The sequence below is a fragment of the Coturnix japonica genome, chromosome 8 (assembly GCF_001577835.2).
Source record: "Coturnix japonica isolate 7356 chromosome 8, Coturnix japonica 2.1, whole genome shotgun sequence".
Taxonomy (NCBI): Eukaryota; Metazoa; Chordata; class Aves; order Galliformes; family Phasianidae; genus Coturnix; species Coturnix japonica.
Genome location: NC_029523.1, coordinates 16,404,826 through 16,516,664, shown reverse-complemented (window position 1 = coordinate 16,516,664; position 111,839 = coordinate 16,404,826). Strand labels below are relative to the sequence as shown.

The following is a 111,839-nucleotide window of genomic DNA, read 5'->3' as shown; positions in this document are numbered from 1 at the left end:
CCTTCCCTTCCCTTCCCTTCCCTTCCCTTCCCTTCCCTTTCTTATAGAAGTGTTTTAATATATTTTAAAATGATTATTTTGAATATGATAAGATACTGGGAGCATGTATTTTATGTGCTTCCTTCAAAAACAGGCAAATTCAGGATTCCAAGACCACACTTTTAAAGAGGTATATCACAGCTTCTACTGGATGATCCTAGTGGTCTTTTCCAACCTTTATGATTCTAGGAGTAAAGTGACCCTTCCACTCCATCCTCACAATGAGGCTCTGTAACACAGCTTGGGCAGGGACGCTCCCCAGGGATGCAGGAACTCCCCCAGGACTGATGGCAGGGACTGAGGTGCAGCTGTTTTGCTCACTGCTTCTGTTTGATTTGTAATAGGGAACAAGGAAAGCTGACCCTCATCAGTACAAAAATGCTTAAATCTGTGCTATGGCAGTTTATGCTCCTCATGATGTGCAGAAGCAGGGGCTATCTTCTGTGCCTGCTGTCTGAAAAAAAAGACTTGGTTGCTTATGTACTTACTTTCCCAACACTAATTCTTATCCTTTTCCACCATTTCACGCTGAAATTTCACACTGCCTCCTTTTGGCAGACCAATGCTTTCCTTAGCATGCACTCTCTAAGCCTGCATTTTTCTTCCTTACTCTAACTCATGTGTTGAGACACTTTTCCTGACTTTTCTCTTTGGCTTGAGCTGCCCAGTAACTCCTGCCTGCCAGGAACTGGGCCTTGAATTCACTTCTTCCTTTCCAGCAGAACTGCTCCTCATTTCAGGGGGGAGATGAGTGAAGAGATCCAGCTAAAAAGGAAAGGCATGGCACAAGCTGCTTGTAGTTAAAATGTCTGTCTCTTTTTATTTCTGGAGGAGGAAACATAAAATAAATCCCTTTTCTCTGAACTTCAATGACAATAATATGTTTTGAGATGTTTTATATTATACCATGTTCTTAAAAAAAAAAAAAAAAAAGGAGTTTTTGGGAAATGATAGGTATCAATCAGAAAAAAATATGGTCATTTTTCTTGTGTAATAAGACACTGACATCTGACAGGCAGAAGGTCTTTTAATCCTTTTTGTATGTGACTTCAGGTACTGTTTGAACGAACGGATTTAGCTGGTTTTTATTACCTCACTGGTGAATTAGGGAGAGGCAAATTGTATCTACAGTATTCAATAAATGAAGGTAAGCAAAACTAAAATGTTCATGAATTTTCATTTTAAAATTTTATTTTTAAATAGTGCTAGGAATAATATAAATGAATGCTGTTTCTTAATGTAAGCAAATACAATTTTTGCATCCCATGATGCACTCGCAGGGCTGTCTGTTCCTGAGCCCTCTCTCTACTGTGAAAGGGTGTTTGGGCAGAAGCAGTGAAAAGTGAAGGGGCACCTGGCAGTTAACAGATGCAGGTCCTCAATTGCCACAAGAGCTGTGCAGCTTTGGATGCAAAACCGTGGGCAACAGCTCATCCTACCAAGTGATATTGTTGCCTTATGCTGCGATGCGAAGAGGCAACGTGGCTCTTCTATTACCAGATACCACGGTTTGCACGCAGGCACAGCAAGGCAGCACCTGCTCTCGGCTGGCATGCGAGGGATGCTCTTCTGCATCATTCCCTATGCCGGTCTTCGATCCCAAGCCATAGAGGTAGGGGCTATGCTCAGCGTCTTCGAGGCCCGAATGCCCGAAGAGGGCTGGGAAAAGGTGACCCTGGGCTGGGGCAGGTGCTGCACGCCCGCTCGGCGCACCACCGATATCGCCCTCGCCGGGGCCGGCAGCGGCGGGAGGAGAGGGAGGCCGGGAGGGAAGGCGGAGGCGGACGGGAGGCGGGCGGCGCCGGGCTGTCGCCGGGGGGAGGCGGTGGCAGCGGGCCGGGCGGCGGCGGCAGGCCGGGTACCGCGCTGCTCCGCCGCGCCTCTCCCGGCGCAGCAGAACGAAGGTGAGCAGGGGGCGGCGGTGGCGGAGCGGCGGTGGCACTTGTGCCCGGCGTAGTGGGGCGCTCCGCCCCCAGCACCGCCGTACTCTTAAGGGCGCTGCTCGGTTGCGCTTCCCCGCGGTTCCGCTGTCCTCCACGTGCCGGGCGCTCGGAGCCTCGCGGTACCGGAGCTGCCGCGCTGGCAGCCCTGGGCAGGGAGGTAGGGAGAGGACGGTGCTCGGTCCGGGTGCGTGCCGGCTGCGCTCTCCGTCGGCGGTCCTTAACGCTTGTAGTATCGCTGGCGTGGGCTCAGCTGCTTTCAACGGATCTGTTTCAGTAACCGAGGCACTTCACTGCCTCTTTGTGTTATGCGCTGTTAAAGCCTACTGGTTCTTTCTGCATGGGGAGTTTTTGCCATCAGGAATGTCCTGAGATGGGAGATAAAGTGTAGAGTAACTCGCAGAATTGGCTGTTCTATAAGTGATCTCTTCAAGTCCAAGTTCAGGGAGGGTACAGATTCGCGGGAGGCTTAACTGCCAGCTATGTTAAAGCTTTAAAACATCGGATTGTGAGAGGAGAATGACTTATAAGATGTTGTGACATTGTTTTGAAAATAAGCTCTTTGAGAGAAGAAAAACAGCGTGATTATCATCTCAGAACATTCCCAATCCGGTATTTCATTTTTGACTGTGTTCGGGTTGGTGAATACTTTCATTCTAGGAGTACGTTACAAAAACGTTTGTTTATATACATAGTTTAACCACAAGAATATACTTATTTCTCTGATCAGATGTACATGTACGTTACATATATAACATATTTTACTTGCAGAAAATATCAAGGTACTGTAAAGTATATCTACATTGAATAATGCATGCAGATAATTACTTTATCCTGTGGCTGCTGCACTATAATATGATGCCACATAGTAGCACTCAGAGAACAGGAAAATTAGATTTGTACCACAGACTAACATTATGGGATTTCTGCTTCAAATGTCATTTGAACAATGGTATGCTTTTTACACTGTGTATGTCTTATTATTTTTAAATTACAGATGCCTTCTGCTTGCAAGGCTGCTGAAATGTGTTGAGCGCTGCCTCTCGTCTCCTAACCATGAACAATTCAAAATCACCAGGGCTGGCTGGATTTGGAATCTTAAAAAACACAACCTGCCACACAGAGAAGAAGATTTCCGTTTTCTTTTCAATAATTTTCATGACCGTGGGAATCTTGTCCAACAGTCTCGCAATAGCAATTCTCATGAAAGCGTATCAGAGATTTAGACAGAAGTCCAAAGCCTCGTTTTTGCTTCTTGCTAGTGGCTTGGTCATCACTGATCTCTTTGGCCACCTCATCAACGGAGCCATCGCAGTGTTTGTGTATGCATCGGACAAAGACTGGATTCGTTTCAACCAGTCCAACATTCTTTGTAGTGTTTTTGGCATCTGCATGGTTTTCTTTGGTTTGTGCCCACTTTTCCTGGGCAGCGTGATGGCTGTTGAACGTTGCATTGGAGTCACCAAGCCAATATTTCACTCCACAAAAATGACTTCTAAACATGTGAAAATGATGTTGACTATGGTATGTCTGTTTGCTGTTCTTATAGCTTTGCTGCCTATTCTTAGGTTTAGAGCCTATCAAATTCAAGCATCGAGGACCTGGTGCTTCTATAAAACAGAACATGTTGAGGACTGGGAAGACAGATTTTATCTCTTACTTTTTTCTTGCCTTGGGTTACTGGCCCTTGCTATTTCATTCTTGTGCAATGCTGTCACAGGAATTACCCTCTTAAGGGTCAAATTTAAAAGTCAACAAAGACAAGGCAGATCGCATCATTTTGAAATGATCATTCAGCTCTTGGCTATAATGTGTGTTTCTTGCATTTGCTGGAGTCCATTCCTGGTAAGAGCCTAATGTGTTTGCCAATTTTTAATGCACATCACTGTATAACGCTTATACTTTTTATCTCCAGGTTTAAAGGTGCTTTTGCTGTGATAATTACTCCATCCGTATTTTAACGTATTTATTTTACAGCATGTTGCCTGTGATGTATGTACATTTGCTTCTATATCAAAATTAGTAATTATTCTTTACTTCTGGTCATAAGTGAAATACATTGAGCAAGTAAAATGTGTAGGGACTGTGAATACTGGTGCTGTGAAGCAGACAGTGGTAGCAGAGGGGTAGTGGAATAATTTAAAACAAATATTGACCTCGTCCAAAAATTCAGTGAAATCTTGGAGTGGCAATTCTATTTAGTCTGTACTGTGGTTTCTGTCAGTTTTTATTTATGCTAGCCTGTTCTTTGTTATTATTACAGTTTACTGCTACTTGCGAACTATGCTACAGAAGATAACAGTTAAGAACATAAAAATTCTCCATTCCATTAGCAGGGTATTAAGGGCTTTGCTTTAGAGTTATGCAAAAAACAACAGCAGTTGGCAGTAGGTTAACGTAAAAATTTGATTCAGACCCGATCAGGCTGTGTTTGTAATCCAGACAGATCTCTAGCAAAGCTGCCCTGTGCACTCAGGGCTTTCTCAGCTATGCAGGCTGTAACTTAGGGCTCTGTGCTAGTAAGTGCTGTGGCTCTTCTGAAGCAGTCGGTGGTGCTCAGGGTACTGTGTGCTGTCAGTGAGTGGTCTCAATGGAAATGGGATTATGATGTGGCAAAGAATTTGAAGGCTCCTGTGTTATGATGGCTTTTTGAAGGTGTTTAATGATGTAAACCCAACCAAAGCTGCTCTATTTTTTTCACTAGGGTGTGAGAGGTTAAGTCATAATTAATATTAAAGCTCAATTTGTATCCTAGATACAGTGATAGTTTTTCTCTGACGTGAACAAGGAATGAATTTGGTTAGAGTTTACAAAAATAGAAATTTAAATCTGAGAACTGAATCAGATCCAGTCATATCTCATCTGCTCACTGGCTTTCGTGTAATGTGGAGGTACCTGAGCTGCTTCTAAATAGAATTCTAACAGCTGCAGCAGCTAGGTACATCTGGCAGATAGCAGCCAATTAACCTGCTGTCACAGGGAGTGTTGAGATATGCCTATGCCTCACTGAAATGCACAAACACTGTCACTTGTGTTCAGCCGTGACAGAATTTCCCATGCTTCCCTGCTGATTTTTCTAGAGTTGCTCTACAACATAGTTGAAATTCATGTTAGCTTTTGTCACTGTCCTGATTGCTGAATGTGCAGCATAGATAAAGTCATCAGAGCAGTCCAGCAAGCTCATGTAATGACCTTACTTCCAGTAACTTCCAACACTTCAAAAATTCATTTGGAACAAGACACGAAATGGTTATCAAGAAGAGCAACAGAAAGGATGGCTTTAATTTTCATGGGTAAACAATATTTTATCCTTCTATGACATTTATTTTCATGAAAATCAACTTTCCTTAAAGACTGCAGTTTCTTTGCTTGTCAAGAGAGCTATAGGTATTTTTCATTAAAAGAGATATTGCCCTTCATCTAGGTTGCAGTTTACAATGAACTTCCCAGCAGGATTTTTTTTTCAGAGCCTTTATAAAGCATGGTGGTCTCATCAGCTGGTGATAAAGATGAGTGAATGGTTTCTTCTTTAAATTCGGTGCTTGGTAGTTTTTGAGAATGGGTTGCAGATGAAGGTTATGCACAAGCGATTCTGGTCTATTTATCAGGTGTTTTCTGTGCACTGTGAGCTCTCAGTGCTTTACTTTTACATTGCTTGAACTGAGGTGCCCCAAACTATCACCAAAGTCAGCCCATCGATATGAAAAAGAGTTTTGCACTATGAGCAAATAAATGTGAGAAATGAGAAGTTTAAAATTCAGCGTAAGACAGGATTCTTGGAAGTAAGTTTTAAGGAAGTGAACAATTACTGTGTTAGGCAGAGAGTTTGGAAGTGCAAGAAGACCTGGTCCTTGGTGTAGACTTAGCTATTGTGACTGTAGAATATGCGTCAAAATTAACGATCTGAATTGCAAACTTTCTCTTTGCTTTGAAAGCATTCTGCTCAGAAATCAGCAAGAGAACTGTAAGCACTGTGTTAATGTGGCAAGCTTCATTGAACAGCAGTGAAGCATACAGATAGAGTGGAATAAAGTTTTGCTAAGATCGTACTGCTAAAGCACTGCAATGAAGAGATCCAGAATTTATCAATGTGTATGATTTATGGTGAATTGCTGATTCAAATCTGAAACCTCTCAGTGTGAAATGTATGGTTTAGATTCCATAGTTTAAGCAGCTTATGCCTACAAAAGTTAATCTCGAAATTAATATATTCACGTGTCCGTAAATGAAATCATTTGGCAAAATATCTAATTACATGTTTGTTTTGCATTCATTTGCCTGTTTAATTAAGGTGAAATCTGGAAGTCAGTATTGCCTTTGAAGCTGAGAATTTTGCCCATGCCCTCTGACACATGGAGTGTATATGATAAAATGTTATTTGAGAGTGACTCACCCCTGTCTAAACCAAAGCAATTAGAAACCAAAAAAACATTTTGAAGAGAAGGCGGAGGAAGGTGATATAATTTATCTCACATGTGGTTTGAAAATACCAGGGTTGGGATTTATTCAAAGTGATTCGCCATCTGATAGGGGTTTATTTTTCTTCTGTTTTCAATCTAGACTGGTGTTACGTCAATTGTCATGTATGCGTGGATAACAAAAGTGCGGATAACAAAAGTCTATCCAATATTGTAATCTGGTGCAGATTTACTTCAATGCTGCATTTTGATACACATGTGCACACACACGTTGTGTGTGTGTATTTCAAGTGGAGTTATGTATCCAGTCACTGTCCTTTGTTAAAATCTCCCTTAAATGGCATTAAACAAATCACCCTTCACAGTGTCTGGTGTGGAAAAGAGCTCACAAAAATCAGGTGTGTATACGAAAAATAATTAATAATATAATCTGTCACCATCTCCATTTTAAGACACCTGGAGATCTGAAGTGTTTTGCAGAAACAGAGACTGTGGTTTAGCTGGGACTGTTGGACAGGGTCTTTCTTCTGATTTCTTCTGTGAAGCTCTCTTTTTTTCTTGTTAGCTCCTCAAAAATGGGCAACTTTCTCACATTCTCTGCAGCTGTGTAGGAGTCCTTCCATAAGGGAGTGAGGGAAAGAAGGAATTCATCATTTAAGGAACGTTATTCCTTAAATTCCTCCGTAATTCTTAAGTATATACAGCAAGGGTTCTGTTGGCTGGGACTTTTCAACCTGCTTATTCCTTTGTGGGGCAACATTTATGTTGTTTTGAGGAGCTGAAAGGGTGAGGAAACTGACACAAAAGAACAAGTGAAATTCATGAGTTTTCCAATAATCTGTGTGGTCAGTGATTCATAGAGACATGTTTATTCTTACAATCCGAATCATTTTGTTTTGTGATGGGTAATTCCAGGAATATATGTTCCGAAGATAGTAATGTCGACTTCTATGTGTAATAAGTCATAGGTTTTCATCCTTGCTTGTCTCAGAGTATGTGAATTTTGTTGGATAAATTTGGTCCCGAGGGCTTGGATTCTCAAAGTAAATAGCTGGGCTGGAGCATTTTGTGACAAGCACTGCTGATGACATAAATTGTTTTATAAAGCTGGCCTGCCGTGAGACAACTTGGCTTTGGAGCTATGTTCATTTGAGCAGATCCTGACTTCAGTACAACAGGTTCTCTGGGGCTAAAGGGATAGACATATTTTAAATTATATTTCTGTGGAAGCAAAGTGAACTTCCTGTAATTATGGACAGGACGGGTTTATTTCACAGAGAATTTGTCTACAGGAACAAATTATGATACAGAGAAAAGTCTAATCCTTTTCATGTGTGAAACATGTGTTAGAATGCAAAAAAATACTGTTACATTTAAGTTATTCTTCTTAAGATCTTTTTTTTCCTCACTGTTATCTGAATCCTCTCATTCTGGTTTCACCTCTCCTTTACTGCAGAAAATAGCCACTTCTGCTTTTCTTCTCCTTTTCTTTTTTTTTTTTTTTTTTTTTTTTTTTTTTTTTTTTGTTGGAAAAGATCTCAGCTGTTTATTTCATACAATTAAATCCACTCTTGTTCAGCTGCTGTTTTTACTACCTAGGTTAATTTTTAGCAGTCACTTCTCATGTCATCTCTTCCCTTAACAATTTGTTATTCTTATTGTGTCTGAACTCTGACTTGGTGTCCTCCAAATACAATGAGGCTCAGTGGTTGCTTTTTGTGTATCTAGGACTGCACTTAGCTTCCAGATTGTTGAATCAGTCCAACCAGAATTCCGGTCTTAGTGGCCCTCCAGTGGAAACAATGCTGGAGGAGGTAAGAAGGGCAGTGCTGTGTTGAAGGGGTGGCTCTTAGTGCAATATCCTTTCTCTGGCCTCTGAACCAGTTGTTCCACTGGATATTTCAGGTGCTGAGGCAAGCTCACGGTTGGTATGTGATAAAGGAGGCTGGTGGATTGCAGGCTTTAAAGTAACTAAATTCTAGGCCATGTTGTTGCATATAATAGAGGGCACTTTTCTGTAGAAGGCAATTCTTTGTGCATGTCATTTTCATGTTTTTGTATGCGTACTCACATATATACATGCATAACAACACTTTGCCAGGAGTTTATACCCAAGTAACACTTGAAAAGTCTTAACATATTCTTTTATAAGCTGTCTGATTTTCCTTTATACTAATGTATGCTTATATGTGCAAGGGGGATCATTTATATGTTCTCATTGCTTTCTTAGTGCTGTTTGACTCCAAATTTTGTTGATTGCTTAAGAGCTTAAGTTACTTAAACATTCTCATGTGCTCTCTGGTTGGTGATTTTCATAGTTGAAAGATGCAGTAGACACAAGTTCCAGGATGCTGGTCCATGTCTCACCAGTGGAGCCCTTATAGTTGAATGCAGGGCAGCCTCCTGGCTCTCCTGGGTGGCTGCTTTGCCACAGCCACTGCTGATGGGTGTTGCCAGTCAAAGCTGCAGGTAGCATGAGCTTGCTTACTATACAGGCACTGTGAATTTTAGAATCATGGAGTAACTTATGTTGGAAGAGATCTTGAAGACCTGTTCCAACCCCCTGTCATGGGCTGGGTGCCCCCCACAAGATCAGGCTGCCCAGTAATCCATCCAGCCTGGCCTCGGGAACCTCCAGCTGACACTGAGGTTTGTGTTGCTGAGGTGTCGCTATGCCATTCCTAACATGCATTGTAGGCTGAAAGATTTATGAAATTAATTGCTTCCTTTGGAGATTAACAAGACACAGAGAAAAAGAACACACTGATTTTGAGTGAGTAATGCTGAAATGATTAAGCCCACCTAAAATAATATTGAATTTCAAAGACTCTCTTTTAGTGTTGAGAATAATTCTGTTTGTGTTTTCACCTTTTGCAGTTTGTAGAGCTTTTAATGTCTTTGCCTTTCTGAGAAATATGATTCATTTTTTAAAAATGTTTTTTACTGTGAGCCAGGGCTTAGTTTATCACAGACTACTTAGAAAGTCTCTATTAAATGTGGCTGTTTGTAATGCAAATGTAAACGTTTGCCTCCCTCTCACAGAAGTCAGGCAGTTGAGCAGTTCTCAACAGTGAAGAAGAAATGAACAGTAGTCAGCATATTGTCCTGTGGTAGGGATGGAAACCAGGAAAGAAAGAAGATCTGGAGATGACAGGTTGTCCTCTACCAGTAAAGACTGGAAGAAGCATAATTATATGTTTTGTTATTTATGTTTACTTGTGCTGCTTGGAAAAACTTATGTAAAGCCTTTTTCTGAAAATGCAGTGTCACCAGGATGCAATGACTTGACTTTGCTTTGGAGAGATTAAGTAGGGCAGGCAGAATTTCAACCATGTGAAAACATTTTATTTTCAAAATAATGTGCTACCGGTTTTATTTCAGATTCTTCTTTCTTGTTCCTTAAATTTGAATTTTAACTACAAAATTGAACCATAGTAGTCTGTAAATTGAAACAATATTTCATTCCAGATAGATGCCAGTGGCTATCACAGAAAATTTTTATATTTTTATTTTTTTTTCCCAGTTTTGAAGTTACCATTCAAATTCTGAAAACCTAAACCAAGCTACCTCCCCTCTGTTCACTTGGTATGCTGTGATAGAAATAGAAAGTTTGAGGTACTTTCCAGTTTTGTTTGATAGGAGTGGACTCTCCCTGTTTCCTAGGTATGACACTTATTCAGGCCTTTTTTGCTTGAAAATATTGTGCACTGCATAACCGTTTTTGGAAAATGGCATACACTGGATAGCCATTTTTGGATTGTTATTTTAGGAAAGATCTTTCTTCTGTCTATCAGAAGCCTTTAAATGGTAAACTTCTGGTGGAAAAGCCTCAGGGACAAATACACTCACATGGAATAACTCCAGAAACTCACCAGGTTTCATAGGACAGACTTCTGTGTGCAATACATATTCATATATTTTGTAAGATAATTATTGTGTTATTATGATGTTAATTCTTATTTATAATCACTATGAAAGATACTGCTTGTTAGCAGAAGCTACTTATCTCAGTAGTGTAGAATCTGTTAATGTCTGAGAGAATACTTTGGTTCCACCTCTGGGAAACAGTCTCTTTTAAAATAGAGCAATTCTAATTCAGTTCTTTTCATTCTCGTTTCATCTGCTTTTAAGACTTAAATTTATCTGTGAATGCTGCTCCTAGAAATCATAATGATCAGGTAGCAGAACACTGCCAAAATGACACTACACAAGCAGTTATGGTGAAGTTTTGGTAAATGCAGTTTATTTTTTCAGATTCATTCTCGTATTGGATGAGATGAAATAGCTGAGGAGGAGAACCTGAGTTGTGCTGTAGGCAATACACCACCTTTTGCTGAAGGATACTTCTTATCTGTTACTATTACAGACAGAACAGGAGAGAGGTAAAGAGTAAGCTTTTTCTCAGGAGCTCCTCTTAATGAGCTGTATGAAGACTTTTTTGTGTCAAAATGCAGGTTTCAGCATTGGAGCTGTTTCTGCATGTTTGCTGAGTAGTGCATGAATACTAAACTCCCCAAACCCAAGAATTACTTTCTTATTGGAGAACCAGAAGTTAATGTCTGATCTCCAGCTGCTTGCCATTTCAGACCTGTGTGCTGCCAGCACTCGCATGTACCTGACTCCATGAAATGGTGTTAAACAGTCCATGTGAGTGATAGCAATTCGTTGCGTGATTTACAGTGTATTAGTGTATTAGAAATAAAAGCGAATCCATGTAATAGTCACTTATGTTTACCAGGAATGTGGGTTTGCAAAAGTACTAAGAAATAAATAACTCTTAAGTGGAGATTTGATTTTTAGTTTCCTCTCCACCTAAAAGGTCATCCAACTGCACAGCAGTCCCTTCTAATTTATTTGCCAACCTTAGAAATAAAAATATTTTAAATTAAATATTCCAATTTTGTAAATGTAATATAAATTTATTAGCTCTGGTAGTTCATTTCATAGCTTCTGAGTGCTTTTCTCTCGAGTGATATATGGAATAAGTTATTTAATAAGGGAACACTTTACACCTTCCTTTGCCTCCAGCCAGATTTGTAAATACAGCAAATCAGACAGCATGAAGTCAAGAAGTAACTAGTGTTCCAGAGTAATTATATTGTCAGCTAGCTGAACAAAAGTATGTGTAATTTTGAGGAGGAGAAGAGAAGGGAGAAGGGACCATCAGTTCAATATTGAAATATCTGGATTCTTTTGAAGAAACAAAGAGAGACGACCTGGAATGTTTTGTTCAAAGCCAAGCTGAGTTTAGGTTACTGTAGGTATTATTCAAGTGGAAAGCTGACAGAAAATAAAAGCTCTGGTCTTAGTGTTTGCTAGTATGCACACACCAGACATTGCATTTCTGCCTTACAGAGAGCATGATAATGCCAAATCTTTTCAGGTTCTGTCTACTCCTCATTTGTGTTCTTTCTCTCCCATAGGGGATTGTGACTCTGGAAGGGAAGATGTCTTGTACTGCATTTAACAGAATATTGAGTAAGCTGACTTGTATCCAGTGCTGTTTAGGAGAAAGGGATTTGCATGTTGGATTCAACATAGGCATTCATGACAGTGACGAAATATAACAACTCTGCAAATACTGAAAAAAAACATGGACTTCCTTACCTTGATGGAAATTCTCATAAATGTTTTCAGTGGAATCCTAAAGAAGTTTAGGAAGGTCTGTAAGGCTCCTACAAAGAAATGGAGACTAAAGGTTGACCAACTACAGGAGAATTTCTGAAATTTGTTTACAAACAATGGAATTTGCCTGTCTGCTCTGCTTTCCATGCCAGTCTTTTGGTGACAGGATTTTATCTGGTTTCTTGAACTTAAGGATAGAACCTGTTTTTAGAGTTTACAAGCTGAATGTAATACTAAAGTCTGCCTTATTTCCTAACTAGCTTTAGAGTCTGCGTCTTGTTTTGACTGACTGTCCTTCAGTCCTAACAGGGATGTAACATATCAGCAATGCCATTTAGAGATCCAATTGGAAGAGAAATTAAAGACAAGCTGTTTATATTTGGAGAGTGGTGTGAAGCTCTGGAGCTATTTTTGTTTTTCTTTTCATTTTCTTGCACTGAGCTCTGTACCTAAGGAAAATGACAGTTCTCTAATGCTAAATGAAAGATGCAGTTGCAGAAGTCAACAATTCCAAAATGTTCTTAAAAACTTTTTCATCTGACATTTTGGATTTTGAAAAGTAAGCTTTATTTGTAGTGAAACCTAAAATTGGAAAAAATAATTGAGTTTAATGCATTGTGTCAAAGCACAAGTTTGGACTTGTCTGTATTTATTCTGGGGTATATGGAGGACTTGGGTTGTAACTTAAACCAGCACATGAGTCAGAGAAACTTTGTTTAAAAAGTCAGTGTTTTTAACTAATGTTTTTAGAGTTATTTTCCTAAAGAAAGTTTGAATTGTATTGGTTATATCAAGTAATACTTTCATTTTTATTTTTTTTTTTCATAAGCCAGGGAGACATATTACAGCTGTATCCATATAAGCATTGTGTAACTCAGCAAAACACTATTTGGATTTTCACATTACTAAATATGTTAGAAAATGTCATGAGTTACATTTCTTATTTAGCAGCTGGGGATTAATTTTTTGAGTCATGCTGCTGAATCTGCATGGCTATTAAAATCAGTCGTATAGATCAAAGGCAGCCAGATAGGGTGCAATCATGTTGCATTTCCCTCTTTCTCTCTGTCTACGGGCAACAGAATTCCTTAATTGTATTAACCTGATAAACCTGCAGGAAAGGAAAAAAAGCAATTTGTTCTTTGAATTGGTTTCTCAGCTTGGACCTAATTATTCAGCAGTCTTAGCCAAGGAAGAAGATTATTGACACTTCTGTGCCTTCAGAAGAGGTCTTGCTCCCAGGAGTGAGCATTGTAGCAATCTCTGCTTCCGGTTCCTGACCTGGAAACTTGTGCCAGTTGTGACGTGACTTTCTCATACCTATGGATCAAAACCAGACTGTCTGAGGTTTTGATACAACTGAAAACTTTAAGGGATGGTAGTGCACGAGGCCTTCTAACTGTTTATGATTTCAAAATGATTTGAATTTAAAATTAAATAAGGATGAATATTAAAGTGTAATAGTAATAATTTATAATGAACTTAGTCTATGTTCTTCTCTTTGTCCTCTGTGTTGGTGTGTGGTTGGTTTCGTATGCTTGAAGCCTTCTTACATGTTGTCTTACGTACGAAAGAGCTCCCTGAGCAGTGCAGACTGTTTAAAGGAGTGGATCTGTTTCAATTCGTACCCAGAGATGAGATGATGGAGCCATCTCTGTCACTGCTGCTACTCTGCTGCGTGTGCTTTAGGGTAAAAATACTTAGGATTATCTCATGCTTGGAGCTGGATTCTTACTCCATGCCTATGTAGAATTCTCAGCCTGACAGATCTTCAAAAAGTTGGTATACTGCTTTATGATAGCTTTAGTTCTCCCCCCCCCCGCCCCCCCAAATTAAAAAAATAAATTATAAAAAAAAAAAAAAAGGGTATAGTTTCTTATTTCTGAATAACACTACCAAGTAATTTAAGAAAATTCTTATTTTATGAAACAAAATCTGTAGATAACACTTTATCTCAGTACTTCCAATAATGGGATTCACAGCTGATTTGCTTAAGCATTTGGCTATGTGCACAAGATGTACCTTCTATTTGCTACTTGTACTCAAATGCATTATTCTGTGTACATCCAGTGTTCATAAGACAGAACTTAAATGCCCCAGATGAAGCTTATCCAAGCATCAACATCAATAAAATTATGTTGGTTGTTAGATATTGCTTTAAGGACATCCATTATCCAGACAGAGTTACTTAGTGTTCAGTCAGCAAGTTGAACAACAAATGAGTTTATTCACTTAGAAGTTATTAATACCAAGTAGAAAGTAATCTCACAAGTTTGCTAGACATGTAAGAAAATGATAGTTTTTCAAAATACAGATGCAGCTATTCTTCTTAAGTGACCACCTCTGCTGCCTTTTTCCTGAGCATGGAATGCATTTGGATTTGGCACTTAGTAACTCTGCAGAATAAGCGAGAAGAACAAATGGAATTTTGAAGTACTCACAGAAACATCAAGAAGCAAATTAGGAAGCTGTATATCTGTATTAAGCCAAACATGCTATATATCAGATAAGAATGCTGGTCTGAACTCTGTTGTGTTGTCCTTTGCTGCCAGTTCTACTTACATGAATAAGGAGTTCTCCATCTGAATTTGGCTTGTATTGGACCTCTAATAAATAAAATGTTGGTCTGTCTTGAGAAAATGTCTCATGCAAAAGTCAAAGGAGTTGTCTAAGTTTGGGTGGGCTGCTGATGTCAGAGAGGAATGCACCCAACAGTTGTGGGGTGAGAGGCAGATTCAGTAAACTGACTTGTAGTTATTTGTATTGGCATGGTGCTCAGACATTCCTCCCCCTCTGCTTGCTGGTTCCCAGCTGTGCTTCTGCCAGTCTTACCAGCTTTCCTAGGAATGTTCCTGTGGGCTCTCCTCTCTGCTCCCGCAGTTGTCCATGCAGAAACTCTTAACCAAATGCCTAACCAAGCAAGCACAATCTCATTTTATGCATTCACTCTGTTTTGCATGGAAATTTATCCCCAGGTGTGGTGACCTGAAAGATGCATACAGGGCCTAGCAATATTGTGGATTATCTTGAAGAAGTAAAATGGGTTTGCTAGAATCTTGAACGGTAGCTTTTTTCCTCTTCATTCATTTTGTATTTTTATTTTAAACAATGTATCTATGAAAATAGGACTCTGCACTTGTACAGACTGACCCTACCTCTCATCACTCAATAAATCAGTGTACTTGTAGCACCAGTTACAAAATATCGCGTTTCTCAGTTACTTAACTGTATCACTTTAAATGCTTTGGAACTGAAAGCTGTACAGTGTTTCATCTTTCTACCAAAAAAGTCTTCATGTGCTTTTAGCATTAATAATAGAGAGAGATAATTTACCATCCTCTGTCACATTCCTGGCTTTAAACAGTTGGGCTTTCTTCACACAGGAACTCAGGTTACAAAACCTCATAGGCGGAAAGCCTACAGAGGTCTCTGCAGGGCAGGAACTCCAACACTGTATGTTTCAGTTGGGCTGGTGTTTCAACATTTAGGCTGTAGCTCTGCAAGGCTGGAGGCCAGACACATCTTACAGAGCTGTGTTGGGCTTGTGTGCCCATTGGGTATCCTCTGCCAGAAGCAATCCTGCTCTCTGGACTGAGGAACTAAATGGTAGTGGGTGGCTGTCCATGTGCAGCATTTCCTTTGTCTTTGAAGGCAAATGAGACCCTCAGTGCTGGCAAGAGGAAGGATATTGGTGGCTTTTGTCACCATGGCTTAAATTTTCCTAGAAACGTTACCTCTTATTTCTCTTATATCTGTAGGGTAAATAAATCATTATTGTGCATTCATTGTGATGAAATCAGCGTACTGTGTTCTTTATGCAGACTTTCACTTTGGAGGTATGAAAAAGTAAATACTCTTTGTAAAAATGTTTTGTTCTAATGATATCCTCTATCCTTTAAAAAATGCAGCTCTGAAAGTCCTGTCATGCCTTGCTAGCTTAGGTTCTGGTTAATTTTTTACTCCTTGCTCAAATCAATTTTTGTTTCTCTATCTGGTCACCATCACCCATTTAAGTTTCAGCAGAAGCAGTTCAGCAGAAACACATGTTCATGCTATGTAAGACATGAGAGAATTTCTAGAACAATAACTGTTACATGCATGAAAGTATTAACTTTGCAATGGAGATACACTAGTGCTTTGATGATGTAATGCTTAATGATACTGTTGAAAATTTCACTTATTTACATGCTCACTTGCTGTTTGGTTTTTGGTTTTTTTTTTTGATGCATAATTGTAAAATATTTAATTTTCAGGTGTCAATGGCCAGAATTGGGATAAATGCAAGTCATTCAAAGGAGAACTGTGAAACAATACTTTTTGCTCTCCGAATGGCAACATGGAATCAGATTTTAGATCCCTGGGTGTACATTCTTCTCCGGAAAGCTGTACTTAAAAACCTGTACAAGATCACAAGGGGATGTTGCGGCATGCCCATCATAAACTTACACATGTGGGAACTCAGCTCCATCAAGAATTCCTTAAAGGTTGCAGCAATATCTGAGTCACCAGTAAGTTCCAAACAAATAAATCTACAGCCGCTCAGCTCGACAGCACAATAAAATTAAACACAGCGTATGAAGAGATGATGGAAGCAATGCTTGTAGATGGGCAAAACTTTACAATGAATTCTAAGGCTCGGTGGTTTGGCATTTGTTTTAAATTGTGAATGATTTTCTCCTGCTGCTTATCAGTTTGATATTGCTACTCCAGAAGATGCACTTGAATGTTTTAATTCACTTTAGTATACATCCATGCCAAAACTGGCTGTAAAGTGATAAATCTCCATAGATTTCTCCTAGGTACTAAAGATAACAGGGTTCCAAATTCTTTACCTTAGCAGGATTCTTTAAAAAAACATACAGGTGAGAAAATGTTCTCTAAGTGTTTTAAAAAGGGTAGCTGCATCTACCAGTGATATTCCCAAAACCTTTGCAAAGTCATTGCTTCCTCGGATAAAATCCGCCATCCTTTTCCTAAGGGTGTTTTTCGTATCTAAGCAATTCATTTTCCCATTGGATGTATAAAAAGCATTTTGTTTGTGGCTAGCTTACTACATGATCTAGTTTGTTTGGTTCATTGACTTGAACTCTCAGTTAATTACTGCATGAATTTTTGGGAGAGCTGCAAACTCATCAGCTTATGTGTCCCTTCCAATCCCTGATAAATAGTAGGTTCCCTGTGGGAACACAGTTAGAAGCAGATGACCTCAGCTTGCTTACAAGTTACATTTTAGACCTACTGGTGGGTTGTTAGCCTTTTCAGTAAATTTTATTGAAATTAACAGACATAAAGCTGTATCAAGAGTAGGGCTTATTTTATTTTATTTTATTTTTTATCCCCGCACTGAAGAAAATTCCTTGAAGGGTTTCCCTAATATATAAACAAGAACACTCATAAGGTACCTCTGCTCAATTTGTAGAAGGTCTCACAGGTCTCATCTATAACAGTTGTATAGGGAACTGCACTGTGAGTGTGGTTTTTATTTGTGAAAACAAACTGCATATTTGATGTTCGCAGGGTCCATGTCTGAAGTGCTGAGTAAATGCAGTATATTTGAAGGTGTCTGAAAATTTCAAGGACTTTATACAGGGGGCCCTTTACTTCTATTGCTGCTAAAATAAGCATTGGCTTTTGTGAATTTACTTTGTTTAGAAGCAAAAATGAGAGTATCAAGATTTGTAACAGAAGTATTATTTTAAGATATAGCTTTTTTTATTTTTACCTATTTAAATTCAAATAATGAATGAAATTTTTGTACATTTGGACTAAATAGTTAAAAACTGATTCACTGAGAATTCAGTCTGAGAAACCAAAACTATTCATGAAGTACAGATTCATGTTGTTTGTGAGAACAGTCTGAGTTGGAAAATAAGAAATCTCAATAAGTTTAAATATTTCAATTTTTTTGTTTGTTTGTTTTAAAGTGGTTAGAAAATTATTGATGGGTTAAATAAGCTTGTAGTGAAATGAAATGCTTTCGTTTACCCTAAGGATTTTTTCTGTGATTTATTTTGCCAATCACAGAAACTACGAAGTGTGTACGTATTTGATGCTGGTATAAGCTCAGCACTGTAGCTTCTTAAGAGTTCCGCTGAAATCTAGGAGCATTCAGTCAGTGCTCAATTTGGCCTTTTCATTTTGTAGAATGTGGTGCCAGTGTGTATCTGTTGACATAACTTATTTGTTGTTGTTTTAGCAGCTGCAGAAAAATGTTGGTTTGTAAATTGTTGAGGTGTTTGATCAGTGGATGAAGCTCATCAATGTTTCATTTTGTTATGAGTAAATGTAGCTTGTGTAGTTCATACTGGTTGACTTGTAAAACAGGAAAAGTTTATATGTATATGTGATCTCTAATATTTTGTGAACTATTGTAAATTGCAGAGCTTCATTAAAGTCATCAAACCGTGTCTTGAGAGTTATTATATTTTTGTACAACAGAAGGGAACCTAAGTTGCTAAAGTAAGCCTTATTACAACCTTCCTGAATTCAAATTGACCAGTGCCATTCACAACAATGACAACAGAATGAAAGGAGTACGGAGGACAGTAAGGATACAAACAGTAGGTCTGAATGTTCATAGCCCTGTGTAATCAGCAGTCTAAGGCGGACAAGGTCAAGTTCTGAGATCCATGCTTAGAAAATGCAAGTAAAAGTGTTTGAATTCAAATAGCTGCCAACATGTAACACAGATGCTGATTAGTTTCACATGCACCACAAGTCCTGAAAAAAATACATTAGTTTTGCTGTTACTATTTTGTCTTGTCCATTAGCAGCTCAGGATTCAGCCATCCATGAGTATGTTACCTCTGAAAGAGATTTAATTACCATTGTGTTTGGTCTCGTAGGAGATGTGCTGTGTTGTATGACTTACAAATTATATGTTTTATAGAATATAAGATTATAGAAAAAGCAACAACAACAAAAGCCAGGACACCTTCCCAGTAGAATCCAAGCATGCTCAGGCAGGAAGAACAGGGCAGGCTGCCTTGTGCTGTGCCACTGAGCTCTGCAGAGGCTGGCTGCCTGCTTGTTGCTGGGCAGCAATTAGTGCCTCCAGAGCAGGCAGGGGCAGTCTGGTGGGTTGAAAGTGAATCTCATTTCTGATTAATGACTGAGGAAATCTTCAGGGTGGGAGAATGGGAGAACATTATAATCTAATAGGGAGCTTAAGAAAGGGCAGGCTGTATAATGAAGCAAGTTATCCTAAAACAAGTTCCCAGCCTAATCTGAAACTGTCTGCTGAAGCAAAGAAGGGCTCGGTAACAAGTCGCTCATCACTGGGATTAGGCAATGACCTGTGGTTTGCTACCTGAATACAAAGAATGAAAACAGGGCTCAGTGATGTTTTTCAAAAATCTGATTCTTAAGGCAAAGCGTCCGTCTTTCTATTGCTTGGTAGGGTTTTTTTTTCTGTTTAATTTTTCTTTTTTCCTTTTTTTTTTTTTTTAAATTAATTTATTTATTTAAGATATTTGTAGATTAAAATATATATATTTTTTCTTGTTACTTTTGTCTGGCTTGTTAGGATTGAGATAATTTTAATACTTGCTAAAACCACCTAAGTGCTGACAGTATAGTGCTGTTATAAAGATGGAGGAAGGAAGGGCTATTTTATAAGTAGTTGCATCCTGTATTCTTGAGATAACTGTGAACCCACCACTGTGTGGCATGGAATGGCTCCAAGGAAAAAAGGTAATTACGAGTTCCAATACCCACTGTCCAAAATATTATTTCAGTTTGATTTTAGTTTCTCACTGCTCTGGACATTTATCTGATAATAAGTCACATTAATCTCCCTTATGCTGAGAGTTTTGGCCGTGACAGTAGTTAGTGCATGATTTCTGTGTCCTTATATCAACTTGTTAGATTTTTTCACCATATTTGATTTGGCCCATGCTCTTGAGAAGCAAGAGAGAGAGAGCAGCAATGTTAGAGCAGAGCCTTCTACCACCACACCTTCCATGCTAAGTAGTAACCTGTATTTTTTAATCACTTTTTCATCTCTTTAATAGTATCCACTGAATTGAAAAGATTTCTGAACTGATCCTTAGTACAGCTTGTGCTCCATTTTTATGCAGAGCATAAGCGTGCATTTATGGCCTACAGTTCTGTATTTAGGTAACTTAAATGTTATGGGTGAATACAAACTGTTACTAGCAGGATTCCCTTTCTGAGTTGTGAGCTACTGACCTCATAGCCTGAAAATTTTTTAGAGATTATTTCTATTTAGAAGGGACATGTGGTGCAATTGAAAAATATACCTGTATATGCCTGATGGAAACCCCGGGGTCTATTTTAGAGCCTGAATATTTTGCAAAACTTAAAACATTAGGTCTTACTCAGTACAATCTATACATAAGAAATGAGAAAATGAACAGGCATTATAAACACAAAAATACAAACCATCTCGTCAATTATAATTGCTTTGCAGGCAGTCTGTCAGAATAAATCTGACCTTCCTGTGAGGAAGAAGAGTCCCAGTGGACGTTTCAGAGACTCCAGGTGATAAGACTTTGAGAACGTATCTATGTACCTCACTTCTTCCTTTTTCCCCAATGTCTACTGTAAACAATAGTAGTGACGGAACAATAATTAAATATGAAAAATATCATTTCAGATGCATTATTTTTTTAAAAAGCATGTCTGTAGTTATGGCAAGTTACAAGTTATTATAGATACAATCAGGGTTTTCCTTCTTAGTAAAATTGCAATGGAGTCTTTTTTTTTTCAAGAAAAATGTCTTGTGATCTCAGGAACATAAACACGTGCCTGTCTAACTGTTTAATTTCAGCACCATGGTTGCAAAATAAATACTAGCTACAGAAGTTTGCAAAGATAATTCCACTTCTTTCTTTATTTTTTCTCCTTTTTTTTTTTTTCTCTTTTTTTTTTTCTCCTAATCTACTGCCAGTAGTAGTTTGACAAGTTAAAGTACTTGAGGCTAAAATTTATTATCAGAAATGCATCCCTACAAAATAGCTACAATTCCCAGCAAATGCAAATGTTTGTGGTTTTAGTTTCTTCTGAAAGCAGCGTAAGAAAAATACCTTTAGTTCCATTATCATCAGCTATAAATCTATATAATTATAATGAGAAAAAAAGAAATCATTGCATTACATGTTGCAGTGGTATTTTTCCTTCAGATGCACTGATGAGAGCTGTGTAGAAGTGACAGCTCCAACAGGAAAACTACCATGGCAAAACAGCCTGTATTCTATAGTGATTTATTGCAAACTCATGTATGCAAGTGATAAAGTCTAAATTCCATATCAAGGTTCAATATTTTTCTTTTTTGTAATACTTAACAAACAGTGACTTGTAATTTTTAAGGTGCCTTAATTATCAACCATTAAGTTCCCCAAGTGCCTGAACTTGTAAACTTGTAAACAGTCATGAGGGGAAAATGAGGAAGGCAGAACTTTAATCCATGAGTATCTGAACTGCTTCAACACCCACTTCCTAAAATGACAATCCAGTATCTGTGTTGAAGATGTTCTGGTCTGCCAAAACCAGTGTGACTGAATCCAGAGTAAGGAAGGAACATGGTTCTGCAATGCATGGTTGGAGTGCTCACCCCTCAACAGAAAACTGTACTGAGCCCTAGGGTCCACTTGTTACTTAACTCATGCCAACCAAATCCATTGGTGAGCATGGTGTCTTGATGTGTTAATGTGATTTGATGTTATTATTAGCTCCTCTTGCTCTCTGATATTCTTCCACTACACCAGACACCCTTGCTTGTTCCATCTTGGCTCTTATCAGTGGAGGGCAAGAGTTCTTTTGCTGTGGTGTTTAATTCCAGGATACTACATCATGAAATTTCGAAAGCTGTGAAGTGCTTAAAAGCTTACTCTGAACTGGGAGGTGGTCATGTTGACCACCAGGATCACTTCTAACTTCTATACTTCCAGCCTACAGCCTACTGTGGGAGATCAGCAGGTGTCCCTTTCAATTTCAGTTTTAAATGATCCAAAGCCAGCATCTTTTTTGATTGCACATCCAGGTTCTTAAAACATAACAGAGGCCACTAGAATCATCATTTATAATTTTGTCTCATCTTCCAGAAATTGAGGAGTATTTTTTAAGAGAAAATGATGGCAATTTTATGTGTTATAAAGTACAATGACTTTCTTCAGATTTCTCTCTCCCTGATGTGCCCACATTTTATGTGCTTCTTTGTGAATATGTTTAATCAGGAGATAATTTCTACTTTTTAGTTATGTATCAGTAGATACATAACAAAAAATTTTGTTATGTACCAGTAGAATGGTAAGCCAGCAGACAAGTAGTGCTTGGAAAGGCAACCGTAAAAATTGCAACTTGTCTTCTCACTGAGATCTTTATAACATAGTCCTTTAGCATTTCATTTAAAAAATTGGAGGTGTCTAAACCTGACAAGATATAAATACCATCTTACAATTGCAGTGATCCTCTGACTCCACTTTTGCAGAAACATCATGCAAGGCCTCATGTTATGCATATGGCAAGAAGTCTTGGGCAATGTACGTAAATCTACAAGAAAAAATGCAATAAAGTAAATTTAGGTTAAAGTAGAAATTCTAAAATAAACTACATAAAAGAAATGACCACTTTTCATTATTTTCTGCTGCTTGAAGTATGGAAGATTAAAGAAATATATAAGAAATATAGTTGCAGGGATATGCTTCTTGTTTCATATCAACATTGCCTGTGCACCTGCTTTTTGGGTAAGCTTTCTATTGTGTATAAGTAAGAGGTAATGACCAAAGTAGTGAAAAAAAAAAAAAGCAAAAAAAAAAAAAGCATAGTGGTTTGGATTATTTAGTCTTCAAAGCTGAATAAACTATTCCCATGTAAATATGGGAAATACTTACAAGAAATACTTACATATATATATATATATTTCAGAAATATTAGACTCTGTATATATCCTTTCAGTAATTTTCTCTTCCAAGAAACCATTAAGCCACTTCAGTAAGACACTGACATTCTTAGACTGTAGTGTTTTATTGGTACAGTTTAACAGGAACAGTGAAGTGATTTTTAAAGTGTTTGTAATCTTTAATCAAACATTATATTTGGAGTGCTAACTGCAATCTTGTTCTTCTCAAATTCAGTGGCAGAGTTCACAATGTCTTTGATGGAAGTTTTCAGTACCAGAAAGTTCAACAGAGCAACAGTAAATCACTCTGTATGTATTTGAAAAAATACTAAGATATTCCTAAATGACTTCCTTCTACTAAATAACTTGCAACTTGACACAGGTAGATGTCAATAAATATCTCTCACTGCTTCATCTCACTTCCATGTTTGGCTGGTATGTTTATGCTTACATGAATACCTTGGGGAAAAGCTGATTTTACAAGAAATAATTGATATGCTCTCAGTGATCTGAAATTAATGTAAGTGATGATTTGCTAGTAAATGTAGGAGAACTTGATTTCTCACAGGAACTTTCATAATCTTAAAGTATTTGTGTTTTCAAACTAAGAAAAGGCAACTGTCAAGTGAAAGCTAGAGTTATTCATATATAAAAATGTTCCTTTCCTTTTTTAAGACACTTCAGATCATCAAGCAGAAACTAGACTCTTACTGTAATTAAACAGTAGTTATTCTTCTACCTTGCATACTTTCTTAAGAATTATCCTTGCAACTGATTCTACTTTAGAAGGATGCTATTTTGATGAAACAAACAAACAAGAGCACCAAATACCGTGAGACTGACATCACAATGGTGGAAAATCACTTATTACATCTATATAATATGTGCTCTATACAGCTTGTGCTGTTAATAGTTCTGGTAGTGCTAAAATATCAGTAGTTCATCAGAAGGGACTGATTTTCAGGTGTTGCAGAAAAGTAGCATTTCGAGACAAAAGTATTTTTAAGATTACACAGGAGTACAAGTTATGACAGTTTTGTGGTTTGGTCTTTGTATTTTTTTGGTTTGTTTTGCTCTCCAGAGACTATGTGTAATGCTGTGGAAATGTTAAAGGTATCTGAACTATGGTGGAAGGGGCAGTAGTTCCTGTCAGTACGGTAATTAGTGTTGTGCAGTCATATATTCTGCCACAGCTGGCTTAGATCATTTCACTTTCTTAGCTGTGAAAATGAGAAAGTGACTAAATTCGGAGTTAGAGTCAGTAGCAGGGAGTAAAACTAATGCATATGTGTCAGCACAACACATATTTTCCATAGAAATATGGAATTACAGCCATCTTGCTGTTACGTTGAGAAGTGAAATGTAATAAAGCAGTCATTTCAGTGAGATCAATTGGTACAGCTGGTGATATTAAATATTATTTGCACGCATCTTTTGTTTCCTTCCATAGCAGAAACTTGGAAGATTTAAGAAAAAGTAAAATCAAGAGTGATCTTAGACTGTTTTAAGTCTGTGAATGATCTCAATGCTAGTGCTAAGCTCAGATCCTGGGTAAGTTAACAAGAAGTGAGGTCATGAACCATATGGAAATATACTGGATGATAAAACCAAGCCAACATAACTTCATAAAAGGTAAAAATCTTGAGTGTGATGTCATCTGGTATACTTAACTCTGGGGAAATAATGCAAAGAACAGATGGATAATGTTACAGTTCTGGACTTCTTGGATTTCAAAATGGCTTTTGGCAAAGTCCAGAACCTCAGCCTGACTGGATGAGCCTGGTGCTTATCCCCATATCTTAATCCACATCTCCAAACAAGGAGAAAACTTGGCTAGAGATAAAATGTATAAAGTAGGTTAAATGATCCTTGTCATCTGCACGCCAGCAGAATCCCAACCACAAGAGTCACCACTCACGATTGTGCTCTCACAGGGACACAAAACAATATGGCATTTCTTCCCCATCTTCTTTACACTGCAGATTGCTCTGGAAAGACCCCAGACACATTCTGCTTGTCAGTGTTCCTCATGTTCCTCTTGTGGACACTGCTGTGGCCAAGATGTGATGCTCTGGGAGTACCAGTGGCTGGACTATGGAAGCTCTGTTAAGGATGACATTGCCAAGCTAAGCAGCCATGCAATGCATGATGTGCTTTGTCCCCAGTGGGAGAAGAGCTACTGGGCTGGATGGAGCAAATGAAAGCCCTGCAAGCTTCCAGCATAAGTAGATTAACTACATGATTTCTGAGGTATGTAAAATTTTTTGTTTATACTCTGAAAGGTGGCTCTGAGGCGGAAGTGGTGCATTTTATATGAACTGTTCTAATTATGAAAGATACAACATTCTGCAATGTAATAATTCTTATTTTAATAATGAAACTTTTCACCTGAAATACAACCCTATAAGAATATGCTACCAAGAAGTCAATTAGAATAGGGTATGCTTCTTATGATCCTTATTGCTAAGTGAGATTGAGGCCACTTGAGAGCAATAATTTTTCCTCTGAGCAGTCAGGACAGGCAAGTCTCGAACAAGCTTGTGTGGAAGGTAGCTAAAGCTCTCAGAAGATCAAGAGTTCTTCATTTACTTGAGATGCTGGTATTTCCTGCCCTGGGGTACTTTAGGACAGTAAAACTGCAGTTTTGAATACAGCAGTCTCATCAGTTGTTTCACCTCCAGACCTTCATCTTTTTCTGATGAAATGTAATGCTAAAAGTGTTTGAAGAAACTGAGGTATCAAAGAATCACTGAGTTGGAAGGGACCCTTTGTATGGGAAATTGGTAATCACAGCCTGAACCTCTGATTAATCAGCTGAGGCAAGTGTTGGGTCAGCTGTGGGAGCACAGGTGAGAGTAATTTAGCTGTACTCCTGGAAGGGGTCCTCTAGACCTCATTTAAGGGCTGACCACCACTAAGGCAGTATCTTTTGGAGATTGCTCCTCAGTGGAGATTGCCTCAGCGGTTCCCAGCAGACTGAAGGCTTCCGCACAGGTTAGTTTTTCTTGTAAATAACCTTTTGGGTATTTACTGCCATCTTTTTATTGTCACTGTAGAAGCTTAAAGGCCAACTAGTCCTATTGCCTTGCAATGAGCAGGAACACATGCAGCTCGAACAGGTGCTTAGAGCTAGGTCCAGCCTGACCTTGAGTGTCTCTAAGGATGGGGCATCCACCATCTCTCCAGGCAACCTGTATCTGTGCTTCACCAGCCTTACTGTAAAAAACTTTTTTCTTATATCTGATCTAAATCTCCTCTTTTAGTTTAGCAATTCATGAAGTAGTAGAAGTGCCTCCTCAAATTGGTAGTTATTAAATTCAAATGGTGCCCACAATGAGAATGAATCAATTATTTCTATTCACATAGAAAAATAGCTTAATCTGTAATTTTTGCCTATTTCACAGGAAATGATTGGGAATGCAAATGATTAGAGAGGAAAAGATATCCCTATAACTTTAATCAGTACCTTTCTGTTGCTAAGAGCTTCTAATACGTATTTTTCAGCTTTTATCCAGTCTTCCTGCCTCTTTTTTCCCCTTCCTGGTTGCTTCATGTTTTTCTTGTCAGTGAAGGGGATTTATTGTAGAAATAACCAGATCATATGGTGCTACAATTCTGGTACACTTTCATATCACTGTTCCTTCTCCCAGCTTTCTGTCTCTGCTGCTTATACTTAGGACTATGAAATACTCAACCCCTCCTCTGTTGTATATGTTAATCATTAGCAGCAAAATCAATGTATAATGTATTCTATATACATATAATAATAAGTGATGAAAAAATACTGGTTTCTTGATGATAAGACAAAGGAATCCACCTTCAGCTGTATCTCAATAAAACCAATCATCAGTCTACAGATGTTTAATGATACAAAGCTAAAAACAGACAAATAGGCTCATGTGGTTTTAATTTTTTCACTATGATTTAAGCTCAGCCACAAAAGAGCCCTGTGGAGTTTTACAGTTGAAATGCAAAGAACCTGAGCGAATCACAGGGCTCTGAAGGACAGATCCAGGATCCAGTCTGAAATCTAACTTCTTTCAGAGGAAGCTAACCTCCTTGTTGCCTTCACAAGTGTTATTTACTTACTTTTCCTAAAAGATAAAATCAATGAATATATCTCAGACCTGTATTTCAGTTACTGAAGTTGTGGTTTCTTAGGAGGATGAGAACAGTTTGTGTGACAGTAGTTTATAAAAATTCAGAATGAAAATTGTAAAATCCACAAGGAGCTGGAATAGGATCCACTATCTGGAAGCCATTAACAGGATGCTGTCTGACTGATGTCGGATGCATATATGAATCTGTAGCTGTGCTTGATAAAGCAGGGAAATTATTTTTATCTCCTTTGTGATATGTTGAAGACGAAAAAATTGTTGGTTGTTTTTTTTTTTTGAGATGCTGCAGTAAAGTTAGGTATGTAAATAGGTATTAGAATGCTTTTAAATTATCATTGAAACAAAGGAAACATGATTAAATCTGCAGAAAAATTAATAAGTTTGATTGCATTTTCAGAATGATAAAAATAAAAGCATTCAATGGAAAAAAAAATCAAAATCCAATAGCTTAAGGATATGCCAGCTCTTCATGTTGCAGTGTGAAGTGGAGTGATAACTTCACGTAAATTAGAAGTACTAGAAGCAATGTAAATGCAGAGTGGGGCTTTGTAAGGTAAGCATGTGTTGTAAATGGAATTCAGTAGATGGTCTTGAATTCAAGAAATTATCTCAGAACAAGTATGTCTAGTTGGAATGAACATGGAAAGAATAAGCATACTCAAAATCTGGACAGTTAGTGGAATTAAAATACTACAGTTTTATGTAATCACACATTAAAGCTGTATCATGTAAATGATATTGCAATCACATTAGTTAGTAGTAGATTTAATAATTGTAGGAGAGATAGGATTTTCTTGCAAATCCTTCTCATGTAATTTAATACAGACCTCTTACTAGACTGTGTTACATGGAGTGAGATCATGAAGAATCTTGGCTGTCTGTAGAGATGGGATGGGGCATGACATGTTATTTGGCTCACAGCTGGTGGGAATAATAGTAAAGGTTTGTATGGGAGCTGCTGAGTCATGGCCTGAACCACAGATAGAGCACCGGGGGAAAGGATCTGGTCAGCCTTGAGAGCACATGTGAAGGCAATTCACCTGTGCAACTGGAAGGGGTAGAATCTGGCTACCCCTGTCTTAGACCTCATCTAAGGGCTGACTGCCTGTGGACTATGTGCATTTTACTAGTTATGCTTAAAAATATATTAAAAAGAATATATTAAAAAGTGACTGAAACTGGTTTATATTCATAATGAAAGGAACTGGTATTAGTAATTGAGTAAAACTTTTATTAATGCTTAAAAATTACAAGAGTTGATTGCTTATTTAGGGGATTTAGTCAGTTTTCTTAATGCATGTTAAAGCCTGCTGGCTGAAGGAGAAAGTGGCGTGGAATTCCTGGGAGCTCAATATTAACTGAGCTATCTTTAATAATAGGATTGTCATACTAACAAATACTTCTCTTTTATCAATGTCAGAAATACTTTTGTTTATGAAATCTAAAGGTTTATGTCTGAAGACATGCGGAAGCACATAGAAAAAAATGACTTGGAACATATGTCCATGAAAGATTATATCTTTAGATTTTACTCGCTATATAATTATTATAGCTTTTATCTGCTAATGGCTTACACTATTTTCCTTTTCAAATTCTACATTCAAAGATTGCTGTAAGTGGATAAGTAGATTCTCTCCCATGTGTTTGATGTAGGTGGCAAGAATTTTACTGCTTGCTTTGGGTGTTTTTAAGAAAACAGTAGCAAAATCCAAAACAATTGAGTATGATGTTCTTGCCCATCTGCTTTACAAGCCTGGCAGGAAGAAGTTCATAGCTGAACAGATGGAGTCAGTACAAACTAATCACTTTATCTGTTAAATTTTGAAATGATGACACAGTGCTTAAAGCCCAGCTCTGTACAAGGGAGACATAAGGGTTTATGAAGCTAGCACCTGATGGGTAAGTGTTACCCATGAAGGAAGATGAAATCACAAAATGCTGCTCTGGTGGGGCCATCAGTTCGTCTAGTTTATTTTGCTTCAACAGTAATATTCCTCATGTGGAGAGGAGCAGCTGATGTCTGCCAGAGTGATGTCAGTAATAGCTAGAGATGTGCTCTGTTCCTTACATATTTGAAAGAGGGAAACCAGCTTCTTTTTTTAAACGACTGTTATGCTCTAGAGCAGAAGAAAACAAGCTGCTGGTCATACTATCCGTTGGATCCATAGATTTAACACAGAATGGGAAAGTCCTGTCTTGTAATTGCCCTCAAGTAGACCTTAAGCACAACATATAATTTCTAGGATGTTTGAATTAAATAAAATGATTCAACCACTTGTTCATGTAAAATAAATCAGAAAAAGTACTTAGGTCTAGTTAATGATTCAGAATATTTTGCTGGCCATTTTGTCAACAGATTAACTGAAGGGATGTTTGGAAACTTAATGTACTGTGTAAGCAGTTGTACAGGACAGCTAGAAGGAAATACTTTTTCCTTTTTGAAAAGGAATGGGAAACTCCAAAGTGATTTATTTATTTGGCCTAATTTTATTTTGGGTTTCTTTTACATAGCTTGGAAACTATGTATCACTACAATGTTTTATTTGTGGCATGTCATGTTCCTGGTCTACAGAACTATGGTATAGGTAGTTTAATACCTAAAACTTCATTGATCATGTCTGACATTATGGAGGAGAATTTTAGTAAAAATATTATTGAACTAGTGTGCTACTTTCCTAGTGTGCACATTCTTCCACCATAACCAACTTCACAGCTCCCCTCCAGCAGCATTTTAAGGGAGCATTTCCTCACATAATGCTAACAATGCTGACAAGCACTCCATTACCTGAATTACCAGTTAATGGGCAATTACAGTCTGCGATGCTTGCCTCCCGGGAGGAACTGGGGTGTTCCTAAAACAGCTTCGGAGCTGTCAGGAGAAAATGAATTCTCTAGCTCTTCTGCTCAGCAAGTATGCTGGTCCTCATTTGAGATCACAACCTTCAAACTGACACGTTTCTTCATACTTTCTCTGTTTTAGGGATATACTAATCCTGTGTCTATCTGGAATGCCAATCTTTTGTTACCATCTGCAATGGTAGTGTTCGCTGTTGTCTATTCAATACAGTACTATAGTAGCATTAAACTGCAGACACCTAATATTTGGATTTTATTTTTGCTTTCCTCTGCATTTGCATTTTCTCAGGAATTTTACCAGTCTTTGCAAACAGTGCATTCCTAATTTAAGTTTCCAGTTGAATCAGGATTTAGCGAATGACAGTATTTACTTTAGGACTACACTTTGCAGTTTGTAATGTTGTGTGCTTTAGTGTGTTAATAGAGTTGATTCAATCAGTTCTGTTAAAGGTAACCTGGAGTAACTTGTCTCAAATCATATTTTGATGAAAGCTACTTAATATCTTGCCACTGCATAATGGTGTTCTATGGTATCTGGCAAGCACTTAGTTGTATTGTCTTTTTGATTTGTTTCTCGTGGGGTAAAGGAAAATACTATAGAACTTATGATCTCTTTTCCCTCGTTTTCTTTCTTTTTTTTTTTTTTCTTCCCCCCTTAAGAGCCGTGTCTTTGAATCTTCTTTTAACTAAGACTTTGAAATGGTTTTTTAAAAAAACTCTGTTAGAAAGCATCATTGGTCAGCTTCATTGTTTATATCTCTTGCATAGGAACCATACTATGAATTCTAGAAAACAGGAGGTGGCAGAAATGTGGAAAACACAGCTACAATCTGGAAACTTCTTGGCACTTTTGACTACTCCCTTGGCTTCAGTATTAGATTCTGCTATAATGTCAAGCCAAGAATGTGTGCCTTTAAACTTATATGTTGTAGTGCTTTTCAGATGCTGTCTTTTCATCTTTTGCTCTAATATTATTCTTCATTTCTCTGAAAAATTCCTTGGAGTTACTGGTACTCGTTATCCTTTCTGTTTATGCTGTGAAACCTCTGTTGATATACCCGAATTCTTGCAAGACGATAGAATCCTTTGAAGTTCTTGCATCTTTCCCCAAATGCTGGGGTTTGTTTAGTAATATTTTACCCTTATGTTTTGCTTTGTGGACTTGAAGTTTGAAATTCACATTTCTGTATTTATCTGCCTCCTTATTTAGATTATTTTTTTTCTTGTTTTTTGTTGTCAGGATACCATTCAGTCTTCAAACTAAACTAACTGGTTGCCAACATGTAATTCCCATTTGGTTGCTCTCTTCTGTTTTATTTTCTGATTCATTCAGCGTACAGAGGAGTTGGAGTGGCATAAGCTGACAGACTGGCAGAGAAGCTGGCCACTTTATATCAGCCTAAATATCTGTAAATTGCTCCATGCAAATAGGAGCAGGCATTCACCTTGAGCAAGCTGTCCTCAGTATAAATAATCTATTGTTGTAGAAAGGCATGTAAATAGACTTTCTGCTATAGAACAGGTTGTCAGACACATCTTTGAAAGTGTTTACAGGACAAAATGTATTAGTAAAACCATAATAAGGCAAAGCCAACAGGAGCAAAATGGTGGCAAAGGCACAAAACTGAAATTATAAATTTAATCCAAATGTTTTCTAACGCATGAATACAACACTTTAGCACACTTGAATGTGAAGGTTTTGCTAGGAAATGTCTGATGTCATGGAGAGCATCTGATTTCTAACAAAACTGAAATTCATGGGTGTGATCAGTGAGCTAATGAGTGGAACACAGGTGGATGAAACAATTACCTTTTGTTTGCTTTGTTATGGTGATAGGATTTCTATTTTACTTAAGTATTTTCATAGATCTTTTTGATAGGTCATCTGTGCGAATACTGTGTGCTCAGTTGGGCTTAGTGGTGCAAGGCTCGGTTTCCATATTTGCTCCTCTTTCTAAACTAAAACTGGCTAAAACTTCTTCAAATCATCTGTGAGTGTACCGTTTCTCCCTCCTCTTCAGAGCTAGCATTTTCATCATTTATGCTAGGGGCCAGAATGAAATGAAACAGCAGTGATGGAAACATCAAGATAAGCTACCTTCTTTCCCTCTGCATTTCATTTTGTCTTCTTTCATTCTATCTTTTCTTATTCCTCTTTCCTACTCATTGCTCTCTCACCTCTACCCTGCCTCATTTTCAGCTCCCTTTCTTCAGTGTTAGAGTAGAAGGTATTTTCCTTCAAGACCAAAGAAGCCACAGAAGATGTGCTAACTTTTCACTAAAAGCATATTTATGTAAATATGTATATAATATACATATTACACAGATACAGCAGACTTAGCAACCTTCTGGTGTTTTGATACCACGTTTGTGTTTAATCCACCCACTTTGTGCTCAAATTCTCTCTTCAAAGTGAAGGTGGGATCACCAGTTCTTACTATCATATGCAGTGAATATTTTCTGTTCAGTCTCATTGATTATTTGGTACTTATTTACTATCTTGGTATATTAATGATCCATACAAACCTTGTGACTACTGGCTGAGTGTACAGTAGGAGATGTAGACTTTAGCATCATAGGACATCATAGCTAACACACTCAGTTATGTGCTGTATCATGTCTGTTTAGTCTCTTCTTTATGAAATGATGCATCATTCCATGCATAATAATTTTGAATGAGGGTGGAATTTTGTTTGTTGTATTACCCATATCCTCACCACAACAGTTTTCACATAATTCGTAGTATATATTTTTGGATGAAAGCTTTGGTACTCCTCTGCTCTCACAAAGGTCAGGTATCCAGAGCTTGCTTCTTTCAGGAAAGTGAAGCACTACCAGTAATAGTAATGCACATCAAAGGACCTAGTAAGCTCCACATTCTGCTTGAGTCTTTAAGAAACAGTGCATCTGATTCTTGGTAGTCATTTGATTATATTTTTACATTTTGTTACAGATCTTGAAAAAAGTGAGAGTTGTCTGGAGGTGTTTTAGGGACTAGAGACCGCTTGTGTGGTATCATTTATTCTGAGTTGTTTTGGATACAGATGAATGTTTATGCTTATATTTCTCTCTGAAATTCAAGTACAGAAATATTTCTCTAAATCTTTGTACACTTCTGTCTAAAAGCCACAAATGAAACTTAGCGTAGCATGCTGTGCGCAAAAGCAAAAATTTAGAAGCACAGCATTTATATGAAACTGATAAAGGACACTTATAAGCCCTGATTGCCATAGTATAATTTCTGTGTCTCTTACTTACTGACATCTGAAGGAGCACCTGTTTTTCATTTTAAAAAAAATCCTGTTTATATCAGAAATTTTCAAAGATGACTGTGATTCAATAGCAAATCATTTCAGAAAAGATATTCAGATAAGGGATATAACTTTTCATATTTTATATTCTATTCACTATGATCAGAGTAGGAGAAAAAGAGTTTCAAATTATTTTGGGAAAAAAATCCTTTTAATTTATTGGTAAATTTGCTGTAGCTGACATGATTTTTTTTTTTTTTTCTTCCTATTGTACATTGAGAAACAAATTCCATTTGCATAACATTGGTTTAAGATTATTTCGGCATGATGAAAACCTTTAAACAGCAGAATTTCACTGGATTCAAAGAAACTAGACTTGTTTACTGAGTTTTGTACTTTATTACTGGCTTGAGAAATGGAAGCTAAGATTTATTAAGGCTGGAGACACTTCCACTCAGTCAATGAGCTGAGATAACAAGGTTCACATGTCTCATTCCTGAACAAACTGGTTGGACGTAGATTGAAGTAAGTGCTCTGCCTAATATTTGTGAAGCCTGTGGTATAAAGCCATATACACAAGCTTTACTTTTCTGTAAGAAAACACTTCTATTTATTGGATGTCAACTTCAGAGTGGTCTATTCAATAAAGCCATAAACTAATTAAACCTATCAAAACCTAATTATCAGAAAGACTGAACCAATTATTCTGTCCTTAATTAGTAAGAATTAGTCTAAGAGGTGTTAAAGAAGTGATTTTTCACCTGCTTATCACAATGCCTTTTCTGACTCTGCATCCATGGTCTACAGAGAGGGACTGAAGTACAAGACTGAAGTACAAGACTGAAGTACAATAGGGCCCTGTTCTACTAGGGCTCAGTCCTGCGTCCTGCGGAGAAATAGCCCAGTTATGCTGAGAAGGCTGACCTTTTCTGGAAATGTAACCGAAACCAAAATCATTTTGACTTAATAAAAAATTCAATTTTGAATTCTTATTTTTTCCTCAATCAATAATGTTTTGTTTCCAATTACTGTGAAATTACTCTTTGGTCTTGGCCAGAAAATTCAGCAGTGGAAAAATGATCTTTCATTTCAGAATAGTTTTAAAATGTTATGAGCTGACATGGGAAACCCAGATGTTTTTAATTCTGAAAATTGAGAAATAGATTTTGAACAGGAAAGCTATCTTGTTTGATGTGCATCCTCAGGAAGGAGGATGACAGAACATTCCCCTTTTCTTTGCTACACTGTCATTATATAAAGATGGAGTAGAAAGATTTTTCCAGGCATCTGTGCAAAGCCTTAGGAAGATCTTGAAAGAAACAACAGAAATCCAATACCACCAGTAGCCCCTGCATCCTCCTCAGCTATTAAAGGCCTTGTTAAGCCCCTCAGAGTTAATCTGATAGCTTTTCTGTTTCTTACTATTTCTTTAAAGGTATGGTGAAATGTAAGAAAATTTATCCAAATATGATTTCAAATATTAACACAGTAGTGTCAGGAATTTCTTCAAAAGTGTGTTTATTTACTTATATATTTTAAGCCAGCTATGCTTGTTAAACTTGTTAAACTGCATTTTCATGTCACTCTTAGTGAACAACATGGCAGGATTGTCACAGAAGTTTGAGGGAGAATTCTAAACCCTCAGTTCTGGTGGTAGTTGGTGTAATAGCATGCACAGGACTTTCTTAGAGAATGGGCTGTGTAATGCAGCATCTGTTTTTCCAATCCATTCAATGTGAGCTTCTGTGAGAGATCTGTTTCCTGCTCTGATTTTTTTTTTTCAAAGGAAATATCTTGTGTGTGATTTTTACTTTTTATTTTCTCTGACTGCTGTTTAAATGCACATGTAATTTATNACAGACAGGCTTGGATCACCTCTCTCACTCCTGCTGGCTTGGTGACATTTTCAGCGCTGGTGTTTGGTAGCTGGGCCCAATGACTAGCAGTGTTTTTCAGAGACCTGCCTCTTCTTTCTATTCCATTCAGAACAGCAGTCTATAAATACAGATAGGGCCAAAGAGTTTGATTACATATTCTGTCTCTTTTTGTATCAAATCCCTTAGGAATAAGGTAGAAGGAGTAACCTGGTCATGGTACAGGAGTGTCTGTTATATTGCTGAATGGTTCCAAATACTACATGCAGTGGAATGGTAAATGATACAAGGAATAAACACATTGTAACCACCTCTGACTTTAGAGTATTCCTGGGACAGACTTGTTATATGTCTGCTGTAGTGGCCAGTTCTTTTCTGGGGGTGATATTATCACTAAACTTGATCTTTAGAAACAAAGTCCTGCTTTTTAATCTCCGAATGTCTAGAGAATTCACATGCCAGTGACATCTCATTAATGACTTTGGTAAGGGCTTCCTTTTAAAATGATTTTAGAAACCTACTTGAAATGTATGTTTAAAAGTGGTAACACTGTAGTATCAGATGATCTTTCTGTTTCATTGCCATGTGGGTAGTAGTCTGAAAACTTCCTGGTTTCTGTGTCTCAGTTTCTATTCTGGTCACTGCTATCATTATAAGCAAAAGTCAAGGTCACCCTTTGACTTTGCTCTTTGTCCATTTTTGCTGTGCTTACTTTTACTTCATTTTGGGAATAGCTGTGGATTTTGCTGTTTTCTGGAAGATGATGATACTGACATCTCTTCTGGTCTTTGCATTGTATACATAATGTGATCAATTTCTAAACACGACTGCAATCACTTCCATACCACAAGGTGCTCTGAACAGTTACTGTACCTATTAAAAACCTTGAAACCATTAACCACAGAACTACTTCTCTGATTGAGATAATACTCATGGCTGTACTTATTTACAATGAATTGTTTCTGATATTTACAGAATAGCTTATTATGGTTAGAGTTTCTTGGAGCTGTGCTTTTAAGAACTGTTTCCAGAAAAGTAGTTTACTTAGTAGAGGAACCCATGTGAGATGTTATATTTTTCCAACTTTCTAATTCCTGATAAAAATGGTTCGTTCCATGTTTTGGTGTTTGTTTTGCTACAAATAACTTTATACCCCAAAGTGCTGGCACAGTGAAGAAAAATATTGAGATGAGATCCTAAAATATTGATATTTATTGTCTTTCAGTGGCTGCTATTTATGTTTTAAAAGTTTTTTTTGTCTTTTCTTTTTTTTTTTTTTTGGTATCCCAGTCAGGTTGAGCTGCTAGATGTTGCAGCCGAGGGTTATTGTGAACTACAGCATAGTGGCACAGGGCTGGCCCGAGTGCCTGCAGGGTTGCATGCTTGCTGGTGCGAAGAGGAATGAAACAAGCCCTTAAGCTTGTCAGACCTATAGNGGGGGGGGGGGGGGGGGGGTGGTTCTTTATCTTGTCCTTCCTTGTGAGTTCTTAAAATCAGTGTAGATTTTTTTCCTATTCCTCTGCTGGAGGCATATGACTAACAGGTGGTAACATTTGGACTCCCAGCTGGTGTAAGTGCTGCTCATAGTCCACTGATTCCACTTCTGGGCCTACACTGATTGCAGGACAATGCAGTGGTGAAAAGCTCTTAGTGTACAAATAGTCCCAGATATACTTGGCCTAATGTGACCTGTGAAATGCTTATCTCTTACAAAACAGAAATACTGAAACTGTTGGACTTTCAGATGTCTTGTGGTGCTTTTGTTTTTTGTCCCCCAAGCTAATGGAGTGTTAAACGTTCAGCTTAGTGGAGAAGCCTTTGAGATCAGACAACTGCAGTGCTATCTCCAACTCTTCATCATTTTTCTTTTTTTTTTTTTTGCCTTCTTTGCTGGAGAAGCAAACTGATCTGCTGCCCTTCGTCTTGCTTGGGATCAAAGGTTTGACTGAAAATACTTCACAATTGTGTGTTCATATCATAGTGCTCAGGAAACTGTGCATGTAGTTTTTAAAGGAAAGAAAACCTTGCAGCATTTTTCCCCTAGGTATGGTGTTACATCATGTACTCGAGGTTGAATCCAACTTTCATACATCTCAGGAGTTTTAGCTTTCACTTTCCCTGCTTTGGTAATTGGATTCTGCATCAGTGTCAATTTCAGTGGCACAGAATTAAGTGAGAAAAAATGATGCAATTTAAACCTTTTAATGAGCCAGGAAACTACTCTGACACAAAAGAGCAAAAGTAGCTTGCTAAAAAGAAAATATGAGAGTAAGGCTCTTTTCTCTTGTATTCTCAGCTCTAGTTTCTTGATCAAGTAAATCTAGATTTACTTTTTTTTTTTTTTTAAATAAATAAATAAAAGAAATCCCATTTTCAGTGTCTTTATAATCAGAGCTTCCACAATACAACCCATTTCCCCCAAATACTGACAATTGTTTCTCCCAGTTCCTATCTAAGACTTCAATATAGGTATTGAACTCCTAGCAAAGTGGCAATTCCTGGAAAGATATTAACCATAACTATGTGCTTTGGAGCTCAATATTTCAGGCTAGAAACCATTTCTGTCTTTCCTGCTCTGAGGTTTATGGTTGTTATTTGAGGAAGTATATTTTATGGTATTGCTGTTTGTTGTACTTGTCATTTAAAGTGACAGGTCCGATGTATTTGAACCAAAGTTTCCGTTCCCCCCACACTTTCCATGGGGGTTGGAAGTAGGTGATCTTTAAGGTCACTTCCAATTGAAGCCTTTCTATGATTCAAAGATTCTCTCTTTGAATGCGTGAGATGGTTGGAGATGAATGTCTCTGAATGCTGTGCTATCACATGCCTTTAGACACTCACCTCACAGTTCTGAGTAACTTGAATTGCTCTTCAACTTTGTATCACTGTCTTTTTGACTGATATAAATTAACCTCATAAATATGATTATGCAGGCTGCATAGGGGGACTCTGCCCTCTAAATTTAGAGTATGCCACAGTAAAATCCACTGTAACATGATTATTTTTCACCTATAATGTGTGTTGGTTATGCACATCTATTAAAATTTCAGTGCAGTTATTATACTTCCTGAAAAAGGAATGTAGCCTAGATAAGTAGTCTATACAGGGCTACCTGAATGGACAGATCTTAAGTTATTTTAAATAATTTTAAAACACCTTTCATCTATTTAAAGACAGCATATACTGCATTTGGATTAAATATATACATTTCTGTTAGATTACTGTAAATTTGCTTCAATGAGTACAGTTCTTCTAATGTTAACTAAGAAGTGATATTCTGCCTCTTATAGAGGAACTGAGGCAAATTATTATATCTTAAAAACATTCATCTACCTCTTCTTTGACGTGGAAAAAAAAAAAAAAAGATCGATAGAACTTGAGATAGAAATTAATTCTTAAATACAGTTAATAATGCAGTGTTTTTTCTGATATCTCTATTCTTCAAAACTCAAAGGCACATTGGTCTGAAATGATGCATTTCAAAAATAAAACACAGTTTATTTTCTAACATCTGTTTTGCTGTTCTTTGTTTTTTAGATGCTCTTTTTTGGCAGTGGGTAGAGCCCTGTGAAATCTTCCTTCTCCCAGTCTTCCCTCCTGGGAGGACTTTACGTAATCAGGGTGCAGTTCAGCAGGACTGAGCATCTATTATCAGGAAACACAGTCAATTTTATTGTGACCTGCGTTGTGGGAAATATGTGGTTACATTATTTTCCATATTTCCTTTTCATTTTGGCTCGCTCCCAGGCAAGATTTAGGAAGAGCAAAATCATCTGGAACTGTACTTTTTTTTGTTGTTCTTGCTTTTGCCAAATTTTCAATTAAAAGTATTCAGCATGCCAGCAAATACTTCCCCAACACTCTTCTTTAAAAGTAGGGTGCTGCTTTTTTTTTCTTTTTTCTTTTTTCTTTTTTTTTTTTTTTTTTTTTTTGAATACTGTTGCACTTAAATAGGATATCAGTTTTAGGAATATTTTCCATGGAAGTCTTCTTAAGAAAACTGCACAATTTTTATAGTACAGAGAGATACCAGAATCCCTCCAATGAGGACAGCTGTAGAGTTTGTAAAGGAATGAGACTCCAGTACTGAAGTGAGCAGAGCAGGACCTCAAGTGTGGATCTCTCCCACTCTATGTGAACATATTATCACTGGAATGTTATGAACATCTTTTTTTTTTTCCTAGAAGAGGTTTGTCAAGAAAGAAAGTTAAAACCTTAATGCTCATAATGAATGATGTTCCTTCCTGTTTCTGGCCAGCTGTACTTTTTTTCTTATTCATTCATCCTAGGAAAACTGTGATCAAATATTCAAGAAAAAACCGATGCCGTTTACCTACTGAGTGTCTGAGAAGGAGTTAAACAGGTTTATGTGAGAACTCTGAGGGTTACTCTGGAAAGAGAGTTAGGACATGTTGCAATTTAGGAAAGATACCTTTGAAATACTGAAGCTAAAAGTTTCCTTTCTCCCCATGGTTTAACTGTGTTAAGGCTAATTTCAATCTCAAGTGTGTTTCAGGGGTCTATTCATATTGTGTGCAAGCAGCTAAGAACAAAAATCATCAGTATATAAATGAAAAAGAATTTTGTTTTCCTGTAACTGCCAGCCTAGCAAGTACATTTTTGGCAGAAAATCTTGTTCTCTATTTCTTTACCAGTAATAGGTTGATAGCAGGTCAAATTTTGCTCCCAGAAAAATACATAATCCATTCTAATGCACCAGTAGCATCAAAGCAGGAGCAAAAATGGTGTGTCACCAGCCAGCAAATATGATAGCACTGGAGAATAACAGATGCACTGGAGCAAAAAAAAGGGTAATGTAGAGTAAAATGGAAAATGGTCTCAGGGCTACAGCTAAGCTTCAAGGTTGCACTTTTAAGGCATAGAGTAAGGAAATAACTGATAGGTACAGGTGTTGCTGGAATATTGAAAGATATTTCCCAGAATTTAAATTTGGCTTCACATGCTATAAGATCACAGGGTACCTGACCTGCAGCTCCTTGAGGGTGGCTATGTCAAAATGATTTTCCTGCAGGGCTGGGTGCACTGTGGGGTGCGGGCCCACCCTTTCATGCCCTAATTTCCTACAAAGGACCATGCTCTGAAGACAGAATATGACGATGAATCTATATACACGTGTGTATTTATATTACATATGCATTCCTTTAAGTAAATGCATATATAAATGTATACTGCCCAAGGATGCCTCTTTCATCCTTGTCAGAACTGTACTGTTATGGGGACTTCTCTAATACTTTGTGTAAGATTTTCACTGTATCAAATCATATGTGACTAAGGTGTTGGAAAGAGTCCTTTCCAGAAAAAACAGGCTGGCTCTTTCCTATCAGCCATAGTTGTACAGAGGTGACACTGGTGCTATGTGGAGGTCGCAGAGTGCAGGGACAACATGCACTCAGGGCAGTGTTAGGTTCAAAGTGTGAAGTCACATGTTTCAGGACAACATGCTGCAAGCCCAGCCTGGGGCAATGTCACTCACCCAGGGGCTGGGAATTAATTGACAGACTCAGCCTTCCTGTTTTCCCTTCTACTAGCAAAAGGTGTCTGTTGAGAAATAAACTTCATTAAACCAAATCAAAACAAAAATGTGAAGCCAGATTGTAATAATCTATGAATCATAAAACAGCAAAGAGGTAGGCCTTAGCACAGAGAATATACTATGGGGGCCATCTTGTGGTCAGAAATGTTTATTCTTTGTGTGTAGGAAAAAAATAAAAATATTCCCAGAAATTATTTTACAGTACTTGGAGATACTGTCAGCTGGATTGCAATTGTTAGAAGTTTTATTCTGATCTGTTGATCAGAATGGAGCTGTGCTGCTGTTGGTCGTTAGTTGGGTCATTAATCCCCATGTGATCAGCAGCAGGGTTAGCTGTGATGCTAAGGTGATAAGGAAATGATGCATTTTAAGGGTTGGAAAGGCTTTTGCAGTTTAAGAACTGCAGTCAGAGCTTTCCCTTACTGAATATTTGATGCCTATTTGTTTTGGAAAGTTATTTCATCCTCTTTTAAGTCCATGGATTAAGTACCACCATAGTGCTAAAGAACACTATTAGCTATTATAAAATAGTACTTCAAACCAAGAATCAGCATCTTTCTCATAGTTATCATCCAACAAACCTACTCTGTGTGAGGCCATTTTCTCAGCTGCATAGCCCTAGCTCTGTTCACCTCTGTTCTGGCTGAAATACCAAAGCTATCATACTAAAAGCAAAACCTGTCTGTGCAAATCAAATGTATTTTCCATCTCAAATGTGGAAAGTTGAATATCTTTTCTGTATCATCTAATCCACAGTTAGAATCACTGCATTTCCCCTTCTTAGGGGGGCTTCCCAGTGAACCCAGATGCTTCCTGAAGAACTCAGTAACAAGAGTTTAAAGAAACTCTTACTTGATGGTTAAGAGTTACACTTACCAGGCACAGCTTTGCTTAGCTTATAAGGCCATTATCCATGGTTGATTAATTGGGCTTTTTTGGTTCTAGAGGTGTACTTATAAAAACCAGCCCCATCATCTGGCACAGTTGGCTCTGGAGCAGTGGTAGATCCATGACAGTGAATAAATAATTTTCTCATTTGCCCACACAAAGGTGGATGAAATCCATTTTCGTCCACACAAAGCTGACTTTTTAAAATGCTACTGAATGTTCCTTATTGTACCATTTTATTTCTGCTTACAGATTATTTAATTCTTTTAATGGCTCTGCAATAGTTCATTTTCTTTCTAAAAGTGTTCTTTAAAACTGGAATAATTGTGCAGAGGAAGAAAGACAGGGCTGGTTCTTCCTGCTAGGGGCTGTTGATAGATTCAGAGATGTTGCATTATGAGCACTGCTGCTAATGTTTCTGGTCTGCAGGCTTAGCCTCTTTGTAGGGTGTTTGGGAATTCCATATAGCGCAGAATGTAAAAGGTAGGGAAAGCTGTCTTCAATGCCCAAGTGAACATAAGCTATTTATAAAACCTGAAATTTAACAATGTTGACTCTCCTTAAGGCTTTTAGAAAGTTAAGCTAGCTGCCCAGTTCCATAGCTCTCTGTCCATCTTCCTAGTGGTACTACTGGCTGTGGTGTCTGGAGAGATGGGCTCTCTTCACTCATCATCAACTATCTCAGATCTCACTTGGAACAAAATCTCATCAACAGCAGGTGTACAATTAAGATTCAGCTGTTAGGAGCATAAAGCAGCCTCCCTCTTGGGTGCCTGCTCCAGAAAGAAATTGCTGTCACCTTTCAGGAGTGGAAATAAGATAAACATGTGCTCCCTGGGTAGAATCTCCCATCACTCTCTCCAGCTTTTTCTGTGCAGGTCTGTATATAGCATCTGGTGCTTTCACAGTGCCCTCTGCTGCAGAGTCATGGTTTAAATCAAAACAGAGCTGCCTGATGTAAATCAGCTGGGGAAGTGTTCTTCATTAGTTTAGACCCAAAGACTGATGTCTGAGCAGAGAAATCTCTGGCACAACTGAGAGATTTTGAGCTGAGCGATTTGTGGAGTTACAGGGTACTTAGGAATTCTTTTAAAAATCAAAGTGTGGTTGTTTTTTTGTTTTTGTTTTTTTTTTCCCCACTGTTAGAGTATACAAGTATTAGAGTCCTTATTAGGGGTATTCATAACTTTTCTTGTGACATTGAAACTCTCTGAGGCTTCATCTGACATTTGGCATACTGCACAGTCTGGTGGAAAGTATACTATGCATGTATACAGCTACTGATCACAGCATACCTGAATGGTCTAGTAAAATATAAAACAGAAATCCTGAAGAATTTCAGGTTAGAATGGGTTCCAATAAGTAGTATTTTGATTTATTTATTTTTTGTCAAATGAAAGAGGATATATATATTTGCATATACTTAATACACATACACATATGTAAATCCTGTTGCTTCCTTGCTTTGTATCTGAAACAATCAAGTCCCTTGAACTGCAAAACACTGGCATCCAAACTCTCCTGTGACTCTGTCAGTATAGGTGCATGTGGGAACTTGTGGGAGCATTTTGACAAAGTTCTCTCTTGGAGGTGTGAAGAAACTGGAGTGCAAGGAGTGCAAAGTGCCAAGCTGGACTTGGCTTCATACTGAATTTGTCTATTGCCTTGTTGAAGTTTTCTCTAGCAGATGGAGGGAACCTGAGCAGAGGAATAGGGAAGCAGTGGTCCTGTGTATGGAAGAAGAGTCACCTCTGAAACCTTTTGGCTATGAGGGACTGTGCATGATGGGGCTATGCCACTGTGCATTCTGCCTTGGCCAAGTGAAAAGCAGGACTAAAGGCTAGTTACACCAACAGGAACATTTACATCTTTCTGTTTTATTGATTTAATGGAAAGAGTGTCAGTATTTAAATATTTCTTGTGCTTGTTTGTTTCTCTGTCAGAATTTGTAGTGAATGGTGAGAGCACAAATCGAGATCTTTAGTGGTGAGAAAGCTACTTGCTTAAATTAGACACTTAAATTCTTGACAACAGGCTTGGAACTTGTTCAGAAACAGAATAAATGAGAGATTTAAGGAATGAATCTGACACCATAGGATCATAGGATAGATCAGTTTGGAAAAGACCTTGAAGATCACCAAGCCCAATTTTGTGTATGCATCTTGCCCCACTCGAGGGCAACGGTTTAGCCCTCCATCCCATGATGCTGAGTGATCTGGGTCTGCTACTTTGCCAATCTGAGTTTTCCATTCAAACTCAAAATGAGAAAAATGGCTGAAATGCACAGATACAGGGGCTTAGCTGGAGGCAGAACTCCCCATATGGGAGAACCGCATAGGATGCTGAAATTTAAGAAAAGCAGATTTGTCTTCTGGAGCTAAAGGCAGAGGAAACAGATGGGCAGGGTAACCTCTGAGTCTTGTATATGCAGGAGTTTTATTTAATGCATTACCAATTGTATTTTTCTTCAGTGGTTTTAATCACAAGTTTTTTTTTTTGTTTGTTTGTTTGTTTTTGTCCCCCTCCCTCCCTCACCTATGACTGTGCTAAATGTTGTAGCCTGTGCCATGATGTTTCAGAGGGATTACTCTGTTATGTGTGGGGACTGTGACTACGTTGCTTCCCCATTTTTGAGAAATAATAAACACTTTGCAAAATAAATAAATAGTCAGCAATCTGTCTTAACAAATATGTTGTGCTTTTAAAATGATAAAGGAATACTCTCAGAAGAGAGATGTTCTGAGTCATGAAGTCAGCGGCAGTCACTAGAACAGCTTGTTGTCCTGTCACGTATGAGGGCTGCTCTGATAGTAATGCTGCCAAAAGTAATGTGGATGTTGGTGGTATGGCAGTAGAGGTTGAAGCCTCCCATCAATATCTTATTACATTCTGTTGCTGTATGACAGACGGCAGAAATGGGGCAGTTAGAAAAAGTGACCTCTGACATGGAAGTGCAGATTAAGCAAAGGTGTTTCATTGCTTGCAGAAATGCATAGTTGGTGGAAGTGACCTTGTTGAAGAATAGTGTTTTGTAGCTGAGAATTTGCTCTGTCAAACAGTATTCTTTTACGCTCTTTGCATCTGTTGTAGTATCCATGGAAATAAATAGGAGACATTACTTTCAAAGCAACCTGTGTATCTGACAGAGAGGGCTTCTACCAACAGGATGTAGTAAAATTTATGCCACAACTGGCATATTTTCTATGTCAAGCACATGGTTATATATAGTTCAGAAATTGATTAATAATTAATAGTTACTTTGAGAAAAACAGAACATTGTTATCTATTATAAATGACATACTGACCAAGAATTGATACCACTGGCATCTATGTAGTATTTTCTAGTGATATACTTCTAACCCTCTTAAAACTATGCATATTAATTGGTTTATTGAAACCAGTATCATAAAGTGGGACCCTGTGGCATTGTTTATTACCATCCTGCTACCTTTTTGGCAAACAATGTGCAAATTTATCTCTGTAAGAACTCCCTTTGGATTTGCTAAGGTGCAGGCAGAAGGGGTAAGAGAAAGGATGTGAAATAAGAATGCTATGTTTGCAATTCACACTCCCTTTTTGTCCCCTGTGACAGTGTAGGTTTGATGTAATATTTAAATACAAGCAAAGCAAAGTCATTGATACAGTTTCTTTCTTGTGCCATGATCTATTTAGGCTGAATTCTGTTGACAGCTGAATAACGCTGTTACTTGCCAGTATGATTACAACAGTGCCTACCTTCGTTTTCAAATCCAATTTGCATTTAACAAAATGAAAGATGAAAGCAAACTAGCTGAAAGCACATCATCAGCACCAGCTTGCTGAATAATGGATATGAAAAACTGGAGAGAAGTCACCAAACTAGTTACAATGTTGGAGAGAATCTAGGGCAGGGAAACTTCAACATGACTTATTGCAAGCTGATGACATAAATCATCCAGGAAAGGCCAGTGAAAACCAGCTACTGAGCTTATTTATTGTAGAAGAGATTGGCATTAATGAGCTGGAGAAGAATGCATTCATCTGGGATGAAAATACTGTTGCGTCCTTCAAGATAATGATGACCATCCAGAGAATGCTATTGCTGATGTGTCCAGAAAGACACCTTGCTCCAAAACACATGAGTGTTTCCTGATGTCTGCAATGCCATACCAAAACATTAGAATAAATTTCAGTGCTGCACCAGGAAACAAAAGAAATGGAAACAGTCCAGCCATGATAGCATGGACTAATCCAACGCGCTGACAAATTTGACAGGCCTATTTTGGCTATTTTGGTGATGGAAATGGGGGGGGGGATGATACAGCTTTTGCTACTTTTACAGCTTGACTTTACTGAGTTTAGCTGCAATTACCTGTTTTTCCCTGACTTTGACTGCATTTCTGTAGAGCTGCTGTGGGCGTGAGGGTTGTGGGGAGAGGCTTGCAGCAGTATTACTGAGAAGTGTAATGGTAGTAATTAAAAGATCAATCTCTAATGGAAAATGCTCCATATCTCTTATCATAATTCTTTTTGGGCACAGGCAGAGAAAATATTTCATCTTTGGGTTAAGCAGGTTGAATTATTGCTGTTTGTTTTCTTTTAGCAGAAAGAATTGAATGTTTGTGGGTTTTGGACTAGTCTTGAATAGGGCCTTTTTCTCCTCTGGGGATAAATATTCTGTACTCAGTTGAACTGCAGTATTTTCCAGCTCAGTTCTCTTTTCTGCTGTACTTCCAGTGCAGCTTCTATTTCTATGGCAATAGCCTTTACTCTGGTGGTTCTGAATAAAAAAAAAAAAAAAAGTAATAGTTGAGTTAGATTGTGAGGGAGTGGATGTAAGACACCTTCCCTGATGTCTTACATATGTTATTCTCTTTTTCTTTCTTTTATCTGTTGTAGTTGAAAGGTCTGTTATTGACTGTCATTTTCCTGCCTGGATTTCCTGTTTTGTGTACTTGCCTGTGATATTCATTTCTCTCCTGTCTACACCTGGTGCTCATAAGTGTCTTAATTATGTTTTTTCTCTACTTGCTCCTGTGATGCTTTATTTCATGAAAGGGGACACCTGGCAGGGAAGTCTTGTTTAGCCCATCAGTTCTTAAAAGTGTTTATCAAATCAAAGAACTTCCTGATGTTTCTGACGACATAAATGAGTTCAGCTACATATAATATTCAGAGCTGGAAGTTATTTTAGAGATTGTCATTTGCAGGAAATGATAATTATACAATTTCTTTCAAGTTTTAGTATTACATAGATTGCAAAGCATGAGGGGAACTCTGATTTCAAAAATCTATGCATTTAGAAAAGGATATGACTTTGCTTTGGTACTAGTTTTTTGTTGTGGTCCCCATGATGCTTGATATTAAAATAAGCAAAGCTAAATACCAAAAGCTAACATTATTAATCATGCCTCTGAAGCAAGGAAAGACTTGCATTGAATTGTAGGATCATTAAAGTTGGAAAAGATCATTGAGATCACCCAGTCCAATCCCAACCCATCCCCACCATTCCCACTAACCATGTCTCTCAGTGCCACATCCCTATGATTCATGGATGCCTGCAAGGGTGGTGACCCCACTACCTCCCTGGGCAGCCAATGCACCACCACTCTTTCCAAGAGATGTTTACTAATATCCAACCTGAACCTTCCCTTGTGCAACTTAAAGCCATTAACTCTTGTCCTGTCCTTAGTTACTTAACCATTTACGTAACCAGCAGAGAAGTGCAATAAAACAAGGGCTGATGTAACTGGAACCAGGGTGTCAAAACTTTTTGAGACAGCTATCAGCAAGGCATTAAGTGAGTGGAAGCTTTTATTCAGGGAATTTTATGAACAGCTTCACTGATGTTAATAGGATATCTTCCATGTACTTCGATTTCTGGGCTTTGAATCAGGTCTGAAGTTCTCACTGAATGTGTGATATTGCACTCCCTCTGTTGTCATAAAAATGACACCTTCTTCAGAGGAGATTATTTTCTTTCGGAAAGGGAGGGACCTGTGAGGGAAATAATTGATAGTCTTAAATCCTATACTTTGGAAATTAAGTTCTTTTTTTATAATCCTCATAGAACAGGAAAAATGACTAGCAACTTCACAATACATAAAGCACATCTGATAATGGAGTAATTATTTTACACAAGAGCACATTCTTTATTGAAAAGATGGGCATTTAGCTCTATCTATACAAGGCTTTGTAATGAAGGTAATAATTTCCACCAGAACATGTATGATTAACGGAGCAACTCCACATAGAGTTGTCAATTCTGAATGTTCTAGTAGCGAGGAAAGAACAAGGACACCTTGTCTTTGATTATTGTTATTGGAGTGGGGGTGGGCTGAAGGATCTTGTGAATAATGTCTCAACTCACCTAAGGTGTTTCCTTTATATCTGCAAAATACTAATTGAGAAGTGGGGGTAAGGGAAGTAAAGAGGTAAAAATGATTGCCTTCCTGCTGCTGAACAAAGCTGTCCCTAGGCAAAATCAAAGCTGAAGTAGATGGAGGAATGGTATGATCTGAACCTCAGGAAAAAAGATGGGAGCACAGAGAGAAAACTGCAAAACACAAATTTCAGCTTCAGAGAACAGTTACCAAAACAGAATAATAACACACTGAAGACAATAGACATGTTTTAACTCATTATCTCTCCATTATGATTTTTATTAGTAAGAACCATAAGAATTAATTCTAAGTCATTTTGCTAAGAGATGCTGGGTGTGAGTTTATTCTTTCTAACGGTGCATATAAGTAGATTATTGAAACTTAAAAAAATAATAATTAAAAAAAATGCATTTTTTCCCTACTTCTTAAATTGATGATAGTATTAGTGGTTTGATGGTTTGTAATGTATTATTTGCTGTGTTACTTTTAGGAATTTGAAATGAATTTCAAAAGGAAAAAAAAAAAAAGCACTAGAAAAGTGCAGTACAATCTGCAGTGTACTGGTAAATTCTGGGATGATAAAGCATAGTATATGCTAGTATAAATTAAAGCAAATCTTAAACTGTACATTACAAGTGGTTGTTTCTTATACCAGTGTTGTGTTTTTTGCAGAACTGTTGGTCAGAGCAGTAGGAACCACTGTGCGTGTTCTAACAATGAAACTGGTGATATCTTTGGGAGGTGACCACTACAGGGCACTTCAGGTTAAGTGGCTTTTTCACATGGGCTGCTGCATTTACCATCACAATACAGAAAACAAAAAGTTCATTTTCTTACCCCTGATATTTTACATTGCTTGGCATGAATTCTGATTAGCTTTTGCTTGCACAGTGTGTGAGCAGTAAAACTATCAGCAATATTTCAGTCGCTGATGTCCTGTGGCAGTGAATTCCACAGACCGCACTGAAGTGTTGTTTTTCTTTTCTTACTTCTGGCTCTCCTTTTATTTCTCACTTTGAACGTTAATTTGGGGAGACAAAGGAGTGTGATCTCTGTTCTCTGAGCCCTGTTAACAACAGTTGTTGTTTTATAGGAATAATGCTCTGGCAGAGGGCAGGGAAAAGGATGAACCTATTAATGAGGCCACAAAGACATCAGAATATCAAGAGCTGTGAGCAGCTTGAAAGTCACATCAGTATTTAATCCTCATGTTTGCAGATTTGTTGGTATCAGGCAAGTTGCTGTTCTCTTCTGTGGGGCTGGTGGAGTCTGAATGTGTAAGGTTTCTCCCTCCATCCTCCTGAGGGACTCTCATCTTCCAAGATGTCGTGCTTACCCTTACCTCCACAGCAGTGAGGTATTAATTAATGTGTAAAAGAAATTTCTGTATTCTATATACACTGGGTAGTATTAATATGTAGAAACCAGTTGTTTCTTCATATTGGGCGTTCTTAGTGATGTAACTCATGTTTTCTTATATAGCCTAAGATGATTCATTATTGAACATGAAAGAAAATAGGCAATATCTTTATTTAAAGAGTCTAAGCTATGCAATAGCACAGTGCCAGCAGAAGGAGCACTACAAGCATCTGGTTACCCTCTTATGCTTGTGGCATGCACATATATTGTGGAGTGATAACAACATAAAGGGGATGACTGCAGATGCAGTCACCTTGGTGTTTGTAAGATGAATTTCTGATTCCAGCAAGATAATTTTGTTATTGTGTTTAGTGTTTTTGTTATCATTGTGTGGTTGTTTGTTTGTTTGTTTGTTTGTTTTTGGTTTTTTTTTTTTTTTTTTTTATGTTATTGTGACTGAGCTATTATGACAGGGATCATTGTTTCTGTTCCGGTAGTGCTCTGACCTCAGTAGCCCTGACCTCAGGCTTGTGGTTCCAAGCATCACAGTTAAAACTATGGCAATATTACTGTAACTCTTAGAAGGCGTGGCAATGGACAAGGGAAAGCATCTGCATATAGCTTTTTTCTCTCCTCAGAATTACTAGGAAGTCACTTTTTATTTGTTCTTTGTAAGAACAGTGCCCACGGTTACCTTGCTATTGCCAGTCATGGCAAGTGTTTCTGCAATAGTTTGACTGATGCAGTTGTACCTAATCAAAGTGACTGTCATTGTGGAAGATTTATAAATCAAAATTATATTTCATTTGAAAGGTTTACTGAAGTTAAAATGAAATTCCTCTTTTCGTTAAACAGGAAAGAGCAGGAAGGCAAAGATCCTATTAAAATAAGAAACAGTGCTCTGTATATGAGCTTGTAAATTAGAGCCTAATTTTGGAAATGGATCTTTAATCTTGATTTGCAAACAGCGCCTGCTCCACAATAGTAACATAGCAATAACAAAAAAAATTTTTAAATGGCATATTCAATATAGATTGTTTGGAAATTGTCTAACTTTTGTTGATTGTGGAGTCAAAGACAGGTTGATGTTAAAATAAGAGTTATTTATTGTGGAAAATGTAGTTACCTACTTCTAGTTTTTCACTGCTCGAATCCCTGGCTATTCATAAGTTTTTAAAAGTTCCACTAAAAGTGCCTGGCAGTTAACTCTCAAAATAGCTGCTTATGACTATTGTTACACAAGTTTCTCATCTTGAAAACTAGTTAAAGCAGATTCACATTCTCCTTGGAGATATCCTAGTTGTCTGTGATACCCCAATCTCAGGTACTTCATCCATATAAAATCCAAGCGCCTTCAGTACAGGTGTGTTTAAATCATTAAAACTTTTTTAGTAAGATTGGAGATTGCATGCTGAAAACCTGAGGACTGATTCCCTAATGAGATATAAGATATTTAATGCCTGGAGTTGAGATACCTAATTCTTCAGTGCCCTGAAATGCTGCAGAATCAATACCCAGTTTTTCTTAAATATTTATGAATCTCATATTTGAGCACTTGCAAAAAATACCTGTTTCAGCAGGCCCTATGGATCCTTTCACACAGGTGGGCTTAGCCCATGGAGGCATTCTGTGAACCAAAGGCCAGTACAGCTTGGATGGATGAGGGGCTGGTGCCACTTGTACACTGCCTGATCTTGGGGTGCTGACCTGGAATTTCAGCCATCCAGTTTATCTCATCACATCATAGGGAGGGTGAACTGTGTTAATAATGAAACAGTACCAGAAATGGGGGAATGGTGTCTCTATCAAATGGATGCCTGCTATAATCACAGCACATCCTTGAATGGATTCATGCTCCAGGTGCTGGTTGCGCCATAGATACCAAGGCACAACACATTGTTACCTATAACTTCTGCGACATAGGGAGAAGTAAGGTAATTTTTAACAAGTGTCTTCACTAGAAAAGAGGGCAACGTGTCTGAACTGTGCAGAGGAGGGGCTGACTCAGAGACACATATCTAAAGGCATCCAGGCTGATGTGCCACTGAAGTTCAGTCTCTTCAGCATACTGTAGATAAGGTCTGCTAAGAGGACTGGCATCATTGTCCAATATTTTGATTATGGTGCTTGGTCAAGAGCAATGTATTCTTGGTAAAAGCCTTTGTCCTTGATTATTTCTAGCTTGTATTTTTTTTTTTTCTTAATCCAGATGCCATCTAATATTAGATGTTTGAGGACCTAAGGGTGCAGAAACTTTGTCACAGGTCTGTTTCACTCAGATGCAGAGCCCTAATAGACTTTGCCTGGCCCCCTCCCTCTGTGTTTTCCTGCGAGATGTGGTAGGCATGGTTTGAGCCCTTCTCAGCAGGGAAAAGCTTGGAATCCAGGTCTACCACTTCCTAAGCAAATACTCTACTTGGGTATTATGCAAAATGCTAAGGCTGAGAATAAAGACTTGGCTTGCATTAAGGTTGCTCAAAGCACACCAAATAAATCAGACTCTTCAGGAGGGACAGCTAGTTTGTAAATCCCAAACAGCCTTTGTTGACAGAGAAGTGCTTAGATTGTCAGCTCAGCTCGGATTTTTCAGAAATCTAGTCCAAAATCCCTTTGTGCCTTCAGTTTTCATTGCTCTCTGAGCTGTGAGGCAGAGCATTCATGTCTGGCATCCAGAATGAGGTGTCTTTCAGCTGCTTGACTGTCCTGTGCAACTATAGCACCTGGGCTGTGGAGCCACAGTTTTTCAAAAGGTTTTGTGCCTGAAAAGAAAAGAGAGTTGGAAACAGGAACAGCACTGTAGCAGTTTGAGGGCATGGGCCTGGCTGCATGTGGGTCGTAGTGAGTTAGGATTCAGCACAGAAGTCTGCTGTTTTGGCAGGGAGAGTATGAGCAGATCCTCACTATGCTTGTGTGTTCAAAACCAAAAAAAGCTTATAGGAAAAATTAGAAAAAATAATAAAAATTTTTTGAAAGTTGTGTATGGTTTGAATTCAGCTCTGAAAGGAAATAGCCTTTTAATGCATACTTGACCAATTAAAGTCCAAACCTTGCCAGCTTCCCAAGCAGGGGGGGCTTCTTATTTGCAAACCAAGTGTGCCCAAAGAACTGATTATACAGACTGTGGACAATACCTAAGCAGCCAGGTACTTTTGTGCAGTTATGGATATTCTGCAAAATGATGTCTATTGTCAGCAGCATAGGCAAGACACTTCTGTGAGGAGTGCCTTGGTTCCTGTTTCAGAAATGTATGATAAGAAAGCTTGACATTACTGTCCCAGCCAGTGATTACCCCAGTCTACTCTGAAAGTTATTACGTTGGCATCTCTTCTGCTCAGCAGCATTTATTCTTCAGCTGAGCTACACAATGGCTTACATATGCTAAATCTATTCATGTGTTCACAGTATAAGGCTTGCCAGGCCTTATTTGCATTTGTGGTTTATAAAACCCTGAACGTGATTTCCTGAATGCATGATGGTGCTTTATGTTGTCTCCTGATATGCTCTCAAAACCGACCTCCTAATGACTTTTAGCCTACTCCTAAGGCTGCTTACATTATTGTAATGTTGTTCAGTTACCTCTAACAGAACCAGCAGACCACTATAGAGTTTTCAATTCCCTTATGAGACGGCAAAGAAACTCTTTTTCTCAGCTGCATTAGTTGTCTCACTACAGATAACTCAGCTCAGATTTGCATAGGTGTTGAATGTCACAGCTGTGTGTCCCAGTGGCTGCAGAAGACACTGGGGAGTGCTCAGTGCTTTCTTAAAAATGAGACTATCCAGATTTCAAATTTACCACTGCAAATAAGAGGAGTGGAAAGTATAAGGCAATGAAGGATGGGATTTATTTGCATTCTCCTGAATCCTGTATACTGGCATGACTACTAAGTATATTTTGAGATCTCTTGAGTGTTTGAGAGGATGTAATATTTTTTTCTTAACAAGAAAGGAGGAAAATGATGGATGAAATCAGATTGTACAAATTTTATTTAAACTTGCTGTCATTGATTTGCATTTTATTTCTTGGCCCAAATGGAGCAGGGAAATCATGCTTTTTCAGCTCTGCAAGTTCTATGAGAACCCCCTAAAGAGCTGATAAAATAAGCATGACAACTCAAGATAAATAATTGCTTCTGGCTAATTGTTTCCAAACTGCAGTTGTAGTCATATAGTCAAAATTCATCTTGGCCAGTTCATGGAACAGCTGTTTCATATAGTAATGCTGTGATTCATTTTGTATTCCTGTCCATTATGTGCTCTTGTTGAATTTGGAGCAATTATTTGTGGAAAAAGATTATTGCTATTTTTTTTTTTTTATGGGGGGGGGGGGGGGGGGGAAGGCATTGGAAGCTGCCATTTTTCAACAGTGTATTTCTGTGCTGCATTATTCCTCCTGATAAAAAAGAGCAGCAGAGAAATGTGTCAGAAAGACAGGTTATCCTCAAAAACACATGCAATGTGTCAGTCTCATTTCAGCAGTGTTCTGTGTCATTTATAATTTTTTTCCTGTCACGTTAACTGGTAACAGCCCTATTTGCTAAAGGTGTATGATAGGAAAAATTACAAATTAGAAGAAACAGCACATTCTAAACAACTTGATTGATGAAAATTGTGATGGACTGTTCCCTCTGTAGCTACAAAAATAAAAGTAGTACACAAACAGAGGTTCTAGCCCAATCCAGCTCTCCACTGGTAGGAATGAAGAGAGAACTGAAACTGTAGTGTATCATCTCTCTTCCCCTCTGTAATATGGGATATTAATCCTTTTTTCCTTCAGAGAGTTATTTAGCTTTTGTAAAGTCCTTTAGCACTCCTAATGAAGGATTTCCTGTGCAGTTTAAATCCCTCTTTGTGCAGATACTCCTGACCACACCGAGAATGTTTCTCTGCAGAATCAGGTTCAGTGATTTGCATTAGGAACTGATGAATGTGAAGCTGAGATTGTCCCCAGGAATCTGGAAGAGAAAATGAAATTACTTCAGCGAAAAGTGAACCAGCGTGGTGGTTTTTATATCCCTAAGTTAGCACTGAAGAAAAGAGGAAAATGTAGGAAGTAATTTCACAGTGAAGCATCAGTATGCTGGTGAGTAGGAAAATAAAGTATTCTTCTTCCATGAATTGTGCTCACTTCTGGGGAGCAGAGATACTTGCTGCTCTTGCCATTTACCCTCTGGCCAGCTGTCTGAAGAAGAGTCATGCACCCATAGCCATGTTAGAAATCTTTTCTCTGCTCTCTCAAGTTGTTATAATGGTCAGAACAGAGGAATTGCAAAGGATTGCATGATTCTCACAGTTAAATTTTGCAGGATGCCCTTTGGTGATTCTGCCATGCACTACAGCAGCAGCAACCTGATTGATGTATACATCTGATGGTCACCAAAATAAGGCTACGACTACTAAGAAACACATTGACTTTAATGTCATGAATTACCAAAAAAAGAAAAGAAAAGCCAAGGCAATAACACTAAGGACATTTTGGAAAAACGATGTAGCAATTCTTATTTATTTAGCATCCATAGCACAGAAGGAGAACACCAAAAATCAAATAAAATACCCTTAAAGTATGGGTGTCTAGTGCTAGTAAGCACCAGTTCAGTGTTATCTCCTATGGATACAGTTGGACACAGCAGCAGGAGTGTTATTTTCTCCCTGCATGATACAAGTCACTTCCATTGGAGACAGTATGCAATCCTAAGAGTTAAGCACTAGGTGTTTCATATTTGTTGAATCTCTTGCTTTGAGTCATTGATTTCTTCGCCTCGAATCTCATCTCTGGCCCAGTTAGTGAGCCATTAAGTGAGGAGTCTACTGTGTTGATGAAATAATAATTCTGTTTACAGAGTGCCTTCTCACCAAGACTCTGTAGGTGCTGCACAGTATCTGCTTAATTCACACTCTTTTAATAATTAAAGCCTTTCTACCTAATGCCTTTGTGCAAAACAGAATTCTTGTGCTATCTTCAATCAGAAGCAATTGCGGGGAGGCAGTCTGGGGAATTGATCCTAGAAAGTTGCACATTTGTTTGACAACAGTGTTCTTTCCTCTAAAGGAAGGGAATGTTCTCCTCTTTTCAGGAAAGTGCTCTGGCCGCATGCATGAGTGCAGTAGCTGAGAAGCAGGGGTACTCAATTTCTGCCATACTTGTGTCTTATTTCAACATACTCTGAAAACACTAATGTGATAATTCAAAATCTTTTTTCTCCCTTCTTAAAATTTAAGATGCACTGAAATTATACATATCCTTTTAAAGCTTCTGGTGTCTGGGAAGGGAGATGATAGCAAGGAACAGTGAGTGCTGGCTAAGTGGCTGATGTGCTATCCCATCTTTTCGTACCAGCATGCTGCTGGCTTTACAGTGAACATCTTCTGGATGCTCCTTGTCTGAGAACACACAGGGGCCTTTACAAAAACCTGTCCAGGCATTTATTTTTTTTTATGACCTAAGCCCATTTAGTATATGCTCAGCAAATGCAACTCAGGAGAGAACAGAGATTTGTTACATAAGCCAAAATGTCCTTTAACCATAACAGCTTGCTTCTCCATTTATTTTATTAATGGGATTTCACAGTGTTTTTGTAAATAGCTATATTAAGGCTCTGTACATATCTTGTGTAGGTATAAATAAGAGATGAAGCCTGTGAAGTGTCAGATGTCACAATCATAAACTGATGTAATTACTGATCTTCATCTGCATGAACCTGCTCTTGTGTTAATACAGAGTAATTAATTAGCTACATGGGCTGGATACAACACTGAAGTGACCATATGCAGCAGAAGAGAAACCAGATGTGAAGTGTGGTGACTCTCTTAACTATCCAGTGTGATTTTCCTTCACCTGCAGGAAGGATTGAAGGCATGTGATCCTTGGCCAGAACCTCCACCCCTCTTGCACCTGTATGGCACTGCTGATGGCATGAAGGTATGGGAGCAACCGAAATGTATGATGTCCTCAAACAATGCCTCTGAAAATATTTTCGTAAGATTTTTACTTTGCTTCTGTCACAAAAAGCAAGACTGGAAAATAGTTTGAGAGCTCTTTAAGATAAATCCTTTTGTGCCTTTCCTGCAGATGCAGGTAATTGCAGAGAGATTTGGGATCTGTCTAAGTCAGATCCTGCCCATTAAAAAATACATCTCAGGGTTGGATTTGACATGCAGTGTTGACATCCTTTTTTCTATAGTGAGGCAGATGATATGTTTAGCAGACAGCTACTTTGACAACTTCCCTTCTGAGGAGCTGAAGGAAAGTGCTGAAAATTTCCTGTAGCTTTTGATATTTTATGTGCTTGCTGGCCTAATCTTTATAACACCCTGGCACTGGAGGGGGTCACATTTACTGCTACCACAATCAGATGCAACTCCAGAGATATCAGTAGAACTGCATCTCATTGTATTTGTGAAGCTGGACCTTCCTTTGATGAAAGATGTTGTCTTCCTTACACGCTAAGGGGAGAAGAGAATTGACCTCTTCTGAGCTTTGATACCAATTCTGTAGTCTTATAAAAGGCAGCAGGATCTTTCAAAAACTGTAATTTCTTCCCATTAAGAGAATCACCTGCACAAACCCTTCAAGAAATTATATACATATATAAACTTATTACTTCCTCCTAGTAGTTTGAATGACATATTGAGTTATTCTCTATGTGTTTTGTATGTTTTTTGCTTTCTTTCTTTGACTTTATTGCACTAAAACTTACCTCCTGTATAGCTAAGTGCCCATGTGATAACAACTAGCTCCAGAAACAGATCCTGAAACCACTGTAAATAGCTATTGAACCAGTCTTGAACTGCCAATGTGCTCACTCAGAATGAGATGAAATCCAGCAAGAGATTTATAGAACTGCAGATTTTCATTGTACCATTTCTTTAATAGAAGATGCCTAACAATTTTCTGGTAAATGGATTGCTAGAAATATGTATTTCAAAATTGTTATGTATATGGTTTGTTTTCACCCGTGCTGATTTGAATGTTATCACTATGTGTATCAAAACTTACCTGAATATCTGAGAAGAGTGCTGAATTTAAATACTCATCAAATTTTTAGGGTCACATGTAATGAAGTGACAACGTGTTTTAGCATAACTACAGCTGTGAATACTTTCAGTGTGGCTGAAGTAAGACCTGTGAGACACTTACTGTACCTTCTCCAAAGGTATGGATAGATGAAAAGCCACCTTCTCATACTTCAAGTCACAGTTAAAACTGATTTATATCTTAATGCACAGTAATTTATTTTGTAATGGCCTGGTCAAGTTTGCCCTCTAGTGGTACAGAATTTGCAAACTGTGGACTCCCAGAAGCCAGTGCAAGGGTGCTCTGTAGGGAGCATGGCTAATGGATTTCATTTCACTCTTGTGTGATTCATGATTCAGTCTATTTATCAGCATCTACTGTGAGTGTGTAACTGTACAGGCAAGATATTTTCTCACCTACAGGTCAGGGTGAAGTTTAAGCCTGCTTTCCTTGCTGTACCAAGGGGTAGCAGAGAGGAGCCCAGCAATTCTCTAGTCTATGAGATAAGCCCAAACAGCTGCTGGTAGGAATGGCAGAGGCAGCAGCTACGTTTCCTGGGGTTTTGCTGTGTGAATACATTTAGCTGGTTGAAGCACACTTGGTTATGTAGCTTTTTCATTACAACCCTGCTTTCTGACGAACAAGAGAAAAAAAGTCCTCAAAAAATATACTCAGGAATTAAGACAAAGAGTAGAACATATAAAGTTGAGCTAAAACTGAGAGGTCTTTTCATATGAAGAAAATCTTTTCGGAATGGAAAGAGGTATTGAAACCCAGTAGCTGTGAAATAGCCATATGATAACCAAGAAACCAGACTTTCAGTCTCTCACCCAGAGAAAGCCATTCTCAAATGTGAGGCAGTGGAATAGTATGGCAGTCTATGCCATGTGTTATGTTTCTCATACACTTTTTAAAATGATTTACCCACATTTGTTTAGTTTTTATTTTCATTTTTTTTTCTTGAAACATGCTGATGTAGAGGAAAATGGTGAAGCTCAATGATTTTGGTGATGTTAATGCAAATATTGAGGAAAAGAGTGAAATTCAAGAATGAGGTAATGTGGTTATTATCAAGTGTCTTTCTGAGGGGGCTGACTGTGGGTGATTGCACTTCATCTGTATTCAAAACAACCAATGCCTTGTGGCAGTTAGTTTCAAACTGCCTTAGGATAAAGTGCTTGTTGAATTGTGGGAGCGTAATGACAATCTTATTGGATGAAAGATTTTCAGAGCTAAAATATGAGTTTTGGCACTTTAGTTATACAAACTACAATTGCAGCTAGTAGTATTGATACAGAGCTGCAGTTAAAACAGAACCGGTGACTGGAACAATGCTGCAGGGGTGGATAAAATTACAAAAGAAATTTATATTGCCAATATATATGTGGCAGTTCAGGCATACTGTCCTGGGTAGCTGATCTCAAAATGAAGCAGTTGCATTATAAAGTATTAGAAGAACAAATAAACAAACAAGCAGACAAATGTGAATATGGGGCTTAGGTTAATGTTTGGGTTAGGTTTTAGGCAAGACAATTCTCTGAATGCTGTCCAAAACAATGCCAATAATAAAGCAGGGGTTTGAGAGGAGCAAAAATGTCCATTTATGAACTAAATGAACTTAGCTATACAGGAGGAAATGAACTAAATTTCTTCACTGGAGTGCTGAAAACATACACCATGTTTATGAATGAAAGTGGTACTCAAACATTTGCACCACAAATTACTTAGCCTTAGAATTGGTGTTAGAAGCTTTAAAAGGGCAGAGAAATTCTTCTCAATTACATTTGTTCAAGAACTGTGTAGATGTGGTACTGAGGAACGTGGTCACTGAGCAATACTGGTGGCAGCTGAAAAGTTGGACTAGATTACTTACAGGCCTTTTCCAACCTTAATGATTCTATGATTTGTATGTACACTACCATCTTACACTGCAAACCAGGATTTTTTCTGCAGTCCCCTGTGCAAGTGAAAAGACTGAAACAGAGTGATCCCTGCACAAGGGAACTCTCCCAGGGCTTTAGGGTTGTCACTCTGCCTCTCACTCTGTGCAGGAAAGGAGATATCAGCATCACAGCATTTCTCATGAGTGGAGCAATCCATTTTGTCGATCTACCACCTGGCCCAAAGGTGGGGAGAATGCCAGGTTCCCTGTTTGCCTGGTGCTAACCAGCTGGCCCTGGGCATGCTTAGGAGCCTGCAGAGCCAAACTGAAGGCTGGAGGCAGCATGGGAGCTGGCTCTGAGCTGGATGGGATCTGGCAGCCTTACCTGGCTTTGGGAGCTCTGTAATTCATGCAGTTGCAGCTGGGGATCTGAGGACTTGGCAAAAGGGGCAACCTGCCTGCCAGATTTATTTTGGTCTGTCAGGCAAGGTCACCAATTAATTCCTCTGGAGCATTTCAGTTTGGTTGTATTGAGATTTTTCAGTGGGAAGCAGTAGCATTGTATAGAATGATGCCCAGCTTCACAAATGAAGGTAAAAATTCTGGATACAGTGCTTATACTCAAGACTGAAATTCCAAATAGTCCCTCCTGTACCTGTTAATAGCAAAGTTTGTAACTGCCTGATTTTCTCAACTTCTACCATTGTAAAGATCATCGTTGCATCTGCTCAGAAGTGCTGTAATAGCTACAGGTCTTAGCCCTGTCTCATATACAAGACAGATGAGGAGACTCACTCAAGGTTCTCTCTGCACTTTTAATTTAGTGACACCCACAAAAGATGCAGGATCTGTTATTACAGTCAGTAATGTAACAGTGGTTCCCACCTATTTTCTTACAATGATGAATGGGTTTAACAGCCACCTGAGATGTGAAACCCAAGTTGTACACCGTGTTCAGATACAAGGAAGTTACAACACATAATACAAGTCATAAGAAACAATTAGTGCACAATGAAGCATGTTGTGGAGACATCCAAATTAGGATCAAATAGAAATAGTACAGCCATATTACAGAGTTTAATATGTCCACAGTGAGTCTGAAGTAAGAGAGATTACTGAAGTAATAGAGATTAGTGTCATGACAAGGTAAGCATTTCTCTGCTGGTTCCTGCCCCAGCCTCAGTCTTCATCAGTCTTTCCACAGGTAATCTAATTCGTATATCAATCCCAAAGTCTCATGGTCATGAGCAAATTTTTTATGTTAGTAGTTTTGTTTTGGACATATAAGAAGGATTCCAAGTTGAATTCCGGCATTAGCTTATTTAGCTTAAATTCCTGCATGTATTTCATTTTATATAATTATCTTTTTATTATTTATTAATTATTATTTATTTATAATTATCATTTTTATCATGATTCCTACTTCTCAAAATCCATCTGAAAATAAACTTAATTGTGTTAGGACATATGTTTGTTCAATGTGAATTGCAACTAAATGAACTGCAAGAGAAAGAAAGAAAAACAGATGTATTTTTTTTGTCTGTGTATTAATGCCTTTTCAGGTACCATAATAACAACCTTTCAGGCTCCTTTAGGAAGGACCAGAAGTACTCCTTTTGAACATCTTTGGATTTTCTTAGCAAACTGCTCTCTCAGCCCTGCAGTATAATTACTGCCTATCCAGCAATAACAGAAATGAGAATGTCTTTTTCCTCCAGAGACAATGTGAAATGGTACTCAGAAAGGTACAGAATTGTAATGTACTTACAGGGAAAAAAAAAAACCCAAAAAAACAAACCTCACACATAGTAATCAAGTATGGAGGATAGTGGGGGAAAAAACACCTCAAACGTTGATTAGAATTTATATTAAAGTGCCTGGAATGTATCAAACCTATAAATAAACCCTGAAGATTCAACCCGTTGTTAGTAAATAAAATAGCCAGTAGATGGCATAGGAGACCTTGTATTCAGTATCCAGCTCAAATGGCTGCTAATAGCTCCTCTCTCCTGCAATGCCTGTGCTGTCTCCGGGTTTAGCCCTAGCTACAGTATTTGCTAGATTCCCAAGGCTTCTTATTCATAAGCTACACTCAGATCCACATAGTACATTTATTTTTAGGGACAACTAAAGTTCATTTAATAACTCATTTGAACATGCTGAGTAAAAGCCTGGCTCTGCTGAGTTTAACCACAGACTTCATTCAGCAGGGTTAGAATTGTATGAGTTATTTTTTTGATGCTCGTACTGGGGAGCAGGCATTTCGTTTCCAGGAGGGGTCTGATATTAGTGGTTTTATCCTTTCCTCTCTTACCGCAGCTCCTTTCTCTGGAGCACAACAGCCATGCTTTGCTGAGAGTCGCTGTGTCATTCAAAATTAGTGAATCAAAAGAGCCTGGTCTGATGGACAAGGGGTTGGTTGCCTTTGTCTAGGCTCCAGCAGCCTTTTGCCTGTTCCACTGTAATAGCAGGATCCAGTTCTAGGCTTTTATGGTGAATCCACTAAGGTTTAACCAAAACTGACCACGAACAAATGAAGCATATTGTTTTGATTTTTTCCAAATATATTGTTATTTTACTGTTAGTTGAATCTGAAAATGAAAACCTTTGATCTAGCAATAAGATATATTCCTGTGGTTACGAGATCTAGAGGAAAAATTGTTTTTCATCTCTAGCATCACAAAAAAGCTTGCAAAAGGCATATAGGACTCATAAGCATTTCTGACTACATCAAGTAGGTAAGTGGTTATATCATTCTGATGCAGAAAAAAAGGCATAGAAATCCCCCAACACTTTGCAAAACCAGATTACAGAGCAACAAAGGCAGGGTTAGGACTTGAGCCTGAATGTTTAGGCCTGCATTGTTTTTCTGACACTTAAAAAAAAACAAACAACAACAAAAAAAAAACCAATACTGGAGTGCTATAATTGTGTGGTCATTTTCCTTGATTACTACAATAAAATCTGAAGTTCTTTAATTCATGGCGTTAGGAAGTACTGGGAATGAAAAGCTGAGTGTGTAAGAGATCAGACTGTGAAATATACATTTTAATACTCAGTAGGCAACATAACTGTGTTTTGCTTTATGAGATAGGACAGGCATGACTTCAAAATGAGTTTTAAATCTGGAGTCCAGATATCCTCCCAGATGGATTGGAAATGTCTGTGTGGTGCATTAGACACTCCAGAAGGTCTTTTTCACACTCATACTGCTATTGCTCTTAATTCTATTGGCAAAATGGGCCAGTTCTCAGTGCCCAGTGCCAACATCAGGCTTTGCTAACTTTCATTATGTTTGGATTTTACAGATGGAACATCAATGGAGTCAGACACAGGTATCCATCTGCCTCAGCAAGAGGGCACCAACAAATTGGAATGGGACAGAGAAGAAAGCTGCTCCCTGGTGATGGAAGCAAGAAGAGCTGTGTCTAACCCATGGCTTGAACACTAGGCAATGGTATGTGCCTGGGGTCTCTTGGGCTGGGCCTGCTCCCAAGCCCTGGCTGTGTTAGTAAGGAGATGGACTGTGAATTCTGCTGTAGACAGACACATTTATCTTTTCTTCCTTATGTATGGGACAGTGCATGAACTGAGCATTACTTTAGGATTGCTGGGCTCAAGCCAGCATAGACAGCATCCTGCTGGTGGGAGTTTTGCTTCCTGTGAAAAGCAAGGCTAGTGTGAACAGATTAGCTTCTGCTGCAGGAGAGGCATCTGTCAGGGGTGTACCATGAGCAGGTCACCTTTTTCTGCCATTAGCAGGAGATGTGAATTTGCTCTTCTAGGGGCAACCTTTGGCTGCTGGGGTGCTGGAGCAGGACTGAAAGTGGTGCTTCACCGGGGGCAGGCCTGATATGGCACACTAAAACTTTTAACATGATACAGGATGTACTGTTATTATATATCCTCGTTGTATATATCATTATGTGGAGAAGCTAATGTAAGACCACTGATCAGTTTTTCTGATTAAGTTTTTTTTTTTTCCTAATAATTTTAACAATTTGTAAATAATTTCTGACTTTATGAACTGCTTGTATTTTTTGTACTGTACATTCCAATTTGATCATTGTTAATTAGTGTCATGCCTCTGTTTTACAGCAGGCAGAATTACTTCTCTTACTAAGGGCCCTTTGTTGCTATTGAATTCCTATTCTAGTCATCGAGCATGAAAGTTCCTTTTTCTTCCCTCACTGCATTTCTTCACTACCTTTGACTTATCTGGAGTGGTTGACTCGCAAAAGTTTCTCTTTTGTAAACAAGCAGATTAAAGGGAAGGGTGTTGGATTAAATATGACAGACTCCAGTCTGATCCTATGAAAGTCAATGGCAAATCTTCCATAAGCCACAGGGAAAACAAAGCCAGGAAGGGCTCTCCAGGTGCAATATTAGTGTGATTTTAAAGGAAAGTGGTATGTATCATCTCCTCTCTTGTTTGCAGCTGCCTTTTTTGGAGTGCAGCATTTCTAGTGAGTTAGCAAAATGCAGCTTTTGTACAAGGAATTCATGAATGCTTTATTACAAATGAAAACAGTGTAAAAACACATGCTATTGGGCTGCATTTGAACTTCCTTGAGAAAAAAGTAAAAATAAAAGCTCTTTAGTACCAGCTATCTAACTAAAGGGTCCGTGTGTATAAAGTTTCTAAAATATAGCGTATAGATTAAGTAAAGGCTGGGTGAAGAAACTGGTACCCTTCTCTGTGTACTCTAGCCATGCACTGCTCCCTGTCATCCAGAGAGGTGAGAGCTGCTGAGACAAACAAACTGCCATAGGGCATTTGCCCTGTGTCAGAGCTTAGCCCATTGGGGTCTGGCCTTGGATGAACTCATAATGGCTTATTTTCTTCATTAAGTAGTTAAGTAGGTGCAGTACACTGAGAAAGACTGGATCTTATCTAATTCCAATTTAGTTTCAAGCTACTGAGAGAAAGTAAGAGTACTTCACTTGTGTTTCTCATCTTGAACGAAAAGCCTTGAGAAATGTTATTCTGTAATTGTTCAGCTATTTAGTCTTCAGTTCTCTTTCTGATAGCTCAGTTTATACTTAGAAAGAGAAGTATTTTCTTTAATGACAGTTTCCTGGCAGCATTTGGGTTCAGCACTACCTTGCACATACTAAGGCACTTGGCTGCTGGCTGCTGTTGCCTGCTATGGAGCACATCTCACAGCTCACTGCATGGCTGATTCCTCTACAAGGGAAGGAATATTGTGCCATTGCATGAGGTGTGGAGTTGCCACCTAATCCTGCTCCCCTGGGGTGGGAGGGAATTGCCTTTCTGTGTAGGCCTAGTGAAAGCTTGCGGATTGACAGTCTACTGTTTAAACACAGTATGACTGTCCTCCTTTATTTTAGCTTTATGATGCCATTGATCTTACACATTTCTACATATTATTTTTGGAGTATTTGGATGTATTTTTGTTCTCTGAAGGTTTTGAAGGCATCATTTTCATAGACATACAATAGAAATGGTAAACCAAAATAATAAAAATAAAAAATCCTATTCATACTTTTAGCTCACGAAGTAACAGCACATCCATTGAAATTTAAATCAAAATGTGGACTGTGTCACGCACTATAGCTCTCTGGAAAGTGCAGTGGGAGTCTAGCAGTCCAATTCATTCCTTTGTAGAATGTACTAAGGCTAATGGTCTTGCTGGGAGTAAAATGTATTTTTTGCAGAATGGTTCCAAGAACAGACTTTTCTCTTTACCAGAAAACATAAAAGAAAACAAATGCTTACTGTGTCTTTAGTATGCTAAATATGAAATTCTTTACACAATGGAATGTTAGCAGTAGCTGTAATCATGTTTTCCTTTCATCACCTAGTGAACATAATTTTAAGAGAGGACTGCTATAATTATATTTCAGATAAAAAGAAGCAGAATTTCTGGATAATATTATAGTTGGTCTGATTGTTTTGTTGATAGAGAAAAATAAAGAGGGAGACCGCATGAATACTTATTTAATGAACAACATATTTATTAAGCTGTGCAGACTGTACATAATGCATTTGACTTTGGATGCAATAGAGAAAGCTTACTTTCTTCAAGCACATTTCTTAATATTTTATTACAGCTATCACATTCCTTCTTATCTGTCCAGCTATTCAATTATTTCTGTAATATGTCTATAGCACAACACTAAAGAATTTTGCTTAACTGCAGTCACCAGTGCAGGTACAATCAATGTCAGCATCCACAGACTCCACAACATCCTCAGATGCAGATTTCTTATCGCTGCTTCTCTGCCATTCCAGCAGGCTTACAGCAGTATCTGTCAGAAGCGAGAAGCTATTGTTAACGAACATCAAGCAAATTATTACATTTCAAGGAAATCCTGTTTTGATGGCTGCCAACTCCCTCATCAAGTAAAGAAAGAAATCCTGCCCCCACAACTGACATCTCACTGACTCATTGACTTGGAGCAGGATTTTCATCCATGATACAATTACTATAATAATTCCCTAAAACCAAAATGAATAATATTTCATGAAGTAAAATGACAACAGGCAGGAGCCAGTAAAAGTGCTGGAGGTAACCACTTTCTAAGTAAGACCACCACGTCCCGATATACATCAGCAATCTCTTTTAATGTTATTGCTGCATATCAGTGCATATTTCAGCTGACTATTTGTTGAAGTTCATCCTGAAGTATAAGCCCTTTGGAGAATTTTCAGAGGTTCATAAACTTCTAATTAAAGTTTCCCATATATTGTGAAATCTGGCAGAGCATTGTCAGTTGCAGTATTAACCTTACCACACTGCTTTATCAACAGCAGCTTGAATAAGCCATATCCCTTAATGCTGGAATAATCTAAATGGAATAATAATACTCATCCTCCCAATAAATATTCTTAGATAGTTGGAGGTTTATCGTTCCATCTGGAAGAATATTAGGACATCCATTTAGATTAAGTTTGCATAATGAGAATGGGTAAAGCTTTCATAATTTTACTTCCATTTATTTATTTTTTTTTTTCATCCCTCAGTTGGACAATACATTTAAGACATGCCATCTTTCATCACAGAAAAATCTGGAGACTGCTGTGTTTAGGCTATATTGGTCACTTATCTCCTGAAATGCTGACACTCTCCTTGGCTGAATTACTGTTCAACCCAGGCACAGTTATTTTTTTCATAATTATCTAGATGCCAAATATTTCCCAGAAAGGTGCTTGAGGTGTTTATTTTTTAAAGTATGTCATATTTCCAAGCTGTGAAATGGCATCTGCTATAGAAGTCTGAAATCTGCTATAGAAGTCTGAGTTCTATTTTTTTTATAAGCATTGATTCTTGTGACACATGAGGCTAAGCTGTGGGTCTATCCATGTTGATATCCATGTAGGAAATAGTTCCTTGGGCAAACTGGATTGTGGCTGAAAGCTATCATCCATATGGACAGGACTGGTGGCATGTTTGACATGCAAACGGACACATGGACTTAAGCTAGGTATAAAGTCTGCCTCAGTCAAGAACATAAGACTATAAGCTCACTGATTTGAGGACGGGCTAGTCTGTACCCCTGAACTTCATTTTATCCTTTCCTCACTGGTGACAGTGAAGCGGTCCCTGTCTTTTGATGCTATAGATTATCAAGTCTGAGTTCTCGTACAAAGAGCTGAGGAGAAGTTTTTGTTCTGTGCATACAAATACATGTTCACTGCTTGGGAAGGATGGGGATTTTATTTATGCTTCTCCTCCAAATCATTGAACAAAGAAATAAAAAGACTAAATTACAAGGGTTAGCCTTGTATTCCTACTGATCTCTTGCTTGAGAAAAAACAATCATCATGGTTTAAAAAAAAAGAAAGAAAGCTCACATGGCAACCATTCCCCTTCCTCCTTTTCTTCCCCCTCCTTTTCCAGATAGATTAAATAAAGTCCTTGATTAGGAGTGTTGTTAGCACACTTCCCAGCCTCTGGTTCAGTAAATGAACCAGAGAAGCCTGCAGTTGCTGTAAAAGTAGCACTGGCTGTGACAACTAACTTTTTTTTTTTTTTTTTTTTTTTCTTTTCTTTTCCTAACACGTTTTTGTGAAGGAATGAGACAACTTCATTATAGTCTAATATTCTGAGGCACTGAGTGGCCTGGGTTGATGACATTTCAGAGATATAGACTTGGATGCAAAAAAGAAATCTGTGAAACATGGATATGACAAGGTTTGGGAAGTGTGTTTTTTGTTGTTGCTGAAAGTGTTCTTTTCATAAAAGGATTCATCTATTCACTTCTCAGGGAACTGTCAGAAAACTATTAGCATTTTTTTGCGGTACCTGTTAAATTGACTCATAGAATGTTGACTATTATAAAAAGATACTCATTCCTTTTGTGGGCTGAATCAGCACATGGAAGACATTAATAACATGAGCAAAAAGTGTGAAGTTCTAGATAGATGTTTTAAATCAGAAATATAATAGTGATTCTCTTTAGTATTACTCAATATAGAAATTCATTGGTTTCAGTGAAACTACACTGCATCATCCCTGCTGTGGTTTTGGCTAATAATGGTTAGCATGGAAAACAGATCAATTTAGCAGATACTCTCAAGCGGTGATTTCTGTCTATGATATCTATGTACTGAGTGATCCATTAGAAGACTTAGGAAGGAATGTACCAGAAATATCTACAGATTCAAGTCTGGATTCTCAAGTGTATATAGCTGTGTTTTGTAATCATGCATTACATTCATGGTAAATTTGTATAAGTAAGTGAAAGGAGAAAAAGACTCAGTATTTTTAAAAATCTGGGGTACACGATTGTGTATATAAAGTACCTTTGAAAAACAAACCAATTTTGGGAGCAATCTAGAGAACATTTCAGCAGTGTGTTTTTTGCTGATGTATTGCATAGTGGCGTAGCATGGCAGCCTAATCACAGCAGTCATGTCACACTACTTGACTGACTTTCAATTGCCTTGCTTGCCCTGGACTACACAAAATTGCAGGCTGTAATGTGCATAAAAGGACTTACTGTTGCTTATCAAAACTTTATGGAGATCCTGAAAATGTGAAAAAAAGTTTATTGATCTCTTCTGCCCCTTTTACCACCTCAGTTTTCCTCAGATGACGCTACCTGTCATCGTCTAAACTAGCTCTTAGCTGTCCAGTACTGTCAATGTTTATAGCAAATAGTAATGGGATTAAAAACAGCAGCTCAGAGAGGAGCTGGAGCCATGCAGTTCTGTGTGTGGCTGTTCTGTGTTTTGTTCTTTCGAGTGTTCTGACAGAGCTCCTACAGTATGTGACACAGAAAGAAAAATGTCTTACTTTTTGGGAAACAGTGGAAGCCAACCTTAACGGAAGTTTTTTCAGTTGGAGTACAGTCTTTCATACATTTCAGTACCGGGTCAACAGAGTAGCATGTAGATTCCTCTCCATCAATAGTAGGATTTCGATTCAGCTTCACATAACTGCGCTGCAGTTTGCACCCTAAGAGGAAAAAGAAAGGTAGTTAAAATTGTAGAAATAAATCCCAATCGATCCTTGCAATAATAAAGGTCCATATTTTCTCTTCAGCTTTTATTAAAACACAGGTCCCTGACAAACCATTTTCACAGTAGCAAGGTTATCGAGATAGGATGATAATAAGTTGGGGGACTGAAGAGAGATTCTGTAAGGGGAGCTATATTTAAAATCTAATTGCACAATATAACCCAAATGGAACTGTGTATACTCAGTTTTTAGAACCATATAATACACAGAAAATAACCTCTCATATCTGGAAGCTATTAAGAATAGATACTGCAGGCACAATGGCTACTTCATTGCATTAGGAAAAATGTCAACTGTAGTGAGTGGGTAGGAAAAAAAAAGGCAGCATTTATATAATAACATCAAGGATAATTTTTGTATTGGATGATTTTTATAATGCTGTAATTATCTCACTAGAAAGGTATAATGAAACTTAACAGGATCCCAGCTATGACTCTGTTTCCTGACATACAGATAAGAACAAGTCTGCTGCCACTGAAGTCAAGGAGAAAGCAACCATTAACTTCAACAAAGTTGTCTCAGGTCCAAGGTAAATGGAGATGTACAAAACAAAACTGTGTTGATGTTATGGGAGACCATCATTATTCTTCCAGCTCCATGTGAGAGGAAGCTTTTACTTTAGTAGTATTTCTAAATATTTCCCTAAAATTGCACCCTCAGATGATGCAGAAGAAAAACAAATTTTGTGGACTCTGAAAATCTGCGTATACTTCAGATTTGACCTACTGCATTCATAGTATGCAGTTTGTTTCATTAAATTAAGCCTACGGACAGCGGCTACAACTGAGTTGTCTCAGCAGTAAAAATCAAACTGACTTCAGTTAGGTCAGTTTAGGTCTGAGCTTGCCTCTCGAAGAAATAAGCTATTTACTGTAAGAAATTATGTTAGAATCAATTATTTAACATTGAAGTGCACATGAGACAAAGACTTGCTGTATTGTATAATCTCTGTGTTCACAGGCAGTATTTTAAAAAGTCAGTGGTTAATGAAGTTAAAATGTATATATACTGCTGTTGTCATTTTAAGTAAAATACTGCTTTTAAAAGAAAAAATCTTTCCAGCTATTGGCAGAGAAAACCTGAAATTGTATTCTCTCCAAGCATAAATTGTTTTCAGATCTACTCACCACCAGAGCAGGTTTCTTCTAGCAGTACCCATGAATGAACAAAAGCAGAACAGCTGTGTGCCAGCTTATGATTTGGCATTAGGAGTTCATTGTGCTTTTCTCTGTCATTATTTCCACAGACTCCACAGGTCTTTCCTCTCATCCATGAAGCAACAGTAACCTGTAAAACAGTGCATCTTTTTAGTGAGTACTGAAGTGATGATCTGCTACATTTGCATGGCACTAAACAGAAGGAAGACAGTAACTTTGAAAGAAAGCACCATACCTTAAGGATCTCACCATCAAACTTCACATTCTTCAGACCATGTGTTGGAGCTTCCACAATAACTGTTGTTCCATTCTTATAAATTTTAATATTGTCTGCAAAAAGATATCTAATCATAATTTTAAAGTAATGGAGAAAATGAGTAGCACAAAGTACATTTTCCTTCACAGTTTCCATTATTCTGCTGAAGTCAGAAGGTTTGGAATTGTTGATGTTTTGTTTTGTAAGAGATCAAAAAGAGAAGAAACATTCAATTCATTTGTGAAAACATTCTACCATGGTTTCCTGTAGTTGGAACTTACTTCTGTATCCAGTCTATTAAATCTTGAAATGAAAATGACATTGGTGGTTCTCCAGACAAATATCTAGCCCGAAGTATGTTAACTGTGACTATAACAAGTACACTTTCTGTAAACAAGCACCAGTCTTGGACATAAGCCCTTTCTTATACTGCTTTACCTCTCAGTTATAGCAAGGAAAATTAAGCATGTAACTGCTATGGGAAACACAGAATTATTAAGCAATACAAATACTGAGATGATCTTTAGTTTTTCTTTGAATTAATCCCATTTGTGTTTTCTTAACATTGTGATGTTTCTGTGAAGCTTATTAAAAACAGTCTTAAAGATGCTTTGTTTCTGAATGAGTCCTAGAGTTGTGGGTATGAAAGCTCACCTTTTTCATACTCAGAAACTCCACTGTCTGATAGTACTGATTCTTTATTGCATGTCACGAGCAGAGATGAATCTGCTGCAGGACAGATTGTGATGTTCCTATAAGGAAAAAAAAAGAAGAAACTAGTGGTGAATTTAAAATGTAAGGTTGAAATATTTGTGACCAAAGCTATCAGGGAGCTAATTTGGTCATTTGGATTGTGAATGAGTGACTGAGCTGCTTTCATTTCAAAATGCAAAATGTATTGGAACTTTGAGTGCTGAGATTCAGCCTCTGCAAAAAAGACACTGTGGGAACTCACGGAGCAGGTTATAAGATCCTGACTGTGACACTGAGTATGAGGAAAATGAAATCTAAGACTGTCAGATGAGGATTCTGTAAATCCTCACACATGTGACTGTAAACTAGTTGCATCCAAACTAGGCATCTCCATTCCAAGACTAACTCCCTGAAGTTCTGTATCTCATTTTTAAGCCTTCAGAGTAAACCACACTTACGCTGAACTTGTATTTATGTGAATCTCTCTTGACAAAGACTGGTGATCAACTTTTCTTGCAGTAATGATGAATTTTGGATGTTCAGTACAATCTTGGGCCACTATCACATTGCAGCTTTTATTGAAAGAACATGAGAAGCTCATGCGATCGAATGTTTTGAAATCTCCCTTGCTGACTTCACATGTGGCTGCAAAACAAAACCAGAAAAGAAATGGCGGATGTGACAATGGCATAGTGTATTGCTGCAAAGTACTAAAGGCCGCCTCTGTGTGACTGGACTGCACAGTAGATAGAAAAGAACTTCAGCATCTTCTTTGCAGAATCTTTTAATGTTGCCAGAGTCTGTAAGAATAGGATTTCACAATTGCTAACAGATGTAGACTATATTAGTATTGACTTTGTTGACATGCTAAAAGCAAACCTTTAGACAGTATAGTTACTAAAACTTACTTACTAATGTCTTCAGATACTAAAAGTAGCAACCATTACAGAAATTAGTTCACATTTCCCACAGAAGTGTTAGACACCAATCACTTAAAACTTCTATGATTTTTTTTTTTTAATAAAATAATAAACATGGCAGAAATTTAATTATTTGTCTTACACCCATCAGATGATGCCTCTCAACACAGAGATGGCACCTTCTTAGAAGGGGCAAAAGATGATGTCTATGGCTTGGTGGTAGAAATGATTCTTGAACTCAGAAGATTTACATCAGTTTGAAGTCTCTTCATCCACCTGCTAGTAAATGTACTTCTATGTACATTTCTCAAATGTACTTGAGAAAGCAGAGTTGGAGACACTAAGCTTCCCTCTAGAAGACCAATATGGGAAAAGTCCCAGTTGTCTCAGAGGATGGATCTACAAACATCGCTTTCTCATAAGACAATCATATAAGTAGTACTTACATTGATCTTCTTGTGCTATTTGTGAAGCTATTTCAGGAAGGAAATTCCAGGCAGTGATATCTCTAGTCTCATATGATGAAGATGATGGCCCTAAGGGCAAAGTGAATGGCACGCGGAGTCCCTGATAGTAAAGCGTTACCTGAAAAAGTAGAAATGAAAAAAACATTAAGATATATTGAGCCATATTGCTTGTGATATCACTGCAAAGAGACAAACAAAAAAGACATCCTGGAAAAATATCTTGAAGGTAGATACACAATTGCAGTTGTGTTAGTCTTTCTAGGATATGCCCCAAACCCAGGTTTTTCTTAGCAGTTACTCTCTCTTCTGGTCTAAATTCCTGACTTTTATGAGAAATTGTTAGGAACAGTAGAAAGTAACCTATTTAGATGAAGTTTAAATGATAATTGTGTGACTTTTGAAAAAATGATTGAAAAAATTAAGTAACTAATCTGATGGATGTGTTTGTCAAAGTGAGCAGCATCCATTAAAGGCTGAAAAATGTCACGATGTGCCACTCTGGTAAGATTTCTTATTTTTGTAGATATAGAAGACATTTACCAAGGGCATCAACTTAATGCCTAATGTTCCTACTCCTTCATTATCATGTAATAAAGATCCTGCAATTCTGAAGCACAGCAGAAGGTTAAAGACACACTAATTTCTCTGTTTATGAATAGCGAGCTGTTATTAATTTACTACAGACCCATAGGGGAAAACTTTCAAAGCAGTGCACAGGGATTTGGTGGACAAGGACCAATTAATCAGTGGGATTCTGCAGATCCAGCCTGTGCAAGCTGCTCTGAGACTGTAACTAACTGCTTCAGTTTAGTTAAAGCTGAGTTAAAGCCACAGAATTATCTGTGGCTGTTTTAACTTGCTCAGACCTGTCTCACAGAGTGCAGTCAACTGCAGCTGTGGGACTGAAGCACAAACATCATTAGATGCTGCACTTGGCTGCTGCAGAGTGCAAGATGTTCTCAGGGTCTCCATTATCTGCTCTCAGGCCCATATACATCTCACAGAACTGTCACATAGGGTAAAAAAATGCTGTAAGCATAGAGCAGTCATATTTGAAGCAGCCTGGGCCTGGGCTTAACTACTGTTCTCAGCATGGAAATAAAGTATTTCAATATAGATTTTTCTGCTTTTGCTTGTTGTCCTATTTCACCAAGGCAGTACAAAATCAAAGATTACATATTTCAATACTCATGTTATCAGGTATATAACAACTCCTCTAAAATATATGATTAACTTTTAAAATTTATTATTTATTTATTTTTAAATACATAAGTATGAAAACAAGTAAGTTGAAAATCCACATAGACAAAGAAAAATTGACACATACCCCAGGAGCTTTAATTACTGTATCGATTGTTCGTGGAGATGTTGCAGCTGCCCGTACAATAAGTTCACGAGATGGGTTTCTCTGATGTGCCTCTGAGAAGCCCAACACAAGTGCCGCACCAGGAATGTACTGCATAAATCTAGAGATAAATAAGATGTGACAAACTCAGCTCCACGAGCAAAGACAGGTATTAGAGGGTGAGGATTGCTGGCATTTCTGAAAAAATTGGAGGAAAATAAGGGAAAACTGAGAAGTCAAAGTACTTTGGCTAAAACAAAATGTTTAATTTTATTTTAAGGAAATGTGTTGTTTTTATTTTTTATCATTTTAACAGTTTTTTGTTTGTTTGTTTGTTTGTTTGTTTTTTAATACTGAATAGAAAGACATTTCAAAACAAAGAGGCATTTTGAACTGAAATATCCAATCATTTAATAAGGGAAATTAAATTAAGCACGTCAAATTTTAAATAATTGAAGGATGCCCTTTAATATGAAGCATGTGGGGGAACTAGAATACATTCAAAGAATACTCTTGTGCCTCTGAACTTGTGTTTTCTCAAAAAATATCTGTTCAAAAAATCATTCAGTTCTTTCAGTGCATTTATAATGGCAACTAATGTAGAAAAAGGCAACACAATAGTTAAGGAAAAAGCAAACTACATACGCTGTGCTTGTCTTTTTTATCCAGGAAGGAACATTTCCCCATTGCACCTTCAGCTGCACGGCTGGCTTCCTTGCCAGTTGGCCTGTGGTAGCCAAGGCTGCTATCCTGTAGTCTCGGCACTCCTTGCCCCATTTCATTCTAGCCTTTATGGACAGGAAAACAGACACCCAAATTTCAGAAAAGAATCATAGAAACATCATTAGTAATTCCAAAATAAAATATTTTCTTCTTTCCTGAAACTTCACATTGATCCTTTGTTTCCATGGCTTTCACTCTAGATAGGCTAAGGCTTGCTATAATTTCCTGAGATTTCCTTAAACTTGGTAAGATAATGATCAGTATATATTTTGTTCTAGAAGAAGATTGGACTAAAATGTCTATTAGTCTTCTGCAGTACTTCCTGTATTGAACCTCTACATTTTGAATTCTGAAATAATGGGATGAATTAGTTAATTGTTGCTGCAAAAAATATAAATTTATAGATAGTCATCCAAAGACTTGTTTCCTTTATAGGCGCACTGGAAGCACAGCACAGGAAGGAGTGGAAAAAATTTTATCATTTTCTCAGGTTTCAACCCATTATCTAACCTTAATTTTTCTGTTATCTCATATAAATCACAAGAAATAGAATGTTTCAGATGCCTTTGAGTAATTGATCTTATGAAACGAGTTATAGAGAGAAAAACGGTTTGATTCCCAGAAAAGCAAACTTGAATGATAAATAATAAGTAGGTAGAAATATTTTCAAACTTTTAAAATAATTCTATAAATACCATTTTGATGCATCTTGAAAATAAAAATTTTGGGGGGAGTAAGATTTTGAAGTGGCTGTTTTTTGTTTTGTGTTTGCTTTTGTTGTGATTCAAAAGGAGAGTGAAATCTATGAACGTTTTCTGATTTCTTAATGAAATTGGAGCACATTCAAAATATTTATCTATGCCCTGTTTGGACTTTCTAATCAGCAGGTGCACTGTGCTTATTTAAAAAACCGTGGGCCTTTTAAATGTCTTGCTTGGCAAAGCTGCCTGTGTACTTACCTGTGCTTTCAGAGGCAGTATTACAGCATCAGCACATGCTTTCCAATTGGTTTCAGCCAGCTGAACCACAACTAGTTGCACATCAACTTTGGCAGCATCGGAACGAACATATGCTGTAGCTTGATAACCTTGATTTTTGTTGTCACTTCTTACTGCCTGTGCCACAATCGTAATGCCAGGTGGAATTACGTCTCCCAGGAAGTTGCGCTGAAAAACAACCCCCAGCCATCTGTGCTTAAGTATTTCAGTGTATTCACTGGAGAGCCTACAGTCCGGATTACGTATGCCAATAGCAAGTAGAATCCTCCACCTTTCAGCAGTTTAGTTTATGGTACATCTTATCTTTATCTCCAGTAATTAAGAATAATTTTGATTTCAGTCTTAGTTATTTCATTAACAAGATAAATTTTCAAGGATGCAATTGTTTTCATACAAGATCATCCAAGATTCTTCTATCTATCTTTTTACACTTAAGATTTTGTGCATTATTGTGATATTCAGAACAACTGTCTACATACATATTGGATATCAACATACAGTTATACACATGCATAGTGTATTCTACCATACGATTGCTTCTTCAAACAAATTATTCTGAAATTCTTTGTGGTGGCAGAGTTCCCATAGACATTTTCTGCCTTTGCAGAACTACCTGGTACTCAGCACGGTTCTGGAATACCAAGTGTGTATTAAAGATAAGGATGATCACTGCCTTATGGGACTTTCCTAATCAGTAATAACTGTGGGCATTATGATTTTATTTACACTCAGCATGCACTCACAACCACTAGGAGGAATTAAGTTGGTGGGTTTTGGTTTTCTTGTTTTGTTTTGTTTATTATTGGTTCTTTAAATAAACCTTAAATCCCTCTAACTTGCATTTTTACCTAGATTCTAAGTTTTTTAACTTAGGAAAATCTGGAGTTTCATAAGAAAAAAGAACTATTTTCCCCCTTTAATTTATATCCCATCTCCTTTTATTTTCTTCAATCATTTTCTGACTCAGGCTTTCACGTACAGCTAATGCCTTTAGAAATGAAGGACAATGTAATACAGAAATCAATAAACAAAACTCCAAGGTAAAAGGAATTTGGAAACAATATTTTTACAGGGGGAAAATGAACCTCAGTGCAGTGTAAGTTTCAGTTTACAAACTTGACTACTTCCTGGTGCTGCCTGTCTAAGCAGGTCTGCGGCTTCTGAGATACTACCTCATGCGTCAGGCTGGATCCATGTCTGTGGTGAGTGCTGGCTCCTCTGCTTGTGGGGCTTCTCTTTGAGCTGTGGGCACCCTTTTCCACATGATGGTGACTGCTGCTACTGCTACTGGAACTGCTCGTGTGGCTTTTCCTGCTGCTGCTGTCACTGCTGCTGCTGTTGCTGTGGCTGCTTCCAGACTCAGAGGAAGATGACGATGAGCTGCTTGAAGTCCTGTGGCCTGAATGCTATGAAACACAAATAAGTTAAAAATGCTATAGCCTCTAATTTTAGTGTAGACATCAAAATCAGAGCTATAAGCCTCCTTGTGCAGGCAACTTAGACATAGACAGCATGTGATTTTTATCACGAAGCAGACATGAAATTTGGTTAGGATGTGCTTTATATCCACCTGTACCTCTCTGCAAATAGGAATGCCATGCATACAGTGATTGTAAATGGTGACATTGTATTGTCAAGCTCTAATGTCAGACAAAACTAAACTTGAACTTAATAAGTGATTATTTAGAAAATATATTGAAAAAAAAGATAATATTTAATTAAAAACACTACAAATCATCTTTCTCTTTCATAAGCAGCACTCATAACTTTGTAGGTGACACCTACAAAATTTGTCATCCTTAGATGTACTTAACATACTTCTGTGCAGTAATGCATACTGAACCTGGCTTCTGACACAGAATGATTTTGACTGCCCCAAATAATACAGAAGCAGTTAATACTGCTGGAAGGCCCTGCTATTTTATAATTCTCTAATGGTCTTTGTTAGCTGAGTATTTTACAGCATCTAGCTGAAAGATATCCTTACAAAAAGGCTGCTAGAACTGCAACAGAGGGATGCAGTACAATAGTTAGGATTTTAGTAATAATTATTCTTATTTTGTCAGTAGTGAGTGATATTATTAGACAATATGGAATGGTCAAGTGAAATGAACCAAAGCCTTCCAGCAATATGCTTGATTGTATCAGCTCCAGCCACCATAGCAATGTGCAATTGAATTAGGCACCTACCCAATGGGTGTGATCAGACCTGAAGTGGAGCCGGTATACTTTTGGCAGGTATGTTTCCTGCAAAATTCCAAAAGAAAGCTATTACCTACTCAGTGAAGATCACCTCCTAGTAGAAGTCAAAGCATTAAAAATGTTACCCATTCATTAGAAATGTCGTAACTACTGTGACTGTTAAATGGGGACTTGACACGTTTAGTCTCAGCTTGTCTGTCCTGTTTCCACTGGCGATGGGAAACACCAGAGCTTTCACTGCTGCTGCTGGTGCTACCGCTGGTGCTCCTGCTGTTGCTGCTGGCTCTTCTGCTGCTACTGCTGCTACTCTGTGTTTTTTGTTTCTGCTCATGGACACTTCTCTCTCCTTCAGCTGCGCTGGCATGTGGAAATGATGTGGTCTTGGACTGCTGCTTAGCCTTCTGCCTTGTACCAGATGCTTTGCTACTACTGCTGCTACTGCCCTTGCTATTGCTTTTGCTACTACTACTGCTGCTGCCTTTGCTGTTGCTACTGCTGCTACCACTATTGGTTTTGCTACTGCTGCTACTGCTTTTGCTCTTGCTGCTGCTGCTACTACTGCTTTTGCTGCTACTACTACTGCTGCGGCTACTGCTACTACTGCTGCTGCTGCTACTACTGCTACTATCACTGCTGCTGCTGCTGCTGCTACTACTGCTACTATCACTGCTACTGCTGCTGCTGCTACTACTGCTGCTGCTGCTACTACTACTTCTACTGCTGTCCCCAAATGGGTAGAATTTCTTTTCTTTGGTTTTGGATCGCCTTGACTTCAGATTAATTTGAGTGCCTCCTTGCGATGCTCTGTTGTCAGAGTCACTGCTGGAGGGGGAGTTCGTTGTACTCTCAGCGCTCTCACTGATGCTGCTGGCACTGGATGAGGAGCTTCTGGAATTTCTTGTTGCCTAGTAGATTGGAGATCATTATGAAAACCATTAGAAACCATTGGAAATAAATAGAAAACTATTTTTCTATGTCTCTACAGAAAAATAGATACAGAGAGCTATCAATCTCTCTGCTGCCTTAAAAGGCAAGATATAAGCCTGAGATAGCATCCTTTGCAATAAGGATAGCATCCTTTGCAATAAGGATAGCATACATTGCAATAAGGTCAACACATAATAATGTACCAACAACACAAATAAGTAAAACAATACTCCAAATCCCCATGTAGATACTGTTGATCATACAGTTATATGTGACTAGTGTTAGTAGTGATATGGCTGTAACTGTGATTACCTCAGAGGAGTATGGGTATATAGGAAGGTGTCATACATTTCTGACAGTTGTAGTAACTGAAAGGTGCTAGCTACCATCTGGACCCACAACATCTATTTTGTATCTTTCATGACTTATTGTCAGAGAAGCCTACCAAACCAACATGCTCTCCCTAAAGTCCTTTACCATATTTACTGCAAAAGTAAATGAATTCAATCAAAAGACCCACAGAAAGCCTTGTGTACCCCAAAGCTTGGCTTGATTTTCCAACTCTTGTTTACTGTCTAAAAGGGGAGGGTATTTAGTAAAAGAAATAGAAGTAACAAAGCTTCCCACAAGCCTAGAAGGGGGTTTTTGCAGCAGTACCTGGTTATCACTGTCATCAAGGATTTTTTTCACTCTTTTGATTGCTCCTTTGCTGGAAGATGCTTGTGCCTCTGGATCTTCAAATGTTACCAAACGTACCATTTTTGTAGGAGCTTGATCTCCTGCCTGAATTGTGACTTGTATTTTTTCAATAGGTACATCTGTGTAGACTGAAATTTCACAACAATTAGTATTATTGTTAATAGTAGTAATTGAATAATAGAATAAGCCATTTTTATTTGCTATTATTTGTTGAAATGTTTGTGAATTGAGTAACTTTTAAAAACTATTTCAGCAAGAGCTAAAATACATACTAGCAATAATAAAATTTAGAACCTCTTCGTGTCAATAAACAAAATAATCTGTTTAAGATTCAAATCTAGTGAACTGGATTTCTTAGCTAGATAACACTACAGGAGGGTGAGTTAGGCATCAGAAATTAAGGCTTTCCTCTTGAGTTATAAAGAATGGCCCAATAGTTATGCCAGACCTAAATTCAATGGCCTGCTGTGTTTTAAATTTTTATGATCATGGATTAAGACATTTAGGACTAGATCCAGGCAGGGTTAATCCTTAATTCCCTTTAAGAATCTGGGTTTTTAAACTGTAGCTACAGGACACTGCATTAGATCTGTTGCCCATGTCCAATTGCTCTGTGCTTGCATCCCAAATCCAACGATTCAGGACGCATCAGACATGCTCTGCAGGTGCACATCATCTCTGTGTGATGCTGGCCATGCTGAGAGGTGCTGCATTGCATGGCCACTTCCTAGGAGAGCTGGGAATCGCTGCTCAGGCAGAGGGAGCAGGGGTGGATTCATGCTGCAATGGAATTTGCTGACAATACTGGCAAGGCCAAAAGTTCTAACAGTAGTTTTAGTGGCTCTTAAGGTACAAAAGACACATATGTGTACGTACAAAAAAAAAATATATATACACACACACACACCAACAACAGTTCACCTACCCACCCATTGCACAATTGTATTTACCTGGCTTGAAGCTCATTCTAAGGTCATGTTCTCCAATAAAGTAATAAAGAGGCACATTTTTGATAAATGCTGCATGTACACTTTTCTTCTCAATGCACACTTGAACCCCAAATGTACTTGCATTAGAGCACATGGACTGAACAAATGGCTCCTTCCAGGAAGAAGAATGTCCAAAGGAGAAGGAATTTTCCGATGAAACATCTTCTACAGACTGTCTGTCCTGTTAGATAATATACTCATCAAGTAAAACTAGACAACAGTAAGAGAAATGTTTGCATGCTATCAATTCTGTTTCAGAATTATGTTTATAGATATGTTTATTCTACAGAAGGTACTAACCAGTGGGAGATAGCAGATTGGTTTTCAACTGGACAAAATTTTCAGCTAAATGGCTCGACTAGACTAGAGCAAAAAAAAGTGCTTGAGGCCATAAGACTGGAAAACTATATCACAAAATAATTGTAAATATTTCATTTTGCTTTCCTAGAGTATTAGACTATGTTAACAGATTCACGATCAATGTGAGTGTGCTCTAGACTGACTGAAGTCTTTTCTTTTCTTTTCTTTCTTTTCTTTTCTTTTCTTTTCTTTTCTTTTCTTTTCTTTTCTTTTCTTTTCTTTTCTTTTCTTTTCTACTACAGAGCCTTTATCTATGTACATGCAAATTCTGTCTCACTTGTGGTGTGACTTGAGAATATATCAACTAGAAGATCACAGAAACTTCCTAGATGTCCAAAGCATACCAGATGTTAGAAATTTTCACTCAAAAGTGTGCCATGTACATGTGCTAAGTGATATTTTTGGAAGAATGAATTAAAATTAGAATCAATTCCATGACATGAGGGCTACAATTTCCTGAAGAAATAAAGCAAATGGCAAAAGAAACATGACCATACATTTTCTCTTAATATGCAACACATACTTTGCAGCTAATTTTTTACTCAGTTTATCATGTCTCACAAAATTCCAAACTTGTATTTAAGGCACTGAAAAACTGGAATTTTTAAGCTAATCCTTTCTTTCCAGAGGGAATGCTAATGATAATGGGAAATGGTCAAGTTTGTGCCATTTTTTTCAGTTGTTGCGCATTCAAGAATAACTGCAGAGTGATAAATTTTCAGAATGACCACATAGGCACAAAGATTTTTGCTTGTTCCAGGATACTGGAAACTGTTCCACTGACAGTACTTTTACCCATTGACTTTTCCACAGGAAAGTGCTGTACTCACCCTTGTCTCTTATTTTATCTGAAAAACTTCAGAGTTGCAGGATGACAGTGAAACCAGAACAGCACAATATATTCCTCACCTCTGTCAGTTTTCCATTGAATGAAATGTCATAGTGAGGCCTTCACAATGCTGCCCATCATAGAAAGCTTGTAGTTCCTTTTATGGAAAACTTTAGTTTAGGAAGTCATTTGACTTGACACACAAACTGCCATCCATCCTTGAATCAAGGTGACTATAGGCAGTAAATTTAGCTCTACAAGCTGAATACTGGAACATCTTGTGCAGTATTGCCTGTCCCAGGAATGTAATGATTGCATTATGGCTGCAAAGAATTTTAAAGATTGTGTGCCTATCCTGTAGATGGCAGTGCAAAATTAATTACTAAAGCAAGTGCTCTTGCTTTTGAAAAACTGGTGTAAGTCTGATGTGATTACAATCCTGTCTTTAAAATAATGTTACTACAGAACTATTTGTGTTGTTAGATTGAAAGTGACTTATTCTGTACAAAGTAACACTGGTCAGAGATGAATTATACATTTTCCTATGGGGAAAATAAATTGTATTCTCCTGATTAAAAGCCAAAGAAAGAATAGTCAGACAGTACATCAGTTACCCTGATGTTATCAGTCTCGCCTGATGCAGAATCCGAGTCAAAGGACATCTTCATTATGTCAGGCACTGCTTCAGGTAGAAGAACTGGAGTCATTTTACTAGCAGCCAAGTCTTCAATATTTCGTGTAACAGCAAATGTCTTAGAGCTGCAGAATAAACATTAGAGGGAACCTGTATTGATAAAGCACTGCTGAGGAAAAGACCTGAATAATACCATGTAGCACGTACTCAGCAACAAGTATGATGCCTTGCAAATAGCTTTGTAGATATTTACATCTTTTCTATTAGTTGTATTTCCAAGTACTGAATGAATAAAGATATGGACTGATCTCAGTCCAGAGGGCTTGCAGTTAGGCTTTCAGAATCACAGGTATCAGTTAAAAGAACAGTACTCTATTGGATCTGTGTAAGTCTAATGCCTTGAAGAACAGCTTGCTTAGAAATCTGACTGTGGGTTAAATTATTAAATTTTTTAATCTCATATATATATATATGTAAATTTTTTATATATATATAAACTTGTGAACCTTCACTGCTAAACTTGGTTTTCACTTCCTTTAGCTGCCATACTGCCATAACTCAGAAGAAAAAGAAAAGATGCAGGGGATTAGTGGCTTCTAAATGCTCTAATATTCTAAATTGCTCTGCAATATTTTTAGCCTCAGACAATCAAACAAATGTTTCTAGTTTTGTCTAACTGCACTTGTATATCCACATGCCTTAGAAAGACATCACAGGGAGATATGTTGGAATGTGAAGAACATATTATACATAAATATATGAATATATATATAATATATATGAATATATATGAAAATAAATGAAATACATAAATGTATTTCATTATTTGTTTAGAGTGCTGTGGGTCTCAGGAGTCTTAGTCAGAATCAAGGGCAAGAGATATAACGTGCTAAGAGGACAAGTGATATAAGTGGCATGAGACCCTTGTGGCCAAATATCTTGACTCCTTTGTCCTGTGCTCTTCATAATAATATCTTCATAGATATTGTTACAGTGCTGCAAGAACCATGAGTTTTGGTTTGGGTCAGACAAATGTCTTGACTATTGAACACTTTTGACAGATTCAAACCTATTTCGAGCTATTAACATTGTGCTAACTCTACCTTATTAGTCATTTATCAGAGCTAACATCCAGCTTACAATTCTACACATGCTGCTTCTTATGTATGAAGTTGATCTGCTTGCCCTGGGGCTTTTGTGGTCCGCCAATGGAGGTGGCCTTTGTGACAGTAAATGGAAAGACGGTCTGCAAAATGGTCTCTATTTTAATATGGTCCACACTGTACTAGCCTAAGCAATTCCAATCTAACCTATATGAAAGATAAATTTGTATTCATTTGATAGCACTCTCTTCCTCTTGAAGGCTCCTACTGTGCTGTGTGCACTGTAAAGCACACAATTGCACTTCATGTGGAACACCTCAATAAAACGTGTGTCACCTGTGGGCTTTGTTTTCTTTTCCATCTCTCTCTTTTTTTTTAGATAAGGACATGACAGCAACGCTCCACGCTGGGTGAGAGGAGAACCTTGAAGAATGGAATCTGAAATATAATGTTCTCCCTAACAAGCTGAGGGGATAAAAGAAAATACAAATCAACTTGCATTTCAGATGTCTCATCTGAGTAAAGGGACAAAAAAGGAAATGGTTTTTATTTTAATCCCATTCAATAATTCAAATGACCACTGAACAGCAGTCTGGATCTCCAAGCAGAAAGCCCTGGGGTTTCTTATCCAATTTTTAAAATTTTTTTAAATTTTTTTTAGGTTTTTTTTTTTTTTTTCTTTTTTTTTTTTCTTATGCCAATAGTCTACTCCTGCCACCTAATGAAAGTAGAGGATCGATTCCTCCCTGTTGAGCACAGAGAGCCGACAAATGTAGCTGCATCACAGGTGACACATGTCAATGTCTGCAGAATCACACAGTACTGTAAAAATAGGCTGCAAGAGCCAGCTCTGGTCCTTTAACAAGAAAAACAGTCACAAAGAAGGCCTAAAGCTATGGTATGAAAGAATGTGTTCTCTCTGATCCTGCACAAGGGAGAAGAAAATAAAAGGGAGATTTTCCAATATGTATTAGTGTATTTTTTGGATAAGAGAAGAAGCTGTGCTATAGTATAAGCCAAATTCACTGCAGGGGTAAGGGACAAGTAATTCAGCTGTGTTGGACCCACTGGTATTTCAGGTTGTGTGGCCTTACACATATCCCTAATTCAGATACAGAAGAGCTCAGTGTCTGTTTAAAACAAAAATAATAACCAAAAAGATCATTGAAAAACTATTTTTCCGGTTTTTAAAGCACAGCATGACATCATATCTAAAGAAATGAGAAGCAAGAGGCAATTCCACAACCAGAGCTTTAGTTCTCTTTCTGCTGTGGTGAAATGAAATAGCACATATCCTTCTGACCTTGGTGCAAATGTGTCATGAAAACAGAGGTTTGGAGCACAAGTCATTGCCCTCCTCTTTCCCCTGACAAGCAGTGTGGAAAGCTCATAAAGCTCATGTGCTACACACATACACTTCCTGTTTTGCATTTTCCATTACATGTTGTATACATCATTTTAATTTCGTAATTCATCATATAAGTAAGATGCCCATGTGAAGCAATTTCTGCTTATCCTACAGTTAAAACAAGCAAAAAAGCCACATGGTAGGAGCTCTCTTCAAGATGATGTAGATACTTCAGTAGCCTATCATTATGAATATGTGATATGTTTGCAAAGTGCATTCTTTGGCAGCTCTAAATATTTATACTTTAATCACAGGGCTTTAATTTCCCCTGAAATTTATTTGATTTTTACTTCATCCTGTAAATTTTGTTTAAAAGTATGTTTTAGCAACCATTTTGCTTGCACCAAAAACAGTGTTACTAGCAGGAACAGGGAGGTAATTGTCCCCCTGTACTCGGCATTGGTGCGGCCGCACCTCGAGTACTGTGTTCAGTTTTGGGCCCCTCACTGCAAGAAAGACATTGAGGCCCTGGAACGTGTTCAGAGGAGGGCTACAAAGATGGTGAGGGGTCTGGAGCACAGGCCTTATGAGGAGCGGCTGAGAGAGCTGGGATTGTTCAGGCTGGAGAAGAGGAGGCTCAGGGGAGACCTTATAGCTCTCTATAACTTCCTGAAGGGAGGTTTTAGTGAGCTGGGGGTTGGCCTCTTCTCTCGTGTAATCAGTGACAGAACTAGAGGGAATGGTTTTAAGCTGCCCCAGGGGAGATTCAGGCTGGACATTAGGAAGTATTACTTCTCAGAAAGGGTAGTCAGGCATTGGAATGCACTGCCCAGGGAGGTGGTGGAGTCACCGACCATGGGAGTGTTCAAGAAACGTTTGGATGTTGTGTTGAGGAATATGATTTAGCTGAGAAGTATCGGTAATGGTTGGCCTAGATGATCTTGTAGGTCTTTTCCAACCTTGATAATTCTGTGATTCTGTGATCTGTAGTATACCAAATAATTACACTAAAAGAGCCTAAAAAATAACTATTATTTTAAGTAAATTTAACTTTGATGGGATTGAATTGAAACACATGTTGTATATTCTCTCCATGGTATGATTAATTATAGTGTTCTGATTTTCACTATAAAGTAAGTCGGATCCTTCATGTGCAAACTCTGTCACCGAAGTTTTGAGGACAGAGAGTCCCCTTGAGTTTCCCTTCCACTCCTGGAAATTTATATAAATCCCACAGCTGTGACAGGTTATAACCTGTATAGCATGTAGGACATAACTGAACTAAATGCTATTGAAAACTGTTTACTACTCATGTCTGTGTGTGAGAGATGAAAAGGAAAATAATATTACATCCTGACCAGCTGTAATGACATGGGAGTATAGACAGTAACTCAGTGACCATCAACGCAAAATGCCTAATACTAAAATATTTTGAAGAGAGCTTATAAACAACTGAAAGAGCAATGGTTTTCTAGAACCATTTCTTTCAATAGAACATTTAAAGCTAACACAGGAATGTGTCAAAATACCTCTAAATTATTGCATGCAACAGGTTCCTTATTTTTTAGTGGAGCTGTGCAAAAGGGAGATAAAGCCTATATTTAACTATGATTTTGGACTCATTCTATTTATAACATACATGCACACTTTCTCTCAACATATTATACCTACTTTCTCTCAACATATTATGCCTGCTTGTTTCTCCTCATAGCTTTAAGATTTTACTTTGCTTGTTCTTTGACCTCCTCAGTGACGTGGTTCACTGACACTGTTACATTCTCTAGTTATTGCTTTGTCTTCACTTGTACTCATTGCTGTTTCATTGCTCTGTGTGATTCCCACCAAGCATTTATTTTGTAAGAGTGAACAGGAATGCTTTTTGGAGAAAAATTGATGGTGCTAGAAGTTAGCTAGTGAGCATTAGCTTTCTCATATACTTGGCATTATAGAGCTATTTCCAGCTGACTACTTCTCTTTATAAATGATAACGCTGCAGGGTCTACAGGAGAGCTTGGGCAGGAACTCATGGACTCCTTGGCTGCAGTCCTCTATTTCTTACACCGTCTTGCCTTATTCAATGCATTTGGCACCTTTGTTTCTTATTTAATTCCATCTTCAGTCAAAGGAGGAAAATATTTATTATTTTGATTTGCCAGAAGGATTCTTCTGCCAACATTTGTAGCTCACCTTGGGGCCCTAAACTTCATCACAATCTTCAATATCCTCATTCCAGTTCAGCATCCTTATTGAGTTCATTAATATCCACTTTGCCCGATCCAATAGTGAGAGCAAGTGAAAAAAGGTGCCTATCGTCCCTGGTGACTGTCCTGGTCTTCATAAGAAAATGAACAAAACATTTTGGTTTGTGTGCCACAGCAGCTTACACACAGAAAATGGGTGCTCTCTGAGCTTCTGAAACATTCCCTTCTCTATGTGGAGAACCTGACTACAGTCACTATTGGTGGATCTGAGGAATCATATTAGGGAGGAGGATGTGATGTCAAATGCTGAATTGTCTGGTCTGTGACCAGTGAAGAGCAAGGAATAATGATGATTAGCCTTTGTGGTGGCTAAACTTGATGAGACCTGCAGAGCTTCTCTGGGCCTGCAGCCATGAATGCTAATTGCAGCTGGATCAAGCAACAGAGCTCTTTTGTTATGTCTGTATTCCTAGAGCAGAAACTTGTTAACATTTCTGCAGCTTGTATAGTAGCTGATTTTTGTTGTCAGTAGTGTTTTTTCCTGTGTTATGAATTTTTAGCTTGTCTTTCTCACTGTTTTTTCATGTGTATGTGAAGGTTTTCAAGGCTTTGGTCTACTGCTTTGATTCCTTGGACATATTCTTTCTGTTTCCTCCCTCTCTTTGTGCTTGTATTTCCATCTGTTTTCATTTGTTTGGCATCTGGCTACAATAGTTTTCCAGAGTGTATTGTAATTGAATACACTGATAATAAATCAAGTAGACCTAACAGGCAAGAAAACCAAATGGCAGCCACAGGAAACAAAGTAAAAACACAAGTTACACCAAGTACTCTATGCTTACAGGCACCTAATGCATGGGGTTGTCTGTTAAAACTGATAGAATCCAGGTGGCTTATATCTTACCTAGTGTCTCCAACCCAAATATATGTGTCAGGATAGAAATTTTATGCCATACGAGCTTCAAATAGTTTATGAGCCTCATGACTGAAAAATGGTGATTTTCTGGTCAAGACCACAGGAAATAAAACATATTTTCAAGCAAAGCTTTCGTACATGTCTTTCTTTTAAATCAATCTATACTGATCACTGCCAGTTACCCAAGCTGTCAGTCAAAGACAAGATCCCTAAGCAAATGTTTTGCTTAATTCAGAGTTGATATGACTACCCAGAAAGATAAGTTCTATGGCTTACCTTACAGTAATTACATTAGTCTCTTCTTTGCATGGCGGAATTTCAGCTTTGATACTTTTTTCCTTCATTTGAATAGTGGCAACAACATTCACAGGTACATGAGCATTTACTTTGGTGTGTGCTTCCAACCCTGCCTGAATCAAGTTTGTGTTGATCCCAACTACAAAGGTCATATGTTTAGCCATGCTGAAAAATTAGAAAGAGAGAGTAAAAATACATACGTAAACAGTTGTGGCTTCTGTCACTTAGAAATATTATTTTTTTAGTTCACTCGAAATACTTACCTCAGACTCATTTTGGATCGCAGCCTAATGTTGGAATTTAGTAACTCTGTCAATCTGAAATCAGATCTTGGAGAAGGTGTAATTTGCACTTGAACTATTAGAAAGAAAGTAAGCAAAATGTTAAAAATTCTGCCCAATCCTGATAATCATATATGTATTGTTCAGGTCTTGTAATACATTACCATTTCCTGCTGCTTTTGTGACAGAAGAGTAATAGAAGCTGGTCTCCATTGGGAACCCAACACAGGTAGGCACAATACGACGAATCTCAGAGGACAGTAAAGCCTTGGTCAATTGCCTTCCTATGCCACTTTGAAGGCTACTGATTAACCTCCTTATTGAAGGGATTTTTTCATCAGGTCCATACCATGCCTGCAATTACAGAGTTCAACTTGTCTAAACAAGCAGAACTTGAATATCAAGATCCTGATCACTATCTGTGCCTCAGGGGGATGTTTGCAAGCAATGATTATAACTAATCCTGATCAAAGTTTGAATTTATTTGCCTTGATTAAAACTAACAACAAAAAACATCACTTGAAATAAAAAGTTAAGGAGAAGGGAGGGAACATGTGGAAGAAATAACATTTTAATATTTTTAATGCTTATGTGGTGGTGTTTCTGAAATGATACCTGCAGTACATTTTGGATGGTGTTTTTATCAAGTCCTCCAAAGATCAACTCTTGGCCAAACATCTTCAAGTAACCTGATGCAAAAGGTTTGTCATGAGGGAGTGCCTTCCAGTCTGACAGCTGCATGAGAAGAGGAAGAAAATCTGTTTCTTCATAACATTTGCGGAAACAACACTTGAGATATTTTGTTTTCCTCCCAAATAACTTACCTTTTTTAGGATTTCCTTGAAGTCATAGTTAGTCTCCCAGTCCTTGTCAGGAGAGTAACCTCTAGCAAACATCTCCTGAAGTCCTTCAACTGCTATTCCCACCTGTGAGACAAAGTAAAATTGATATGCCAGTTGGATAAAGATTATAGGAAGGTGTGAGAGGCAAACTGTAGATGATAGACACAATTACCTCAATGGGATCAGCAACTCTTCCAAGGAAATGTGTCCTCAGCTGGGACACTGCCATTGTTGGAATTAAGCTTCCTGCATTATTCAGTACCAAATATTTAGCTGCCAAGCCACTCATAAGGTTCTCTGTATAGAAAATGGCAGTAAAACATAGCCTAGTCAGTTTTTAAAGTCACGTTTATAGATTGTTTCGATTTACTAATTGCACAACATAACTGATAAAAGATTATATGAGAAAGGCTAGAAAAATCAGCTACAAAACCAACATTATAAAACAGACATAAACAGAATATTCGCCTTTTTGAACTATTAATCAGCAAAATTATAAGTCCCCTGCTTAATACACAGTGACTATGCTATTTTTCTAATTGCTTCTACCATATCACTTACATTTGGTCAGATTCTATAATACCAACTTATGAAATGCTTTTACAAGACATTGTTAAAGGCAACTTGACAAAGGGGAGGGTCAGAAATGAAAACAGATTTACCATCCTTTGCTAAAATTATAGGGAAAATAGTACTGATGTCTTTTAAGTACAGATGGTGAGGTGGTGTAGATTTATTTCTTAGATGACTCAGAGGCAATTTAATGTGTCTCATTCCACATCCTGTAACTCTTAACCATGATGTAATAATGTAGAATAAGGGGTGGAATGTCATGGTTTTGTAATTTTGTAATTTTGCTATCAGTATTCCACATCATAACATCATGTAAAGTATGGATACTTCTATTGAATGTGCAGTCCACAGAAGAAGACTACATATCCCAGAGAACAACAGGGGCAATGATAAGTCATGGGACCAGGACGCTATATAATCTCGTTCCCAGGCTGGAGTGCCCTCCTTCTTCTCTCAAACTGCTCGGAGAGTGGGAAGCGTTCCAGCCTTGTTGCCTGGAGTTCACAGTAGGCCTCTCGGTTTTCAGGGACTCTCTCTGTTTCGTTTGATTTGTTAGCCTCAATTATATTATATTGTGTTATCTTGTATTTCGATATCATATTTAGTAAAATAAGTTTTTCCTCCTTAGATTGCTGCTGTTTTTATCCCATTCCCCTTTTCCCCCTCCTTTCCGGGCCCCAGTGGGGGGGGTCCACAGGGTGGCGTCCCCTGTCATGGGCATAGGTAAATCTAAGTAACCTGTGACAATGTAAAATACACTAATTTTTAAGTAATTGTTGACTGCCAGGCAAACTCAGAACAAAGGTTATTTGTATCTCTTTTCTGTACTTTAGATTTATCATCTAAAATGTACTGAGGTACAGATAATCAGTGGATTGTTATATCTTCTTCCTGAAATTGGCACAGCTTTATACAGTTCTGTTTTCTGAATTAAAGTAATCCCAAAGCTTTTCTAAGTTTCCTTAGATTTCAAAAGGAGCAAGGGCAACACAGTATGCAGCTACACTTGTTGCACTTCCTTTCTTCCAAAACTCCTTCTTCTTCCAATACAAGCTGGAGAACAGTGAAGGATTTTAGGATTCCCTACATTAAATTTCTTTTATCTTTATATAAGACATAGTCACCATATACTGATTAAACTGGCCCTAGAATTCCAGCACAGCCAAAAATCAGCTTTCAAAATTCAGGATAACTTCAGAGCCCTGTAAAAAGCAGGCTACTAATTTCATTACCTGTATAGAAATGACTGAATTGTAGGAAATATGTTTTCAAGTGTTCATAGAATCATAGAATATCCTGAGTTGGAAGGGACCCATGGGGACCATCAAGTCCAACTCCTGGATTTGTTATGAGAGAGAGTGAGAGTTTAGTCTCATTCCAGGAAAGGAATGACTGCATTCTCATAAATTACTTAGCCAAAATTTAAAGACAAGTCTATTTTTGTTTCACAGATGTGGGATTTTACGAAGACTCATAGGACTGTGTGATTATTCTGGTGTCACTTTCTGTATTTCAGACAAAATCTCATGAGTATGTCAATAACTTACTATTTTCTTACAAATTCATGCATGCTAACTGAGGCTGGGATCGTCCCAGGTTCTTCTGTATTCTTACACTATGTTATTATCAGATTACTGGAACTAATTTTGAATTCTAATTTCTCAGGACAGATTCCAGCTTTCTGGTCTAGTGGAAATGCGATCCATTTATCAGCTAAATCTACATAGTCTGGCATTTCACTAGATCATTTTCACTCTTGTGCTGTATGAAGTTTCTGTTCTACCTGAATTGTTAGACACAAACTACCTGTAAACTACACAGCTCATTAACAGCTTCTGAAGTAAAAATGCAGGTATTTATGCCATCATCTGATTGATGGCAGAAGAATCAATGGAGAACTTTCAACAGTTAACCAGGGAAAGAAAAAAAGCAATGCACATATTAATGCTGATTCTACAGAAAATAAAAGCAAAGTGATGTCACACTGGGTCATTACTATGAGCTGACTTGTGATCTGGAAATAAAAAGACTAGCTTTTCTCTGAATAAGTTTAGCTAGAACAGCCCTGGGTATTACATGGACTAGCCACAATGAGATATCATACTTATAGCAAATTCATTAAAGGGTTTTTCTGTCTTTTTTCTTTCTTTCTTTTTTTTTTTTTTTTTTTTTTTTTTTCTCTGTGTGTGTGTTTGTGTTCTAACTCATGAAATCTGTTAGTTAAGAAAAAGAAAAAAGGTACTTCTTGATACTTAGTAAGAAGTGTTGCTAATAAATGATTAAATGATTATACAAAATTCATCAGCTTGAAGAGAGCAGGCGTGTTTTCCATACCTCAGATGTTATGTAGCTCTAATGCTGTAAGAAAATATTTACCAAAGAAGAATCCCACTAACAGGGTCAGGTGATACATCATAGCTGCTTCAGTATGAGAATACGAGGGCACCTGCACCTATCTGACTAAACGTCTTGCCTCAGGGAAGAAGGAAAGAAAAAATAAAGTGATCAAAGAAAGCAACCTTTCATACCCATGAATATTAGTACGCGTTTTATCATAATATAAATTTGTAAAAAAAACTCTGTATGTTGAGAGTCAGATTCTGTCAGTCTCTATACTGAGCAGCACTTGAGCTGATTTCAGTGGTAGAGTGTAGACTGTGAAACACTGTTTGTGGTGGACATGTATGACAGATTCTTGATTAGAAGCATATTCATCTGATGTTAGTGCCTGTCATTAAAAATTCAGCACCTAGCACCACAGAAATCTGCATTGCTGAGGGCACATTTTTGTTTTTAGCAAGGAAATAGGTACAGCATTACTGCTGTCACTATGGTAACTCCTCTAGAATGGACTCACTGAAACACATTTCACCTGTGGCTAGTGGCAACAAATCAAATCAGAAAGCTGGAGCCTCCTCCCACACAAGGGTAATGGAGAATGGACTTCATTTAGCTGATTGAGTTATCCAAGTCTAAGTCTAGCATGTGCTAGAAAGCAATCTTGTTCCTTAGTCATCAGGATGACAGGCTTAAACATCCTATCTGAGTAGTAGCCAAATTTCTTATACTAGTACTCTCTAACAATTAACAGCAGTTCATTGATCTGCTGCATTTCAAGGGTACAGTCAGGACAAAATGCATTTTACACAGCCCCCTGACGTCTACCCTCATGCATAGAGCTGATTTCTTTTCCACTGTTTAAAAAAAAATAAAAATCTGGCAGCTTCATTGTAAAAGCAAAAATAAGACGAGAAAATGAGTATCTAAGCCCTGAAACATGGAGCTGCTTATTACTGGAAAATGTGTCTCTCTGTGTATGCATTTTAAATGGTACAAAAGTTCACAAGATATACCTTATCTACTGAATTTCTTTGGGCACTCTCTGTTGCTGTCTCTGAAGCAACAAGCATGTGGCACTGTGGCTGCTGTGGTATGTATTATACATATTTTTATTTTAGACCCAACTAAATGGTCATATAAAAAAACATGAAATGAGAAAGGCAACAATAAAATCTGCAAAAGTCTTTTGAAACCCCCTTCCCATCCCCAAAAGAAAGCAAAAGTACTTGCACACTTAGCACTGCAGGTTTCAGACGTTTCAGTCTTTTTCTGTTCATGACTTTGAAAAGAATCTTTATATGTACCAGTGAATAACAAAAGTGTGAAATACATCTAAGTCCTTTAGATAAACAGCATGTGTAAGGAGGCTCTGTTTGTAGATATAATCTCCCTAGTCTGTCAGCTACATATGCCAAATCACTGAGGCTGTCATGGTCATTTACATGCAGTTGCTGAAAAAATCCCTACTGGGAAGAATTACATAAATGGAAAACAGAAATAGCTACAATTTGGCCCAGCAAGATCTGTCCTCTAATCTTGTCCTCTTCACTCAAGCTACCAGCGTTCTTGATTTTTACATGTGATTCCCAGAGATGTAACTGATGTGCTTCAAAGTCCCACACATGGATCTGTGCATGCCAGTAAATAACCCTGGTAAGAAGGTGTAGGAAAACCTTCAGACAAGAAACCCAAGTTAGCTGCTCACGGATGCACTGAAATGTCATATCTCACCATTTTCAGAGTTCGATGTTTCACTCTGCACTATTGTTGGTGCGAAGAGGATTTAGCATCATATTTGAATTCAGTAAGAGTTGTATGCGTTAAGCACCATTAGAAATTTATCTACTTAGTAGTAATTTAGTTCCCTCCTGTTTGACGATGAACAGTGTTGGGAAATTGTTAAGCACCACTGAGACTATGGCATTTCATACAGGACTGAATGCTGCAATGGCTAATGAAAATGAATGGTTAGAGCCCCATAAGTCCTCTGGTAATTTCATACTGGCAGCATACAGTGCAAAATACACAGGAAGCGAAATGCTCTACAAATAGGGAGCCCAAGATTTAGTTGGTTTTTTTTGTTTTGTTTTGGTTTTTTTTTAATTATTATTTTATTTTATTTTATTTTCCACTGAATGTAGAAGAACATGGAGGCTGATGGCCATGTGCAACTGGACTCTCCTACTCTGTGACATATATATATATATATATATATGAATATTTATATATTCACATACATATAACTTCAACCTGTATATGTTTCCCCAGAAGATCTTCAGATGATTACTATTGGAGGGAAGGAGTATGTACCTTACCTTTAAACATACTGAAGCGGAAAACTTTGCTGAACTGGAAACCAGATCTGTCAAATTTAGGACTTAATGCTCTGACAGCCATTCTGCAGGCAGAAGCCCTGAAAAAATTCAGCAAGCACATTAACACCTCAGTTTGTTTGTAACAAGTTCCTCATCTAGGGAAGGGAAGTAGATTTTCCTTACATCATTTGAAGATCTGGAGCTGTGCTTCTGCCCAGGGCCCTCATGTGAGAGTAAATGAAACTTGCCACTTGCATGCTAGGTTCCTTCTGCACAGCATCAGCTAATGTCATCACGATTGGAAGACCTGGCTTAGTTTCAAGCAAAACCACCGCAGCTAACATTCGGATCCGAGGATGGATTTTGTGATTCAGCAAAATCTCAAGGGTAATAGCCTGGACCTGAAAATAATTGATACTTCCAGAGTTAATCTGTATTTGAACATGTTGCCAATAACCTTTCATCACCAATGAATGATCTCTTCATCACTTTATACTGTAAAAATTTGTATTATTTAATTATTACGGCAACAATATTCCTGTTTCAGAGTTTGAGGGCTGGAAGGAGAGTTATGGTAATACAGCCTGATTCCTAAGCAATCAAAGTCAAGGAACCTCACTGAACAACCTCTACATCAAATTTACTTTCCCTTGTTAAGCTATAGCAAAGGATACCTGTAACACAACCAAGACAAGATCTAGATAAAAGTGATTTCAAGAACCCATCATATACCAGAGAAATACATTCAGTGATCAGCGATCCCCACCCATAAGAATATGTCTTAACTCAAGCCACTTGATCTCCTGGTGCCCATTCTACTAGAATAACAGACAGTTTACTTCCAAAAATATCTGTGCCACGTAGGTGATTCAAAATTGTACTGTTATACAAGAAATGTAATTTTCACAGTACTTCTTGTAACTTATGTGTTTGATTTGTGCAGTATTTGGCATCAAGACTAACTTTTTATTGGAAAATTTCCAGCTTGCATGAGAGGCACCAAAATGTTTGACTGCAGCTTCAAACTGATTGGGGAAGGAGTAACACCATTTTGGCACAATCCTCTGTAAAATCCTGTTCTGCCTCTAATGTTTGTACTTTTTAATGTAAGGTATGATTGAGAATTCTTAATGTATTTTTCTGCAGTAGCCTTTTTCTAAATGCAACTGCATTTTTAAATTAAAGAATAGAAATGACAGGCCATGCATTAAGTCTGTTTAATGCAAATACGGGTGTGTAGCTAGCTGTAAACCAGGGATTAAACTAACTGGTTTTTGAACAATGCAAAATCCAGTCACAGTCATTAACCTGCTTCAGATCAATTTTCTCTAAAGAAAATGCATAGAAAATGGAACAAAACAGCAGTCTGGGTCACATGTGGGAAGCTAGGCCATAGGACAAGCAGAGACGCAGCACTGTTTTCAAACACCAGATCAGCTTATCCCTTCCCCAGCAAATAATCTAATTTCTACACTTGCTGTCCTTCCACCCTCCCACCCCGTTTTCCCCATCTAGCTCATGTGCTCTAGTAAATTGTTTCTATATTCTTTTGCTTGAAAACATAAACCAGCACGCTTCTGCCTATAGATCAATATGAGGAATCAAAATGACCATCACATGCAAAAATTAATACAATGAAAAAACTAGTACAGCAGAATAGTTAATGAAAGCCTTTCATTTTACTTTTCATGCTAAGAATGGTCTCATAAAAAAAATGTATCAGGGAAAAAAATGTAAGGTTTCCTTTTACAAGTGGCTTGCTTTAAGGTGAAAATGATTGTAAAGTGATGTCTGCGGTGGATGAGATTATGTCCATATAACCACTGGATGTGATGTCTAATCATTACCTCATTCAGGGACAAAAGTCACATTTAGTAAATGCTCTGTTTATGACTTAAACCCACACAATGTCTGTAAATTTTTAATTAGGATGCAAACTTCTAGTATCTATTTTCAATAAGATCTGGTCTTGAATTACGATTAGATGTGACATTCAGTATTAAGTGTCAATTTTCAGAAAACCTTGTTTTCTGATTCTCTCACATACCAAAGTTGAAGTAGCACTAAACACATTTTGGTCAATAATTCAGCTTTCTGTCTAATGTCCTTGGAAAATAAAGGTTTGCAATGGAAATACTAATGTGTCTTCAAAAATAAGATGATTAATCCTTTTAATAGGATTTCTGCTGCTTTCTGAAACACTAGAGGTTAATGTCAAATGGAATAAAACATGACAGCTCAAGAGTTATGAAAGATTTTTAAAAATGCACAATATTACAGCTATATTTGAAAATAAACCCACTGTTTTCCTCTCTCCCTCCATCATCAATCAGCGTCAACTTATTGACTTATGATAAGTACAAAGGAAAAAGCTTTGCTTTCCTTACCATTTTTGGGTCTCTCATGCCTATGCTTTTCAGGGCCATCACAGCAGTTGCATGGACCTTGAGGGGCAGATCTGAAGCACCAGCTGCGTAACCAGGCAAACATTTCTTGATGTGCTTAATGCTGGCTGGATGTCCTACATTTCCAAGGGCTTTCAAGGCCAGCAAGATTTCTTCTGTGTTAGATTTGCTCAGTGCCTCTCCTGCAAAGCCATGGAGTAGCTGAAAGAAAACCCACACATCCATTGAGTCCAATTCCACATACTCCAACTGCAAGTATGTTTGAAGTTTGATAATTTCAGTTTGCTCAATACGCTTATTTCCTTTTTTTTTTTTTTTCCCCCCCAATTTTTTATTTTTTTCCTCATGAATCGGACACTTTATTTGTGGAAGTATAGCCAAGAAAGTTGCTATGAACTGCTTCTTCATCACTGTTTTAAAGTTATCAAGTAACATTTTCAAGAACGAAATTAATGGAGTGGACATAATTCCTACTTCCTTTCAGAGTGAGTTGAATGTTGTTTGAATACCTCTTCCTATTGCTAAAGGGCAGATGTAAAAATGTGTGTACAGTTTAATCCTTCAGATCTTTAAAGAAGATTCCTGAAGATATGTCATGGATGGTGTTCTAACAACACCTGTTTAGGTGCATTAATTGCTGGGATCATCAGGTCATTTTACAGCCTTCTTCATACGCAACTGGATCACACTTGCATTTATAAGGTAACATTAGAAATACTTGTCTTTAAATTCTGATTATGGGAAAAGAACTATATCCCAGCAGAAACCTTTTGCAATGCAATGCAATGCAATGCAATAAAATAAAATAAATAAATAAATAAAATCAAACTAAAAAACAAGCAAATGAACAAACAAAAAAGCTCACAAAGAAAAAAAACCAAACACAAAAACAACAGCAACAAACAAACAAACAAACAAACAAAAAAACTGTGAAAAATCTCTAGAAAAGAAGCATAAGCTGTTGTAGAATATTTTAAACATGGTCCCCATGCTTTAAAATATCACATTTGAGTCTCATTGGCAGTGAAGAAACAGTGCATTTGATATTACTAATCAAATGAAATTTTGAAATGTGTTGAATAAGCATTCATTTGGGGAAAGAATTTCCACTTCCTGGCACAAGGTTTCTGAGATTTCATTAGCTCAAGAGTATTGGTGACAACCGTAACACAGGTTGTGCATGAAGGAACATCAGCCATGTCTGAGTACCAGACGAAAGAAGCATGGGAGACGCACAATATTTTGGGAATGCCCTGCTTGTACTGTGGGTGGTGGACTTGTCAGTAACCAAGAGTGAGGACACCTATTTCCATTTTCCTGGCCAGGCGGACAACCACTGTAAACCATGACGTACACCTCTAAAATGCGGAAAGGATATTTATTGTCTATTTAAACTGTTTTCAGGCATGTTGACTAAAAGTAGTGAAGAACAGGAATGATATTCCTGTTATTAAAACCTTACACTCTACATAGATGACTAGGCTCTGCTTCTGGCTGAAAAATGTCTGGGCTACACAGCTTTGGACAAAACCCTGGGCTTTTGTGTCATTTATATATCTCTTAAGCATCTATATTTAGCAGTATTTCAGAGCAGTGCTGTGGGACTTCATTAATAGTCAGCAATAAAGCAGATATACTCAGAAAATGCCGTGAATTATATGCTGCTGCTTCTCACTCTCTTTCGTGTGTTAATCTAAAGATAAAAATGCTGTATTTAACCAACTGGGGTTCTTTTCCCCCAAGGAAACACTGCAGTGAAGTGAAATACAGATTTCTGAATAATGAAGAAAGTACTCAAGGCTTAATTTTTCTTTTAAATGATACATAAAAATCTGGTTACCTGGAGACATTCAGAGCAGGAGTCTGATGAAGAGCACTGTTTGTGGCACAGTGATGCATAGCTGAGATGGCAAACCTTTCCAAGTACACTACTTGAGCGTGGACAATGTTTTTTCACAATGAGCTGGGGAGAAATAAATTGTTTGTTACCAGCAATAGTGAAGAGTAACAGCATCAGAAACTGTTTCTTCCAAATACAAGAGAGTACAAGGGTTTTTAGATTTTCATGCTGATGAATTTAAAGTCAATTAGTGAATAGCATTACATTTGACAGTAAAATTCTAAAGTAATTCCAAGTAACTTCTGAAAGGCAGATATGTTGCTTTTACATTATTTCAAATATAAAATTGGTATGGACTATAATCCAAAGGGGGAAAATCAGCCAGTTATTAAATGAATGGATTGTTATTTGAACACACATTAGTAAAAAAAATGTTTTTCATAGATATATCTGTGTAAGCCTCAGCAATAGGTATGAACACTGTGATCAACTGTGGATGGACCTTACTAGTTTGGGCTACCATGAGTATTTCATTTAAATCAAGGAGATGGCAGGAGGCAACAACATACTACCTCTTTCAGTGAAAAGCATAGCATTACCACACAGCCATGCCCAGGATGTCATGGCTTTTACAGCAGGCAAAACTCTGAGAACATGGTCTTTACCTAGGCAGGTTAGGCAGAGATAAATACCTGCATTTGAGTGCAGAACTAGACATGGCAGAAGAGGGAAAAATTGAAAAAAATGACTAAGCTTCTCCAACATGAGTTCTATATTGGCATAATTCCCTTGATTTCCATAGTTCTGCTCTGATTTATATCCATCCTGCTGGGTCAACTAGAGCAAACCCGTGGTTATGACAAATATGTATTTCTTACTCCCTAGTCTTAGTAAACACTCAGTGAGAGATCCAATCTGATGTAACTACAAAGAACATTTGGGTGAAGGAAGACTAGAAACCAGTTTACAACAATAACCTGTCACTAGAAGGTATTTTATCCTCTTTTCTGTTTTCTGTTTTATTTGTATTAATTTTTGCCCTCTTTGTCTGCATTCTCCTTCCCTTGAGACACTCAGGAAATAAACTCATTTCAACCCCACTAGAAGATATAAAATCTTAGTATTTCCAAAGCTCTTGCAGTCTTGTCAAAGGAATAAATATAGCAGAGGCTAAAATCAGTGTGATTTGAGAGTGTTTAAAGACTCCTACTGTAGCTTCTTCCATCACGTCTTGAGTTGGTGAGCTAGAGTGGAGAGCCACAAGCACTGCCTGAGCCATTTCCCAGTTGGTGAGCTCTTGCCTTTCCATTTTATGCCTCAAGAATCTCAGTGAACGGTGACTGGCTGCTGCAGGAAGTAAATCCAAAAAGTAGCGCCTAGAATGGGAAAGGCAAGGACCATTTTCCAGTTTTACATTTGAACACAGTCATTCCAGACAGCATCCAATAAAGCAGAAGAATCACCATGTGTATTCTTTGTACCTGTATGCTGGCCGACTTGAGCACAGTTTCCATATTGACTCATAATTCTCCTCATTTGCAGCACGGAAGAGGTGTAAAAGCTTGAGGGCTTTTGCTGGTGCATCACTGGGAAGCTGTTCATATGTGGTCTCTACTAAGTCTTGCAGGCTTTCCTCTATCTGTGGGAAGATTCAACTGCATTAATCTTACATTATTTCACACATTTACTGACTCTAAACTCCAGCCCAAATTCTATCTGTGGCTAAGCTTTACCTGGCTTTCCACATCTTTTATTTTGAATAAGTGGACAGGAAGCTGGAGCATTTCACTGCCAAACTGGTACAGGAGTGATCCACGTATTTGGAATTCCTTTGGTGGAACTTCTGCCACTTGCTTTTGCACATCAATCAATGCAAGTGTCTGCCTGAAATGGAGGAAACCAGAGAGATAACATCAGAAGATGTTCAGTACCAACCCTAAGTAGCACATGGTTTCTGCCTTGCTGCACTGCCATGCAGCTGATTTTTTCTTTTTTCTTTTTTTTTTTTTTTTCAGAATGCTTTTATTATTGAGGGGTAAGGTTATTTACAAGCTGATGAATTAGGATACAGTGTTCAAAAATTCTCTGAGGAGGTGTACTTTTAATAAATAACATGACCTGAGATTTTTAAGGAAAATGTGGGAGGTGAGAAATTGTGGCCTGAACAAGATAATAGGAACTGTGCATGGAGGATTAGGGAAAAATAACTGATGAGAAAGATTTTCACAAATTATAACTTAATTTAAACTTTTTAAGAAGTTCATAAAAGTTTTCACGTATCTGTGCCTCCTAGAAACTTAAAACAAATAAAAAATAGTTAGATACAAGAAGAAACATTATAGTCTTTTTACCAGTACTCTTCCAATTCTCTCTTCACTTTGCCTGGAAAGTTGAATGCTCTGGGGATTGCAGAAGATAAAAGGCTCTCATGAACTTTCTATTTGGATCTCCTACTCAAAGAGGGCCAGATGCATGGAGGATTACTTTTAAGAAAAATACTCAAGTTTCTGGAAATTTTTCAGAGTACCATAAATTTTTCCTTTAATAAGAATAATGCTGATGAGAGAATGTCTTTGTAAACAGTTCCTATCTGTGCTGAATTTTCAGCTAAATACACTCATCCTATCACATCAATTATGTTTAAAATAGTTCATTTAGAACATAATCATGATGTTAAGCATTTGTATTTAACAACTGAAAATATTCCAAAAGCAATATTGTTGTACTATGTAGCGTTTCAAAATCTCTACAAAATTGGCTTGTTTATTTTAGAATCTCTACAATGATCTTCTGTATCATTTCTATCCACTCCTTCCATATGGATTACAGAGAACTGCTGCTGAAAATATCAGAGAACCATTTTGCAGACAAGCCACTAGAATTTGAATACAAATCACTACAAAATCAGCAGATATTTTTTTCTCTCTTGAAATTTCATACAATATTGTTAAAAGGGCCTTTGGATTAGAAAGTATAATATCAGGTACATTTTGACAGAATTAACTCCCCTTCAGAAGCATGATGAATCTGTTATGTCTCCATCCTCATTGTTTTGGGAAGAGATATATCTTCATAGAATAGATGGGAAAATGTTAGACACTGAAGGGAAGAGAAAATGAATGCTAAAGATAGGCTTAAAATGATGCTGAAGAGCCTTATGCAGAAAAGATAGAAAAATCAGCTCCAAGTGTTTTAAATTCTTGGTGCTAGACTATTTATTTATCTCTTATTTTACATGAAGTGCATTGCAAAATTAACTTCTGAAAACCTACGTGACAAATTAGTACCTTCTGAGCTACCTTACATTTGGCCCTTTCTGGTGGGCAATGCAGGAAAGCCAGAGAAAATGTGGAAGAATAATGGTACTACAATTTTAGGGGCTCTATACCTGAAGAATAGGATGTCAGTCTATGCAGGCTTGCAGAGTGAGCTTAAATCAACAAAATCAAACACCAAAAATCTAGGGGCTTGAGCTAAAAATTAGTAGAGGTTTCAGTTTCAGACAACAGCATTCTTTCTCATTTTGCCTCAAACCTGTTCAAGATCTATGCAAAATTTGCTGTGGAAAAGCAAATACATATTACACTTCATGTTCTCAATCTTTTTGCAATAAAATACAATTTCCTATCAAGAAATAGTTTTGGTGGAAATTTTTCAAGCTGCCACAGTACTTAAGTATTTCAGAATCCAAAGTCCTATCTAGCCTTCTTGTGAACTAGTCTCCAGGGTCTCTCACTGCATTATTATTTTCTAGGGAACTCTGTTTCAGTGAGTAACTGTCTTTCAAAGTATTTTACTGCAAATATATTAGTTCGCAGTTTTTCAGATGGAATTACATTTGTTTTGGCTTTTATGACATAAATCAAATATCCCCGAGAAATAAAACAGTCAAACCTTGCGAAGTTTAGCTAACAAAATTTGGATAGTGATGTGCATGTTTCAGATTTACAACAAAGAGTAAAGGTTGCTTTTATGAACTGTTTGGGATTTTATGTAATTAAACATTGGCCACAGAAGTAAAGAATTTATTTCAGTTATGGAGTTTGACCGGACTACTGAGATGCTGAGTTAGCTGCTGAATTAAAGGCATATGTACAGTACCTTGCTTCTACCACAGCATTTCCTCCTGTTATCTCATGGAAAAGTGCAAACTGGTGGATTTCCTCGACATCAACTTGTGTGATTACAGCCTCATTACGAGAGTATTTAATTTTGTAATTATAAGTAGCAGTTGCCCGGGAATTCTTGTTTCTCTTTATAACAAAAACAAACAAAAAACAATAAACATGCAACAAACAAAACAACATCAACAACAATAAAGAACACAGAAAGTCATTTACCTTTTAAATTCTATGCGTAGAAGCTATTACATCATCACCTACTTCAACCTGCTTATTTTTCAGTGCTGTTTTGCCTGCACACTTCTATGAGAGAGGTCAGGCACGCTGCCTGGATCCTTCACTTTTACTACTAAGAAGTGTTAGCTGTTTTTTTTTCCTTTCCCAAATGTAAGTCAGTTGCTGAAAGAGACATTTTCTGAGCAAAGCAGTGGAAAAAGCTACACAATTTTTTACATCAAGGAGAGAATTATAATAAGATGCAGAAGTATCTATCTTGAATAGTAGAAATTGTACACCATGCTTAGCCTTTCTTTTCTTTTCTTTTTTTTTTTTTTTTTTCCTAACAAAAGAGGTAAATTAACTCATGCTCATAATTAATGATCTCCAAGCCAGCCAGCTGAATTCAGTTGAGTTATGCCTATAGTACACAACAGTCTGTAGCATGGACCTCTGTTGCCCTGTGGATTTCACTTCCACACTGAAAAAAAAATCAGTTACTAGATGGAACAGATCTGATCTGATATCTTCTCTCAGTCTATGTATTAGAAAGCAAGAAATAATGTGGCTGTCAAATTGTTCTCTGTATAAGAATAAAAAATATGGAAACAAAATACTGGCCTAAGTTACCTGCTGACAGGTCTGGCATGGCTGAGTATATGCTGAACCTGTGACCACTTGGACTTTCTCTTCACAACTGTTCAGGTCCTTGGATTTGGTCACATAGAGTAGGTTTGCTTTCTTGTTTTCTTGAACTGCATATGTTGTGTTACAAATACCTCCGATCCCAGCCTGTCAAAAATAAGAATGTGATCAGAGAAGTCTTCCTCTCTACAAAGTTCCATCAATTCCTCACATGGACTCTCTTGCTTAGTTCTGTATTTCATTAGTCTATTATTTCATTAGACTATTCATTAGTCAGGGATCTACCAAAAACTTATGAAATAAGGCTTCATTAAAACTGACCTTCTCCTCCCAAATTTCAGCTGTTAATTTTTTTTTTTTGTGTCCATTCTACCAGGATTAACAGTTACCACCGCATTCCCTGACACAGTCTCTCAGTACAGCCATGTGAATAAGGATTCATTGTAGGTTCCAGAAGAAAAATTGGCATGATCTATAATTTCATTTCTTTTTTTATATTCACATGTTTCCCATAAGCCAAATCGGGACTTCCTTGAGAAAACTAAAACACATGAGAGTTTTCCTGAGATGCGATTTGGGCCTCAGAAAAGATAGGTAGTGATTTCCAGTTAGAGCTGTTGATTATGAAATATGATTTGAGGAATATTAATAAAAAGTGCCAAAATAATGTGATCATTCAGAATAAAAATCTCAACAGTAAAGTATTTTAAAGATAGAGATGACATTCTTTCCTTGAAATTTGCTTTTATAGACAGTTTATAAATGCCTATGGAACAGGCCTTGGAATATCAGATAATCTGTCACAATCTGAACAGCAAGAATTAAAAAGAATTTCAGGATAGCAGAGTTTTGATTGTAGATTTTCTTGAGTTTCCAGTTTTAGTCCAGACTTCAATAATATTTCAAGCATATATATTTATAAGAGCTCTTAAATCACTTCAGTCAGACCAGGGGTTTTGGAGAAGGAAATATTTGATTGCATTTTAGGAGGAAGGGTTATTTTCATGATTTTTTTTTATTGTTATTGATAGCTTAGGGACTCCAGAGAGCAGCTCTGGGCTATGTCGGAACAGCAAAATGGTCACATGCCAGTTGCAAGGCAAGACATACCCACTCTATCTTTAATTTAACAACATTTATGGGGAAAAATAAAAAAAAAAAAAAAAGTGGCTTTAGTAAAGGCTAGGCCACAGACTCAAGTTTTCCAAAAGGCTCAAGCTCTGAAAATACAAGTATGGGGCTCCTCTGCAGACTGCAAGCTGAACTAGAGCAATATAACTTTTAACAAGAACACGCAGCCGGTAGAATTTGGTGGGACAAACTAAGACTCATGCATTACAGGACTTCTAGGGCTGTGCAGTTTGCAGCACCGGTACACTTGCCCTACACACTGTGGGCTGTGAAGTAGAATTACCCAGTCTAGTCCTTTAAACCAGTCTGCAACTTATATTTTGGAACTAATAATGTTTCTCTTTCTTTACAGAGTGACTTTAGATTGTCAAGCGAGAGTGGCAATTCTCATTGATCAGTTGCTGTTCAAGAAAAACAAAGAAAATTTGGAAACTATTTTAGGAGGTGAAGTCACATATACTGTTCAGCTACGAGAGAAGTATGTATTGCTATCTGAATTAAAAATAATGAAGATGTAGAACTAGATATGGAAAAATAGCATGGCAGTATATGCAACATCATGACTCATTTTCTGAATGTTCAACAAGCAATGTGAAGTTATTAAGTCACCTATCTCATTTTCCAGAAAAAAAACCTTTATCCATACGAAGATGCATTTTTTAAAAATGCATTTTAGTTATTCTGGTCTGCATTTTCAATAAGGACAACATGACAGGTTAGTAATTTCAAGCTTTCTGCTCATCTCTGAATCGCATGTAGTCTAATCAGCGTAAATATGGTTTTAAGAAAACTAAACACATTGCAATTTCTATAGTGAACAGTAATATCAGATGATTCACCTTGACTAAGATATAAAAACCTGAAAAAGAGTGGAAATTCCAACAGAGTACCAACTGAGCTGTCAAAGCTATTATAGTAATGTCATAGCACATATGCTGTTTTCCTCCTAATAGAGGAGCTAAAAGAGATTAAAGTATATATGATTGGTTAAAAAGTCAAATAGCTGTTATTTTAGCTTGAATTTTGTATTGTGTATTTAATACTGTATTCAAATTTTATGTACACTTCAGCTTTCACAGTAATACACTTTTGGAATCACAAGCCAGATTTTCTAAGATTGTAGTGCAACAAACTCGTTTACTGAAATACTTTCATCAAACAGATTAAAAATCTGCTCTTCTGTTGTCCTTTTTAGCTACAGCTCTATCAAATATTGTTCCATGAGAACAATCTAATGCTGATCACCCAAGCTTAGATGTTTCTTCTATAAGAAGTTTATACCACAGTTGAATGTAGAAAATAAAGTAGAATATGGTATTTTATTTATTCATACAGCAACCACAATGGCTAAGAAAAAATGCTTACCTCCTGTAAACTGTAAGAATGCTGCATCTTCTTCATACTGAGCTCGAACATACTGAGAATCCCCCTGTAGATGTTCAGGCCATCATCTGAGACAGAATCAGGAGCCATAAGGTTTCCAATGTGGCCATTGCTATACTCAAACTTGATGGGATTACTAAGTAGTCCAGTTAGTGCCTGAGTCAGTTTGAGTGATCTATAGAATGAGCTTGTAGGCCAGATGCCATTGTACTCTGCTGCCTCAATTGAGTGAATCTAAACAACAGGGAAAATATAGTTACTTTTAATTTTTTTTCAGTTAGTTTTTTGCCAAGCCATGTAAGCAGCTGGAGTTTTACTTGCTTCAAAAATACATTTTCAAATAACATAAAGTCTCTACAAAGGGAAAACCTGAGGTTGTCATTTAGAGTAATTGATATAAACATATATATTCCCAAATTTAAAAGGGTATAGAAGAGAGTAACTGAAAAACTGTTACATTTCCACATTCATGACACTCTGCTTTTTTTACTGAGATAATCCGTACTGCCAAAGTTCCACGTATATGAAGAAATAAGCCAGAGAAGAGCTGCATGAAGCAGGTTGCTACTCAAAAGTAGCACAGAAGATCTGCAGGAAATTGCAGGAAAAAGTTAATGTTGCATAAAGCATCATTAACTCCTGTTGTGAACTCTGTCATCTCCCTTGTTGGGGTCACAGAGCACAGACAGCAGTCAGAAACTAATAACAACATGGCTGCTGGGCCAGCCAGATAGCTATAATTAGTTAGAGCAGCAAAGAGCAGATTACAAAAATTGCCCTTTCTTACATGTTTTGCAGCAGTGTGGCAGAGCTGAAGGCTCAGGCACTGGCCCCAGCCCTGCTCCACACTTCACACTCTAGCCTCAACCTGCGGCACATCCAAGCAAGTAGAAAGTTGTGCTAGACTGTGCATAACTCAATGATTTCTGCCCCATGGGAACAGGGCACGTTTAGCTTAGTTTCTCAGAGGACCCTTCTTTCCTATATGTTTTGACAATTTAAAGAGACTTTTCTCTGACACCTTAGGCAGGCAATGTGATGCAAGTCATGGATTAATTTCTCAAAAAGCCACACAAACTAAATCTTCATACAGTAAACCACTGGAGACTGTGCTTTCATATTTATTTTTGTTATTGTTGGTGGAGATCACTGCCAGCTCCAGTAACTGAAGCTTACAGAGGAGGCTGTTATGGAGCAAATCCCTCATGTTGCCTCTTGGACATGCTTCTGGCATATTGCATTCGGGCAGATTTGGGACTGCTCTTCAGGGTCAGTGCAAGGTAGTTTTCCCCAGCCCTCAGGGCCCAAGCAGGCCTTATGCTGTCTGCTTGGTTTTGAACACAGCTGGCAATTCATACTTGTGTGTTTGTGATGAAAAAATTGTCAGCAGGAACCAGGGACCACAGCTTTTTACTTGGGCTAAATGAGAACTAGTAGGCAACAGATGAAAGATTAATTCCCTGAACTGTCCCTCCTAACTCTCAAATTTAAATATAACAGCAGCAAAATAAACTTCTCTGGGAGCAGAAGGGAATAAAATGTATTTTACCTTTCACTTAAAACTTGCCCCAAAATCTTGTGACTTTTGTTTTTCTCTTCTTCTTTTTCCCCAGGAGTATTTAGATTTGAAACAAATATTTTCATAAATTTACTAGGGCAGATGAATCATTGTTGGAAGGTTATAGGGAGCAGGAGTCAATTTTGGGGGAAGATTCAGCATATTAAGCATCATCTTAACAGGCATGATGGAGGAAAGAGGGCAAAGATAAAACTTCTGTCCCCGCTGTGCCAAGGAAGTCTTCTACTCACCAGTACCGATTTGTGACTTTCATTTCGTAGTGTTTTGTTGTTTTTTTTTCTTTTAAATAAATAAATAAATATAAATCCAGCCATTTGCAAAGGTCATGGAAAAGCAATGTGTCCTGTCTAGCTCTATTATAATTTGAACTTACAAAAAAACCTAGTCCCAGAAGGCTAATTCAGGCTGAAAGGCTACAGAATTTACAGGCATTTATCAGACATTCACCAGTCTTTTTAATCTGCAGTTTTTCAATTTGCCAAATAAAAGCTTTTAAAAAGATCATTTTTCTTCCACATGCACAGAAGACTGAGTTTGTGTAACGCAATTGAAGGGTGCTTTTCAATACATTCATTAGAAACTCATATAGGCTTCTGTTATAGGCAAAAACATTTTTCTCATAATCAGAACTCTTAGTAATTACTCAGCATGCAATAAAAATATACAATTGAGGATGACAAAGGATGTCATCTGGGACCCTGCAGAAAAAGAAGCCACCAGATTACATTAATTATGCTAAATATTGAATCACATCCAGCTACTGTCGTATGTTTTATTGCCTCTCATTTGCTGGCTACGAAATCAGTTGATTAAATAATCCTAGGTTGTACAGTTTGGAACAATTGGATTGATCCAATAACAAATTACTGTGCATTTCAAATTACATTCCATTGTCTCCCTGGCCACAGAGCAGAAGAAATCCTTCAAGCCCAAGGTTGGCTTGAGCTGAGAATTACCTGGCAAAGTGCAAATAGAATTGAGAGCACCGAATAAAAAAACCAGTAGCGTTAGTTACATTCTGCCTGAGTAAGCACAACATATGATGAAACTTAATTACTTCCCAAAAGCTTAAAAACACCAACAAACTGATATCAAGAGAATTTTACCTTTCAAATTGAATAAAACGTCTTACCCTAATAAGACAAAGTTTTGATCCAATACCGCTAATTTCCACTCTACTTCTTATCCTTATTCCAGCTTTTGCAAGTCCTTTCTCTGGAATTCCACTGAGAAGTATGCTTTCATGTTTGTATGTATAAACATTATTTTCAACAAAATCAGTTTCTGCAAAGAAATGGTTTCCATAAAACATTACAGAGAACATATTAAAGAGCCTGTATTGGAATATGTTAAACAAAAATGATAAATTTGTTCATTTTTGTATTGCACCTGAAGAAAATTAGCTGTTGTAAAATTACATTAAACATTGATATACTTTTCAGATTCTATTTTCAATTTCACTCATTATAATTATAGTGGCTGATAGGAAAATTACTTACGGTAATTAAGATGCTGGCACCCTGAAAGAGAAGGAAGGAAAAAGAAGCAATAAATGACAAAGCAAAAATAATCCCAAATGTTAATGTATTTTAGTATTAAAGGCTATATATCATCTTGTACATATGGCATAAGTCTTTCCAATTAACTTTAGTTGTGTAATTCAACATATACCCCAAAGTATCTTTTACTAAACAACTTTTGTAAGCAAATTATACTGAGATTCTGAAACTATTTTATTAAGTTTATTAAAACAGATAAGTTACTTACCCACTAGGGTTAAAACCAGGGCTAATATTAAGCCCCTCATTGTGGTGATAAAGTAGAGTTGCACATGCCGAGTTCCCTTTTATAAAGGCATGTGCTATCACATGTCCCTTTTGGCATGCTGGTTTGACAAATAAATGCATTTTAGAATGGGTATTGATCAATCAAAAAACAAACATTTCTGAGGGCATGGATGCTGACAACTTCAAATCACCCCATGATTTCAACTTTCTATGTGAAATAGAAATTTTGTTTTTGAAATATCTTGCTTTCAACTTTTTTCCAGTTTCTCTACATGTAGCCATACAGGAAAACTATGATTAAAATATAAATAATAATAGTACTTTGAAATAATTAATTTACCTTTTCTCCAGTTGTATCTTTGTTGTCCTGATAACTTTGACTTCCTAACAAGTCAAAATCAAAGCTTTGAAGAAACTCTTTGTTTTGTCACATTGTAACTCTGCTTTTAGAGAAGAATTTGTGATTGATTTTATATACTTAAGATTGAGGTAGTGCTAACCTCCTAGTCATGCAATGATAAAAAGCCTTTCCATAATTTCCTCCAGGATTCTCTTTGCATGCATTTCTTCCTGCCCACAACTGGGAGGTGTGATCTCCACATTACTTTCTGACTACTGACCAAAGAAATTAATTTCTCTGTTTGTGAAAATGATGCAATAAAACAGTGGTTACAGTTAGAGAAGGATCTCAGGGAGGTGGGAGCCTCACATTCTTTTCAGTGACTTCTCCAGGGGGCTTTTGCTGCTGAGTCTCTGGGGAAAATGTACCCAGAATTTCCCACTTCTAATATTTAGACCAATCCTTAGCAAAACTAATTCAGGAGCAACTCCACTCCCTAACCTCTGTTATACATATTTCTTTTCAATGTTTAACATTTACTTAGAATTTTGGTCAAACGGTAAATTAAATATCACATATAACACACCTGGGTACAAGGGGTTATTGAAGGGGCAGGAAGGATAGTGCAGGAATATGTATCTGGTATTTCCTTGAGGCTGTGAAAGGCATAACATCCGTGCCAGTAATGCACATTGCCAAGCAACTGAACTTTATCCTCCAGGAGGAGAGTAAAGGCTTTCTCAGTTGTTGCTATTCATCAGGAAGGAGAAGGGTGAAATCTGAGCTTGGTCCTGAGGCTTACACCATCAAGGCCTGAGAATATGCTTACTATGGGCCCCATCCAACAGTATCTTTACTGAATTGCTTCATTTACTTGGAGTGATGCCATCTGACTAAGGAATAATGAAGTTGATTATTGCAGTGCCAGCACACCTGAGCTGGGTCTGTGGTGGAAAGTGACAAGGCTGCCATGGGCCCCTGGTTGGCCAGACCCTGCTGGTGGGCACAGTGGGGAGAAGCCATCAGTGGAACGAGGGCTGCCTCAGCTGGGGCCTTTGCTACCCACACCTCCAGAAATCCCGAGTTTCTGTGCAATAGCTCTCTTTCATGAGGGGAGAGGTGTGCATATATCTGGATGAGTAGTCAGGTCTTCCATGGAATGAATCTAATAAAATATTGAAAAATATACGATAAACATATAAACTGTTACAAGAGATTAATAATTGGTGCATTTGTTCTCTGTGAGCTTGAATGATGAAAAATTAAATGCAGATGGCTTTTCCCCTATATTTTCCTTCAGGGTGCTAACTAACAGCCCTGATTCTCAATGGGTGGGAAACAATAAGATGCACAGTGCTTGCAGGCCCTGTGAAATTCACTAGCATACCTTGGCTAGCATAAATGCACCATCAAACCTACTCAGAAATGCCTTACAACCAGCCATGCTGCTGGAAGGAAATGCAGCACAGCACTGCAGTGCTATCAGTGGCAGCATGCTCTGCTCCCTGTCTCACTGCCCTTCTTCTCTGTGCTGCCCACTGCCCTGCTGCTTGGCCCCTGTGCAGAACTGGGTTAGCACATTACAGAGCAAAGAAATGATGTAAGAGAGGCTATTAATCTAAATGATTTTTTTAACAGCATATTGAAATAATGACTAAAGAACATGCATACATTTAATATGGAGCTATAATATTTTTCAATTTTAATAAAAAGCTTTTTAATTAAGATATAACATGAATAGATTTATTCTAGCTGGATACTCAAAATACCACATTTCTTTTTTTAATGGAAACTATTGAAGAAGACTAAGCTTGCAATCAGCATGTAGACACCCGATTGCCAGAGAGTTAGCTAAAATAATGTGCAGGCTGCTGTGTTTATATCTGCAATGTCTCCTTCCTTTTGAATAGCCCCTTTCTACCCAGCTTTTAGTGCTTAGGGTTAGGATAAAATGATCTCAAAATTGTTGTACCCATTATTACTTTAAAGGGACAACCTAATAAACTCAGTAAGTGGAGAAGACACAGCTAGCACCATCTAAGGGTCACAGCACTGGTCTCTAATCCTTTCTCCAAAGGAGACACAACCTTCCAGCTGGTGTTGAAAGAATAAAGAGGCCATCTATCACTTTAAGAAAAAAAAAATCAAAGGGGGAAAGGTGAGAGCCATACTTTTTAAAGCCAATATGTTTTCTTACACGTTCCACACACTGTGATAGTGAGAAATGAAATACAAAAAAAAATTTAAAAAATCAAAATGCTATTAAACTGGCCCACCTCCTGCAAATTCTGTGCGTCTAATTTAGCTGAAGAGGAAGAAACTTCTATATGGTCATGTGCTTTATACAAAACATGTATTTTATTTTTTAGCTATAAGCAATGAAGAAAATAAATCCTCAAAAAGTGATGGGAAATACATATTTTTTTTAAAGGAAGAGTGTATACGACA

The 111,839-nt window shown here is 37.7% G+C and overlaps 2 protein-coding genes and 1 long non-coding RNA gene across 7 annotated transcripts; 2 read left to right on the top strand and 1 right to left on the bottom strand.

The window, feature by feature from the left end:
- Window positions 1-1,376: 1,376 nt before the first annotated feature.
- PTGFR (prostaglandin F receptor) lies at window positions 1,377-18,429 on the top strand. Of its 4 annotated transcripts, none has more exons than XM_015870442.2 (3): window positions 1,377-1,651; window positions 2,977-3,824; window positions 16,276-18,429. In XM_015870442.2, the coding sequence occupies exons 2-3, from the start codon at window positions 3,036-3,038 to the stop codon at window positions 16,579-16,581; spliced, it is 1,095 nt and encodes a 364-aa protein (XP_015725928.1). In that variant the 5' UTR covers window positions 1,377-1,651; window positions 2,977-3,035; the 3' UTR covers window positions 16,582-18,429. The 4 variants fall into 4 exon arrangements, with proteins under 4 accessions (XP_015725928.1, XP_015725926.1, XP_015725929.1 ...); XM_015870440.1 differs by lacking the exon at window positions 1,377-1,651 and adding an exon at window positions 1,856-1,943; XM_015870443.2 differs by lacking the exon at window positions 1,377-1,651 and adding an exon at window positions 1,980-2,139 and having other exon boundaries at window positions 2,977-3,503.
- A 35,121-nt stretch (window positions 18,430-53,550) lies between these two features.
- LOC107317575 lies at window positions 53,551-63,656 on the top strand. 2 transcript variants are annotated; one of them, XR_001556929.2, is made up of 4 exons: window positions 53,551-54,228; window positions 55,987-56,064; window positions 62,350-62,498; window positions 62,827-63,656. It is a non-coding gene; the product is annotated as an uncharacterized LOC107317575 (long non-coding RNA). The 2 variants fall into 2 exon arrangements; XR_001556928.2 differs by having other exon boundaries at window positions 62,350-63,656.
- Window positions 63,657-64,996: 1,340 nt separating this feature from the next.
- On the bottom strand, window positions 64,997-109,107 carry LOC107317574 (vitellogenin-1). The gene is made up of 35 exons (XM_032446247.1): window positions 109,032-109,107; window positions 108,764-108,784; window positions 108,397-108,548; window positions 105,668-105,919; window positions 103,157-103,318; window positions 102,291-102,442; window positions 99,923-100,073; window positions 99,671-99,828; window positions 99,400-99,565; window positions 98,190-98,312; window positions 96,332-96,550; window positions 94,128-94,345; window positions 93,945-94,042; window positions 88,889-89,013; window positions 88,699-88,800; window positions 88,490-88,609; window positions 88,039-88,228; window positions 87,857-87,950; window positions 87,573-87,758; window positions 81,709-81,853; window positions 79,867-80,086; window positions 78,875-79,044; window positions 77,416-78,195; window positions 77,279-77,335; window positions 76,261-76,494; window positions 75,050-75,256; window positions 74,013-74,155; window positions 73,350-73,488; window positions 72,002-72,140; window positions 71,094-71,280; window positions 70,597-70,694; window positions 69,922-70,016; window positions 69,657-69,816; window positions 68,305-68,466; window positions 64,997-65,314 (listed from the first exon to the last, which is right to left on the bottom strand). The coding sequence occupies exons 1-35, from the start codon at window positions 109,069-109,071 to the stop codon at window positions 65,196-65,198; spliced, it is 5,784 nt and encodes a 1,927-aa protein (XP_032302138.1). The 5' UTR covers window positions 109,072-109,107; the 3' UTR covers window positions 64,997-65,195.
- Window positions 109,108-111,839: the final 2,732 nt, after the last annotated feature.

Coding starts and splice junctions, on each gene's coding strand:
- PTGFR (XM_015870442.2), top strand. CDS start 3,036: ATGAACAATTCAAAATCACCAGGGCTGGCTGGATTTGGAATCTTAAAA. Junction 3,825..16,275: donor TTTGCTGGAGTCCATTCCTG/GTAAGAGCCTAA, acceptor TTTAATTTTCAG/GTGTCAATGGCCAGAATTGG.
- LOC107317574 (XM_032446247.1), bottom strand. CDS start 109,071: ATGAGGGGCTTAATATTAGCCCTGGTTTTAACCCTAGTGG. Junction 99,829..99,922: donor TAAAAGATGTGGAAAGCCAG/GTAAAGCTTAGC, acceptor ATCTTCCCACAG/ATAGAGGAAAGCCTGCAAGA. Junction 88,610..88,698: donor TCAAGGAAATCCTAAAAAAG/GTAAGTTATTTG, acceptor CTTCTCATGCAG/CTGTCAGACTGGAAGGCACT.